Raw genomic sequence first — 144179 nt, 5'->3', positions numbered from 1 at the left:
TTAAACTTTTCTGTTTAGAGAGATTCAAGTTAGGCCTTTACATAATAAGGACAATAACAATAGAATCTTGAGAAAATATTTAAAATTATTAGTTCCTTTTTAATGTAGTATCTTTTAAAATATAAAACTGGCATTTTAAAATAAATTTTTTTGTGTGGTGGTGGTTATATTAGTGCAACCTGTTGTAAACATGCAAGTTGAATACATCCCTGTCCTTTTAAAAATTGTTTTACTTTGAGAAAGTGTCAGTGAGAAGGGGGCCAAGCTGGGCTCGGGATTTCAGTTCCTCTGCTCTGTCCTCCCTGGGATTACGGGGGTGGGCCATGCTCATTTTTAACTTCTTAATGATTTTAAGATACCTTCCTTTGCTTGATTCATTATGTTCAGCCTGAGTGTCATTTCATATATGTTCAGATTTGTGTCCTTATTTCAGTAGAATAACTGATTATACATTTAACCATGTGTCTTTTCTTTTGATATATATTCTATTTTCCCTTGAAGAGCATTGCTATCTTTAAGTATTCAGAGTTCTTTTAAAAGTTTACTTTATTGCCTGAAATTGGAGTTGCTTGAGAAGGGAGTTTAGAGACAGCACAAAATATTTCATAGTTAACAGCTGGCTAGTCTTTAAGTACTGTAATTGTAATTAGTGTGTTGAAATCTTAGATTTTTGAATTCATCTTTACAGAAGAGTCTGCAGAGGAGTCGACTGCTATCAGCATTGCGCAAATGGAAAAACGCTTACTCCATGGCTTAATTCATAATGTTCTGCCGTATGTCGGTACTTCTGTAAAAACTTTAGTGTTGGCATACAGCTCTGCAGTTTCCAGCAAAATGGTATGTACATGTTAGCAATAGCTTGGGAACTAAGACAAATAGTAGTGATACAGCTTTGGTTTATTATTGAGCTTAATTACGGGAATAATATGGTGAGTGCCTTCTGAATAGACGTACACTACTGAGTCTCGTATTGTTTTAGTTCTTAGAAAAATCTTTTTTGCGTGAGTATCATTGCTTACATGTTATGGATGAGATAACCAGACTGGGAAAGGTTAAATACTGTACTCAGATGTAGGTAAGATGGTCAAGTGAAATAAAATCACTGTTTTTGGTTTTTGCAGTACTGGTAATTGAACCCAAGCAAGACTTGAGAGCTGCGCTACATCTCCAGCTGTTATAAAAAAAATTTGCCTTCAAATTTTGAGGCAGGGTCTTGCTGAATCATTATATAAGACTGTGCTCAAATTTATGATCTTGTCTCAGCCTCCCAGAGTGCTAGGATTCAGTCCTGAACCACCTTAATGATGTCTGTGAAAGTGCATCTTATGAATTCCTACTTCAGTGTATATTGAAGACTTCTAAAACACATTAGTTTGCAGCCAGTCAAGCTTATGTATGTTTGAAATCCTAGCATTGGGGAGACGGGGGTAAGAGGTTTGCAAGTTCAAGCCCAGCCCGGGCTCAAAATTAGAAAAATTAAAATGGCTCTGGGTTCAGTCCCCAATACTGGGAAAGAAATTCCTAAGTGGTACCTCACAACATTAACATAGGTTCTCAGGGATTTGAGCCTAGAATATGTATTTGCAATGTGCTATTCAGGTGACTTTTTTTTTTTTAAACATGCACTTGAGTTTGAGGACCACTGGATTATACTTACTAGTGAGTGCCTATTGCTTCTCTGACTAAAGATGTGCTGATCTTTATGGCAGCTCTTTCTCCCTTAGGTTAGGCAGATTTTAGAGCTTTGCCCTAACTTGGAGCATCTGGATCTTACTCAGACTGACATTTCCGATTCTGCATTTGACAGGTTAGTTATTTTAAAATATTTAAACTATAATGGATTATTAGTGGAATTATTTTCTCGTTCATTTACATCATGACAGTTTAATCATGCTGTTATTTTTTACTGCTCATCTTGTTTGGCTATAACTTGATAGCAACGTCCATTTCTTTTTCTGCTATCCACTACTCCCAGCTGATCCAAAATTTCTATCATTTTGCCATATGTGTAACCAGGTACTGACTGTATTAGGCCTTTGAGCTTTGCTTTACAACCGTGGATTTGTGCTGCATGTGTGTAAGGTTTCATTTGGCCTTACGCCCTTTGGCACAGCTTCCTTTGTATTTTTAGAGTACCACTCATTCCAGCTGTACTTTCTGTACACATCTACTTTCTGTAGATTACGTTTTGTTGTATACTACCAATTTCCCCTTTATTCCGGTGTGCCCCCTCCCATGCTAGTATATTATTTCAGAGAGAAAGATCTTTCTCCTGTCTAAGGCCAGTTACCTAATTTCTGGATAGTGTTTCTTAGGTACTTTCCTCCATTAAGCCTTAGATATTGTCCTTCTCTTATACGTGTATAATATTTTTGCCCTGCCAATTACGTTCAGGATAATAAACAAGTTTTATACTTACCCTTCTGCCATCCTATCTGTTATGTTAGCAGTACTGTTAATTTCTAATGAATGTCACTTTGTTTTTATATGCTTAACACCAAAAGTATTACCTTGTAACGGTAAATATTTAGCAGATACTTGTGTGATAATATTAGATGTAAAATCTGTTTTTCTAACATCCAACTATACAAATGTAGTCAGATAATTTGAAGAATTTAACAACATATACTAGTAGTCTTGTTACCTCTTAATTGTAGTTGGTCTTGGCTTGGTTGCTGCCAAAGTCTTCGGCATCTGGATCTGTCAGGATGTGAGAAGATCACAGATGTGGCTCTAGAGAAGATTTCTAGAGCTCTTGGGATTCTAGCATCTCATCAGAATGATTTCCTGAAAACTACTCCAAGCAGAATTACTGCAGCTAAATGGAAAGACAAAGACATTACTATGCAGTCTACCAGGCAGTATTCCTGTTTGCGCGATTTAACTCAAAAAGGCATTGCAGAAGAAATAGACAGTGAGCACACCTGGACTAAGCCTGTTTCTTCTGAAGGTTTTACTTCTCCGTATGTGTGGATGTTAGATGCTGAAGATTTGGCTGATATTGAAGATGCAGTGGAATGGAGACACAGAAACGTTGAAAGTCTCTGTGTAATGGAAACAGCATCCAACTTCAGTTGTTCCTCGTCTGGTTGTTACAGTAAGGATATTGTTGGACTAAGGACTAGTGTCTGCTGGCAGCCACATTGCGCTTCTCCGGCCTTTGCTTATTGTGGCCATTCATTCTGTTGCACAGGAACAGCTCTAAGAACTATGTCAGCACTCCCAGAGTCTTCTGCAATGTGTAGGAAAGCGTTAAGGACTACATTGCCTAGGAGGAAAGACTTACTTGAGTTTGGGAGTGAAAAATCTGATCAAGAGACTGGAAGTGTACTTTTGTTTCTCAGTCTGTCTGGCTGTTACCAGATTACAGACCACGGTCTCAGGTGAGTAACCAAAGGAGTAAGAAATGGTCACACTTTCATTTTCATGTCAAATAGGAAAGCTTGATGTAAATTATCCCTTGCAGTGTATTTATTTAAACAAGAAAGTTGACAAAAGGGGTTCTATTTCAGAGTGTTGGAATAATATAACTTACATAGTTTAAATCTGTTGCAATATGTAGAGCAATGTAAATTTTTTTCTTCCTATAAAGAATGTCTGCAACTTTGATAAACATAGATCTGTAAGTTGTATTGGCATTTGTCAGGCTATAGTCTATAAACATAGAAGTCTTTTGCATTTATTTGGATTGTTTTTAATTTTAGCAGTGGTTTATACTTTGTAGCATACAACTAGTTCATCTTGGTTGATTCCTATGTGTTTAATTCTCATCGATGCTGTTGTAAGTGAAATCATTTTGTTTTGTAGATTGTATATAGAAACACAGCTGAGGGGCGTGTGTCGATTCTGTGCTTTTCATTAAATTATTCTAACAGATTTTTGGTTGAATTGGAATTTTCTGTGCATACAGTAATATCGTCTCTAAAGACATAATTTTACTTTACAGTTTGTACACATTTTGCTTCTTTTTCTTATTTAATTTCTCTGGCCAGAACTTCCAGACCTGTGTTAAGTAGATGTGGGGTGAGCACTTTGTCTTGCTCTTATGGGGAAGGAGTTTCAGTCCTATGCCCACGAGCGTGATGTTAGCTCTGGGTTTTTCATAGGTGAAAAACTTGCCTTTTATTTCTGTTCACTAGACTTTTGTTTTTCTTACGAAAGTGTATTAGATTTTGTTAGTGCTTTTTCTGAATCAGTTGAGGTGATCTTGTGGGTTTTTTTGTGGTGACATAGTGAATTATGTTGACTTTCACATGCTGAAAGTTGATGAAACACACATGGTCATGGTATACCATTGTTTTAGTGTCCTGATCAATTCAGTTCCTGGTTGTGTGTCTTCATGTTCACTAATTTTTTCTGCAGTGGCAATTACTGTTCACTGCTAACTTCGTCCAGTGCATATTTTGTTTCATATATTGTATTTTTCACCTCATTTGGCAATCTGTCTCTTTCCACATACACAGGTATATACATTGACAGTGTAAATGTACTATAATATATAAACAAAGTCCTATACAAAATTAAATATATAAATCATATAAACATACATTTTATTTAATTGCATTCATAGTTTAATTGTCAATCTTATTTAAAATATTTTTAAAACATTTTTTGTATACACATATTTAAGATATACAACATGATGTTATAGGGTACATACATAGTTATTGTAGTGAAAGAAATTAACATTCCACCTTACACAGTTACCTCTTTTTCTGTCTCATGGCATAGCCATGAGGTACACGTTTGCTTAGCAAAATTCTTGACTGCAGTACACTATAATTAACTATAGTATTCATTTTGAGCTTTAGCTCTTATGATTTGTTCCCATTGTATATGTCTTACTTTATATCATTTAATCCACATCTGTTTCTTCCTCACTAGTAACCACTGTTTTATTCTTTACCTCTACATATTGGTTTATTTTTAAAGATTGTACATATCAACCTGGCTTATTTCATTTAGCATTGATTCTGACATTAGTCAAAGGAATACCATAAATGTACTTTACTGTACCAAGAAACTTGCCTTCTGTATTTGTCTTTTTTTTTTTTTTTTTTTTTTTTTGGTACTGGGGATCAAACTCATCACCTCACACTTGCCAGGGAGGCACTTATACCACTGAGCTAAATCCCTGGCCCTACTTTCTGTATCTAGACTGTTACAGTTCTTACCAAGAAAGGATACTAAACTTTGAGTATTTTCTCTGCACCTGTTGATATGATCCTGTGCTTTTTTTTTTTTTTTCGTATTAATACATTGATTGATTTACTTGGGTTCAGCTACCTTTGCAGGCCAAAGATAAATTCTATTTACTTATGATATTTTGTTTTGATGTGTTGTTTCATTTGATTTCTGAATATTTTACCTAGGAGTTTTGCATCACTGTTCATCACAGATGTTTGGCCTATACTTTTTGTGGTATCTTTGAGGAATCAGAGTGAAGATGGACTTGCAAAATGTGTTAGGAAATACATGCCCTAGCCTTAATTTTTGGGAGAGTGTGACAAGTATTGTATTCTTTGAAGGATTTGTAGTAATCAACTGAAAGCCATCTCCTATATTCTTGGGCTTTTCCTTAGTGGGCTTTTGAAAATTACTCCTTTTGTATTAATATTTACTATTGATTGGCTCAGATTGTCTATTTCTTCCTGATTCAACCTTGGTGGGTTGTATTTTCTTAGAACTTTATCACTTTCCATTAGGTTTTCAAGTTTGTTACCACATAATTATTGATATGGTCTCTTGTGATCCTTTTTTCCTTCTAATCAGATATTTCTACATTTTAGATACACATAATGATCATATTTATTATGGAAATTTGTGCCTATACATGATATAACTTATTTTTCCTCTATTTACAAAATCCTTATTTCCATTTTTTTCTTCCATTCTTTTATTTCCTTCCTTTCCCCTCTGCCTCTTCCTTTGTTCTCCCCCTTGAACATTTTCTTTGTATTTCACAATATTTGTTACACATTTTGGTTCTTATTTACATTTTCAGTTTCTCACATCAGAGAAACAGTGTGGTATTTACACGTGTGTGTCCCAATTTATTTTGTAATCCTTTTTGTTTCCAAGATGCCTGCTGTGGTGGTGTCTATTTTCTCATTTTATATATTTGAATCTTATTTTTAATATAACTGAAGATTTGCTGATTTTTCTGTTCTCTGTTTCTGGTCTCATTTTTTCATGTCCTTCCTTCTGCTAGCATAATATTGTTTTATTTCCCGAAGGTGCTAATTTTCTTTTTTTTATTCATTTATTTATTTTTTGAGCTCTTTAACTCTGTGGCAGTGACAGATCAGGTTTTATTCCTTGGTGATGATATGTGAGAAAAGGTGTGTGTGTGACTTTTGAATTGTTAATATGATACTTATTGCTAGAAGCTTTCTCTTAGAACTACTCTTGCTGCGGTTTATGATCTATTTCACTCTACGCTCCACAGCTCCATTTATTTGCCTTGATACCTAACACACAATGGAAAAATCAGGTTAAGACTGATTGTGTTAGAGAAATAAAAAATGGTATCTGTCTTCAGAGCCAAGCATTCCCTGCCCACTGGATCACCTGACACCTAGTCATTGGATCTACCTAGTCATTGGGCTCCATGCAGACTGGACAGTCTTCAAGGAGAAGCTGGTTTTCACTGTTACATCCTTACCCCTTAGCACAATCCCTGGCACACAGAAACAGCCAGGGAGTATTTACTGAGCTAATCAGTAAGCCTACAAAATCTCCCAGAGAGGAAAGCAAACATGATGCTTCCCGAATCTTTTACCAAAAGGGAGGCACTGAGGTTCAAAATATAAATGGATCTCTCAAAACCATGTTTATGATCTATTTCACTCTACGCTCCACAGCTCCATTTATTTGCCTTGATACCTAACACACAATGGAAAAATCAGGTTAAGACTGATTGTGTTAGAGAAATAAAAAATGGTATCTGTCTTCAGAGCCAAGGTATGATTCTAAGCAAGCATTTTACGTAGATCTCCTCATTTATTTTTATTTATTAAACCTGAGAGCCCAGATAGACTAGAGACCTGTGGTTTTCTTAGAGAAACTAGGACTGAATAAACACAATAGCGAGGACCACTTGCAGAAGCAATGTCTCCTGAGAGACCGACAGCAAGGGTTTTGTGAATCATTAGAGCTTGGGCTCCAGGGCCAGTTAGGATAGAGGTCATTCAGAACTGGCCAGATGTGGAGCCCGGTGTGAGAGTTCTGGCTAGATCCCGAAGTCCTTGTGGAGATTCCTGTCCTGGCTTGCTGACTCAGGAAAGCACTTTTGGTCCACAGGTGGCCAGCAGACCCAGAATCTCTGCTAGAAACAAAACTGCCTCGGCACCAGCAAGTATAGTACCATGCCATATCCCAGTGTATCACCTGGTGTTTCTTCAGCTCTGCAGGCTGCTGGGGGCAGCTGACCCCACTCCTTGCCTGTGCACCCTCTGTCAGATAAAGAAAGAGGGCAGTGATTTATCTGAGATGGCTGTGATTACCTTGTCTCTGGGAATGGAGTGCCTAGACAGGTTAATGAAAAGGTCATAGTCCGAGGGGAGCACAGAACAGGGATCTTTGTCCAGCACCACTTTAAAGGCTTCCCAGATGGCTGTGCAGTTCCTGTCCCTGTGTAGAAGTACAGGTCAAAAATAAAACAAAAGACATCACCATATGCTGTGAAATATTTCCATTTCTTTAAAGGTTCTGCAAGCGATTCTGTCACATGCTGACTGCAGGACCACTCACATGAAAAAGCCAACACACGGTTCAAGCAGCAGATGGAGAAACCAGGCACTGGCAGTGTCTCTCAGAGGCACTGCATGGATTTCTCCAAGTTAGGGATATAGTTTTGCCCCAAGGTCACAGTGGGAAAGGTTACAGACTAGAAGGTGATGATGTTAATAAGCCACACAGCCTCAAGGAATCTTGTTCAGTCCCTTTTCATTGCTGAGGATGGAACTCAGGGCTGCACACATCCTCACATCCCCAGCTCTTGTTCTTTATTAAGGCACAAAAGCGGGGCCAGGCTTATTATCCAGGTCCATCTGGGCTCAGGGCTGGGCGGGACCAGAACAAAAGACAGCAAAACCCAAAGCCAGCACCAGCAATCTGGGCCAGGCTTTGCCTCCCAATGTAGGGAAAGCAGGCCCTGCCCTGACAGCCTCTGGCCTCCAGCTCCGCTTTTAAGAGCACTTCCCGAAACTGTGGTCCTGTTTCCTTTCTACACTGGGTGGAGCAATATTGATGTTCCTTATTCTAGCCTCTTTTTTTATTTGTCTGAAATGAGTCACAATAAAAACAACTGGCACCTGAAAAGGATATTATGAAAATGGAAAAAGAGAAAGGGTTCCTAAGAAGAAAGAAAAATCAGTAAGCAGCACGGCGCTGGTTAGAAAGAGGAACACTTGAGAGTTGTTCCAACGATGGGATCTGAAATTCCTGAAGCGCCTGGACTGGAGATTTTGGCTGCAGACTGAATACTGGGGTCTGAGGTCCAGCTAAGGGGGTCATTCACACTCGTCTCTCCAGCTGTGGCTTCTAGACTGACACTTTCCAACTATATACTCACATACTGACATCTCACCTCTGGACCACACAGTGCACCTCACCTGGAGACCCCGAGACACACACACACACACACACACACACACACACACACACACTCATACACACACTCACAGAGCCTGGATTGCAGCTCCGCTGCTCACCTAACCCGCCCACCTTTAGCCCCTGTCTCCCTCTCCACCACCGCCGCTCCTCACCCCAACTGCGGGCTCAGCAGCATGATGTACTCGGCGCAGCGGCCCAGGAAGATGCTCCGCAGCTGCGGGCTGGTACCCTCCCCGCTCCACCGGGCGCCCGCCGCCAGCTCCAGAGACAGCAGCGACAGCAGCGCGAGCAGCCGCAGCCCTGCGGCCGCGCATTCCCACGCCACCGCCATGGAGCAGACTTCGGTACTTGCGGACGCCGCCCACTTCCTCCGTGGCGCGGGCGGTTCCCGGCGCTGGCCCTGGGCCGCCAGCTCTGCCTCCTCCGCTACATGGCAGGCCCAGGACAGCTGGGAGCGTCATCGCCCCAGCAGGACCATGGCTTTTGCATGGTGTCCAGGGTGACACCAAAAAGACTCCAAGTGGCTGGATAGGTGACAGAATTTTATTCTTCCAAAGAAACATGTTTTTCTGGCTCCAAACTGTAACAACTTTTCTTAAGAGCCAATCACAAGTAGCTCTTGTTTTCGGCACACCATAATTCCCAAAACTAATACTTCTTGAGTTGTTGCCCTGCACCAAGCACTGGACTCACCCAGTGCGCGTTTACAGTCACTGTCTCCTGGCTGGGCTTGTAACTGTCTGTCCTCCTTTTAAAGCTAGGTAAACTCAGGACGGAGAGTAAGTCCACAGTGTCACTCACGGATAGATGCAATATCCTGGAGACAATGAGCTTAACACAGTCACCACGGGGCCCCCGTGACGACAGTCCCTTCAGAAAGCTCGGGACACTCCACAGAACCGTCCCATGACACCCGCTGCGACAGTCACTTATAGAGGGCAGGAACACATTTAAATGTCAGAATGAAGGTCTCTCGAATTAGCTCAAATTGATGAAAATATTTGGCACTGCTTTCAAAGAGAAGTGAAGCCTCCACAGAATACCTCCGCAGGCAAAGGCTAAAGAGAAGCGAGGAAAATGTGAGTGGCTTGCTGCACAACCGCATCTTAGTCTTAGTTCGAGAGTCTGCCTTGCAAAGGGAAGGCCCAGTATCAAGAGCAATGCGCAAAGCCAGAACAGATGCACACAGGGAGAAGAGGAGGCCGTCTGCCGCATGGAAGTCCCAGCTTCACCCATGAGGAGGAACCTCATGCGCAGGAGGTCACCCAGAGCCCTTCCCCACTCCTCGGTGGCTCACCTTGCTTTAGATTTGGCGAGGGTAGGCACTGGGCCGAGCACGGAGGAGAGGGCACTGACTTCCACGCCCAGGGCTGAGAGCTGAGAGAGAGCCAAGAGCAAGGACTGCAGCATCACCCGGGAGGGCTGAGGAGCGGGCCAGGAGAGGCCAAGAGAGGCTCAAAAGGGCTCGGAGGGACAGGGACCAGAGAGGCAGGGCGAGGCCGACAGCAGGGGACGCCGTGGTGCAGGGCAGGTGCCCAGGAGGAAGGGTGGCAGGAAAGACCAGGAAGGCCCCGAGGGGCACTGTGCACTTTCCTGAGATGTTCAAACAAATGTTCCAAGTGTGACTCGGTGTCTGGTTATTTCTGATAAAATATAAAAGAGAACAAATAGATTGAAGGCAGTATGTAAAAATGGAACCAGGATTTTATGATTTAGGAAATTCTGTGTACAGACATCGGTTAAAGTCAGAATTCTATTCCCACAGCTAGGTCATTAAATGAATTAGTTGCTAAATGAGAAATTCTATGTAGTGCATACAATATTCAGAACAAAGAAACAGTCAGAGGATACTCCAGCTTGATGGTTTTGCTATTTGCATGACTGTTTTCTCTGTGTGTTTTTGTTTGTTTGGTTTGCTTTGGTTTTTTGAGACAGGATCTTGCCTATATCATTCAGGTTGGCCTTAAACTCATGGAGATCCTCCTGCCTCAGCCTCCCGATTGTGCATAAGTCTTACATACAATACTGTAATGTATAACAGAACATACACTAGTGTTCCATACAGTGCAATCAGCAAAAATTACAGTACTGTATAAAGTGTACTGTACCAAAAAAGACATTGAGGCTCTAGCAACAAGATATAGGGAACTGTAGGAGAAAAAAAGGCAGGTCATCCATCTGACACTGGGTTGTAATTCTGAAGGCACTGAAGAGAAAGGTCACTAAGGGAAGAATGTCTGTATTCTGATTGTAAAACACGCTGAAGTTAATGATATTGCCAGGTATTCTTCTTTTTAAAAATTCAATTTTTATAAGAATTAAATTGTGATTAAACAGCGAAATGCATCATCATCATTTTTAAATGCATTACAGTGTTTGATCACACAGAGGGATGAGGTATGTGACTCACGGTGTCTTCAGACCGTCTCAGCAGAAGCCAGAAGCAGCTGGCGTTATTAAGGGGAGACCTGCGGAGGAGTTACTCCTCTAACAGTGTGAACCCTGGTTACTCACAAGGCTCCTAAGACTTGAATTAAGAAATGCTGATTAAACTGGACTAAAGGGACAGAGAGGAAGAAAGGAAAGGCTGTTCAGTTCCTGAGACTCTACTGGCAGGAACAGGCTGATGAAACCAGTGAGACAAGGGCTGTGCTGTTAAAAAAAAAAAGATGATTCAGAGAGCGGAGCTGTAGAGAGCAGACAGAAACCACCCAACAGTCATTCCCAGGCTCTGAAAGCCGGTGAAGTCCACCCAGGTGGACTTGGAAAGGATGTTGCTTGTGACTCCTGTCTTTTGTTTTCTCCTTTTGAATGAGATTTTCTATTGTTATCCCACACCTGTGTCCCTGTTTTGGAGTGCAGGGCTTGATGTCTCATCCTCCACATCTGCAGCTAATAGTTTTGCTCCAGAATGGAGTGGACAGACAGCCAAACCCACATCTGATCACGGTGATTTATGTATGAGCTTTGTGTCTTTTGAGCTGAGACTTAGGTGAGATTTCGGATGAGCTGATGCCATCATTGTCGAAAAGTTTGGGGGACTGTGGGATGACTGAATGCATTTATCCTGTGGGACAAATGTCTCTGGGAGCCAGAAGGTTGACATGACAGGCTGAATAATTCACTCTCCTCACACACACACACATACCCTCAAGATGTCTACATCCTAATCTTTGAGGGCTGTGAATGTAAGAAAATAGTAAGAGATTATGCTGAAGCAACACATACGCAGATTCAAAACCTCTGAGTTGGACATAATTTATTAATCACAGCAAAAAGTAGCAGTGAGCATCACTGGGTCACTTCCGTCATGCTCTGTCCCCAGATGATTCAAGGGTCAGATGTTACCCCTGCATACAGCAGGCCATACTTGGAAAATGTGCCCCAATTTTTAAAGACTTGGTTGGGGTTTTCTTGTTATTGTTGTTTTGTTTTCGTTTTGAGACAGGATCTCAAAAACGTGATTACCCACGCTGGCCTCAAACTGTGATCCTCCTAGTTCAGCCTCCCAAGTACCAGTGCTGGGATTAGAGGCAGGCACCACCACACCTGGCGGCCCTTCTGTTTTTATAGAGCATTCATTCCGGGCTGTCAGGGTGACAGAGACAGTAATCAAAGCATAAAATGACTAGAGCGTGTACTGCAAAGAAAACAGAATAGAGAACTTAATTTACCTTAAAGAGATTAAGAAAGACTTCTCTAGGAAAGTAACATTTAATTTAACCTTAAACTCTAAAATAGTTGACAGTCTTTTAGCACTTCACTTTTAACACTTCACTCAGTTCTCCTGTGTTTAAACCCTTAGACAAAAAGCTAGAGACCCTATAATGGTCTACAAAGTCTTCCATGATTTAGTCCCCCAAAACGTCTCTGAACTCTCTTCTTATTACTATTTATTTTTACTTATTTTGAGGCAGGGTCTTGCTATGTAGTTCAGCCAGGCATCAAACTTAGAGCAACTCTCTTGCCTCAGTCTCCTGAGTGCTGGGATTACAGGTCTTCACCACCACACCTGGCACTACTGATTTATAGTACTTACTATCTTCTAAAGATTTTAAAGTTTATTACATCTGTGTCTCTCCCCTTACCAAGACATAAACTCCACCAGAAGATAATATTTTTTCTTCACATTTGTATCCCAAATATTTCTAGAATTCCTGACTTCCAACTGATTTTTTTGTTCAATGAACATAAAGTCATTCAATTTCACTAATATTTAAATATAACAAAGGTATCATACGCAATGTTATATTAAGATGTAAATATAGCAGAAAATATTACAAAGTAACATTACAAAATAAGAAGAGAAAGCTAAGGAAGAGTTTATTTAATAAGTGGAGTATGCTTGCCTGTTCATCAATTCATCCCAGTCTGGAACACAAGAAGATAATGCTACTCACACATCTGCTGCACCATTCAATCCATTTCTTTAATTTCAATGGGATTAAGATGGAAAACCGCAGTTCACACCAACTACTTGCTGTGAATGGCCAAGATAATCTATGTAGAAAGAAAAATCTTCCTTCACCTTAATCCGAAATGCTGATAATTTTTCATAGTCCTTCTTCAATGTTTATGAGGAACTGAGCTGTGGTAATTCAGTCTCTTCTTCAGATAGTAAGTTTAACTCAATAGTCGGTTCAGGGCTTTGAAAAGCAAAGGGATCTTTTACCCAATTGTTTTCCTTTAATGTTTCAAATTTCTCTTTTGGAAAAAACATGGTTAAAAGTTTGAGACAGAGAAGCCAGACGCAACATCATCTCTGATTTCCTTGCTTTCAAATGTCTTTACTAATAATATTCTTCCAACATGTTGCAAACCCTCAGAAACAGATAGCAGCTAAGCCCACTACTCTTAAGCCTTGCTTGCCATAACCATGTATTTTGGAATACTTGAACATGTTCGGGATGGAAATATCACTGTCTTTCCCCTGGAGTTCTAAACTCAGATCATTATGAATGCCAACAAATCAGTTAAATTTACCAGTGTCATCTTAAATATCATTCTTAAAAATATTTGCCAAATGAGATTTTTTTTATATATATTGGAGATTGAACTCACAACCTTGTGCTTGCCAGGCAGGTGTTTATGTCACTGAGCTAAATCCTCGGCCCGATATCTTTTCTCCAGTGAGGAATATGTGAACCTCATTTTTGAGTTCATAAACCCTGCCATAGTATTTTTCCTTGAGACAAACAGCAAACTTTGACATGATATAATAAATGGGCATAATTACTTCCCATTTCTGAACAAAATATTTTAAGAAGTTGGCTATTCAATGAGCCTTCTTTAAAAAGATTAACAACTCTTTCCACATTTTTCAATACTTATAGGAGACTGGAGTTTCTCTGGAAGCTAATACTTCACAATGTATAAAACAATGATTGTGCACAGCACCATTAGTAACTTCTAGCAATTTTTAAATTACTCTGCTATGTTTTTCCAACTATGCTTCCTGTTCCATCACTTGTAAATTGCTTTACAATGTTTTCAATTTAGTTTATACTGACCAACAATGTGCTTTTCTAATTCTATAAAGACATATATTGCACTTAGATGAGAGGTTAAATTTTAAAATAAAATCATCTTGCTATGCATACCTCACATTAATGGTCTCCTGCAACTTGCAGTATCAGTGATTTCATTGAGCTGGATTGTAAAACCTATACCTGTGTAACCTACTAAGAAGCATTACTTCTAAATGTTGTGAAATACTACAGATTTGGAAATGCTGTATTATCACTGAGTTTTTATTAGGTCACATCATCAAAAATTATATGCATCACATCCAAACATGCTGGATGATTTTTCAGCAGCTGTGTGAGTTACTCTGTCTTTTGCCACATGACATGCAACTAAATACGATGGAATTAAGGGGTGTTTTTTTGTTTTTTGTTTTTTGTTTTTTTACTAACAGAACCACTAAGAAACTGTTGATGATTTTTTTCTTTGAAAATACTGAAGAGATATACTTACCTGGCAGGGGAGATACCATGATCACGAAAATACTGAAGAGATAAGTTCAGCATGTTGAGTTCCTAAGTGCCTTTTTAATTTTGAAGGTTTAAGCTTTCATTTGCAAAATTACAAATCACACACCAAGGTCTATCATCTTCAAAGGATTTTTCACATTTGATAAAGCCGTATTTTAAGGAATCTTCATTATTACTCTACTTGTACTCTACTTTTCTGGTACTGGGGATTTAACTTACGACCTTGCACTTGCCAGGCAGGCACCTGTGCCACTAAGCTAACTCCTCAACCCCAGCTTTTTTCTTTATGATATGTGGCTCAAATATTGCTAATGTTGGAAGAGTAAATATTTTTCTCAGTATTGTCAACATTCACACTTCCAGATCCAACAGTTGAACATTTCTGTATATTTCATTTCATTATTCCTCTTAGTATAGAAATAATCCATTTTAATAGTTATTTATTCATTTGAGTAAATGACTACCACTAACACAAAAGGAGGGCAATCTAGATAACATCTCCAAAAATGTACTCAAAGTTTGCAAGTGAACCTCAACTGAGTATCTGACTTCCTATCTGATTGCAAGTCATGGTAATACAAAACTATACTTTATATTAACTTCACTACATGAAAACTGAATGACATCAATAGGCAAATAATGGAAGACCATGTTACATTTTATTTATTATATTGCTTTCATCAGAATACTTTTCTTGTATGTTGAAATGGACCTCAATATTTCTTGCAATGTATAAAATTCAGCCAAAGGATCTATGTGAAACATTCTGATATTATACACCATAGTTTTTAAAAGTTCTCTGAGACTTACAGAACTGATTTCATGACTCATTCATGGATCATACACACTGTATGCCCTCTCCTGTGTTGGTGGCTTGAGTGTACCTACCTGATGATGAAAAAAATCAACTGATTTGCTAAATACTGTTGACTTGAATAGGAATCGCAGACTTTCACTTGTGATACTTTTGGATGGGAAGAGTTAGGAGTGTCAATTATGGACAGATCTACTGAGGATCCAACAAGGATTTTCCATGGTTAGGTCAATTATCAGGCTAGAACTGATGGCAAATTTTCACAAAACTTTCTTGAATGTATTCTTGACCTGGGACTAGGACCAGAGACATGACATTAAAGCATCACAATACATAGTAGTATATTATCACCAGCCATGAGGATCTTTATATCATCTCATTTCATGGGGGGCAGATCACAAGGCTTATTGTGTTCTCATCCATATCTTGCAGGTATGTCCAACTAGCAGTTCCTGGGTTAGACACATCTACATGATTTGTCTATTTCTTTAAGACAAATCACATCACATTAATAAATAGAAAAAATATGACATTAAAACCTGGAAGTCAGCACCAAGAACTGCAGAGTATATTATTAGCAAAGTCTCTGTAGCAAGTCACGGAGGAATGCAGCTCATTTACCATAAACACTGCCTTGGTTTGGCCACGACTCTCAGTCAGGTGTGTTTTACAAGTAATTACATCCTGCTCTCTCTGATTATAGTGTTTTGAGATCCCATTGTTACCATAACAGTGTTTCGTCCCTTCCTTATATGTCTTCCCATCAAGTTATCTCAGTTGAGGGCGGGTAGTTATTAGGAGTTGACATGTGTTAACTATGTAATATTTTTATTAGGACATTTTTTTCCATTTTCTGTATTCTTGATGCTCTGACACGAGTGGGGCCCTGTTGACTGGCAGGGGCACCACCTGTCCAGGGGTTGGCTCCCTCTATATACCTACCTTTTGGCTCTGACATTCCTAGTCAGTACTTCTTTGACCTAATCATCTCAGCATCAGGGACTAGATAACTAAGGATAACCCCTTATGCCCCAATCCAGCTAAAATGACTCAAACTACCTAATCCTTAAACCTCCTTAAGACTTCTTTTCTGCCTTTTCTTCCCAGAGCTAAATAATACCTGCTCACAGTGACCACTGCGCTTCCTCAGTTTCCTTGATGACCCTCATGCTTTCTGGCATGGAGCCTCTGGAGGGCATGGGTACTGTGCTATTATTGCTATGGCTCTAAGAATACGAAACATATTCATGACAGTCATTTTCATCTCTGCAGGTTTTTCCTCCACCTCACTGAAACAAATCTCAGGTATGTTTCAAAATGCTGTCATTTAATCCTCACTGCTCAAAGTTATATAGCCTGGCCCTAACCTTCTTTTCCCTATACTGTTAATGATTTTTTAGCATAAATTCTGTAGACCATGAGGTTTTCTATAATATTAAGTGCTTTAACTATGTTTAAACAGATAGAGATCTTAGTGTGTATATGGCACCTAGCTGCGCACTGAAAGACATGAATAAGGGAGAGAATTCAGGATGTGGTAGATGCCTTTGATTTACTTAGATACTTACAAGATGACATGTTCCAAATACTTAACCTTGGTCTGAGAACCAAAGTTTTTCTTTGGAGTTTTTAAGTCTTCTATCTGCCAAGAAACATCAGAAGGACTAGAGGCAGATGCCTCTTCAGTGTCAGAGAAGAGTATGTGTCATCAATATTTTAGGCCAGAACTATATGGGAAAGCAACCTTATCTAGAGCTTTCTAATGAAAAGTTTGAAAGCAATTCTCACATCCTTGAGACAGTACAAATGGGATATATAGCAGTTGTTAGCAAGTGAATTACTAAATCTCTTCCTTTCATAAATAAAAGTTCCAATAAACTCAGCTATCAGTTCTTCCCCTTACCAAGTAATCTTCCACCACTACAATTTTGTCTGCCACCTCTCCCTATGTTTTACTGATAATTACTTTACATTGCTCAAGATTTTGTTAAAACATGTAATAAAGTCTTCTCCACCACCCCCTCTTCTTTCTTTACTTGTATCTCTGCCAGGAGCCTAAAAAGAAAGCCAAAGGAATTTGAGGAGTAAGTTTAAACCTAAAATTCTGGCATAACCATAAGTTCTGGACCTTAATTTAAACAAAAGTATATTATTAGAACTCAGAATAAGTTAGCATACACATACCAAAATGCAACCAAGTACAGTGTGTTGTATAACTCAGATGAGTTCTGCTAGGACAGGTCCCTTCACAGCAAAACTTCACAATCATAAATATGTGCACTGATGCTTAAGATGTGGGTATAGAGGTTGAGGGTTATGGATGTACGACCACATTTCAGTGGGATAATGCTCTTTATTCAGCTATCTATGTAGTTAACCAGTCTTTAGGAGAGAATTCCAACTAAGGTCATCAAACACTTGTAACTGAAAGTTTCTTGTATAGTAAGGTACATTAACATGCTCATGTGATAGTTTGAGGTTTATGATTTCCCACAAGTGAATCTTTTTATCTACCTGATCCTCAAATAGTGCTTGCACATGGTAGGTACTCAATAAATGTATTTGAAAAAAAATGAGAATATCAGTAAGACCTATAGTACTCTTGAAGAACACCGTGTAAAATAACAACCCTAGTTATGTTCCTACCATCTTGTTTTGAAGGTCTATATCATCATTGTTTTGGGCTCTTTCCTATCATTATTTGTCTTTTTTGTTTCCTGTTTTCCTAGTAATTTGGTTTTGGTTTGTTTTTCAATAAATGTATTTGAAAAAAATGAGAGTATCAGTAAGACCTATATGTATATGGTACCATATACATTCTTTTTACCATGATCAGCATAAAAAGTTTGGATAGAAATGCACCCCAAAGGACGGTATATCAAATTTATCCCTAATGCAGCAATGTTCAGACGTGCCTGGATCATAGGTGTCCTAATATCATCGATGGATTAATCCACTGCTTCAGAATCGGAGAGATGATTAAGATGTGGTAGAACTGTAAAAGGTGGGGCCTAGCTGGAAGTAGGCCACTGGGGCCATTACTCAGAGGAAGACCTTGCCTCCTGCCCCACCCCTCATTCTTGGCTGCCACGTCCTTCTGCCATGATGTTACTGCCTCACCACAGGCCTACAGCCGTGAAGTCAGCCCACCTTGGACTGAAACTTCTGAAACTGTGAGCCTAAGTAAACCTTTTCTCCTTCAAGCTACAATTCTTAGGTATTTTGTCACAGCCACAGAAAGCTAATACAATCAGTGAAAAGCACAAGACAGTATTTCTACAACTTGGTAACATGTAAGAAAAGACTTACATACCTCTAAAATAGGACAATGCATACCCTCTTTCAAAATAAATTCCTTATAAGATTAAGTGGTAGAAACGGTGGTCCTACAGAAACATATATAAACTTGATTTATCATACGAAACTTATGAAAACAAACATGCAAAAACCAGTATCTCATTTATACTGCAAGTATGGGCTTTTTATTACTTTAGACAGAAAACTGTTCTAATCCATTTTATGCTTTCATATTTTTATTATTTTCTTTTCTTTGGCATCAGGAATCAAACTCAGAACCTTGCGCTTGCCAGGCAAGGCATTTGTGCTGTTGAGCTATTACTGTAGCTATTTTTACTATTCTCATTTCAATTCAGTCCCTCTTGACAGTTTATAATTGGTTATGTTTCAATTAGTTATATTTAAAAACATTCTTGTAAGGCTTAATATTTCTCTTAAATCAGATCATTCACCTACAAATGAGAAAGGTATATGTTACGACTTATGTCCAGGTGTCCCCCCAAAGCCTCATATAGTTATAGATGGGCCTTTTCCAAAGGTGGCTGGATCTATAATGTGTGATGCTAGGATTAAGGGTGTGTGATCACTAAATCAGTCCACTGATTGATCGGGCACCACCCAAACCCAGTAGCCTGATCCCAGTAGCCCAGATACAATATAAAACGGGAAGAAAGGTGCTGTTAAGATCCCTTGCTTGCTTGCTTGCTTTTGCTGACTTCTAAGCCATGAAGTGCTTCTCCTCTGCAATGCCTCTCTGCCCTGTGTTGGAGCCAGCTGATTGCAGATTGAAACCTCTACACACTGAGCTAAATAAACCTTTTCCCCTTTAACTTGGGTGTTAGGTATTTTGTCTCAGCAATGAGAAAAGTAACCAAGACAGTGTATAAAGGTAAGGATCGCATAGATATGATATAAAACTATGGAAATGCACTTTTAAGTTATAATAGGATGAAAGGTGCCATCTAAGTGGGAGGCAGAAACAGAAAATGTTGCAAGTTTGACCAAATAAACTATGAAATAACAAGAAAGTTTAACTGAGTGGACTAGGAAAATGTTTTAGGATTCTAAGTGAATCTGCTCAGCTGCCTTACATGCCTAATGCAATGATCATCACTGTTATAGGTAGTCTTTAATTCCCTGACACTAATCTTGCACATGCTAAAATCTAGCTCCAAGGTACTATAAATATCATTTAAAAACATCATCAAAAAATCTGATCAGAGCCCGTGTAACTCAAAACCTTGTAATAGCTCTTAGCTTGTGGAAATGCCCCAGAATAATATCCTTTATTTCCCTTATCTTTCTGGGTTTCTCTTTTATCACATTACCTCCATATATTCTGTATTTTCAGCTCTCAAACTATGGAACTTTCTGCAATATTTTATGCCTCCTCTGTTTTTGTTCTACTATTTCTTTCGGCCAAATCTTTAGGCCAAATACTTTGCTTGCCTTCTGACATTTGAAAATCCTCTTCATTTAGAAGGATTTAACTCAAATGCTATACCACTCATCTAATCGACTAACAGTTAAATATCTAAACTTCTGAACACTGGGGATACAAAACAAGACATATTTATATAATAATATAAAAGAATACCTGTTGAGCTATTACGATAAGTCAGAGCTATATAACAATGAAAAATCATAACATTAAGTCAACAACGTAGCTGCAAACTGTATTACTGATTGTTAAAATTATGCAAAACAGTACTGCATAGAATTGTAACATGGAGGTGCTTGGGGGAGTGGCAAGAGGCTCACGCGGGACACAACAGAAAGGGGTAGAGCTGAAAAAGAACTTAAGTCACTTAAATAACCATTTATTTCTCCACCTGTGTGGGAAGTACAGAAAACGTTTTTTCCCTTTTTTCTAACAGTTTGCTAGTCTACTTTTAAAAAGCATTTATAAGGGTCGCTGAGTTCTTGAAGACACTGCAAACTTGCCACAAACTATGAATTTAAAATTGCATCCATCTCCTAACTCCCCTTTGTTTCTTGTATTGTCAGTATGCACGCTGTACTGCAGGAGGCCTTAAAGGCAGGAATTCCAGAACCCTGTTTTCGGTGTATTACAACGTGATCCTCTTACCCAGAGATCACTCGGTCCCCTACAGTCCTAAAAGGATGCAACTAGGATTTAAGGAGCCCATGCCTCACGCGACCCTAGACTGTATTTCCTCATCTCCCATGGCTGCCTTCATTGTCCACTGTGACTTCAATTCGCCCCTTCTGCAAAACCAGAACTTGTCTATCCACAATCAACCCTGGAAAGTCTCGCCTTAGCGAACTCCCGTCTACTCCCTTCAGTGGCCGCCTTTCTTCCTTCCCGACCCCACTTCCGGCCTGACATGGAAAGCCCCACCTCCCCCTGGAAGGGGCCGGTAGCGACATTCTACGCATGCGCGAATCCAGGGCGGTAGGTGGATACGCTTTTAAACGCCTCGGTCCGCAAAGTTCTCGCGATGTTTCCTACTGCCGCAGGATTTACTTCAACAAATTGGCGGTAACCAGGTCCCTGTGGCTCTGGCATTCGCACTGGGAAGACTGCAGGGAGCGCTCTGGTATCCACGCTGGAAAGGCTGTGGGTAGCTGGTGCAGGGACTGCCGGCCACCTGCACCCGAGTACTGGCAGGCCTCGTCCCGGCGCCGGCTGCGCGCCCCCCGAGGCGTGCATGGCCTGTGTAGGAGCTCAGTACAAGATACCATTAGCCGGGTTTACTGAGAGCACTGAATTATCTTTAAAAGTCACTCTAGTCCAGTGTGCCAGTCATTGCGTTAAGTGCATCTCGGTTTAACATTCAACAATCTTGTTGATTTAAAATCTTATTTTAATTTTTAAAAAGACCCAAAAAGGTTAAGTTACAGAATCGTGAATTTCAGCTCGGAGACTTGCCGCAACTTGGTCCACATTGCTTTTCTTCAAGCAAGTAATTTCATTACGGGGGAAACTGCTTGCCTAGATTTTTAAATTTTGTTCTACATCTCTCCAGGCTGTATTTGGTGAAGAGGAACAGCTTCCAGTGCTCTGCATCTTACCTGGCATACATGAACTCTGGGAAATGAATTTTTCCTTCAGCAAGAAGGCCTACTGCCACAGCACCACAAAGATATCTGAGCTTCTCTGTGTCGTAATTCATGACTGGCACAGCACAAAGGATGAAAGATTACTGAGTCAATGTCCAGTTCAAACTCCAAGACGGCCCAGAGGGACTGTCCTTATCAGGGACCTCTCATTGTGAAAGAGTCTCATAAAAACAGCTCTGAGCTTTCTTTATGAATAAAAAGCTTTTGTGGCTTTTTATTGATAGAAGGACAGGGGAAGGTCGGAGTGGTCTGTACATGGCTGACCTTAGGGCCAATCTAAGTGATAAATTGGAGTATGGGGAGGAGAGGATCAAAGCATTTATTCCTTCATGGCAATGTGTTTTGCTCTTACTTGAACTTGGTGGCCCTGTGGGCTATCTTTGTGTCTAACCATGCATTCCAAGAGACTGGGCGTGTGACTCTGGAAGTCCATAGTCTCTGATACCATTTCATATATACCTCTGGCCAACACCCTCTCGTATCTAGATGAGAATTTTCAAGGACACTGGCTTGGAGTTGATTTTCATTACAATATAATTTTCTTTTATTTTTTCCCCCAGACAGAGCCTCACTATATAGTCCGGGTGGCTTTGAACTCACTGCTGTAGGTAGCTCAGGCTAGCTAGCCTCAGACTCAAGCCATCCCCCTGCCTCAGCTTCCCAAGTACTGGGTTTACAAGTTACTACACCCAGCTTACACTAATAAATTTTTAGTGATTTGGTAACTAGCCCAGTGGTTGTATACCTGCCTAGCAGGCATGAAGCTTGGGTTGTATCCTCAGCACTGGGAAAAAAAAAATGTGAACATATCTGTAATCCCAGCTACTTCAGAGGCTCAAGAGGTTTGCAGGTTCAAGGCCAGTTCAAGTGAGTCAGCAGAACCCTGTCTCAGAATTTAAAAACTCAAAATATAGCATATGGTAAAGAGCCCCCAAATTTGATAATCTGTACCATAATACGTGAATGACTATGGCAGGGGACGGAACCCAGTGTGGAGTGTTTTTCTAGAATACACAAACCTCCAGGTTCAGTTCCCAGTTTAAAAAAAAATTTTTTTTTAGTTTCAGTATTTTGAAGAGTCAGGTTATTGCTTGCTTGGGACAAAGCTTTAACCAATGTACTATGGAAGTCCGTATATATGAATAAAAAGTGAAGCAAGCAACATAATTTGAGAACGTTTATTACTTCCATTTCACTGAATATGAAAAGGTAATAAAAATGAGTAACATTTCAAGTATTTTGACTTTATTCTTTTTTTTAAAGAAGTGGTAAATTAAGGTCTCATTTGTTTTATTAATAGAACTTTTTTTGAGACAAAGTCATGCTATGTCAACTTATTCTTGAAGGTATTCTGGAAATTATGTCCATTTTTATTATCACTTATAGTAGGCATATATATTAAAATTTTTCTAGATTCATAAACTATTAAGGTTTATCTACTGTAGACAAAATACAGCTAAGATTTTTTAAAAATGCAAAAATATTTATGTTGTATGAAGTTAACTTTAAATATTTTTATAGTATAAGATAGTATTATAGTTAGAAGTTAATTGTCTTAGTATAGTAGTACCTGCCACCAGCCTGAACTACATACAAAGATCATGTCTCAAAGTGCAAACAAGAAAGTAACAACAAAATAACCCCATAATTTACTAGGTAATGCCAGCTGTCATTTAAAAAAAGAAAAAAAAAAAGACCCGAGTTTCAGATAAATATATTTAAATGAGTGCTGTCCTTTGTTTGTTTGTTTGTTTGTTGTTGTTGTTTGAGACAGGGTCTTACTGCATATTCTAGGCTGACCTTGAACTTACTGTGTAGCCCATGCTGGCCTTGAACTCGCAGTGATACTTCTGCCTCAGCCTCCTAAGTGCTAGGATTTCATGCATGTTACACTAAAGGTTTCAGTGGTTTATCACTCGTAAATGTTTTGGATCATTAGTGACTAGTTTTTTAGGTTTTTCTTGGTTATATATATATATATATATATATATGAAGCGAAGCACTATTCAACAAAGCTCCAAGGTCCGCACCAAGGTCAGTCAGCATGACTGCATTAAATGGTTAATCTGCCAGCTGCAGGACTATGTTGTAAACAGGAAAGCAAACAGGTACAATGCAGGAAGTGGGAGAGCTAGCATAAGCCACACACAAGCGCAGGTGCTCTCCCCCATCTAGATTTGGAGATTCCATTATTCACTGTACAGTGGAGGTATGGTGTCTCCGCCAGGACCCAGCCTTCAGTGTGTGATGATGACAGCAGACAAATCTCCCAGACTGCTGGTGTCCCATCCCGTCTGGAGAATTATTCACTCAGTAAACACATAAAAGTTTCAGAGAGGGAAGGCCCACAGAGGTGGCTGCAGCCAGCACTCATTCCAGATGCTGTTGTCCTTAGGCCTGCATCGGGTGACAAACATGACCCCAGTCACCTTATCCACCCTAAGAAGTGCGGTTCCACACCAGCATGCCTCCTAGAAGCTGAGAATATCAGCAAACAGATCCCTGGACTGTGAGCACTGATCCCTACACACGTCCAGAATCCTAGCTTTTCTGTGAAACTAGAACTCTGGGGCAGAGAGGCAGGAGGGTGGCCACAGCTCTGGACCCACCCCAGTTGCTGCTGTCTGCAGCACAGATAGAAGGACAGGATTGCAGCCTCTGGTTCAGGGCGCTGGGGCGTTCCAGAACTAAATAGAACTTCAGAGCCTGGGGAAATTTGGGCCCTGTGAGCAGGGATGGGAAGGCGGAGACAAATAACCTGCATGAGGAAGCCTCCAAGCTAGTTCCAGAGCCCACTGAGATCACAGCAGTGTGAGCAAGCCGAGCAGGAAGTTTGGGAGAAGACAGGGGAGTGTTCTGGAAGATTGTGGCTGGTGGAGGACCTGAGCCTGAAACTTCCTAGAGAGAGCAAGTGTCCTGAAACTCAGCGCACTGAGTAGAACAGAGCTAGAGATCAACGGAGGTTTTTCCTTCTGTCTGACCCACCCGGCAGTCTGCACCTACACAGACTTCAGGTCCTCCATCGCTCCCAAAGTATTAGGGGTGCAGCATAAGCGTGTACTCAGTTGCATGTGGGCTTGCATTCTGTTTTAATTTCTGCAGGCATTTGCATGTATCTATTGAGTTCTCTCACTAAGGGTGATTTTTTGAGTCTTCCAACACTGGGTTTCTGCAGGCAGAGATAGCTATTTATTAGGTCCAATATACATAAAATTGCTCACTTTTCAGTTATGCTTTTTCCTTCCTTTTTTATTTTTTCTGCCTTCCCATTAACCTCTCAGACCTTCTCTCCTTCTACCCCCCTTTTCAGGCATAAAAATAATACCATCAAAATCAATTTTCTTGTGTTTCCTTTTTTGTTTTTATTTTATATCTTATTAACTTTTTCCTCCTTCTAGTTCCCAGACAATTTGTCACCACTATTCTTTCATCTTCCTGGGTTGTTGACGAAAATTTTAAATAGGTTTTAAGTAAAGTGTTGACATATGGTTGCTGCTTTGCAGTTGTTATTACAGGAAATAGTTCTGTGATTATGAAGGCAGTGACAAGGACTGAACCCAGCACAGTATTACCTCAGTTCATCAACAGAAACACTCAGCAAAATTTTGCTTCCATTCACACACACTGCATCGGGTGACAAATGACCCCAGTCACCTTCCCCCCTCTAAGAAGTGGTTGTGGCTTCCTCTTGTTCAGATCGAGGTCACAGACCCATGCACACTTACTGTGAAGCTTTTTAGTACGCACAATACTATACAGTGTTATTCAGTCCAGCTTGCCTCCAAAGAAAGGGCAATGAAGGTGGTAAGAATGTGCAGAGCAAGAAAAATAAGAATGATAATCATTGCATAGAAGAAAAAAATTGCAGAAAAGCACAGCGTGGTGTTCATGTAGCTGATCTGGCCTCAGCAGACAAACTGGTGAAGCTGACAGTCTCAAAATCTGTTTTGAAGGCATCACAGGAGCCATCTGCATAGCAAAAGGAATAACGATGTTAACCAAGCAGCAGACACAAGTGCTGAAGAGTGGAAAGATTTTTGTCAGTGTAGTTGGATGAGAAACAGCTGGCAGGGACAGCATTAGTGAAGCTGTGATCTGTGAAAAGACCAGGAAACGACAAAAAGATTTAACACAAGAAAATGCTCCACGCGCAACAAGTGATAAATTTAAAGCCAGTAGAGGGTGTTTTGCTAAATTCTGCAAGAGAAGTGATGTCTACAGTGTGCTAAGATGTGATGAAGATTCTAGTTCTCACAAGGCTGCAAATAAGAGAACTTTTACAAGGCTATTGTAAACGTTTATGAAGCAAAAAAAGAAAATGATAAAACAGACCATTTCTACCTTGTCATCTCCCCAACCTGGGCCTTTTTTACCTCCTGATCATAGTTCTGACGATGACACTGATGAGAACTTTGAAGGATTTGATAACCAAAATGTTAGCTTGAATATTTTTTGTACAGTTCTTTACATCTTGTGTATATGCTCATGGCTTCTTTCTGTATAACACAGCTTATTTCTCTGTTTCTTGGGATTTTTTAATTTTTGTTTTCCTTGGGATTTTCTTTTGTTTTATTTTTGAGACAAGGTCTAGCTTTGTAGGTCAGGCAGGCTTTGAACTCAGTGTGTAGCCCAGGATGGCCTTGAACTCATAGTGATCCTCTTGCTCAAACTCCCCAGTGCTGGGATTACAGGCATGTGCACCATACCAAGCCAGGACATCTTGTTGATACAGTGCTGTAAGTTTTGATGATTGTACCATATGATATAGCACTGTAGTTTTGTGTCGTTTTTTACATTCCACTACTGCATGTAAGAGTTATGCAAATAACAGTAAAGGCATCGAGTTGGAGTTTCCTTTGGCCATTCCTTGTTCTGAATATTGTAATTTACATGCCATGTATAAGTCCTCATTTAACAACCAATTCATCTGATGACATTGCCACAGGCCCGTAACTGGGTCCTTAAATGAGGAAGGTCTGTTTGGGACAAGGCCCGGAGTGCCATTTTCCATAGACAAACAGCTAATTTAACAGAAGGGGAGCTCTTTCACACCTTCTACCCGTTTACAATTTTGTGTGAATTATGTTTACGTCATCTAATGGTGTTTGTAAGAGTTAAGGTTAGTCAGGATGTCATTTCTGCCCCTCCGGAGGTTCTGACTGGGAAGACAGGGTATAGTAATGTCTCAGCTCCTTTGAGTGGATCCATTTTCACACACGTGGTAGCCACAACCTGAGTTCAAAGTAACTGGACTTCAGGCTAATACTGAAGCTAGTTGAAAGGGAAAATCGTACTAGCAAAATGTTTCTTTTAAAAACTTTGTTCTCTTTGAAACTACAACATTCTTGGTTCCCTGACCAGGAAGGCTGTTTTGGCCAATGAGGCCACTATCTGGAGTCTGGCAGCTGGAGCAGAGCCCTCTCCAGGCTCCTTGATGGGAAGGTGCACCCTCCAGATTTTCTCAGAATCTCCTCAGAGGCTTGGATAGGAGGTTCCTGGTTGATGCTAACAGTCCCCATTGGACACAAAAGAGGGGGAAAGGTTGCATTTAGGTTGGGTCATCAGATAAGTTAAGACCCCCAGGAGCCCCCACCCTGGTAGTCAGGTTATCAGTCTGCTCAGGTGAAGAAGCGCTTGACCATCTCTTGTTGGTTAAGGCTACTCTAAGGGAAGGAGTTGGAATGTTTAACCTCTGAGTGCCTCCTGAATGATTGTGTGAGTGTCTGTAATGGATGGTGAAAGCAGTGAACTGTTTCATCTGTGCTCCATGGTGATAGGACCCTTCAGGATCTCAGAGTTACAGAGCTCAAGAGTCAGATTTCTGTAGTCTGATAGTCACATCATACAGCTAAAGGTGACCCAGCCTCTGTAATGAGGGTCTGACTAGGCTCAGCGTTTATACAAGTGCACCAATTGCCAAATGAACTTAAATCCCCATGAAGGGAGTGGCCAGAGCTGATCAGTGCTTGGCTCCTCACCTGAGGAGCACCTACCCTTTGTTGTGTAATTGGTCAAGGGTACACAACATGCACCATAGGGAAATAGAGTGGGTGCAAGTCAAAGTAAACCTTCACAAAAGAGGATTTCCTACTGACTGTGGAGTGTAAATGAAACCTCAGAAACTCCATGCCTTTTGTGAAACTGAATGGCCAAAACTTGGTCCAATCTGAAGGGACACTTGATATTGGAAGTGTCCACCAAGTCTGGAGAAAGTCACAGAGCCCAATGATGAGTGAGACTACCCTATCAGTTTTCGCATATTGACTCCTGGCTCAACCTGTGTCAGAGCCTCCTACCTTGGTTGTACACCTGTGTCCTGCATGACAAGAAAGCCATCCTGGTCATCAAAACAAATCCAGAACACCACGCAAGAGGCTCTCAGATTCAACCCTCAGATTCAACCTGCCGCAGGACCTAAGTCTGACCTGCCTCCTCCTTACATTCATCAGCCCCAAGCTACTCAGGCAGCCACCACAGCCTTTGCTGCCTGTTCTGTCTCCAAAGCCACAGCTCCCAGGTTCTGTGATGTTAGGAAAGCCTGATCCTGAAGTGTCCTGCTTATATCAGTGGAAACTGATATAATGGGGCTTCTTGAACCTGACAGCCTAAAACTGATGGCAGATGGTATGCTTTGGCAGCTGACAGATGCACTGACTTCAGACTGTTTGGACACTGGAAAGATCAATCCTCCCTCCATTGGGAGACACAAAGAAAATTGATTGTGTGGGTCCATCTCAGCATGTACCTCTTCACTCTCTTTTCAGTGACAACAGCCTTCTGTTCCTCCTGACTTTGCAGCTTCAACAGACCAGGCTCTATTAGACTGGGCCCCTGGTAGCCCACCTTTGTTGCCAGAATTGGGGGAAAACTGTGAGCTTTTTTTCAGCTGAACATTCAGTTGTGACTCAATCTGTTGCTCCCTTAACCTCCTGAAAATCCAAGTCATTACTGCCACTGAAGCCCTGCCTGTGAAGAAATTCTGTCAAAGCAGGTCTTGCACAATTGGTGGACCCTATCAGACATGAATTCTTGTATGTGACCCCATCAGACATGAAATCCTTGTATGTGCCTGAGTGCCCTATCCCTCTCCAGGGATGTGACCGCCTTTCCAAGTGGAGAACAATTATTTCTTTGCCTTCTTTGCCACTTGGGTCCTTTGTTCCAGACTTGATATTGACTCTGACTATACCCCAAGAAGAACAGTGGTGCCTACATCAGCCTGAAATGCCTGAGGATCATAACCCTGAAGTTTTGAGAGACTTGTTTCCAGAAATATGGACAGAGGACTCATCCCCTGGACTTGCTATCAGTCATGTCCCTTTGGTGATCAAGCTCTGTCCCAATGCAATCCTCATGGCTGCTAAGCAGTACCCAGTGTCATGAGAGGCTCAGGTGTGCAGCCAGCCCCACATCTCTTGCTTGAAACAGTTTGGAATCCTGATAGATTGTCAACTGCCTTGGAACACTCTCTCCTCCTAATGAAACAGTGCAATGGGTCTGGTCAATGCGGGACCCCTATGCCATCAACTCGGCTACCACAAATCAGCCCTAGACAGGTCCAAACCCTTATACCCTCTTGTTTCTGCTTCTTCCTGAAGTTGCCTGGATCACCTCTCTGGATTTAAATGCTTTCTTCTGTCTATGGGTTGCACCTGAGAGCCAGCCATATTTACCTGGGAAGACCCAGAGATGAAAAGACCAACTTACCTGGATTCATCTACCACAAGGTTTCAAGAGCTCCCCCCCCCCTCCACACACACACTTTTTGAGGATGCACTTGCTGATTACCTGCCCCAATTTCCACATGCAGACTTCAGTTGCACTCACATGTAGGATGCTGATGATATGATTTGCAGTTCAAGTCAATCAGACCGCTGGAAGGGAACACAGGTCCTTCACCACCTGCTGGCCACAGGTTATAAACTCTCCTGGAAGAAGACTCAAACATATCAGAAAGTGCATTACTTGGGGTTTGACTTGGAAAAAAGTCTCAGGCTCCTGGGCCCAGAGGGAAAAGAAGTCATTCCCTCCATTCCAAGGCCTGAAAATAAAAGACAGCTTAGAAAATTCCTGAGCACTGCAGGTTTCTGTCAAATTGGGATAAAACAAGTGCTGTCAGCAGCCCCAGCAGTAGGCACTCCTATGAGAGTAGGCTCTTTCACCCACTGGTTTATGAAAGAAGATTCGTAGCACTGGGAGTCCTGAACCCAAAGATCGGCCCTTGGGAGAGGCCCATCACATGTCTGTCAAAGAGCCTAGACTCTGTGGCTAAGGGCTGGCCTGCCTGCCTGCTCTCTGTGCCTGAGAGCACCAGCAGCAACCATCCTTCTGATTAAAGAAGCTGACAAGCTGACCTTAGGACAAAATCTGACACCTCAAGTCCCACATACTGTCCTGGAATTATTAAATAGTTGGAGACAACACTGACTTTCAAATAGCTGTGTTACTCAATATCCAGGACTGCTTTGTGAAAACCCCCGACTCACTTTTCAGTTGACTAAACCTCTCAGCTCAGCCACCTTGTTGCCTACTGAGCGTGGACACCCTGACCATGACTGTCTAGCTTTGACTGATGAGCTGCTCGCTAGCCGGCCAGATCTACAGATGGAGCACTTGTCTGATGCTGAGTGCACCCTATTTACAGATGAAGGGGCTCAGTCAAGGATGGGCAACGTCAGGCTGAATATGCTGCTGTTACCATAGAGGAGGTGCTCCTAGCTGGACCTCTTCCACAACACTGGTCTACTCAATAAGCTGAATTATGTGCCTTAATACAAGCTCTTAACTGGGTAAAAGGAAAGAAGGTAATATTTATACTGACTCGAGGTATGCTTTTGCCACTGTTCACATCCATGGAATGCTGTACAAGGAATGTGAACTTCTCACGGCAGAAGGAAAACAAATTACAAACCAGAAGGAAATCACTCAACTCCTGACTGCAATTTGGAAGCTTAAGAAGGTCACCACTATCCACCGTAAGGGCCTAAGTTAGCCTCAGTCTGTGCCTCTGTTAATCAGAGATGTCAAATCTGTGCAAGAACTGAGCCCCATCAGGGCCTAAACCCCCACCAGGTATTCAACAAGCTGCACTGTCCCCTTTTGAAGACTTGCAAGTGAACCATACAGAGAAAAAACCATGCAGAGGCTATAAATATCACCTGGTGCTTGTCTCTTGCTTCTTGTGGATGGCTGAAGGCATTCCTTACTAGAACAAAAAGGCCACTGAGGTTTGTAGAGCACTACTAAGGAAAAGGATTCCCCAGTATGGGCTGCCCCTCACCATAGGCAGGGTCAGTGGGTCTACATTTGTGGCATAAATAACCCAAAAGCTGACTAAAGAGTTAAAAATCAAATGGAATTTACATACAACATACAGGCCACAAAGTTCTGGGAAAGTGGAAAGAATGAATAGACTTTTAAGTCAGTATTAAGTATCACCAAGAAACTCAGTCACCATAGATAGATTTACTTCTCATGGGCTTTCTGAAGGTCTGAAGTTCATCAGGACCCACAAGGTATACAGCCTTCAAAATGTTGTGTGGGAGACCTCCTCTCATAAGTAGAGGTCTCTGGAGAGACCTACATCAGCTAGGTTGTACATCCCTGCAGGAACAACGTGCACAGGAAAAAACTTTTTCTCAGATACACACAAATATAGCTGAAAGATCAACTATACCCACAGACACACCTGCCCATACATATAGCCCTGGGGATGTGGTTTGAATACAAGATTGGAAGAAGAATCTGTATAGCCCACCTAGAGAGGCCCTTATGTAATTTAGAAATTCAGCTGAGGATACAGCATTCTCAGATCAAACAGATCAAACAGATCAAACAGGCTCACCCAGATGATTGCTGGAAGGTCCATCCAGATGAGTCAACTCCCCTGAAAACAGCACTGCAGAGACAACGCTCTCCAAGCCTTGCTCTTGTCACTCTGGATGCTGCCAGATCGATGCACAGCTGAAGCTTGGAGGACAACATTCACAGAATCACAAGTGTGACCATTTACCCCAGGGCCTCCCGTATGTCCTTGATATGGTGCCCTCCAGCTTGGTTCTTGCTCCTGTCCTCTTCCTGGCTGTGACTTTTGCCTTGGCCTTGTGGACAGTCACCCCAGAATGGTGAAGACAGCCAGTATGCTCTTTACCTTACTCGGTGCATGGTTTGTTGATAGGACTTACTGTTTTAAACTGTGCTCCTCATTTAGAAAAAGCCTAGGCCTGTCAGTTATGACTAAAAAGTGTTTACTGTTACTAGTGTGCCTGCATTTAGTGCTATGGCTTGAATTTTGGCTGTGTTCAGTTTAACCAAGGAAAATCAAATAGACCCAAACCAAAGCCCTGTTGAGTTTTTCCTGGTAAATACTGACAATTGAAAGATAATTCAGCCCAAAGGCTGGAATATAGAGGGCCCAGTAACACATGGATTTCATCTTTGCCAAATTATTACTTTTAGGTGGGGGGGTACCTAGAATCAAACTCATGATCTCGTACTTGCCAAGTGCTTGTGCCACTGAGCCAAACCTCTGGCCCCAAATTATTACCACTTTAGACACAAGGTCACCCTCTTATCAGAAAGAGTCCAGGGGACCCCATACAGAATTCAGTCCTGATGGCCTCTGATTTCTATCTGTGCCCTTGAGACAGATATGGACATACAGGCTCAGACCCAGGATGGAATATAACTCTCTCTTGGAAATATGTGTCCATGGCCTCCTTTCAAGGGGCACCCAATGACACTTGAGCACTTCAGTTTTGGTCTGAAGCAAGGAGAAGCTTAGATTTAGTCTTTTTACAAGGAGGAGTTTTTACTGCCCTAGGAGAAAGCTGCTATTTCTGGAATAGTCCAAGAAGGTCTGCAACAACTGCAAGAAAGATTTGCTGTAGAAACAACACTGAAAAGATTTTTTTTGAGTAAAGCCAAGAGGGAGAAATGAAAGGTAAAACCATAGTAGGAAAAACTTCTTTTTTAAGACTTTGTTTTCTTTGAAGCTGCCTAACTCTGTAACTGTTTCATGGCTCTGTAATTGCTTTCACAACCCCTGTAACCATGAAAGCATAACTGAACATGACTGTAGCAGGCTTCATGGTCACTGCTCTGGTGTTGTGACTGATGGTCATTAACGTAGCCCTGTAATTGGTGATCTCACCCTACTAGCTAATCAGAACTGCCAGGCTGTCCTGTCCCACCTTTGTCACCCCTGCTTATGTCTCATCTAAAAATCCTGGCTCACAGACACTCACCTCCTGGCTTTTGTTGGAAATTATTCCAGCCAGGACCACCTGGGAAAAATAAAGCTCTTCACTCCCTCCTATCTTCCCCAGCTCATGCCTTTCTTTATAGGTGACTTCTGCTGAAATGGTGGAAACTTGAAAAACAAGTCTATAGGTCTATGGAAAATTGATTTTTCGCCACAAAAAATTTACTTTGATCATTTTCTGACACGCCAAAAATGAGTGAGCTAGCCAAGAATGGTGGCGGACACCTATAATCCTAGCTGGTCAGTGACCGCAGACCTCCTCCCACTGGAACGGCGGAGAAAGCAGTGGGTGGGATCTGTCAGCAGGTGCAGACAGGCTTGCGCGACTTTCCTGCCTGACTGATTGCTCATTCGGTCACATGAACTGCAGAGGAGCATAACCTCCCTCGGGTTTCACTTCCTATGTTTTCTCCCATTATTCATTTTCTTTCAATTAATATTGACTTAGAGTTAACATTTTTAAGACAAGTAGAACAAGTTGGAAAACAAAGTGTATGAGTATATAAACGACATGATTTAAGCAAACAGAAATAAGTGCAAACCCAAAGGACACTAAAGAATTTTTTTCCTTCTCCCTCGAGTACATTTACTATGTTGTGGCAAAACTGAGTCTGGGAAAGGAGCAACACTCAAGGCAGGCGGCAAGTCAGAGGACGGCCTGAGCAGAATGGTAGACCCTCCCTGAAAAACCACTGAAAGAAAAAGTGTTTGGAAAGAAAGGGAACAAGTTAACTGGTGGGACAAGAAGAAGGTTTTAGGACTATAAGGAAAGTTTCTCAAGCAGGATGTGGTAGCGTATGACTGTAATCCCAACCCTCCAGGAGGCTGAGCCGGAAGGATACTATTTTGAGCCTAGTGACTTTGTTGATTGATTGATTGAGTTTTAATTTTAAAGAGAATACAACAAAGCAGAGCAGAATAAAGCAAGAATAACACAGGATTTCAGAAAAAGACAGCAGGAAATCAACAGTGGCTACCATAATGTCTCTTGTTTTCTTCAAAATAGGTGTCCATACTTTCACACACAGTAAGTTAATACACATCAAAATAGTACAAAAGCAATCAAAATACAAGAATGAAGGCCCTAAGGGCTTCAAGAGCAGACACTAGGAAATCAATAATGGCTACTGTAATGTCTCTTGTTTTCTTCACAATAGCTGTCCATATCTTCATACATATTGGAATCAAATGATTGAAAACAGACTACAGCCAATCAAAACCAAGAATAAAAGGATTATTGGCTTTTGAACAAAAATGATAGGAAATCATCAATGGCTACCAGGGTATCTGATTTTCTTCAGTGTAGTTGTCCATATTATCACACATACTAAAATCAATTCTTGTAAATTCTTTAGGTGAAGTTCTAAGTATATATAAGCATATAAATGTACATCTATCCTTTCTATATTAGAGGGAAAAACAAAACAAATAAATAACTATAAATAACTTTCTATATTAGAGGGAAAAACACAACAACAAATAAATAACTATAAAAACAATGACAATGTAGGCTTTCAAAATGACTTTGTTGATTTAAACCCTACCTGAAAATGAACAAGTTTCAAGGGTCTAATACTCTCTGACTTCAATCTCCATTATCATAAAATAAAAAGAAGTTCTATGAATATTTTTGGAAGAAAAAAGTTTGAATCTCATATGTGTGATTTCACTAATATTTACATACAACATAAGCTAGGTGTGATGGTGCACACCTGTAATCCCAGCACTTGGAAGGCTGAGGCAGGAGGACCAGCTCCAGTTTCAGGCCAGCCTGGACAACATAGTGAGACCCTGTCTCAAAAAAAAAAGAAAAGCTACAGATGTTGATCAGAGCAAATCTTTGAGTTTGAGACTTTAATTTTCAGTATCACACACAGATACACGTGCATGCAAAAAGTTTGAAACATGCCAAAATCAATAAAAAATGGACAAAGTATGGGAAGCCATGTTTTTGAAGATACTGAACACCAGTTGGTGAAGGAGAGTGAATTCTGAGTTCTGCATTAGCCCCATTTCCTGCCCTGAGAGCATTTCCAGGCTGCAGCACAGAGAGGGTGAACGCATGCAGCTGGACAGAACCCCTGCAGGAACACACAGAGCCTGGCCAAAGCAAGAGCTTGGTGCTCAAGTTGGCAGCATGGCGCTGGAGAGAGGAGAGTGTGCAGTAATAATTGCGGAGAGCAGGAACAAATTTTTCAAGCTTTTGGTAAATTTTGATCACACACGTGAGACCATAGCCTGACCTCAAGTAAAGGACCAGCCAAGTGCATTAGAGGCAGTTGTATTGGCTCAGAGAACGCTAAGAATAATCACTGTCTGTCCCACGAGACAGCCAGAAAACCTCACCACTGACATCAAGGGACCATAGGCAGAAGGGTGGCGGGGGGGACACAGGGGCAGGGGGTTGAGGACGGGTATGCGGGTGCTGCAAATGATTAACTCTAGGCGGAGTGAGCATCATTCCTGTCTCGCCAAGCAACTGTTTAAAGAAAGACTTTAAAACATCACACCATTTCCAAGGGAAATAACTCAAGCAACTTTATAGCAACACAGTAGCATCTAGAACCCACTAAAGTAAAATTCACAGTATCTGGATTCCAATCAAAAGACACTTTGAATGGATGCAAGTAAGCAGGAAAATAGAAGGTGTCATCAGAAGCAGAAGGACAGATGTTAAAATTCACAGACTTTGTACCGTGTATTTCCTGTGTTCAAAAAGGTAAGTAAAGATATGGAAAATAAAAGCCAATCTAGAGATGAAAACTAAACATATGAAATAGACTGAGATTAACAGCAAATTAGACATTGCACAGAAAGAGTCATGAGTTTAAGGCTAAACTGGTAGAAAATAACCAAAATCAAAAAAGACAAGTGAGCTGTGCACAACTTTATTTTTAAAGCCTCATATTCCAATAATGGCACAAAGCTAGAGTGAACAATATAAAAAATGTTTGAGAAAATGACTGCTAAAACATGTCCAAATGTGAGGGAAACTAAACTCACATTCAAGATCAATGAACCCCAAGAACAAGAAATATGAAGGAAAAACCACACCGAGATAAGCAGTCAAATGGTTTCATGGCTTGGAAACAACGTTATAAAGGTGAGGATGACGCTAGATATCTTGCAGGAAACAACTGTACTGAGAATTCAATAATGCAACATTTCAAGCACTGGCAAAAACCCTGTCAATCGAAAATTCTGTGCCCAGAAAAAAGTACCTTTGAAAATCAAAGACAGATTTACTTTTTGTAGACAAAAGCCAAAAGAATTCCTCACCAGCAGATCTGTAGAAAGAGAAATTAAAAGGAAGTCTTTCAAGCAGGTGGAAATACACTAGCAGCAGACACACTACAGTTTCCAGCCTGCTATTTCACTGCCCACACTTTTCAGAAGTTCAGGGAAAAAAACAAAATAAAAAGTCTGCAGACATTCTCAAGTATGGGGGGGGGGTGTTAAACTGCCTCCCGTTGAGAGCCATTGACTATGTACATGCCCTAGTTAAAGGCTAGAAATACTCAGATTGGATAAGAAACTGATTATATACTGCCTGTGAGATACATTTTAAAGACCTAAGTAGGCTGAAAGAATGTTAAAAAAAATATGATGGTAATAATAAAAATGAGACGGGAATGCCAGTGTCTGGATTATTACAGTATGAGCTATGACTAAAATATATAGTAAATGGTAAAATTTATTGCAGTAAAAGACATTGTTATTAATTCCTCTCCAAAGATTCCCCTAGCTTTGAACACACCTATCTTGTCATTCTTGCAGCTTTGTGAATCAATTCAGGACAACCAAGCAGTCGTGACAGTACAATTACAGTGACTTACAGCTAGAGGCACAAATTAGGACTTGCTGGAAGTGGCAAAAATGTTAAGGGATGGAAGTGCTCGAAGTGAAGATGTTTTGAGGGGCATGAATGGCAACGTGTCCCTCACTGTACTAAATTTTAAAAATTTAAACTTTCATCATAAATTATGACCACGCCTTATAGATTTTGTAGCAAAGAATATTATTGTATCATAGTTACCAAAGATAAGCAAAGCAACTAAAGGAAGGGATAGGAATGGGGAAAAAAGAAAAGCCAGAATATGTCATGCCCAAGTACAAATTCCCTATGATGAATGTGGTCGTTATGCATATCTAAAATTACCAATAAAATCCTAAAAACACTAAAAAATTAAATAAAATGAAGTAAACACTTTGGAAAATACTTAAGAGGTTTATTGAAAGAGACCATTTATGATCTTTCTATCATTCTACTCCTATGTACTCAAAAGAAAGGAAATATTTGTCTATACAAAGACTTTCATATGTAGGCCATGGTGGCACATACTTATAATCCCAGTACTTAGAGACTGAGGCAGGAGGATTGCTGCAAATTTGAGGCCAGCCTGGCCTACATTGGGAGTTCAAGCCCAGCTTGAACTACACAGTGAGAGCCTGTCTTAAAAACAACACAAACTGTTCTTTTGGATGAACTAACAGAGGTTGATATTATAGTTGCTGTCATTGTTTATTTTTGTGCCTAGATCTTGTAATCTGAATAACTACTTCTAAAATAACAATATGCAGTATACTAGTGTTAATTTCCTACTTTTTAAAAAAATTCTGTATCATTTCTATCTTTTTTGTTTTGCTTTTTAAAACAAAAAAGGAAAATATTATTTCAATAAAATACATGAGACTGTCAGATCAAAAAAAATTGAATCTGGAGAATGAGATACAGCAACATCTATTTTATATATTTTGAAACTATGAGAAACATTTAGTAGCTTGGGTGACCACTGCCTTAATAGAAATGTCTTTTTGAACCTTGGGAAAGTTTCAATATTAAAATAAATACCTTTAGTAACAATAATAAAGAAATAATAGTTACATATAGATGTTATTATTTAGATATTATCTTTGGAAAAAGTTTCCAAATAATTGCTTTTCAACTAGAAGAAAGCAGTTAACCAAGTAGTATTGAGTATTTAATAAAAATAACTTCAGAGTGTGACATCACCAGAATATATTTGGATGCCACAGTTTTGTTACATTGTGTCAGTGGGTTCTTGTTAAAGCCAAGCATTGGATATATGAGAGGTATTCATTATCATTTTCTCTACCTTTCTGTTTCCTGGAAATTTTCCATCTTAAAAGTTCTGTGATTTCATTAGCTAAAGGTACATGTGTTATTGGTGTTAATATGTCTAATTCACTTTGCATGAAATTGTATTTAAACAACATAACATTCTTTCCTAACTGATCTTGCTACATATATCAGTTACACAGCCTGTTCTCAACAAGGTGGATTTTGAAATCTGTCCAAACTCTTAATAAATATTGCTTTTTGCAATGGAAAAGTAAACAGCTTTGGGCTGGAGGAAGGGAGTGGCACTAGCTCAGTGGTGGAGGCTTCCCTAGCAGGTACAAGACTCAGGGTTCCAAGCGAACAAAAAATCAAGATCGACTGTGCTCCACTCTGCCAAATTCTTAATTAATTAGTTGAGATTTAATGTTATACATCCCTGGTCAAACCAAGTAGAAAGACAATACTGTGAATTGTTCTCCGGTTCCACAGTTTTCTTTAATAATGAGAAGACTTTTCACTATCAGTGGAGGAATAAGAAAGCCATTGGACTGAGAACTTAAATGTGCAATACAAACTTGGTTTGCAAGGATAATTCATCCCAGAAATGTGCTTGTAACCCAAAGCACGTGAGTATCAAAGTGAATTTCCCTATAAGAGAAGAAATGACGGAAACTGCCGGTGGAACTGCCGGTGTGGTGGCCCAACCTGTAATCCAGCACTTGGGAAGCCGAGGCAGGAGGATCACCATGAGTTCAAGGCCAGCCTGGGCTACAAAGCAAGACAAAGTTTCAAAACAAAAATGGAAATTCTGCTGATTCATTCCACAACTCAAAAACATTCACCCAAAATGCTAGTAATACTGTGATGTAATAGAAAATAAGACATACAAATAAAAGCAAATTATCTGCACTTGCCTTTGAAAGCTTCCTCGCTAAGCCAGGCGTGGTGGCTCACGCCTGTAATCCCAGCACTCGGGAGGCTGAGGCAGGAGGGTCCTTGAAGTTCGAGACCAGCCTAGGCTACAAAGTGAGTTCAAGGCCAGCCTGAACTGCACAGAAACCCTGTCTCAAAAAGACAAAAAAAAAGCTTCCTGGCTGGTGTGCGGGGGGACAGGAGAGGAGGGTTATCCTGTAGGACGACTTTCACCATCACAGAACCGCTGCCATTTTGGCTCAGGGGAATCTTTCGCGTTTTGCGCAGCTTTCAGAAGGAATCTCTCCAGGGACACTTGCTCTTGCTTCCTTCTCAGGACTTTGCTGAACGAAATGTGACCCTGCGTTGTTCTTAAACAGGTTCATTGCTCCCACCACTACAGCCTTTTTTGGAGATGCTCGCTATGAAATTCGGTAGTTTCCCCTCATTTTAACCTCTCCCTAGTCTCATTTGGAATAGGGGCTCCTCCACTTTTCCCTCCTCCCCTGCAGAGATTTCCTCCAGAACCTCTGGCTGTTGGCAGAGGATTACCCACAATCCTGCAGGGGGGCAGAGAGCAATCATTGGCTCCTTGTGATCACGTGACATGCATTCAGCAACACACATGACTTGCCTTAGATGGCATCTTTCATTTGCCAAATTAATTTTTATTTAAATGATTGCTTCCCTTGTGTTACACTTGCAAAACAGGTTACTCACAATCCAAGGTTTTAGGGAAATTTCCCCCCTCAATCGATAAGCTAAGCATGTTATTTCTAAGTAGTTTTTTTTCTTTTAATTTTACTTTTTTTTTTTTTTGTCTTTTGAGACAGAGTCTGCTATGCTGTTCAGGCTGACCCTGAGCTCACTTTGTAGCTCAGCTGGCATGAAACTTGAAAGGTTCCTCCCACCTCAACTTCCCAAGTGCTGGGATTACAAAAGTGCACCACCACGCCCAGCCTACATAGCTTTTTAAATTTTGAACATTTTAAACTTCTGTTTGAAGAATGTCATTGTCACAATTGGTAAACTTAGTTATGAAGTTATTTTTACCAACTTTCTTTCTTTCTTTCAGACAGGGTCTTGCTATGTAGTTCAGGCTGGCCTGGACTCATTGTGTAATCCATCTTGGCCTAGAACTCACAGTGACCCTCCTGCCTCAGCCTTTCTAGTGCTGGAATTGCAGGCACGGGTCACCATGCTCTGTTCTTATACCATTTTTTAGAATATAGTTTGAATGAAGGCAAAATTGCCCATTTAAAGTCAACCTTTTTCTTCATATACCCACTTATTTTACATCCCAGTTCCAGCAGTTTGACCTAATCATTGTTTATTATTTTCATTTTTTAAAATATGACTTAGAGAGCTGAAAATACAGCTCAGTGGCACAGCACCTGCCTGGAAAGCATGAGGTTATGGGTTCAATTCCTAGTACCAAAAATAGAACATAATAGAATAAAATAAAATAAAATATGACCTAGCTACAATCTTAATTGCTTTGATTAAAATGTTACAAATTACACATTCAAAAATATCATGCCAGGCATGGTATTGCACACCTGTAATCCCAGGACTCGGGAGCTGAGGCAGGAGGATTGCCGTGAGTTTGAGACCAAACAAACAAAATACGTGTGTGTGTATCAAAATAAATCGTGTGTTTTGATGCTAATTTGACATAGCACTAATAACGGCTGTCTTCCTTTTGTCTTGATACTTTTGTCAGTAACACATGAAATTTCTTCACACAGTAAGTCACAAGTAATTGAATTATACCAACCAAAACTTTAATTGTACAGTTAATGGCTTTTCCATAAAGGTGAGAGTTAAATTGGCATCTAATATCAGGAAATCAAATGAGCAGACAACACTCACACTATCCAAACCACTTCGCATCTCATTCATCAGTCTCTCTTCTCCATTAACTATATTTCTTTTAAAAACCCTACAGCTATATATAATCATGGACGCAGGCACATTCCTTGCTCAGACTTTGAGTGAAGTGCTGTGATGTTTTTCCCTAAAAGCAGTTACAGGGCTGGGGACATAGCTCAGAGACACAGTACCTGCCTGGTAAGAGTGAGGTCCTGAGTTCAGTTCCCCATACCAAAAAAAGAAAGAAAGAAAAAACAATTGCAGACTTTGATCAATAATTACGTTTTCTCGTGAATTGCCGGGAATGCTGAGCCTGTGTGAGCACGGACTTGTTTAGCGAAGAAAAGAGTGTCAGCACTGTGACAGGTGTTGATGTGCTGATTGCACGATCCAGCTTCAAACCATTAATAGTGGGAGGAGATTTTTTAAATTATTTAAAGCTAACTAGGGTGCTGCACACCTGTAATCCTTGCACTTCGGAGGCCGAAGCAAGACGATCACATGAGTATGCCAGCCTGGGCCACCTCCTGTGTTCAAAGACCAACCATTCCACAGTAAACACATAGCAACACCCTGCCTCAAAAACTGAAACAAAAACTTTCAACCTTTGCATTTCTAATAGTACCAATATGCTTTTTATGCTGACATTAGAGAGTATTCAATGGCCATTGTTTTCTTTTCATTAGTATTTTGTTGTTTGGTTTTTCTACTTGGCCATTGTTACTCTTTTGACTGACACTTCATAACTGTAGTATTTATGGAATAAAATATGATGTTTTGATACACAGAAACAGACAATATGTGGAAAAATTAAATCCATTATATGTATTTCTCACTTCACTTACCTAATCGTCTTTTATGCTGAGAAGTTTGAGATTTACCCTTTGTTATCTTGGAATATACATTACTACTGGCAGTAGTCACCATGCTGTATAATAGATTTCAAAATCCATTCTAGTGGAAACATACATTCTTTAACAAACATCTCCCAAACCCTAGCTCTGTATGCCTTCTTCCTCTAGTAGTCATCATTCCACAGTCTACTGCTAAGCTTATCATTTTTATTTTTATTTTTATTTTTAATGTAGCCCAGGCTGGCCTCAAACTTATATTGACCTCCCTGCCTCAGCCTCCCAAATTCATAGTGAACCCCCTGCCCACCTCCAAACCTAGTAAATTCATCATTTTTAGATTCCAAAAATAAGTGATTATTATTTTTGCATTATTTATCTTCTGTGCCTCCTTATAGCAATTTATTTTTAAGTGAAACTTAATAACAATGAGTGAACTAGACCTGGTGGCCCACCCCTGTAATCCCAGCACTTGGGAGTGTGTCTCAGTGTCAGGGTGCCTGACTAGAGCGTGTGTGAGGGTCCTGGTTCTGTACCCTGCACCACAGAAAAGTGGGAGGAAACATCACATGGAGAAATCACCAAACGTGGGTCCCTTGATTCTTCATGCCATCAGGTTTGCATCATTTATCAAGCAAAGCACCTTCTGGGCACCCAGCAGTCACCTAGTGGAGAAAGGGACTCTGTGGTCAGACACAGACCATGCCAACCACCAAGTAATGAAGACTGGATGGTCTGTGGAGACTCTGGTGACACCACAAGCTTGATAACCTAAAGAAACAGTGTCCCTTCAGTTTTGTAGGTCTGGATCTGGCAAGGGTCTTCCTGAGCTAAAGACACGGTATGGCCAGGCTGCCTTCCTTTCTGCAGGTCCAGTGGAAAACCCACTTCCTCCTGCCTCCAGTTTCTGGAGGGACTTGTGGATTCTGTCCACTTTCCTCAACTTCAGAGCTGGCAGTAACAGTCAAGGTCCTCTCCCATCCCACCACGGTGACTCTGAGCTCTTAGCCTCCCTTTGCTTCTTTTTCATTTTTATCGGTACTGGGGATCGAACTCACGACTGCCTGCTTGCAAGGCAGGTGCTTATGCCGCTGAGCTAAATCCCCAGGCCCCTCCCTTTGCCTCTTGAAGACCCCTTTGGATTATGCTGGGTCGACTCAGAAATTTCTAATCTCTGTTGGACAAGTTTGTTTTCAGCAGGGTGTGGCAGCATACATCTATAATTCTAGCTGAGGCAGGAGGATTGCTGCAAGGTGAAGGTCAGCCTGGGCTAGCTACATAGAAGTTCAAGGCCAGCCTGAGCTATGAAAAAGACCCTGTCTCAAAAAGCAAACAGACAACAAGATATATTTTCGTTATGGTAAAACACACACAAAACTTCCCATCTGAACCATGTTCAGGTGCACAGGTCGGGGGCATTAGGTATGCTCACACTACTGACCAGCTGTCCCCACGTCCACCTCCAGAATGTCCTCATCTTCCCACACTGAAGCTCTGCCCCCTTAACCACTGATTCCTCCGCGCCCTCTTCCTGCTTCCATCTGCAACCGAATTCTCCCGTGCCAGACAGGACATTCTCACAAATCCCGGGGATGACAAGGTGGGCTTCTGTGGGAAGTCACTGTTCTGCCTGGAAAAGCGCCCTGGGCCTACTGAGTCTCACAGTGCACCTGAGAGGTGGGATTTCCTTATTTACTAGGAGGAAGTTTCATTAACAGAGAAATTAACCACATTAAATCTAGATGGCTTGTTTATGGGAAATCTTACAGAGCAGAAATGACAACTGAGCTGTCTGGCTCATGGAATTTTTAAATGTTCATTGAATAAGCACTATTGTAACAATGATAATGTTGGGGGAAAAACAACCTCACCACACAGCCTGTGTTTACTGTACTTGAATGACTATATTCCTTACATGGCATCACCTTCACAATCATAATCAAAAGCAAGGGGTCTGTTTCCGTGGCAGAAAATGTCAGAAGAAAGAAGAAAAAACAGAATTCACAACACCGGATGGAAGCAAGGACCTGAAGGCATCTTGGTGTCTCCAGAAAAGCCAGTTACTCAATGTATCACTGTATCACATTGCAATACATGCTCAAATCATTCCATGCAGTTGTTGCTTTGAGCTGGGTCTTGTTATGTTGCCTAGACTGGCCTGGATTGTCTGGGCTCAGGCAAGCCTCAAAGTGCTGAGACCAAAGGCATGTGACACTGTGCCTGGCCCATCCAGCTGGGAAGGTGTGTCCTGGCACTTGAGCATGTGAAATGCTTCTAGCAAGCACCTGACTAGAGAGAGAGAGCTGTCTTGTCTTTTGGTTTTTGGAAGACGAGGACTCATTATCTAGTTCAGGCTGGCCTCAAACTTTCAGCAATTCTCCTGTCTCAGCTTCAAGAGTGTGCCACTTCAGCTAGTTGAGGTGGCTGTTTTTAATCCTCCTCAGATAAAGAAGCTGAGTATCTGCAAGCCAGTGTAGGAGGCAAAGCACCTGCCCACTCTACCAGCGTCTGCAGGGTGCAAGAGCACAGGGCACAGCTCTGGGGCACCTGTGTTCTCTTCTTGGTTACACAATCTGTAGCTGGAGGTAATAATGAAGGTGGAACCAGCTGTTCCCCACCAGAGCCCTCCCTCACCAGTCATTCCACATGCAGGGACAGCACCCGGGACATGCTCCGTTAACTTCCCATGCAGTCCCTTTCTGGACATCTTTGGTTGAACAAGGACCAGCAAAAGTATCTTCCACACACAAGACAAGAAGTTTCACCTGCTCTCAGTTTTCCTTCTCTGTGTGCACTTCAGAGCTGCCCAAAGTGGCCATCAGAAACTGCAGTGCTTCCCAGAGACCCTTGCTGCCTCCATACCATGAAATCACTCCTCATGGCTGGGCCTCAACAGAGAAAAGCCTGCTAACCTCTGACCTCCAGCTTCCAGTGGCTGAGAGCACAAAGGGGCCCAGAAACCCAGTCCCGAGTTGTTCCTCAGACTAAAGGGGTCCTTGAGATCAAACTTAAGAATTACAGATGTATGACTCAGCAAAATGGAAAGGGACCTGTCCACTTTGTGTCCGGGGTCTGCAAGGCCCCTGCCACATCTATGGTCACAGAGCAAATGGGTAAACAGTGGGCAATGGAAACACTGTTACCATATATCCCCTATCATGTCACACCCGAGTTCAAGATCTGCCCACCCTCTCCAACAGGTAGCAGCAGCTTCACTGGTAGACAGTTCCCTTCTCCCACCCCCAAACTATAGTCATACATGAGAATCTCCACACTGGGGACCCCTTGATGCACCAAATTTTTTGTGGGAGGAGAGATGGACTCTCAGGATTGTATCACACAAGCAACACTGACAAAGTTCTGCTATCAAGGTGGAGGCAAGGCAGGGCACTGGGGATGCTGCTGCCAGCTCAGAGGCTGGAGGGGCTTTTCAGCTGGGCTTCCACAGGAGGGCCCAGCAGGCAGGGTATGAGTGGAACCAGGTTTTCAAGCCCTGCTCCTGGCTCCTGCTGGCAGGAAGAGTCAAGGGACCTCACCAGACAGCAAGGACAGTGCCCAAAGCTCAGGGTTCTGGGCCTGTCCCTACACCAGGACTATGGCTGCAGTAAGCTACTCTCAGCTCCTGCAAACGACACGAACATAAAAGCGTTGCACAGCTATGATTTGCATTGTGCTTCCCTTGCTTCCAGGTATAACAGAGTGCCTTTTCCCAAAGGTTCAAAGCCCTCTTGTGCTGGCACTGGGTCTGGGAGCTGCCCAGGAAGGAAGGTCTGCCTGTCCACCTTGGAGGGAGCACCAGCTCCCTTGCCACTGCCCTGGGGGTTTCCAAAGAGGTGGCTAGTCCCTCATCCATGATTGTTCCTTTTAAAGCAGACTGGCCAGAGCCCAGGGCAGGTCCAGGAGCCAGGCCCTTGCTGCAGACACCAGCTCCTCTGCCCAGGCTCAGCACTTCCTTCAGGCCCTGAGGTGTGTGAGCTGAAGGAAACTAATGCCTCTGACTACACGGCAACCACTGAAGGATTCATTTTGAGAGCTGCAGCTCAGAAGTGATTGCTAAATATGGCATTTTCTGTTCTGATTGGAGACTTCCTTCAAATAAAGATTTGAGGATGCATTTCAGGTGATAAAACGTGCCCTTGAGAAGGGGACTTTGCTTCACCTGAGAAGCAGCAGGATGGCACATTGGCTGGAGGGTGGTCCAGGCCAGGTCTCTCACGGAATGCAGGACACTGACACCCACAAAGGCACTTTCAACTCCAGAACAAAGTGACCAAGTATCAAAGCAAATCACACAGCAAATCAGTTAAAAAAAAGAAAAAAAAAGGTTTATTCGGAATATTTGATTTTTAAAAAATCATACGTATGAGGTATACTACAGAAATCCAGATACAGTAAGTTGTATGTAAAACCCAACCTAATAGTGGGAAAAGCAAGACTGCAGAAATCACTTCCAGAGAGAAAACATGCACATCAGGACCGCCAAGTGTCCCCAACAGTCATAACATTTCCGTGGATCTGTCCCCCAATCATGTGCACCAACAAGACTGGCCCTGGTGTCTCAGGAAGGACAGGTATTCCCCCTGCAAGTAGCAGGCAGTATGGACAGAGTGGCTTAAAGAGACCACCGTGGCACAACGGGAAGGAACACTTGCTTGTTCCCAGTCGTATTTTAGCCAACTCAATCACATTTTAATAACTAAACACGAGATTTTGGCAAAATGCACAACCCCCTGATGAGGGCGTCCTTCTGGCAGTCCACAGCAAGGTACCTGCCTCCCCCAACTGGGGGCCATCCAGACACACATGTCACCCCCCCTGCATGAGCAGACAGCCATGGGAGCAGCCCTGGGTGGCACCCAGGCCCAACACTAGCTTTAAGCTCACCTCTAAGCCCAGGGCCCTTCACTGTGGGCCAGTGTGTAAGACAAGCAGTGAGGGAACAGTGGAAGGACGTGGTGACACCTAGCAGGGCAGGAGTCAGGGGTCAGGAGAGCCATGGAGATAGGGATAAGACAGGGGCACAGGAGAAAGCCTCGCACAACCTTGGGTCACATGGGATGAGATGTGGGGGTGTCCCACCTGACAGGGGAGCCAGCACCCCTCCAGGGGTTCCCACCAGTCTTACTCTTGACCCGGGTCTTCCCTCCACTTCCGAACACTGCTGCCCCACAGAGCTTATGTAGTCAGCCACTCCCAGAGCTGCAGACATGGACATCAGTCCTGGGAGACCCAACAGTCATGACAAACATACAGACAACATGCACTGCTGACCTCAGGAGAGCCACAGGTACCTGAAGTGGCTACACATGACAAGGCAATTTGGCAAAAAAAAAAAAAAAAAAAGTTCAAAAACAATCACCAAAGTCCTCCTAGGGAAGATGATTACAATTTATTAGCACATTCTGTGGCATCAACATTTTCAAAAGCATCAGTAGAAGTATTAAATATAAAATCAATATGTATATTTCCCTCCTCACCCTCAGAAAACAGAACAAAAAATACAAACCCAAAACCCCAAACCAGCAAAGGCATGATCTGAAGTGTGATTCTGTACAGGCCCGCAGGGCAGGCGGGCCGCCTACTGCCACATCTCCACATAGTTGGCCGGGAAAAGCCCGTACAGGCGCTTGCACACGCTGCGCTGCCAGCCTTCCTCATGCATCATTTCTATGTTGCTGATGATGTCATCAGGGTCAAAGGAGATTTCGTCACCACGCGCTGGGAAAAAAGCAAAGAGAGAGACACAAATGGAAAACATTTCCAGGGGGGCTGGGAGGAGCATGCAGCAAGAAGAAGGAGGCAGCCACAGCCCGTGTAAGGCTGGGATGCACAAATGTGAGCGGCGTCTTCCAAAAACATCCACCCTGGCCAGACACTGTTTTTGAGAAATGGCCAGGATGGGTGGGAACTCGCCTTCCTTCCCACCTTCACTGGGGGAGTGAGGGAAGGGTGCCACCACTGACAGGGCACAGGGGGACGAGGACATGTAGGAGGGGTGGTCAGGGTGGGTGGTTCTGAACACAGGAAGGGGTCTAGAAAGAAGCCCAGGTGACGGGCTGGAACACAGGTCACGGGATGAACTCAAACATATGTACAGATGCCAAAATATCAGAGAACCCATTGAAGAATAAATAGAAACATGTGTGCTGCTGGGCATGGTGGTGCACATTTGTAATCCTAGCAGTCGGGAGGCTTACACAGGAGGATCACATGGCACAAGTTCAAGGGCTACATAGTGAGTTTAAAGCCAGCATCAACTCTATTTCAGGTGATAAAAAGGTTTTATCACTTGAATAGAGACCCTGCCTCAAAAGAAAAAAAAAGCAAGAGAAATGTATAGATAGGGGAATAAATAATAGCAGGTGCAGAAAGGCCACGCTCTGCCTTTGACCGACCCCACTCAGCGGGGAGGAGGAACTGGGAAGCTACTGTCAGGGAAGGCCAAGTGAGGCTGAGAGAAGACAGGACCTGGGGGGCTCACCATAGCGCCTCGCAGTCATCAACTGCTACTGGAGTGGTGTGGATTGGCAGGTGATAGTGACCAATGCCACAGAAATAACATACAGGGTAGGGCAGGGATTTATCTCAGTGGTGTAAGCACCTGCTTGGCAAGTACAAGGTCAGGAGTTCGATCCTGGGTACCACAAAAAAGACAACTCAGCACAGGGAGGCACCGAATTGTATCTGTGGCCTTCCTACCATGCGAGCACCAACTCTGCTGGGCCCTGGCCAACTGTGGAAGGACACAGCCCAGGAACAGGGCCAAACAGGACCAACGCCGAGGGGTGTGTCATGTGCACAAGTGACCTCCCAGAGGGTGGAGAGTGCTGGAAGTACTCATATGAGACCCTGGATGTCCTAGACATGCACAGTGCAGTTTTTGAGTTTTGTTTTCTGTATTTTTGTAATACTAGGGAGGGAATGGGGGCCACCTGCAGGCGTTTCACAGAGCTACATCCCCAACACATCTATTTCTTTGGAGACAGGGTTTTGCTAATTCACCCAGACAGGGTTCAAATTTGCATTCCCCTGTTTTGGTCTCCCAAGTAGCCAGGATTGCAGGTACGTGCCATCACATCAAATGGGGTTTTTAGGGGCAATGGGGACCTTGCAGGTCCCCGATGGATCTGAGAATAAATGTAATTGAAGTGGTTAAGTGCATGAGTTTGTACATGCACACATGCAGAAAATTAGGACCTGGTTGAGACATGAGAGTCCTTGTCACTGTACTGGGAGTTTTTCTGTAACTGAAACTATTTCAAAATAGAAACTGCAGCATCACTGGAAAAGTCAGATTCTTAGGGGCTGAGTTGGCAGGAACAAAGGGCAGGAAGTTGCTCAGGCGCCTCACCAGCCTGGTAGTCCTAAAGTGCGATGGCTGTGATGCCCAGGTCGTTCTCATACTCGTCATAGGTGTTCTCTTCTGAAAGGAAATGGGGACAGTTGAGCAGCAGCTGGTACCCACCTGTACCTCCCCACTGTAACTGCTTTTCACACAATGATTCCCAAGATTTGGGGCAGGAGCACTTGCTAGGAAAAAATCTCAGTGAGTGAGCTCCACTCTGAGGGCAGCAGGAGAGAGGAAAGGAGGCACCTCCTGGAAACTCAAGAGAAGACTCCAGCTTTCAAGAGCAAGTCCATGGACTCCCAGCTCTGCCATCACCCAGGGAACATGGCTCTCATGACCATTTTGAGAGTATAACTTTTAAAATGCAAAATATCTAGCATCATCAGGGAAGTGAATAAGAGAAGGGACAGGGCAATCAATGCCTGTGACGCTGTCAAGGTAAGAGGCCTCCCCCCCCCCCCGTCACGTGTGTTCTCAGCCCAAGTGGCTCCTGCCCTCCATACCGACCACATTACCACATTGCTCCATGTGGGATAAGGGGTCTGTGCTGGACCTGGTGTACTACAGGAAACCTCAGTATTAAAGGACAATAAGCAAAACTGCAGTGTTCACCTAGATCAGGGGCAGAAAACCTTTTGGAGACCAACTAACTACTCAAACTGTAACACAAAACCCACTTATGTATCACAAAGTGATAATGCTGTAATTAAACCTGAATACCGAGGTTTTAGTTTACAAAAATAACCTAATTCAACGCTGGGTTTCTGGCGGGACTTGGATTGTGAGCCAACAGAGAGGGCTCTGCGCATACCCACTGCAGCAGGCATGCTATAGGTTCACCACACTGACCTAAGTGAAACACCTGCACCATCTTCAAGCTGCAGAAAGTGTCACCTTTAAGGTTGTCCTGCAGCAGACAGGTGCTTGATGTCCAGAGGAAATGCCACAGTAACAGAAGCCTGTTTCCTGACTCCAGACCTATCCCCAGGTTCCCTGTATCCCAGAATACCAGGGACCTTCCCAGGACCACTGCTGCCACTGGAGACCACTGTGCCTAGGGCCATTCTAATAGGGAAACAAAGAGTTCGGGGGTGGGGGGTGTGAGCAGACAGGAACCCTGAACACATTCTTCATGGGGAATAATGCTGGGTGGGATCTCTCAGAGAGCCCCATTCCCAGGAAGGGCATGGGAGCGTGGGCACAGTACCTGCTTGATAGTGGCCAGAGGGTTTGGTGGTGTCCTAGATGGCTTCCGGATCATAGTCCAGGCTCTGCTAACTGCTGGCCTGTGGGAAGGTAGTTTGTGGCCTCTACACTGTACACATGCTAGGGCTCACTTTCACTTGCAGGACCTCTGCGTTCAAGGAGGCTGCATCCTGAAAAGGAACAAATGGACATATCCTGTGGCCTGGCTGGCACCTACAAAGTTTACAGCTACACTGTCAATGCCACCTAAGACATGGGGACTTATTTCCTAGCTTCGGCTGGGATTGAGGAAAAGGACACTAGTCAGGAAGGCATCAGTTCAAAGTCCTGACTGACCTCTCATCCAGGGAGCCCCAGTCCTTATTACCCCCAACACTCCCAAATCCTGAAGGGACTGAAGTCCACTCTCCTCACCAGGAACCATACACTCCCCAAACTGCATCCCCAGGGCTCGAGTCATTCCATCCTGAGTTCAAATTAGCCTGTTTGTATTTTAGGTCTCAGGTTTCTGTCCTGTCCAGTGCTGCCTATCAGCACCAGCCAGCAGCTTCTTGTCTTCTAACCAAATCCTCCGCACAGAGTGAGGCAAGGGAACCACCAAAAGAACCATGTTCAAAGACAAAGGTACTCAGAGAAAATACACACCTTATAATTTAAAACTGCGTGACTAAAAAATTTTTTAAATAAAAAAAAACCATATGACTTCTGAGTTCTAACAGGCATCCTGAAGCACACATTAACATTGGCTCCAATGTTTCTGACCAGGTGCCCTCTGTGGGTCACAAAAAACAAGGCAGGTGGTCAGGAATGGCACTTGCAGGATGCTGCTGGGAGGCCTGGCTTTCTCTGGATTTGGGAGTAAGACCAGGAATACCCAGGCCCGGCCCTGTGCATCTCCATAGCTTTCACGGGTCTGTAACCTCCCTGTGTCTTGAGTCCTCAGCAGTTGCAATTCACTGACACAAAGTGCTATTTAGATAAAAGAGTAAATGTGCAGCCCAGAGTGGCTATGGGGGAAACAGGAAACAGGACAAGGGCCACAGTGGAGGGGGAGCCAGGAGCTGTCAGGCAGGTTAGCATCTGAGGGACAAAGCAAGATCGCAGGTCTGTGAGAGGCACCAATGTGGCACAGAAGGGAGGTGTCTGGGAACACACCATCAGAGCCACAGGAGTGACACTGGTGGTGGCGCCTCAGTGCCAAAGGAGGCTGGTTCCCATAAAGAAGTGCAGCCAGCTCAACACACACAGGCTTGTGAAAGAAGACCAACAAAACCAATGTGACTGAGCATTTGGCATCCAGCGACTTACCCAGGGCTGTAGGGAGACAGTGACCCACTCCTCAGCTGGCAGTCTGACTGCAAGGAGGTGCAGAAAGGTAAGGAAGGGCGGCGGGGAGGTTGCCTCACTCCAAGGATGCCATCCCTGAACCCTGCCACACCACAAGCCCAGTGTGGGCACAGAGCACAGCACACATCAAACATCCACACGGGCACTGCAAAAGGTTCAAGACTCCTTCACGAACCAAACAAAAACACCCACCTCATAGATGGGGCTGGAAGGCTGCCTCTCCTCAGCTGAATGAGGAGTGGGGGACTCAGAGGGTGTTTCCTTTTTGGCTCTGGCTTGCTCCTGCAATAGAAAAATAGCAACCAGAAGGTCATGACCGTCTCGATGACACCAGCAACTCAGAAAAGGAAGGTACCTTAGCCTGAAGAATGGGCCTGATGCAACAGCAGACAGTGTCACACATCCTAGAGAAGGAGCTGCTGCAGCAAAGGAAAGTCATGCAGTCAGCAGACCACCTTGAGAGGAAAGACCTCGGCGGCCTGCAGCACTTCGCGGTGCCACGCCTGGAAGATGCACTTCACTGGGCACTAGGCACAATTGCAGTGCTGGCGCTGGCCTATATAGTTCGCTGTGGAGTCCTCACTCACTGAGGGGATATAGATGATGAGTTGATGCTGTAGTGGACTAAGGTTCTCAGGGACCATGACGTGAGGGGACTATATTATGAGTGGGAGGAAAGTGTGACTCTTTGGCCATCATGGATACAATGCAGTAGACAAATAATGCCCCCTGCTCTGATTCCATGGTCGGCCCAATGTCATCACGAGGTCCTCATAAGACAAGGAGGAGTGTGACAGGCAGTCAAGACATGTGAGGATGGAAGCAGAGTCTGGAGTCACACGAGCCAAGAAACGCAAGGGCCTCTAAAAGCTAGAAAAAGGACAGACACACAGAGCCTGCAAAGGAATGCAGCCCCTCTGACACCTCTGGGGATTCCTGAGTGCCACAAGTGAAGAATGTGTTGTTTCAAGCTCAGTGAGGGTGACCTGAAATGGCAGCCACAGGAAACACACTGATGGCCTGCATGCTCCAGGGAGGACTGTGGAGGACACACAGCCAGGGAACCGTAGAGGCATAATCTGAACCCCAGGTGCCCATGGCACACCTCTCCCATGGGACAAGGAAACACTGTCTCATTTTGTTGGAAAGAAAAGCAGGCCTGGTCCTCGACAGGTCTCTGCATCGCTGTGGACTAGCCTGACCTGCAAGCATTTGTCACCTGGAATCCTACACAGGTTCAAAACCCAAGGCCTGAGTACCGGGCAGCCGTGAAGGGCAGGACTGGGCCCACCAGCCTCAGCACCCAGGCCCCTGGCTGCAGGGTAACTGGATCACTTCACAAACACAGCTGCAGGCCGAAGGGCCTACCTCCAGCCCTTCCCAAACCCAGCTGGGTGAGAAGCCTCCTCAACAGCAGCCACCAGACAGTGTGGATTGACACATAGGCTTCTCCTGCCAGGACGCACTGTGCCAACCTGTCTGGGGTGCTCCTAAGTAACGGAGGGGGTCCACCTGAGACTCAGCACACTCCTGGGGAGGAGGGGGGCCTGTAAACAGAAAAGGACTCAGCAAGCAACCTGCAAAGAAAGGGGCTAAACAATAACTACCCTACTCGAATCTCTCCTCTCAAGCAAGCAGGTCAAACTGTTGTGTCCCAGATGACAGAGATTAAAATCCAGTCATGAAATAAGGAAGGCCCCAATTATGTGAAAAAAAGACAAGACAGCAAGTAAAGAGTGCCTGTGTGTATTCGGGTGTTCTGTGACAAAGAACAACAAACAAACACCTTACTTTATAGAAACTATGAAGGAGAGGTCATTAGGTGTTTCTAGTCACTAAGAACAGGAAAACAGTGTTGTCACGAACCTCTGCTTCCCATCACGTGCCTGCCTGTACTAAGGCAAATCGGGGCTTGTTCATTAATGCCTCCGTTCCCAGCACCCCTGCCTCTGCACACCGACCTCCTCCCGCTGGGGATTCTTGGAACCCAAGCACTGCTGTAAGGAGAAAACATCCAGAACCTCACTTGGCCCAGCAGCTTCGAGTACATTATTTTAGCCTCAACTGCTCAACTACCCAAGAGAAGCAGCCAGGCTGTCAGCCGTGGGTCCTGATGAGCAGGTGGCAGAGCAGAGCCAAAGCCCGCCAAAAAATCCTGGAAAGAGAGTCCTTGCACTCTGTCCAACCTCCACGGCCTCTGTAACCTCTTCTTCTAGTCAAAGTGTGCAGACCACAGGGAAAAGTGGCAGACCAGCCCCAGAGGTCAGGGCAGGCCACCTTGGCAGATGGGTTTGGCCGACCCCTGCCAGCCTGTGTGGCTGACTCTTTGAGTGGAAAACACTTTCTACTGAGAACTTCTGGGAATGCGGAGCAAAGTGGCAGCCACCGCAAGCACGAGCACCCCCTTGGCCACGCATGCTCACGCGCTGGGCCAGCTTCTCTGTCTTCACCTCCAGCTTCCTTCGAGCCTCCTCCTGCTCCTGCCTTTCCTTGGCCATCCACTGTGCTCTCTCCGCTTCCACCTGTCCTCCTGCCTTCTCTCTTTAGTGAGATTTTCAAACTTTGCCCTCATGTTGCTGGCTTTGCTGGCTCGCTGTAGAGGAAGGAAAGAGGGCGTCTGCCTCACAGCACCTCGGAACACTTCCCTGGGCTGAAAGCCCAAGCAGGGTGACCTTCTGCAGCAACAGTTGGCCCCACCAAGAGCTCACACTTCTCCCACCCCACTGTGCTCAGCCTGCCAACTGGGCCAGCTCTCTACACTGTATGTAGCAGCACTTGTGTCTGAACCTTAGCTTCCCACGTATTCTTTTCTGAGATGATGGGAAGTGAACTCCAGAGCTCTGAGCTACATCCTCAGTCATTTTTATTTGCTTTGTTGAGACGGTCTCATTAAGTAGCCTAAACTGGCCTCAAACTTTTGATCCTCCTGCTTCAGGCTTCCCGGTAGCTAGGACTACTGGTGTGAACCAGCACAGCCCTGCTGGAATACTTTTACATAACCCATCATCACATTACTTGCCACCACATGCTGAAAAAACAAAGAAGCAGGCATCCTTAAGAAAAGATGCAAGTCTATTGTTGTTAAAGAAGTTTAAAAAAAAGATACTGATTTTCAGCAGATTTTGACCTTTATATATGCATTTTGGGTGTTTCGTGTGGCAGAAATGGGATAGTCATAAAGCACTCCTGTGCATCTCAGAGAACAGCCTCTCTGCACTAGCTAAACAGTTTTCTTATGGAACATGATTTTCCCTAAGATAACAAGTGGCAGACAAACTCTGGTTATGCAGATTTGGGGATCTGGCAGACACTTCCTCCAAAGTAAATGAATCAAATCATTCTGTCAAATGTCAAAACTTATAGCAGTATTTGTTACCCACAGGAAAATTAATGCTTTCAAGCAGAATTAAAGAGTTCTAGGAAATTAGTAGGTGCCAGAGTGAGCATTGTCACTTAAAGACTGCACCAAGGAGATGGAGAACAAATGTGATTTTCTTCAATAGTATAATGAAAGGGATCAATCGCAGGACAACAAGGATAATCTGTAGGTCTACTGTTTTTTTAATGGCTGCAGCATGATGTTGTCACTCTGGGGAAGCTTCCCAGGATGCAGAACTAGCCTTTAAGGAAAGATGGCCCACACGCACCAGGCAAAATACAGAACACCATAGTGACCCCAAGGTCACCAAGGGCCCTCCCTTCCCACCTGCTGGTCCACCTGTGTCCAGTTTGCCTTAACTGTAGAAGCAATCTGGCCACTGCCACAGACAAAATGTGGGAGCAGATATGAGACCCCAATCCACCATCCTCTAGTAATGGGATTTAGGAAAACATAAAATGATGTCATTCCCCTAAATTTTCTTATTCTGGAACTCACAGTAGTTTTTTTAAAAGCAAACTTAATAAGCAGACTTACCATAGTTTTATTTTTACATGAACTGAAAACTTTCCTCCATTTTAATTTAGAATACATACCAATAAACACATCCAGCTCCATGGAGGCTCTCTGTGGTCCTCAATGACTTTCAAAGTGCCAAGGTGGTCTGGGACCACAGAATCGGGAAGTGATCCAAGGCACCTGCAGCGGAGCTACAGTAACTCTGAGCTCCACTCCCCTCCTTCTTCTCCTCTCCCCGCCCCCTCACCCCACTGAGACTTGAGCCCAGGGCTCTTTCATTGTGTAATGTTTCTTGTGACAGTTCTCACTGAGTTGCCAAGACAGCACTTGAACTTGCAATTCTCCTGCCTCAGGCTCTCAGAGTGCTGGGGTTCTGGGCACACGCCACCTACTGGAAGGTATTTCCTCTGAAGTGAGCAAAAGTGGGCCTCTGCTTCCCAATTTTAAGTGGACCCCCATTCACAGGGACTCTGGTGTAGGCTCTGTTGTGAGAGTTACTTTCCGAAGCAAAGAGGGGTTAACTGTGTCTCCAGGGTCCCTGCAATGTAGGGGGCAGGGTTATGGGGGCAGTCACACATGTCCCTCTGCTCCTGGCTGTTTCTCCAACCTTGCTTTTCCTCCTGGGATTTTCCCTAGACTTTCCTCCAGAGAAGACCAAATAGCGCTTTGGCTGTGTGAGTGACACTCACCAGCTTGAACAGGGACAGTCTTCTAGTAGGCAGACGATACCTGTGCCACACCTTCAAAGGTCGACGCACTCTGCAGAGAAGGAAAAAGAAATCAGAAGTGTGCTCCTCTGCCCCTCCCTACCTGTGGAAATGCTACAGCCTCCCCAGATCCCTCAACAGACCAGGCAGCCTAAGTTCTGCCCCTGTGTTCTGCAGATTCGCGGAGGTACAGCCACACACACTGCTGACCATTAGTCAGTGTCACAGCCATCTGCTCAGGGACAAGCCACCTCTGTGCTGCTCAAGCCTGATCAAGCCTGCCCCCGCCCTGCCTACAAGCCTCTGCTGTGTGGGGACAGGTCCTCAGGACACACAGGCCTGCCTGGCCAGATGTTCCACGTGGCTCTGTAATTGGGATGCCACCACTTTATTTCAACTGGGCTCTCAGCTACACCCCAGGGAAACCGCTGTGACATCAGGCCCTAAACCGCAGGACCTAGCACAGGCTGATGGGGTTCTTAGAAACTAATGACCTTCCCCAGTTCCTTTGAGAGCTGCACCACTGCTGATGGGAGCACCGTGCTCCAGCTCAGGATGCTCACTGCTTCCCCACATGGCACACTAGAGTGCAGCCCAAAGAGGCAGCCCCTCGAGGTAGCAAAACCACACTTCCCTGCGGCACAGGCACAGATGGCTCCAGCTGCCCAAAGGAGACCAGAAAGGAATCTGGCTCACATCCACCCTCCCCTGTGCCTATCCTTTCACAGGGGAGCCAAAAAGCCCACCCCAAAGGACTCCCACCTTGGCCAGAGCAGTCACCTGTCCTCCTAGCCGCCATGCCCAACAGATCTAGCTGTATAGCTCTTAAGGGCCTTTGGCCTAGACTTATCTCTGCTGAGTCTAAGCTTTGGCTACTCAGCTTTCCTGACTAAACCTTTCCCTCTTCCCAAACCTACTGACCTTGGACAGTCTGCCACCTTTTCTAGAACAATCCCTGCCCAGCTGTCCAGGTGACTCCTGCCTGCCCTGTAGCCTCAGGGTGGCAGTGAGATCACTGCCCTGGTTCCTGCCCTCTGCTTTGGGAGGGTGGCTCCAGTCCTCTCATCCCAGTTCCTGCAGTGGAGGCCTCTGGCTTGCTGCTCAGGCAGGGGCATCTCTCTGTCCACATCCATTCCCCATCCATATCACCTCCCACACCATCCCTGTGCTCAGCCTTCCTCACAGTGACTCCGTCACCAAGACCCACCTCTGCTCTGCATGCTGGAAAGGGAAGCCAGTCTATACGTGGGATGCAGGCATCCTCCCACTGAGCTACACTCCAGCCTGTGACTGCCTACAGACCACAGCCTCTCGCACTTGCCACCTTCCTACCCATATAAACCTTGCTCCATCCTCCTTGTCCTGTCTGGCCTGGCACCAAGATTCACAAGAGCAACTACTCTTGCCCTTGATCCCCTCATGCCTATTACAGCCAACCTTGTCCAAGACAGGACAGGCTGGGCATTTCCAAAACAGAAGGTCACTGGCCTCACGTTGATCTCCATCACCACAGAGACAACTGCAGACTCGAGTCCTCAGCGACCCATCATATTTTTAGGACGGCCTCATAGCAAAGCCTGGGCCCTGGCCAGTGGCCTCACTTAGAAAGCACCAGGCTCCATGACAGCACAACAGTTCCAAGGGGGAATCATGATGCCTCACGCATAGGGTTACAAGAGGCAATGCCAGCCTCGCATGCTTACTTCCACGGCGTTTACAAGCCCAGCAGTCATTGGTTACCACTGGCATCAACCACAGACAAGAGACAGAAACTTCCTCAACTCCCAACCGCCAAGCCACAACTTCTGACTCTCTCACTCATTAGCTCCTTCCGTCCTCCTAAACCAGGGGCCCCAGCCACCAGATACTTCCTGGAGTTCCCTGCTGCCACCTCGAGGAGCCTCCTTGCCCAGCATCCTCTGACCTGACACTTCCATCAGACAGGCGCAGCCCTAAACTGGACGAACTTCAGGCATCACAAGCACTTACCACACATGCTCATCCAAATTCTCCAGCTCCACACTCACCCCACTGGCCACTTGGCTCCTCCCTCCTCCTGGGCCCTTGAAGACAAACCCCAGCCCAGCCACTTGCCACCTTTACATCTATAACATCAGATGCATCTCCCATTGCAATTCCAGCCTAAGACAATACCTTGTTCAGGCCTCTGGGGCCACCTCTTCACAGCAACCTTAGACCATCTCCCACGATGCAGACAGGGGCTACTCAGGGCAGATGCCACTCTTGTCCTCTGCCTGCTAAGCCCATCCAGGGCTCCAGAGTCCCTTGAACAACTTGACCTCACATGGTTTGTGCGGCTCCCTTCTCCAGCCCTGCAGTGATCCCTCAATCCCCCACACCGAAATATATGCTGTGCCCTCTGCTCTGCACTCTCTTAGCCCTGACTTTCCTAACAAACTCTTCCCAGCTCTTCAGAACTGGGCTGTGACTAGTCCTTTCTCCAGACCCCTCGGCCTGTGCGGTGTGCCCCAGGGTTCTCCCATGGACCCTGGTGACATGGGGAAGTGCCCGAGGAGAGGCTGTGAGGTCAGCCACAAGCTGTATAGGAACAGAGCTCTAAGGCTCCACCATGCCACCCACCACTACAGCCAAGGGCAGGATGACCCTACAAATGGTCTCACATTAACTCAATTCCCAGTCTGATTTACCATTCATAATCAAAGTTCAAACAGCAGTATGATCCAGTGACAGCTCCCTCACTGCCATGCTATGGCCAAGCACTCAAGACTGGCTAGTTCAGACCTCGACTGGGAGCCAGTCCACTGCTGCCGTAGTGACATATGCCAGCTGAGTGGGTAGATGGCCAGAACCACGAGCACAGTGCCTACCTGATGGTAGCTACAAACAGCAACTGACACAGAGTGGGGGCTGCAGGAATCCCTGGGCCTGCGGGCAGAAAGTTCCACATCTGGAGCTGGACAGCCTTACTTTATCCATCTGATCTTTCTGCACCCTCTCCTTGACACTGAATCCTTTGGAATAGTCTGGAGGTGACAAAATACAAGATTTACTCTGAGGCAGAGGACAGGCCCGGTCCGAGATGATCGCAGGTGCATGCAGATAGGGCTCAAACAGCCCAAGAAAATGCACCCTGGCAGAAAGAACCAAGAACCGCCACAACACAGGCTTTCCGGAACAGGCAAGTTGCGTCTGACCACAATGTCTAGTGCACAGGCAGGGAGCAGGATAGGCGTGGGCATGCTTCTGGCATTCTCCTGGGGAAAGGGCGGAGACGGGCAGCAGGCTGGCAAGAAATAAGCCAAGAAAGGGGCACAGGAGGCCTTTGCGATGGGACACTTCACTAGCACAGTTTTCCACACCAACCACAGGGCTTACGCTCATCTGTTTCCTATGCAACCACTCTACCCAGCACTAAATACAGGCTCAGTCGCAGTTTGTTTTCTTGCTTTTTAAAAGAAAGAAAATACTCCATGTGGACATTCTACCAGCCAAATATGTCTGCTGCAGCAACACACATCCACATGAAAGTCACACTGTCATGCAGTCTCAATGCCACTGAGACTCGACGGCTCTCTCCATGCAGTCTGCAGGGTCAGGCCCAGTGCGTTCACCACCCTACACCCAAGCACTGCGCAGGTCCTAATACTGCGCTCAAAGCCCACACTCTGCCCTTCACTGCTGGACATCATCGTTCAGCCGGTGATGGGTCCAGGTTCTAGTAACCAAGGCCTCAGTTGGAGAACTTTGATGGAAAGTGTGACTGCTCTAAGGAATATGCGTCAACTATCTGGAATTCCAGTGTGTGGCCCCAGAAAGGTTACTTTCCAGCTGTGTGTACACACTGTGTGGCTACATGTGAAGATCCTACACGTGGGTGGTGTTACAAGCAAAAAAATCAGAACAAACAAAACTACCCACCCCTGTCTGAAAAGCACCACTGCTACAATGAAACACAGAAATCACACAGAACACGCATTTCTCAGCCCTCACTGCTACGAACCCTCTGATGGAAGGGTCAGAGGTGCTGGAACTAAAACCTCTCTTTCCTAACCTCAGAGGCAACAAGGCCTGGCACGATGACCCAAGAAGTCGTGGTCAAAAGCAAGCAAACACGCAGAAGGTTGTTAGAAGACCACCCCAGAAACCTGTGAACTATAATTTCTACCCCAACTTTCCTCTGAAAGGTCAAAAGGGGGAAAAAAGAGAATGGGATAAACGGGAACTTAGTTTCAGTGGGTTGAGGATGCCCAATGGTCTGACAGCTGGTGAGCAGGAGAGCCTGCTAGAGCACCGAGGTGAACCCTGAAGCCTGTGCTGGAAGTGGCTGTACCGCAAGGGAGTGTGGGAAGAGGCAGGAGGTGGGGACTGTGCCTTGGTGGGATTCGTGCATGGCCAGTCTTTCCTTATATTCAGGAGTCCCACAGTGGAGGAGTCCTGCCGCTCGGACTGAACACCAAATTTGCTTCCGAAACCAGTCTGATAATCTGGAAATCCACATGTGATAAAAAGGGCTTCCTTTACCTATGCTCACCCAGTAAAGGACCACTCCTCTTGTGCCCAGAGTGTTTCTATATTACGATAAACAATTCCTTTGTATCTGGTCCAGGCTAGTCTACCTGTCACAATACAACTCAGGGCATGTAGCCAAGTATGTAACATTTTGTTACTTGCTTTGTATTGCCCACTTTTAAATTGTATACTATGCTCTCTGTAAACTCAGGAGTTGCTTTTGTGGAATTATCCTGCACCAGTCCCCTGGTATCAAGATCCAACAGTCTGCCAGCGTGAAGATGAAATGCTGCCTTCTTAAACAATCAATGAATGAATGCATGAATAAATGGGAAGGGAGTACAGCTCTGTAGTTGAGTGCTTGCTTAGAGTGTGCAAGGCTGTGGGTTCAATCTGGAGTACTGCTGGTTAAAACACACACACACACACACACACACACACACACACAAAAAAAAAAAAAAACCACTTTCACAGTCTGGCAGGCACCACAGTCAAGCACATCCAGGGCAACGTGGCTTCCTCCCCAGAAGGCTGCTGCACATCAGGCTCAGCTAATGTATTGTAGCCATATACTGCCCATCTCGAACAATTCTCTATGCCACACAGGAACGCATTCTTCAAATAAGCTATCCTAAGAACAAAATGAATACTAATAACAACAGCAGCAGCAGGAGCCAGGCACCATGGTGGGCATATGGGCACACTATCTGCTCTGCTTCCCACCCAGCCCCATGAGTGAGGGATTACCATGACTCCCATTTCACTTGGAATAGAAATTCCAAGACAGCTAGGATGTCAAAAAGTCGGAACACAGACTGAGGCCTGTCCACATCCAGGCCTCTGCCTGCCATGAAACAAAATGAAGGAAGGGGCTAATGGCCCTGATCCAAAGGGAATCAGAACAAGCTTGAGCCTGCCAGAACATCTGGACCCAGCCTGCAGCCCTGAAAAGGAGGGCTCCACAGGAAGAACTCTGAGCAGCACTTGCCACAGTGATATATAGGAAGGGAAATGGGTGGGAGTGGTCCCCATTGGCACATTCTTAGGCAATAAATTTAAGGGTGTCCTATGCCCAGGGCACTTAAAGAAGGACCCCAGTCCATCTGGTAAGTAGACAGCAACACAGGGATCTCTAAGCCCATGTGAGAAAGGCCTTTCTTTACATGCTACTACCCCCCTTCCTCACCCAGCTGGCTCAGCCTCTCAGAGCACCCCAGGGGAAGAGGCCTCGGCTCTTCTCTAGACATCCCTCCCAGCACACTGCTACGAGTGACCCAAAGGACACACATAGCACCAGCACCATCTGGGGTGGAAGGCACTGTGCTCAGCAGAACTCGGGGTCACTTCTTGTGCCCATCACTCACCTGGTCAACTCTGTCCATCTGGACACCAAACTTGCCTCCAAAACCCCGGACCGAGTCGACTTGAGAGCAGTGCTTAGCAAGTTTCAACTGATATTCATGGCCAACAGCTGACTGGAAGAGAGTCCAAAAATAAAATATCACAGACTCACGCCTAGCACAACATTAACAACCCAGGTGCAGGCATTTCCTCCATGCACCCATGGCCAGAATCCCGGGAGAAACTGCAGCCTGAGCCATTGAGTCTCTGGTGCAGGGTTCCTCCAATGCAGCTGCAGGGCTCTCACACCACAACGCCTGACCTAGAGTGGAGCTTTAGATGCAACGGGGCATGGAAAAAAGAGATAATGGCAGCTGACCACACAATTCCTAAGAGCCATTTACATGGACATTGCTGGCAATACATTTACTCTCTTGAAAAAAGGCTTTTCATACTGTAAGAACTACAAATCAGGACAAAAAATATTTATTTTGTCAATACACTAAAGCATAGAAAGGTCTATTTTAGTAATAACACAGACTCAGAATCAACACCGATGTATGCATACAGTGTAGACAGGGTACCAGTTGCTGTCACCCAAACTGGCTCATTCCAGAGTCGCAATCACCAACACTGTCAGCCCCCATCATACAGGGAGCACAGGTTCAGGAATCTTCTGTATGTTACATGTCTACCAGGTAGTAAAGTAAGGAAGCAGAGTCTGGGGTTTTGGCATGCTTCACCTTGAGGTCTGCAAACCCCAGCCTCAAGAGCAGCCCTCTCCAGCAATGACATTCTTCGGAACCCAGCTGTGTCTCTTCACCAGCACAGTGTCTCTGGTTGTGTCTATGATTCTTCTAGCCAGTACAGCCACCTTGATAGATCGTGTGACCACAATGCTGCCTTGGGCCCAACGGTTCCCGATCTTGAGCACAGTTAAGACCCAGGCTTCCAGAGCTAATCCCACAGTACATAGTCCCCCAGGACCGCTCCATGGGTGCTAAGGACAGGCAACACAGTGACAGGTGTGGGAAGGACACACACACATCCAAACACATATGCCCACGCCCCATTGGTACACATCCTGACCTTAACCACCTATGCCAGTTTACCTGGTAGATGCTGGGTCTGGCCACTTGGGCAGTGTTCAGCACATCAGTGAGGCTCGGCAGGTGGCCATTCTTGTTATTTTTCTTGTTGCTGAGATAAAATACCTGACACCCAAAGTTAAAGGAAGAAAGCTCACACATTGTAGAGGTTTCAGTCCATAGCTGGTTCCGAGACAGGGTTGTACATGGCACAGGGGCAAAAGTTCAGAGCAGCAGAAGATAGCAAAAGCAAGCAAGCAGCCTTAATAGCATCTTTCTGACCATTTTACACTCTAGGCTGCTAGGATTAGGGTGCTGTCAAACCAACCAGTATCACACAGCCTTAAACCCAGCATCACCCACTCTAGATACAGTCACTTCCAAAACAAACCCTGTGATTGCATGAGGCTCTGGGGGGACATCTCGACATAAACCGTAACATACCCCATGCATGACCTCTAGGATCTCAACCAGAAAATGTCAGTGAGGGAGTGGCGAGAGGCCACTGTGACAAAGGGATTCTTCAGCATAACTTCATGTAACTCAGAAAGTTACATGAAAATGACTCTAAAAAGACAGTCACGATCACCATGTTTGGCAACAGCTACAGCTTTCTGACTGAAACAGACATGCTCCTAAAGCATCTTTAATCTTCTACTGGCACAATCACACTTGCTATTACACAGTTGTGCAAGTGGAGCTCCACCCTGAAGGCTGAGGTATAAGAAGCAGCAGAGACCACAGAAACAGGAAGCCAGAAGAAGTTGGCCATGTGCTCAGACAATGGCACAACTAGAGCCCCGACAGCTCCTGTGCTTCCTCAAAATATGATTCTGGCAGTGCCTGTCACTAGTTCCTCAATTCTTTGCACAAGGAAGGACCTCACTACTATTTATGCAGGTTCTAGACAGGGCAAGTTACAAAGAGTTTAAGCACTTATTCCCAGGTTAACTGTCAGTTCTTTCTGAAAATAGGCTGGTCTCATGGTGCTCACATGAGATGAAAGCTGAATATTCTTAGACATGTAGGCCCAGAGAACAGTAGCACTAAGAAGCAGCAGAGGCAACAACCATCTCCAGGTCCACCGTTGCGGGATTATTATCAGCCCCTCTGAGAAGTGAGTGATTCTTTGAGCCAGTAAGGACCTGCATGTATGTGTGTCAGCCACAAAGCATGATTCTGCACACTCACCACATGTCCCTGAGCACCCTGCACAACACCAAGCCACCCACAGATGAGAATGATGAGTGTTGGCCCTGAAAAGCCAGGCCAGAGAAGAGTCTCACTGCAAACCACAGCACAACGTGGCAGCAACAACTGAAGGGGAAGCCAAGGCCAGCGTGAAGGAGAAGCGGGGTCTCAGGGTGGGAAAGTTAGGCGGAAGGAAGAGATGGGCTCTTTAGGAAAGTTTCTCGGCTAGAAAAAGCCCAAGTTGGAGGCTCAAGGATAAGCAGGATCCAGGCCAACAAAAGACACAGCCCAAGAAACAGCAGAGAAATCATTTTAAATCAGACTTGTGCTGTATAAACCGGGATCATTTTCCTTAACCCTAACTTGGGGCCCGATATAGTCAGCCTCTTTTTGCACTAACACCCCATGACCTCCACTGAGCACAAGCCTAGCCACCTACTTGATGGAAGGTTCTGTCTGCCACTTTGCTCTGCTGCTCTGAAAGGCTACCAGACTCGTATCCAGAGCCCCAGGGAGATTCTTTTGCACACACTATCTATTTCACCATTAGGATATCTCTGTGGGACAAGCACAAGTGACACAGCAAATGTCCATGTCTCTTTCCTGCAGATGGCACCTAGTCAGCCTCCAGCTTCAGATGTTTAATTCGATTCATGCAACAGGAGGAGAGGTATGGAATTACCCACCAGAATCTAATGCCAGCTGATCCTTTTACCTCTGTCCACAGTGCGGGCAACACATCAGTCCGGTCTGAACAACACCAAGTTGCTCAGACCTGAAAATTCACTGCTGCAAGGGTGTCTGCAGAAGTCTGCCCTGCTTTACGACAGACGTGCTGCTATCTGCACTGTTTATTCTCCAGGGAGAAACCAGCCAGCTGTCTCGAGCCAACACTCGCCTGCTCTTAGGTGGAACAATGTGCAGTGCCATAAAGGTGGCTGTGCTCATCAGCAGCTGCCATGAGCATCTGCTCGGTGTTGGCAGCCTGGTCCCATCACTGACTGCTCACAGAAGCCACCTGGTTGGTGCTGATGCTACATGCAGAGGTCAGTAAAGCCACATGGGACGTCAGCTACATGCTAGCACAATTTCCAGGAATGATGTGATGAGGGGCCCACAGGTATGGTTACTCTACGGAATGGTACAACTTGGGCCATAAGCTGGAAACACAGGTAGTGCTGACTAGGACATCTGCAGCTCAGTTGTTTCTGGACTTTGTCCCATTTACAAAGTCCAGCTAATCTCCCCTTAGGGTCTCTCTACCATTCGCCAGCACCTCTGGGAACTTCCAAAAGCCAGAGAGTTTAGTGGGTGGGGTCAGTTGACAGAGACCCACTGTGAACAGATCTCACCCCTGACAAACCAACTTGACACATTTAAGCTAAGGAAAAACGTAAGGACTACATGGCCCACCACAAGCAGCCCACACAACCAGGGACCCAGCACAGACAGCTGTCGCCCACTTACTTTGTCCATGCTGTACTGTTCTACGCAGAATTTCCCTCCATAGCCATGGGAGGCTTTTGGTCCCGTTTGAAGTTCCTTCTCCTTGAGAGTGTGATGTTCTTGAAAGACGTTTTCTCTTATCTTGTATATGCTTGAGAAGAAAGGTAAGAGCAGAAAGAAAAAAACTCTGAAATGGATGTGCATCCTTGTTTTGCAATGGGATAAATAAAGACAGGCAACATCACCTCTGCAAACTTGAAAGCTTTCTTTTTTTGGTGCTGATCAACTGCCTACCTTCTATGTATGTTCCTGACTATCCTGAAGCTGGGGCACCCACTTCAGCGGTTCTTGCACAGAAATGGATGGAAGGAGGAACGCTGTACCAAATGCACACCATGGTCTCATCCAACTCCGCCCCAAAGGTACCCAGCTAAAACTTGAACTCCATTTCATTTGGAGAAAGGCCGCTAACTTCAGTAGACAAATGGGTTAGGAACACAAGTCCTACAAACACCATCAGGAGGCAGAAGGGGGGATAAAGTCAAGGTCCCTTCCTCCAGATCTCCAAGGCCACCAAGGATACCTATGACAGTCTGTCTTTATTTGAGGTACTCAAGCATTGTATACCTGTCCAGACAGACATTCAGAATTTATCACCTAAGAGCCACTTTTTATTTTAAATACAGAAAGGCAGGAGGCACATCACAAGATTTAGTCAAAATCTGGCAAGCCAGGAAAGAGCTGTCACCATGAGAACCCAGAGCAGCACAACAGCTACCTGGGCATGGAGCCCTTCTGCCCAGAAGACACAAGGCCCACACCATCAACACAAAGACAATCATCACAAGAATGTGGCTAAAATACATACCAGGCCTAGAAACTACCTGACCCTCCATGAGCAAGAGAAGAAGAGCCCCTGCAGAACTCTGGGAAGAGCCGCAGGGTGCCAAAAACGATCCCATCCCCACATTTTCCTCATGGAACCTTAACTCATCCAGATGCTGCCATCCCAGACAGTCCATATTCCCTGCCCAACAGGCTGAGGCCACCAAGAACAGAAGAGGTCCAGATGACCTAACCAACTTGGGGCAGGTGTTCCTACCAGGACCATTTCATCCCCTCTCCTAGCTTTCTGACTTCTCAACTCAGTTCTGTGGGAAACGTGGGCTGGGCAAGCCCAGGAGGGACCAACACTTAAGACTAAATTTGAGTCCAGCCTAAGCAACATGGTAAGAATTTGTTTCATTAAAAAAATACAAAAAATAAAAGGTGATATTCTAAAATGTCACCGTGTAGACTCTGTTGTTCCAGGTGATTTACTGTATCCTCCTCGACCAGATACTGTGGCCAAGTAAGACAGGAACTTTCCCCATGTTTCAAAGCAGGTCACCAGGTCAGCAGTGCTGCCTTTACAATACAGGACAGGGACAACCAATCCTGACCAGTGTGGCCTAAAACCAACCTCTGCGCATGATTTTAAAGGCCCTTTTATCATCGCTTCTTGAGAGAAAACAAGCTGCCCAGAGCTGGCATTTCAGATAGTGCCAGATCAGAAATGATGATACAGCTCGCTGTATCCTAGTCTAGGCTTTTCTCAAAGCCTGGAATTCAGTTCAAACACCCCAGTGACTAAATCCTGCAAAGCACCATAATTTTCAGACAATAATAAAAGGGAGGAAAAAATAGTAATAATAATAATCAAAGGAAGGAGGGTGTTTAAGATCTAAAGTATCCAATGACATCTCACAGTTGAGAAGCCTCCTATTTAGAGAAAGAACTTAGGCAACCGTGGGCCCTGATGAAAATCACCAGATGCAGAAGCAGGAGTCCCAGAACTGTAAGTGAGGAAACTTGTCTATTGTGGACATTTTAACTTGGTGGCCAATTACACGTGTAAGCACATATACATAAAAGCATGCATTAAATCTAGGTGCCACGACTTATATTCATTCATCTGCTGTATGAACACCAGGTCAATACCATAAGCAAAAGCAACTCTGACGCCTGATTGGCCCCTTCAGCTGTCAGCAGTAGATGTCCCTGCTGGGGCCTGTTCCCATCCTGCGGAAGACCCACTAGTTGAGTGTGCGGAGGGGCCCCCATTCGCGACAGCATTGCAGAGGCTCTTACTTGATGTGTTCCTGGTGCCTGGACCCTTGCAGGGTTTTGGAGCCCCATCTCTGTTCCTTTTTGCTCACATCATTCTGGAAAGAAAAACAACTAGTAAACCCCACACCCACGACTGTGAACACAAACACACAAATGAACAAAACACAGGAAAATCGCTTTCAAAGAAACGCAAATCACAGGCAGGCTGGTGACTCCTACCACAAAGTCAGGGTCGGTCCCCCAGTTGTCAGCTCCTCTGTCGTCCTGGGTGATGGACACAGCATAGGCTGTTGATGCTTTCCACATCTGAAAGAGCAGCACCAAGGTTACAGAGTAAGCACAGCCACCTTCAGGCCCAGGTTACCACGATGCCAGCGCAACACATGGAGGGCAGGAGCCACATGACCAAACGCCCTTCCATCATCACTAAACCTAAATGACAGCTGTAGGGATAAAAACAACTGAGAATTAAGAGCTCAGCTTGTTGTAAATCTTTTAAAAACACATCCTGACCTTAGCCACCTATGCCAGTTTACCTGGCAGATGCTTAGTCTGGCCACTTGGGCAGTGTTCAGCACATCAGTGAGGCTCAGCACGTGGCCAATCTTAAGTTATTTTTCTTGTTGCTGAGATAAAATACCTGACACCCAAAGTTAAAGGAAGAAAGCTCACACATTGTAGAGGTTTCAGTCCATAGCTGGTTCCGAGACAGGGTTGTACATGGCACAGGGGCAAAAGTTCAGAGCAGCAGAAGATAGCAAAAGCAAGCAAGCAGCCTTAATAGCATCTTTCTGACCATTTTATAGTCTAGGCTGCTAGGATTAGGGTGCTGTCAAACCAACCAGTATCACACAGCCTTAAACCCAGCATCACCCACTCTAGATACAGTCACTTCCAAAACAAACCCTGTGATTGCATGAGGCTCTGGGTTACCACGATGCCAGCGCAACACATGGCAGGAGCCACATGACCAAATGCCCTTCCATCATCACTAAACCTAAATGACAGCTGTAGGGATAAAAACAACTGAGAATTAAGAGCTCAGCTTGTTGTAAATCTTTATAAACATCACCCTTTGATTTCAAGTACTTTAATGATTTAATAAATGTTTCAAATCATTTAGTAGAGGGCTACCTTGTCATGTTTTGGGGCAAATGCACAGCATAGAAGATGCAACTCCTCCTATGTTAGGAGGCTTAGAAAACAGTCACCTTTATCCATAGCACTTTAAGTTGGTTCTGTAAGGTTTGTTGTTATAGAGAACAATGACACATCTGCAGATACCAGTAAGATGCTGTTTGTAACTTCAAACCTTCAAAGGCTTTTAAACAATTATTAAGAATGGATGCATTTTCCAGAGAGAATGAAAATAATCATAAAATTTCACTGAGGTTACAAAGTAACTGAGAGATGTACCAATTAAAATAATTTTTAATTAGATTAACCAAAGCTGTGCCCCAGTCTGAACTAAGAATTCCAACCCTCCCTCCTCCAGCACTACAACAGCTCTTGCAGCTTGTGTTTCCTGGACAAAAGCCCTTCCCAGCCTGAGAACCTCCTTCCAAGCTTCCATTCTAGGTCTCCTAGGTCTAACGGCCACATCCCAGAGAGCAGTGAGAGGGATGATGGTGCACTGCTCTCAAGCTCTACATGGGACTCCTGCCTCCTCCTCTAGGTGAAGACCCATCTGCCACCAGGTGGGCAGGACCTATACAATGCCCCTCAAATGAGAATCACCTTGAACCTCCTCTAGATGCCCAAGCATGACAAGAACTTCCCAGATGTTAAAATCAAAATGGATCAAAGACCTCAATATTAAAACAGAAACACTAAATCTGCTGGAAGAAAGAACAGGTAGAACTCTTGAACACACAAGTGTAGGAAAACACTCTATCAACAAAACCTATTACTCTGCGTGGAGGCACATGCCTGTAATCCTAGCACTGGGGAGGCTGAGGAAGGAGGATCACCACGAGTTAGGGGCCCACCTGGTCTACACAATATGTTTAAGGCCAGTGTGAACTACACAGTAAGGCCCTAACTCAAAGAAAATAAATAAATAAATAAAACAAAACAATCAAAAAAACATAATCACATGGAAAATATTATAAAGATTCAACAACTGGGATCTCATCTTACTAAAAAGCTTTTGCACACCAAAAGAAATGATCAACAGAATAATGAGACAACTCACAGAGTGAGGAAAAAAATAGCCAATTGTTTCTTATCAAAGGACTAATAGCTAAGGAGGGGTATAGGGACTGAAGGGAAGCGAGGGGAACATGGAAAAAAATGAATCAAGGTACGCTATGTTCAGGTACAAAGTCCCTATGATGAATGTGATCATCATGTGTATCTAAACTATACCAATAAACTTAATAAAAATAAATAAACATACAGAAGCCACTGTATTGAGCCCCACCAGCCCCCTAAAAAGAATTTCCCGGCTGTGATTTGCCTTTGGCAGATTTTAAAGAGCAGATAAACAAGCCTTAGCACTGAGAGGCATGACCAGACAGTCTGGTCCCAATCATCCATTCACAGATGAAAAGTTACACTGTGTGCATGGCCGCTTCCTGCCCTGAGCAACACACTGTCCTCCATAGGGCAGTTGCCTAGAGGCAGAAATCCAGGAACCACAGGTTTAGTCACTGGAAAGGACAAGAGCCGCTGTGGGGCCAGCAAAACTTCCATTCACCCCAAGTCGAAGATGCAATAGTCAGCTGCCTGCCTCTTTCAGTTTCATCAGGGAAAAGAGTTACGCCTATCGGATCATCTTTCTGCAGACCAGCATCACAAGCTAGGAGGGGAGACCTTCCACCTGGCTTTATACCATCAGGCCTAGTGGTTCCTGCCACATGCAGAACACAAGGGAAAGAGGTGAAGGACTCCCCTGAGAAAGGCCTCCTACCCCTAGTTCCCGAGCTTTCTGCAATTTCCTTTTCTAAGACAGATGCAACACTAAAACTTTGACTTCAGTTTGTTTGTTTGTTTGGTTGGTTTTTTTGAGACAGGGTCTTGCTATGTAGTCCAGGCTGGCCTTGAACTCACAGTGACCCCCAGCCTCTGTAATGCTGGGATTACAGACATGTGCCACCACAACCAGCTTGGCTTCAGTTTTTAATTGAACTTTTTTAGCGCTCAGCCTAAAACCCAGGGCCTTGTACTTGCTAAGAAAACACTCGACCACTGAGTTACATTCCTAGCCCCTGACTTTTGTTTTTCAACAATGAAAATTTTTTCAGAAAACTGTTGGTGCTTCTCCCTCCAACTTCCCACTCCTTTTCAGTAAAGTGGTTTTACCCTTAGGACCCTGGGGAAAGAACATTAAAAAGTTCACAATACACAACACTTTCTTCCCAAGTGATGAATGCCTGCTTGCAAAACTCTACTTAAAACACAATAAGCCAATACCGAGTGTCCAGACATTTGGAATGCTTCTGTCTATAAAAAGATTAAGGGTGAAAACAGACATCTGCTGCCAGGCCCTCTGGGCAAATGTATCTTTCCAGAGCTTTGTAGAGTACCTCAGGACTCCTCCCCAGCATAAAAAGGTTTTAGGAAGATCTTCATCTTACTAATTAAAAAGCTCAATACAGGAACTTAATAAAGATTGGGGGGACGCATAAAAAGAATTTAGATGTTACCCACATGCACCAACTGCCCATGAAGAATGTCATCACTGTGTATTGCAAATGTATACTAATAAAAATTTTAAAAAAATTAAAAGTGACATGTTTCAAAAGACAACTACACAGCATTTCTTAATGGAAACAGAAATGACTGCCTTAGTTGCATTTCCTGTCTGCTATAATCCTGGTACCTTTCCATTCTTTATTCTAATTCACAATGCTGCTAAGAACAATACAGTTCTATTATTGTTAGTTTTTATAAGTGATTTAAGGGAAACATTCTCTGAAGGGATCCGTGATGAGCCTGGGAGGAAAGGCCAGTGTTGTAGGTACTGTCTGTCACATGAGCCACATGAGAGACGAGTGCAGAGATGGAGACCACAGGAAGCAGACTGCACTCCCAGGGACCACGCAGTTCCTGAACAGGGAACAGGACTTCAGCCCACATGCTGGCCAGTCCACCAACACACAACCTAGTCCCCAAGACCACACATCAGCCTCAATGGGCACCACACTGCTCCATGGCACACACTGTGGGGAAAACAAAACGCCCTAGCAGAGTAACCTGAACCAGCGCTTAGATCTCCACCCAGGAAAGAGAGTGTGGTCCTGACTGGCCTTCACTTTCCTACCTAGGTCCTGACCCAGCTATTGCTCTTTCTCTTTCTGCAGTCCCTGTGGATTGCTTAGTACACTCTGGCTACTACATTGTAAGTATAGTCACGGTGCAGCTTCAAAAATCTACCCAAAGAGCAAGTTAAAAAAAGAATTAAGATATGTTATGCACGCGTACTAAATCCCTGTGTTGAATGTCATCACTGCAAATGTGTACTAACAAAAAGAATCTCCCCAAGGGCAGCTAGTGATGGGCTGAAACCTACACTCATTTATTATCCTATCAGCATGTTAAGTTTCAAAGCTCAAAAAAACAACTGACTGGAAAATGAACTTCTAATCCAAAGTGAAAGACTCTGGACCCCCACCTCATACCATGCACAAAAGTTAATTTAGGCCTGGGGATGTAGTTCAGTGGTGCAGCCTTTACCCAGCATGTGCAAAGCGCTGGGTACAATCCCCAGCACAAATAAATAAGTAAGTAAATAAATGCATGTCTTAAATCGGTTTAATTTTTTGAGACCATAAATTTGACAACAGTTTCTTAGATGTAACACCAAAATTATAAAGAAAAACAAAACAGACTGGACAAAAGTTAAAACTCTGCTTAAGACATAAGTGAAAAGATGACTGACTCACTGAGAGAAATCTATTTTCAAAGTATATATCTAGAATATATAAAGAATTCTTTTAATTCCATAATAAGAAAAGATACACACCCCCATTTAATAACAGATAAAGGAGCTGGGCACAGTAGCCCACTAGGTCCAGCATTCCAAATGCTCAGGCAGGAGGCTCATGTGAGTTTGGAGTTCAATACTGGCCTGGACAAGATAAAGAGATTCCTATCTTATTAAAAAAAAAAAAAAAGTGGGGCAGGGCCCCAGGGGGAGGTTGGGGATGTAGTTCAGTGGTACAGAATACGCTTAGCTATGTGAGGCCCTGATGGGATGGGTTTAATCCCCAACACTGCATCAAAAAAAAAATAGTAATAAGAGAATTAGAACCCTTCTTCAGTCCTGGTGGAAATGGAAAACAGGCAGTTCTTGGAAAGGTTAAACAGCTACCATATGACATAGAGATTCTACTTCTAAGTATACACTCAAAAGAAATCAATGCACAAGTTCATATAAAGACTTGTACATGAATATTCACAACATCATTATTCATAATAGCCAAGAAGTGGAAACAATCCAAAATCCATCAACAGACAAACAGATGTATAAAATGTGATATAGTTACCAAGTGGAATAGCATTCCTCCACAAAAAGGAATGAAGTTATAATACATGCTACAATGTGAATGAAGCCAGACACAAAAGACCACATACAGTAATATGATTCCATTTATATGAAACATCTAGAGTTGGCAAACCTGCAGAGACAAAAAGTACAATAATGGTTGCCCCAGGCTAGAGGAAGGGGAGACTGGGAAACATGGCTGGGGTACAGGGTTTCTTTTGAAAAACATAAAGAACGGCTCTGGCTATGTTGCACAGGTTGGCCTCCAACTGCTGGGCTCAAGCAATCCTGCATCCTCCTGAGTAGCTGGGACAACAGGAGCAGCCAGTCTAGGATTGCTGAATTAAAGACACAGTTCCAAAGTGCATAGCGCTGAGGGCCACACAACTCCGAGAATAGAATGAAAACCACTGACTTATACACTCTGAATGGGTGAGGGTATGGCATGCAAATTATATTTCATTAAAACTGTTACAAAAAATTACTGCTCAAAGATAAGACTGTCACCAAACACCATTAATACAAACTTCTCTCGCAAAAAAAAAAAAAGAAAAAAAAAAAGCCCCCCCCCCCCCCAGAGTGTGGAGAGACAAAATAATCCTGCCTTGAACAAACAGGGTGAAAAACTCTGCTAGGAAAGAATGCTGTAAGACATGGGGTAAAAGCACCCATTCAGAATCGGCTTTCCCTGAACTTCACTGCAGACAGCTCAGAAAAAAGCCAAAAAGGAGCAAAAAAGCATCTGTTGAAGCCACAGTAGATGTCACAAGGCCCACTCTTACTCAGAGGAAGCCTCTTATAACAGAGCACATACTTTTGGGTTCATGCCTAAGCAGAGAGCAGTGGCTTTGCTTGGCACAGACACCAGTGAAAGACAAGCTGATGGGCATTCGGTCTGCTGCTATCAGTTGCCCAGGTCAAGGAACAGTGCGACTCAGGGCACTAAAGGCACTGGTAAGGAAGCACACATTCAACCACATGCCAGAGCACCTACTGCATGGGGTAGGTCAAATGTCTGAATCACCAAGTCTGTTTACTCTAAATGTAAAATGCTTTAAAAACAGGTCCCATTAAAAGTCAGCTTTCAACAGTCACAGTGGCACATGCCTGTAGTCCTGCTACTCAGGGGGGAGGCTGAAGCAGAATTTCAAATTCAAGGCCAGCCTGCACAAATTAGAAGACCCTGTCTCAAAAAAATGTTTTTAAGGCTGGGGAGGTAGTAGAGCACTTGCCTAGCATGCTCAAGGCCCCAGGTTAAAAAACTCCAGCACTAAAGGAAAAAAAAAAGGATGTCATCATTAGACAGGATAAACTTACAATTACTGGAGACCTGATATGAGCAACAGCTCTGTATCCCCCAGCTCTTTACTCCTGCATACCTCAAAGTCCCTAAAACCTAAGGCTGCTTCCTTGTTTCTTCAATTTCTTCTGACATACTTTCCCTACTCAGAGAGAGAAGGAGCACTGACTCAAGGCCCTGGAGTGGGTGACTCACTGTAGTTCAGAAATGGACTAGTCAGCCCTCCCTCTCCACAGCCTAGCCTAGCCTGGCAAGGCCAGCTGGACAGAACTGCTATCTGCATCAGCTGTTAGGGTCTCCTGGGTCACACTCCTGACAGAACGCCCAGCCAAGTCAAAACTGAGCATATCCTGCAGGCACCTCAGGTGCATGGCCAAAAACAGAAATTCCGCCTCCAGTGGCCCCAACAGGGCCCCTCCCACCCAAACCCTCCAGCTGGGCGGCTAAGGTTGCTCTGGTGCCAGACCTATCCCATCCACGGAAACACAGAAGCGAAACACACCCAAGCACCTTTCTGGTGCCTTGGCACACACCCAGGAGGGAGGGCCTGTTCAAGATTCCCAGCTCCCCTGCGCCGCAGCATTTCAACTGACCCCATTTACAAACCTCTCTCAGGTGCTCATGGCCGATCCCGAACTCCCGCGCAAGCCCGACCTCCACACACAGCGCCCTCCGACCTTCACCCCTTCCCAGGCTCCCACCTCTTCCCCAGCACTTCTGACCTCCGCCTCTCCACTCCGACCCCATCCACCTATGCCACCCTCTGGGATCCCGAACACCTCTGGTGCAGGGTCTCTCTCCGGGGTTCAGGACCCCCTGACCCGCGAGCCCCTCCCCCTCAGACCTACACCTCCCTAGTTCCCGGGGGCCCCAGCACCTCGGTCTCCAGGCCCCTCCGCCCCAGAGTCCTGACCCACTCCCCGCGAGCTCCTCCTCCGCCCAGGTGCCCATTCCAGACCCGCTCCACCAGTGCCTGGGATCCCGACCACCTCACTTCCTGGCCCCCTACCGAGAAACCCGAGCCCGCCTACCCGCTGGACGCCTCGGACGGATGCATGACAGGATAGCCTCGCCTGCTCTGCCCCGACCAGCTCAAAACCGCAAGCGGAAGCGCGGTGAGACGGCCGCTTCCTTCCTGTTCCGGGCGCTGCTTCCACCGCCCGCTGGGGCTGCCCGTCCCAGCCGCAAGAGCCTCGCCCGCTCAATGCCACGGGATCCCCGTAGGTCCGCCACAGTCCCGACTCACCCGTGCTCTCACAGAGCCCGCTCACTTCCGGTTCGCCAGGGGCGGGGCCGCATCCGGGTCTGCGCAAGGTCACGCCCTGGCCCCGCCCCCTGTCCGCACCAGGGCTGGGGCTGTTGGGAAGCCACAGGCGCGGGCCAGCCTGTGGAGGCTGGAGGAAGTTCTTTCGTAGAACGGGTATGTTAAGAGAGCTGCAAAGTAGACAATCAAGCCTGGGGTTTCTGAACTCATAGTCCCGCCCTGGCGAGAAGGGAAAAATGAGCCACACAAGGGGGAGGTAGTGCCCCATCCCTCGAGCACTGAGGACTCGCACTCAGGGACTGTGACCATTCTGCAGGAGGGAACATGCCTCTACACCCTCCAGCCCTCGTTCATCCCTCCACTCATTCTTCCAGCCATCACCCACACACCCATCACTCATTTACTCACTCGTCCATTGTCCAACCACACCCATTTCTCCATTCTTTAGCCATCTCTGCACACACTCATCTGTCAGTTATTCCTGTGTCTACCCAGAGAAGGCAGATGTGTGCCAGGGATAGTAAGATCAACAAGCCACGCGGGACTGGCCCCCAGGAGCCTTCCAAATGAGGAGGAGGGTCCGACACATTAATGTACATATATATATATATATATATGGAAATGAGACGAATGTTATAAAGAAATTAATAAGAGTTCTACTGGTGAGCAGATAGGACCTGAACATATCTAGGTAGTCAGGTATTCAGATATGTCGGAGAAATTCACATATGAGGCAAAATCTGCAGTTCTGGAGTGAACAAGATGAGAAGGGAAGAGTTTTCCAGGCAGAGGAAACAGCATGTCCAAAGGTCCTGAGACACAAAAGGTCTTGCCAGGGAAGAAGTCAAAGAAGCTGGGCATGACCAGGATGCAGGGATGCACCAGGTCAATGACAGAGATGGAACAAGGTCATCAAGGAGCTGACGCGGGACAGCAAGGACTTTGGTGTGTATTGTCAAAGAAATAGGAACTTCTTTGGAGAAAGTCAAGCAGAGGAGAGACTTCATAGAGCTTGCACTGTACCAAGATCCCTGTGGCTGTTGTGCATGGAATGTATGACAAGAACATCAGCCAGGGAGGAGCCTAATCAGCCAGTTCCGGCAAACACTGTGGACAGGTGAGACGAGTGAGGCTCTCATGTGACACAGGATGGTTTTCACTGGGGTCCTTGAGGCGTGAGAACAGTTCACATGTGGATTCCTAGAGGAAGATAGGATGCCTCAATTGAACAAACCCCCAAACAGTGTGAGCAGATTTCAGACCCTCCATCTGGGAGCAGCCCAGGCGGGGCTGAGTGGAGGTGACCCAAGGCACCCCTGAGAGCCACCCCTGCAAGCTGTAGAGGTGAGGACTCTCCAGGACTTCCCAGAGGAACTGCTTGCTTCCTTCTGCTACCTCCGCCCACTGTGTGTTCCTGCTCTGTCAGGTGTCACGGGTCTGAAAAACTGTCCTCAAGTAGCACCACAGGTCCTTTGTACTCATGGGTTCTACATCCAAGGAGTGAACCAACTGCAGACTGAGAATATTTCTTTAAAAATCTGCATCTGAATTGGTTTGTTGATGTGTGCTTATACTTCCAGCACTGTGAGGCTGACGTTTAAGTCCAGCCTAAGCAATTTAGCAACTTACTGAGACCGCCTCAAAATACAAAGGGCCGGAGACAGAGCTTAGTGTGAAGGCCCTGGATTCCACCTCCAGCACCTTGGTGAGGGACGTTGTATCTGTACTGAATACATGCAGATGTTTTTTCTTGTATCTCCTAAAGAGCAAACTACTATTCCCATAGCATTGCCACTGTATTAAGTGTAAGTTATCCAGAGAGGACACAAAGCATCTATGCAGGGACACATGCAGGTTCTACAAATATGATGTATATTCTACCAGGGCCCGAGCAGCCATGGCTCTTGGGATCCTTGGGGTAAATTCCCTCATGAAATACGACAGATGACTGGAAGGCAAAATCACTGACTAATCATTGTCACTAGGGAATTAAGGCCAGGAAATGAGACATAAATGCATGTGGGATATTTGAAATGCATTAAGTGATATGTGGGTGTCCAGAATAGCAGCAGCAATAGCACTAGGATATGGACCATCTACTCACCTACCACCCAGGGACACACCAAGGAACGCTGGAGAGTCTGGCCTCTTCTCTCTGCTCTGCAAACCCCATTCAAAAACACACAGTTTGCAGGGAAAAAGGCTGAGAACCAAGAGCTCAAACCCATGATTACTCTGAGATGCGCCATGTGAAACTTGAAAACAGGAGGGTAACACTGTATGAACAAAGGGTCTGACACAGCAGGCAAAGCTGAGCTTGTCAGTGTCCCACCCCCAACTGTGCTGGGGGCACCTCCCCGCCCTGGTCTAACCAGGCCCAATCTTCAGCAGGACCCCATCTTCTCTTGCCTCATGCCCAGCTACACTTATGTCATCCAGCTTTCTGTCCGGTGATTTCCATAGCGACACTACCTTCAGAGAACCTGCCTGGAGCAGGAAGCAAAACAGCTGTGCCTGAGACAGGGATTTAGCTCAGTGTCATGAGTGCCTGCCTGGCAAGCATGAGGTTATGAGTTCGATGTCTGGTAACACACACACACACACACACACACACACACACACACTCCAGCCGCACTTAACTTTTAACAAAATCTTGGCCTATTCAAAGAACTCTTCATTGGCAGTGAAAAATGATTCAGAACTTTATTGAAAGAAAGCAATAAATAATACTGTGATTAAAATAGTTCAAAAGTATATATATGTATATGACTGTATACTTTGTTACATACTCAGAAAATTCCACAAAAATTAATAGAAAAAGGGCAGTAATATGGATTGTACAAGTGAATTGTATGCATAAACCAAATTATTTTTTTTTCTTTTTTTCTTTTTTTGTCTTTTTCGTTTTTATCGGTACCAGGGATCGAACTCACGACGGCCTGCTTGCAAGGCAGGCGCTTATGCCGCTGAGCTAAATCCCCAGCCCCTGCATAAACTAAATTAAAAAGGCATGCTGCCTCTACCCATGTATCAGTTGCACAATAAATAACATGCACCCTGATCTGACTCCTTCCTTGCTGGCTTTTTAATATGCCAGTGAAAATCAAGTTGCTTTTGCTACTTGTTCAATCCAAAATGGCTATGTCATCAAAATCTAAAAATGTATGACTAGTTGAAACATGTTTATAAACCAATGTAAAAAGGTGACTGACATATGAAAAATAAGGCCTTGATTAGTTAGAGTTGTACAACTTTATTTTCAGGGTTTCCTGCTCTCATCTGCTCATGCACCAATGTCTGTGAGATGTGAGCACAGTGCTCAGTGATTGGTCCTCTAAGAATAGCTGGAGGCACCTTCCACATGCTCACAGGAAAGAGGCAGGGAAGGTGCCAGGCTGGGGTCCACCCCTGGCCACTCCAGCCCTGCTGAGAGCAGCTCCAAGCTCATGGCTTCTGGTCAAGTCTCTGAAAACAAGCTCCCCAAGTCCAGAGACAGGATGGGGAAAAGGAAACCAGTGCTAAGAAAGTTCTATAGTGCTCTGGTGCAACGGTTCAGTCCCGACTTTATTAGACTCTGATTTCTTGCTAAAAAAAGAACAGTTAAGGTCAGTCAACCTCAAAATATGACAACTGCTTGGAATGAAGTCTCCTGATTTTAAAATGACTGATGTAGAGCAAGGTGAAAGATAATGCACATTGCTTATGTCACAACAATTTTATAAATGTAGTAAACTGGGCTGGGGATTTAGCTCAGTGGCATAAGCACCTGCCTTGCAAGCAGGCAGTCCTGAGTTTGATCCCTAGTACCGATAAAAACAAAAAAGACAAAAAAAAGTGTAGTAAACTAATTTTTTCAGGGATGGCTTATCATTAAAAAGTTAAATAGTAATAATTACAATATGTGCACAATTTACAAAAGCCGTGTATTTGTTCATAGGGTTTATACATACAAGCATTACAGTACATCCATTTGAAAGACTAAAATTAGATATAAGAACATGAATTGCTTCCAGAGATATTTATAGCCTAAACATAGATGAAAAAGTAAGTAACTATATAAATGAAAAGTCCTAAGTTTACAAAAATAGAAGAAACATTAAATTCTAAAATATTTTCTCTATGTTATTGATGAATTTTTCACTAATTAAAAACTCTGTTATAAAATATCTTAGGAGTCCATATAACAAGTATTAACAGATAGCGATTCGACTGAATTAAAAAACGTAGTCTCTGTTGGATTCAAAATGCTGCATATCATCTGTAGAAGTAGTGCAGGAAAACTGGAAGATAAAAACAAACAGAAAGCCTCTCTTAACACAAACCACCTGGAAAAGGACCATGACTTCAGACACACACGCTGGGGCCCACTTCCCCAGGCCTCCTGCCTCCTCCCTGCTGGAGCGTCAGCAGACAGAACACTGAGGACCCTGCTCATGGACTAGAGAGGTTTTACATTTTGTGACAGTTTTAAAAGTTAAAGTTAAAAGACTATGGAGCCCATCCCAGATTCCAGCTGAGGCACTGAACACAAGCACAGTAGGCAGAGCTCCAGCTGGGGTTCTGATCACGGGTCAATGACACCTCTGCCATCAGTCAGTCAGAGCTCTAGACCATGAGGACACAAGTGGCTCACTGGCGCCCAGGCATGGCAATGCAGCTTTGTGTTTAAAATGTCTGCCATGTATGGTGGCACGTCTGCAATCCCGTATGTCAGAAGGCTGAGGCAGAAAGATTGCAAGTTTGAACAAGGACTAGATGATCTAGGAAGACCCTGTCCCCACTAAAAAGGGGATGGGGTGCTAGGGATATAGCACAGTGGGAACACTCTGGGTTCAATTCCCCATATATGTGTGCGTACATGTGTGTTTGTAACAAAGCCAGTATAGGAGCTGTGTACCACTGTGTATAAACACAGTGGAAGAGATGCTTCCCAATCTCAGGCTCTGGCCTCCTGGTGTGGTCAGCTTTTGGGGTGCTTTTTTCCTCAGTTGCTGCTTTCCTGCCCACCCCCCAACAATGGCATCAGCAGATCATCACTTCAAGTGAGTAGGCATTTTTAGCTTTTAGGAAAAAATGGGAACGAACGTGTTTTTCTTTAAAACTGGAGACACAAGGGAGACAGGAGAGGGGAGGTAAAAAGATTTAAGATGTCCTAGTACAGGTACCAACTCTCCATGATGAATTTAAGTACAACTAACTTACTAATAAAAATAAAAGTTAACAGAACAAAAATGACACACAGCCCTCTTTATGGTCAGCTAAAAACCAAAATCGCCTTGATGGGTACAGAGCTACTATTTCTGTCATTTTGAAGTTCCCCATGTAAATTGGCATGGTCTAAACCCACACTGTTAGCCCTGTTACAGCTTCACCCTGCTGTACAGGGATGATCTCCAGGGATTACGCTGCTCTCTACTCACCAACAGGAGGCTTAACAGGAGGAAGTCCTGGCTGTCGCAGAATCCAACTTCTGTGTTTCTGATACACTGCCTGTTCCAACAACCATGAGAGGAAGTGTGCAAAAACAAAGTGCTGTTAGTTTTAACACTTCACACGGGGCACAGGTAAGACACACATCTCCACACCTACAATGGTGTCTACTGAGGAATCCTAAGACTGCCTGGGAGAGTGAGGCAAGAGCATCAGAGGGCTGCCCAGAGTGGTTCTGTCACCACCCAAGGGGACACTGGCACCTAAAATAGCAATAGGGCCCCTTGGAAGTGCAAACCACCTCAGTGTGCACATACAGAGAGGACAACCACCTAACATAGCTACTCTGCAGCTCCTTAAGCCACACTTTGATATAGCAACTGGACTTTTCCTTGTACCCTACAGCTAGACCTCCAGGAATGAATGGGGTGAATCAGCAGCACGAAGGGGAGGAGGGAACCCCAGCTGCTCTGCAGGCACTGCTCTCAGGGTGGGTTGCAGGCAAAGAGGCACAGCCCAGAGGCCATGGCCAGTGCTTCTCAGAAGACTAAAGCTTGTCTCAGTTTCTACAAAAAAGGATGGAGAACACGGAGGCAGGGGTCCTTGTTTGACAAACACTGGGTGGCTAAACAGGCAGTACAGCCCTGTCACAAACTGGGTAAAGAGCTTGCAACATCTTCTGCAGATATTTACACTCCCAGTTGTACAGTGTTTTGTTTTCCTGCAAGTATACCAGGAATACTTCTTAGCAACATCTTGCCATAGCTCTAGAAAAGACAGATAGCTGGCCGCGTTGGTAAGACTGGGCAGTCATTGTAAACCTTCATTCTAAAGTCTAGGAGACATGCTGTAATTTATCTTATACTCTCCACCTCGCAAGTCATTTGTAACAGTCCACCTTCTTACCAATGTGGCATAGACATCTTCTATGTAATTTACCCTGACAACTTTTTCTATTCAATCCATTTAAATTTAGTGTTACACAGTTTGCCTGCACATGCCTGTAATCCTAGCACTCTGGGAGGTTGAGGCAGGAAAACTCCAAGTTCAAACCAGGCCTGGACAATTTAACAAGACCCTTTCTGGATAATAAAAGAAGGGGTGGTGTGTAGTACAGGTAGAAGGCTCCCTCCCCAGTACCACCCCAAACCCCAAAACAACAACCACAACCACAAAAATGCCACCAAAAAAACAAATCAACAACAAACAAACTCATTAATACTACCCTTTATTTTTGTTTTGTTTTGTTGAAACAAGGTCTCCCTGTGTAGTTCACACTGGCCCTACAATCCCTGTGAATTCGAGGCTGGTACTGAGCTCTCAGCAACCTTCCTGCCTTAGCTTCCCCAGTGCCGGGATTACAGGTGATCTCCACACCCAGCTATGTTAATATTGCTTGCAATGTTCAGAGAGAAAATGTGATTTTTATAGTGAAACAGAAATTGAAGGTACAGGGAAAACAACAGAGTACTCATTTAGACTATTTAGTAAGCCAATGGAAATTAAGCTCAAGGCCCGTCACAGCTTACTTACTTATCTATTTTATTTATGATACAAGGTCTTCCTATGAAGCTCAGTATAGCCTTAACCTGGATTTATGGTTCACATACATCTCAGATTCATGATTTTCCTGCCTGAGCCTCCCAAGTACTGGAATTACAGGCATGCACTTCCATGTCTTGCCAACATTTGTAAGACACCTTGAGGGAGAAAGTGTTAATTCTTAAGAACTTACTAGTTAAAAGACACACTGGAAAGTGTTCAGCTTTAAAAAGTTTATATAAATGTATTTTTCTCTGATTTTCATACAGGCAAGAAAGAGAAAAAAGGAAAACTACCTACACAGGGGGCTAACAACAGGAAACTTGTAAAAACCCCACTGGTACAGTTTATACAGCACAACCATGTACATCAGGGATGAGAAGGAATGAAGTCTCCACCTAACACTGAGATTGTCAGCAATGCACGAGGCTCAGGACTCCATCAGCTTCACCCACATGACACATTGAAGCATCAAAATCACATTACTATGATGCCCGTTACAGATATGGAAACTGAGGCACAGCACAGCTGCATGACTTGCTCAAGGTCATGTCCCTGCTACCACAAGAGCTGGATGTGGATGTGGGCTCTCTCAGGACCCGATCAGTGCCTTTTACTAGGTGGGCAGGACTGTCAGGGACTCAAGGTCTCCTCTCAGCCAACTGCACTCTTCAGTCAGCAGTTACATAAGGGCCATCCCGACTGCACTGGAAAGGTCAATGCCTTGCCATCTCTCACTGAGAAGGCAGCAGGGCTGCCCTAGCGGTCTCCACAAGGCTTCTGCCTTCTTCCCTGTCCCTCTTCAGGTGGCACAAGGTAAGTATATGGAAAGAGAACACTGGAGGGAAGGGAAAAGGAAAGACAGAGTTGGCAGAACCTGGAAGTTGTGAGCTAAAGTTTACTCTGCCATTTCTTCTAGTGTGGAGAGAAGTCCCAAGTGTCACACTGCAATTTTCCTGGCAAGCCAGTGCTGCCTGCCACACACTGCACCCCACAGGTGCATCAGTCTCAGCCCTGAGAGCACAGATGGGTGCTCCACTTTATTAGTTGGGCAAGGATGCTAAGGTTCAACCAGACAGATTTTTTAAAAATTCTATTATTGTTGTTAACCATTTTCCAACAAATGTTAGGGCTAATCCTGAACCATTGACACCTGGGCATGCAACCAAACTCAGATGCTTTGTAACACATACAATGGCCACTCTAGGTAATTATTAGCGCGCACATGCTCCCAGCCAGTGTTGCATTACATGGCCCACCACATACCATCCATCTGGATCTCATTGGGCTGCATAGAGCAGAAAGACTTGGAAGAAGAGACTCGGAAGTTTGCAGGGAGTGTCTCTGATGACCCAGTTGCCACGCCGTGAATGGCCTTTTCTCTAACCTTCTCTCTCCATGAAGGTGCTCTCCTAAAGTGTTTGTCATCCTCCTGGCAAATGAAAACACAGAACAGGCACACTCTAATAAAGATAACTGTCCTTCAGAAGGACTCCTAAGCCCCTGACTGTTTTGCTTTACTTAGCCTTTCCTGGTGACCTTCCAATGTGCTGTGTCGGGGTCGCTCCCGGCCGGCAGGAAAGACACACGACAAAGTCTGGCGGTGTGCAACCTTGCCTTTATTTGTCTCCGCGTGGGCCCCACGAGGCCTCCGCTCTGTCACCAGCCCTTTCTCGCCGGTGGACTTTCTCTATCTCTCTCTGTGCTTCCTCTGTGCTTCTCTCTTGTGGCGGGAGAGGCATTTACTTTTATAGGGTAACAGTGGCCAATCAGTTCAAAGCGCGCGATGCGGGCTGATTGGCTAACATCAGTTGTTGCTAGGCAGACTATCTTACAGAGCGGGTTGTTTAAGTCGCCAGCGCAATCAGGGGGCAGGAAGCAGGCGCCAACTTGGCTCACTCGATGGGAGGGGCAATCTAGCTCAGGCTCCGCTCCCACCCACAGGCCCTATGTCCGCCAAGTAAGGCGACCGGTGTCGGCCGCGGCTCCCAACATCTCCCCCTATTTTATTTACTTTGAATGAATGTATGCATCGCAGCCCGCCCTGGATCGAGTGCAGAGGCTTATGCCCTGTGTTGAGGCCCACCGTAGGCCCTTGGCTTGGACCCTGGTCGGCCGCCCCCGGGTCCGCCAAGGCCTTGAGACCCTCGTCCTTTTTCCAGGGCCAGGAGTGAACCTGGATGCACATAGGCATGCACTCATGCCCCTCCGTGTGATCCCCTCGGAGAGGCATCTAGATCTGGGCAGATTCTAGTAATCCAGCGGCTTTCGTGCAGTATGGGGTAGGGCCTGGCTTAGGTCGAGTCGTGCTGGGGAGGCACGCTCTTACCCGTCATTGACTCACCTACCCTGCTGTGTGGTGTCATTAGGGAAGGAATGCGGAAGACCCGCCACACCTAGACCCGGTCGTAGGCCAGTCGAGCGAGCCACGCGTAAGCCTGGGGATCATTGTGCCCATCACGGGCTGCTGCCAGGGCCGCATGGGCAACCAAGCGTACTTGACGCCGGGCCGCCGCAAGGCGCCCATTAATAAATGATGTAACCCATCGGAGCAAGCATGGTCCTATAAGCAGGAGCAAGAACAAGGAGCATAGAGGGCCTAACAAGGGTAGCACATAGGGGAGCAAGCCGTTCCAGGCCCCCAAAAAGGGATTGTCCTGCAGTTCTTTTAGGGCTCATCTTGTTGTTGGGTCTGCGGTTGGCCTCTGGTGGAACAGGCCTGATCTTCAGTCGAGGGACTTGTCGCGTCAACCTCTCTGGGACCCACAGTGGTTTTCGTCCCGGTTCCTGCGGAAAAACACAAACCGCGCCTCGGTTCCAGCTAACCACCGGATCCGGGCCCATCCATTGTCATGCCATAGATAACCGTGCCTTTGGAGGCAGGCCTTGGCTTACTCCCCCTTTTTGTTTTTTATTTTTTATTTTTTATTTTTTTTATTTTTGGTCTTTTTCGTTTTTTTTTTTTTTTTTTTTTTTTTATCGGTACCAGGGATCGAACTCGCGATTGCCTGCTTACAAGGCAGGCGCTTATGCCACTGAGCTAAATCCCCAGCCCCCGTTTCCTCGACCGGCGTTTTTCTCAGCCTGCTCGGCAGAGTAGCCGCCCATGAAAATACCGTCCGCCCCGCGGCGCAACGTCATAGGACAGCGGTCCTGACAGAGTGGAACGGGGCGTCACTTCCTGTGCCGGCTGAGAGAAGGGAGGGTTCCCTGTAGCGGCCTCTCGGCGGGGAGCCGCTTCTGGAGAAGAGCTCCAGGGCGGAGCAGATGGCTCTCTATCTCCTCCCCGCCAGAGGGCGCTCGGGGGTCCTTTTTCCTCTCTCTGCTTTTTTCGAGCGGCGCACGCACACAATTCGCGGCGCAACTCGGCATAGGAGTCAAGGCACGCATGTATCATTTCCCACAGGGGGCGAATAGCCAGCGAAATATCGCCTCCCAATTCCGCCGAGGCGAGGTCCCCGCCTAACTTCTCCCATGACGGCAGGTTTGAATGCTCTGTGGGTAAAAACCAGGGAGCCACCCTATCTACCTCTGCTATGAATAGTTCTAGTGTTTTTTGACCTACCCTGAGGTCTCTAGCTTTTAAAAGCTTTCTAAGGGCCTTTACCAAGGGCCGCGCCTCCGCGCTCGGTAAATTACCCATCTTTAACCTCTAAAGGCTGTAACTCACCGCGTGTGACTTAAAGAACCCGTCACCTACGCGTGAGCCTGAGGGGAGTCTAAAAGCCCTGTAGGTGCGCGCCACCCAGAGCCCAGGCTTATCCCCAACTCACCTGTCCGGCAGCACCACGCTGGAGCGTTGCACACCACCGCCGTGTCTCGGGGTTGATCAGTCCCCGTACGGGCCACCAAATGTCGGGGTCGCTCCCGGACGGCAGGAAAGACACACGACAAAGTCTGGCGGTGTGCAACCTTGCCTTTATTTGTCTCCGCGTGGGCCCCGCGAGGCCTCCGCTCTGTCACCAGCCCTTTCTCGCCGGTGGACTTTCTCTATCTCTCTCTGTGCTTCCTCTGTGCTTCTCTCTTGTGGCGGGAGAGGCATTTACTTTTATAGGGTAACAGTGGCCAATCAGTTCAAAGCGCGCGATGCGGGCTGATTGGCTAACATCAGTTGTTGCTAGGCAGACTATCTTACAGAGCGGGTTGTTTAAGTCGCCAGCGCAATCAGGGGGCAGGAAGCAGGCGCCAACTTGGCTCACTCGATGGGAGGGGCAATCTAGCTCAGGCTCCGCTCCCACCCACAGGCCCTATGTCCGCCAAGTAAGGCGACCGGTGTCGGCCGTGGCTCCCAACAGTGCTGCACACACTGGAACTTCAGTGTGAGAGGAAACATGATTACATTCCTGCTGGGCCCCAACTGGAGAAACGAGGGCAGTCCTGGGCACCAGGGATGTGATTTTCTCACCCATCAGAATATTTTATTTCTTACTGTGGACAAGCTCTTGCCTGCTATATAATGTACTTTTATTTATTTTCAAAATATTCTGGCTACAAATAATCCAACAAATGCTTTGCTTCCAGATTCAGCTTCCATCTTCTTTGTGAAAATCAAGTACTCTTGGAGCTCACTGAAGACAATCATAATGTATGGCAACAGGTTAGTTATGATTTAGCATGAGGGGAAATTTAATATACTTTTGAAAGAAACCTTCCAAACAGAAGAACTGGGGCAGGACAGTCAGCTGTCACCAAAACACAACTTAAGACTTTGATCGCAGGCTGCAATCTGTTTGACAATATAGAAATAATTTTTGAAGGTTGCCAAAAATTAAGTAGTGGACCAAGAGCAAGGATCAGTAGTAGAGCACTCAACTGGCATATGTGAAGCCCTGAGGTTGATTCCTAGCAGTGAGAGGAGAAAAAAGCTGAAAACTTACGACATCAAAACGTCTGACAGTCCCAAGGACCAAAAGGTCGGCAAATTCTTTGTCCAAGACATTTCGAGCCTGAAGTAACAAAACAACAACTAAATATATCTGAAGGATGTTACACATTACAATTTTTTAAAACAAAGACTTCAAAGACTCACATGCTTGCAACACAAACTGGAAAGAAAAGATAGTGAAAAATCAAGCATTTGCTTATTTTGAACTACCATATTATAGATTAGTTATGGAAAGTGATTACTAGTTGTCTAGAGTTAAATTTTCTCTCCATTCAAATGAAAAATAAGTATTCTAGAACCACAGAAAAACCGAACACTGTGGCTAAGCAGACAGAGGCACAGACTCCGTTGTCACCTTTCTGTTCTCTGTCGGGATCTGTAACAACAGGGCCAATGTGTTGTAATCGAAGGCTTCATCTAAGGCCAGCTGTGCGCCATGAACCCCACTCTCTATGAGGTTGTTTGCATATTCTTTAAGGCCAATGGATATGACCCAGCGAATCACTCGATCATTGCTCCAAACAAGCACATCTGTGAAAGAACAAAACAACTGTAAATGTGGCTTCAGAAAACCTCTTCATCATACATGTCCTGCAATGCAGGGGAAAGATTCCTAGCATGGATCTTGATCCCTCAGCTCCTGAAAATGGACTCCACACTCACAAATACTGACAGACACACACCTAGACACAGCTGTTTTGGTTCTGCCTCATTCTAATAAAAACTTTCCCTTTAGAAGCCTCCCCTAGTGCACTCAGGTGTCACAGTAAGATTGTGGATAGGATATATTCAGGGAACAATACAACATGATTGGCTGAGGATGTAGCTTGGTGGCAGATCACTTGCCTAGTATGTACAAGGCCTGGGGTTCAATCCTAAGACTGCAAAAACATCAGGCTGAGGGTCAGAGTCAGACCTAGCACGTATAAGCATGTTTCCTACACAGACCCCAGAGTCTCCTGAAATGCTTCTCCATCATGAAAGGGGCAGATACCATGACAGTTCAGATACCTTGCTGAGTTCAACACAAACTCTTTGCTTCTGACCTTCTGACCTTCGTTTTCTTTTACTTTTTCTTGTTGTTGTACTGGGAATCAAACTCAGAGCCTTGTGCTTACCAGGTAGGTGCTAAGCCACTGAGCCATACCCCAGCCCCTGTGCTTCTGAAGCTTTGGTCATATCAACATCTTAATATATTACAAAGAAAGAATTTTAAAGACATTCCAGCATACTAGATTTTGGCAATCGTATATCATACAAAGATAATTATTAAATGTATTCTATTACAGACCAAACAATTGCCACTCTGTAAAAATATATCTGACCACCAATCTTTTCAAAGACTGCTTTTGCCAACTGACAAAATATGGAGAGGGGATATAGAAAACAAATTAAATGGATTAATACATTTCATGTCTGATTTTTTTTCTCAACTTTGTTTTGGTACCAGGGATCAAACTCATGACCTTGCACTTGCCAGGCAGCCGCTCTGTTGTTGAGCTATATCCCCGGCCATGACTTTCTTTTCTAAATAGACCTCAACGTATTCTTTGTTTTAAAAGAATTAAAACCCAGGCCTTGCACAGACTAGGCAAGTGTCCTACCACAGGGCTACATCCCTGGCCAATAGATAATCCTTTATTTTATTTAGAAAAAGACATCAGAATGAGGATGAAAATAACAGAACCACGATGCAGCCTGAATGAATCAACTATGGAAGACTTGACACAGTGCTTGATCATTATTCAGTAAGTCTCATTTCTTCTCATCACTGCAATGCTATTAGTAACTACCGAGAATTCTGAGAGACTCTCGTGAGCATGACATTCAGTGTTGTCTTCAGAGAAAATGCCTGTCCCTGTCATACTGAGGGGGCTGCCATGCCCTCTCCTACCTCCTGGCCTGTTTCTGACATGTCTTTCCTTTGCCCACAGGACACTCTGTGGTTTCTGTAAGGACTGCAATCCCAGTTAGTATGGGTGCTGTGACAGGAGGGTCACAGGTGTAATCCCAGACCAGGGTACTTAGTGAAATTCTGTCTCAAAATAAATAAATAAATTACAAAATTATGGGTGCTAGGCTATTGGTTGCCTTGACCTCTCCCTCCCTCTGGGAGCAGAACTGTGTGCCCTGCATGCTGCCACAGGCCTTAGAAAAAGCTCCCAAAGCTGTAGTTTTAACCTCTATCCAGTAAGCAAAAGGCAGTGGCTTGTTTGCCTTGCTCTGATCTAATAGCATAAGGCAGCATCTCTGAGAGAGCGTATACAGTGTACAACAACAAAAGGAAAACTACATGAAAGAATGCCAGCACCAAGAGGGTAGCCTACAGACTGAGATAAGCACACACTGTCTCAGGGCACCCCTTTTCATCCCTCCTCTTGTTATCATGCCAAGCCAGTTGTTTCCACTTAAAAGTCTTCCCTGATTTATTTTTTTGTGGTACTAGAGACAGAAGCCAGAGCCCTGAGCATGCTAGGCAAGTCTTTTTTCACTGAACTACATTCTTAGCACCCCTAATTTTCAAATCTAGCTTTAGTGTTCTGAGACAGGGTCTCACTAAATTGCCAGGTCGGCCCTGAATTTGTGATCTTCCTGCCTTAGTATTCTTAGTAGCTGGAACTGTAATTTGTGTAATTCCCAGATAAATGTATGATTATTTTGTGCTTTTTTTTTTCAGTCCTAGGGATCAAACCCAGGGCAATGCAAGTGGTAAGCAAGTGCCTTATCACTAAGCCCTTGATTTCTTTTTGAGGTACTCAGGAATAAACACAGGGATTTGCACTGAGCTGCACCTCTAGCCCTGTTATACTTTTCATTTTGAGAGAAGGTTTCACGGAGTCCAAGCTGCCTGGGCTAGGCTTGTGACTCTGCTGCTATATCCTCCCAGAGTGCTAGGATTGCAGGTATGTGCCAGCTCAGCTGGCTGCTATACTTTTTCAAACAGGCAATCACCCAGGCTGCCTGGGAGGCAGCAGGCATGTGCTGCATCCATCCGGCATAATGTACTTGCCTTTAACTACATCCTGACTTTCTTCTCTTCTTCTTTCCAGTTCTTTCCGATCATAATTTAACCTTTTTAGGCACATAAGCCCACACTGGAAGCTGTTCCTATTTACAAAATAAGGGGTTATTTAACGGTGGCAATGTGAAGTCTCTTTTTTTTTTTTTTTTTTTTTTGTCTTTTTTCTTTTTATCGGTACTGGGGATCGAACTCACAACTGCCTGCTTGCAAGGCAGGTGCTTATGCCACTGAGCTAAATCCCCAGCCCCTATGTGAAGTCTCTTGATCCGTTAGGAAGAACCACTTGCACTGCCTCACCTGTGAAAACTGTCAACCATTTTCAGCCGCCCCCGCAGGTCTTTCTTGGTCAGGTGGTCCAGCATCCGAGCATCCACAAGGCACTCCATGAAATAGCTTCGGTACTGAGGTAGGCCCAGGCTGGGCAGCCACTCATTGCCAATCCACTCGTGGTCCATGTCCCCATATGCAAGTGTCTGATTTCAACAAATGAGTGACATCAGTTCAGATTTTTAATCTAGACAACATTCTTAAAGGCTAAATGAATGACAACATTGCTTTTCATAATTTCTAAATATTTGGTCTCCCATTCCTACCTTTTCAAATTCCTAAAGTTTTATCCAACAGAAATCATATTGGCAAAATTTTATGACTCATTTAGGACAATTTACCAAGCTATAGAAAAATCATACCTGTCTATAAATTCCTTTTCTGAATTAGTTTTCAATATAATAATATAGGAATAAAGAATGATCATGACTCATGAACAAGTTTGAAGAATCAATTCAAATCATTCAAATGAGCTCTAGCTGGTTTTGATTTTATTTTTAATACTTTGTCTTCCTAAATGACAAGTGTATTTGAAAATCAGGAAAAGTAAATTTAAAATGATAAACGAACAACTAATGAGACTAAGAACAAAAACAGAAAAATACAATTAAATTTAGAAGACTTCAACACTCCTCTCTTAACAACTGGTTCAATGTGCCAATCAAAAAACCAAAAAGGACTAAGAAAAGGAAAACAATGAGGAAGGCTACGGACAAAAACAATACTGTCAATCAATCTGACCCAGATATAACTTACACTTTTTCCTTTCTTTTTTTTGGGGGGGGTACTGGGAATTGAACTCAGGACCTCATGCTTGCAAGGCAGGTGCTGCACCACTGAGCTAAATCCCCAGCCCCTCCCCACAACCTTTAAAGACAGAGATTCCCATTATATTACCAGGATTGAGTGCAGTGGCTATGCACAAGCACTCCCTATGCAAAGAGATATTGATGCCACTCTTAGTATGATGTCCATCTTAGTTTAATGCCCAATTGTCACAGGACATTATAACAGCCAACTTCTGGGCTCAGTCTCTTGAGTTTTGGCAACTACAGGGGTGCATCATCACATCTGGCTTCAGGACGTACTTTTTTGTGGTGTGGTATGGTGGTGCATGCCTGTAAACTCAGCACTCAGGAGGCTGAGACAAAAGTATTTCGAGTTTGGGACTAGTCTGCACTACACCAAAAATAAGGAATCATGGTAAGTAGGTTTACTGACTCAGGAATAGGTTGGTTCACCAACTGAGGAGGAAAAAAAAAATCAATGAAATTTGCCCAATTACGAGATCAGCAAAGAAAGCCATGTCTCATAATACCTTATGTGGCACAAGATCCATCATTCAGTTATGAAACTCAGCATTCTAGGACGAAAGACCCACCGCCTCAATCTATTAAGGGTCATCTACCAAAAGCCTGCAGCTAAAAACCTCACAATGAGGGACCAAATGTCTCCCTGAACGGAAAGAAGCACAAGGGGTGTCCACTGTCACCGTTTATGTTTGGCTGTGCTGGAGACCTGGCCACTGTAATGGCAGGAAAAACATAAAAATGGCATGAGTTGAGAAAGACATAAACCTCTCTTTATTAGTAAATGACACAATTATCATTGTTGAAAAAGTCTATGAAATAGCTATTAGGATTTATACATGAATTTAGCAAAGCTGCTGAATATACAATGAATACACAAAAATTAACATTTCTAAATATACAAAATGAACTGGAAATTGAGATTTTAGAAGTATCTTATATAATGGCACTAAACTGCATAAAATCCTTAGCAACCAATTCAACAGAATATGTCCAAGGTCTGTACAATGAAAAATAGACATGATATACAACCACTTCACAGAGAATGGTTCGTTATGCTCTCCAGCTAAGGAAGATTAAATTACATTCACAGGAATCCTAAGGTACATTGAGAAATCCTTTAAAATAAAAACTATCCATTCCCATCCATCCTCTCCTGGCTTGAACTCAGGGTTTCATACCTGCTAGGCAAGCACTCTAACCTGAGCTACATCCCCAACCCCTTACAACAGGGTCTCACTAGGCCCAGGCTGGTCTCTAAGTTGATATCTTCCAGCCTCAGCCTCCTGAGTTATGGGATTACAGTCATAAACCACCATGCATGGCCTCCATGTTTGGTTTAGAACAATGGATTCCACTCTAGTATTTTATTTGTTCCAGTCAAGATACAAGGGATGGCTCAGCTAAGAGGAATGTTCCAATTCTAACAGAAAAGATTTCATAACTTTCTTTAAATGATGAGTGACAAATATACCACTATGGTAACCATTAAGATATCTAACAATGTTACCATGATGCAGTCCTTTGAGTCATACTTTCATGGGCCTGGGATTCACAGCCTGAATATTTGATGTTTTCTGGCCTGCTGACTATGCTCTCTTCTAATGAGTAGAAGAAATCTTCCAAATAAAAAGCTGTGTGGAAGCAAACCCTCCATATCTCTATTTACTACTTTTGCAGTTGCTGATAATGCAGATTCTGACAGCTCAGACTCAGTTTGAGGGAGAGCCTCCTCCTCTCCCTGGCTGCCACCACAGCCTTCTGAAGAAGTGTGCAAAGGGACCTCATGCTCCAAGCATGGACAAGTCACGCTCAGTCTCAAGGTCAGTAAAATGTGAGCTCCATGAGAGTGGGACTGCCGCTGTCCTGCTCACTAATGGCTCCTGGCAGCTAGCACAGCCTTCTCACACAGCCAGTCATATCTTACATCTGATATGCGAACAGTTCTGACCACACTTGAGTGTTCCTTCCAAAGCTCAGTCAGGAGTGAGGCCACCCAGTGCCAGCACGGGCAAAGCACAATGCTTTGTGCTAGCATAGCTCTGTCCTAGCAGCTCTGTCTGGGAAAGGATGGTGGCAAAGTGCACCAAGCTTCTGCAGAACATTGCATGTGGGGTAAATCTGGAATCTTCTGCATGGGCCCCTTTTATATGGTCACTGCAAAAAGCAAATGTTAAGCTTATTCAACTACACTTTATGTCTCTGATGCTATTTCATATTGAAGTGGTGACCATATTCTACTTTGTCTTTTGGAATATATTGAAACTTACGTAATTATGAAATGCACTGCTTAATTCACTGATGGTCATTGTTGGTCCTGTAGAGAGACCTCTAACTAGGTGAATTTAAGTGATTCTAGAGGCAGGGAGTATCTAAACCCAGGGAGGGAAACCCAGTTAGTAGCTATTCTCTTTCTTCTTAGTTTTTGTTTCTAAACTTTTTGTAATTTTGAGACAGGATTTTACTATGTAGTTTAGGCTGACCTTGAACTCACTATGTAGCCTATGCTGGTCTCAAATTTGCAACAAACATGCTTGATCAACCTCCCAAGTCCTGGGATGACCCATATGTGTCACCAAGTTCCACCTCTCTTTTTTTCAAATGAACAAACAAAACAAACAACCAAGTGCTATAACTGAATAACCTTTAGAAATGCAAACAGAAGCAACTGTTTCAAGCATCATCTTGGAATCAGCAAATTCTAATCTTAACTCATTTATACTTGCTTTCAGACATATGCTAACTCTTCTGAGCCCCCGAATACCGTGCCCCTGGGAAAAGCTGAAGAACTACAAGTCCCCTGGTACTGCACTGTGCCCACCAAAGACCCAAGAGGGCAGAGGGATGCTGGGAATTTAACCAAGTCATCTGACTCAGACACTGTAAAACATGGGGCAGAGCTTTCTGTGTAGTGAAGAGTTAGGCAGCTGAAATTCAATCTCTGTGAAGTGATAAGCCTTAATTTCTGAGAACTCCATTACTAAGATCTTTAACTCAACACAGTAGGGCAGTACTTAGTCAAATAACAATATAAAGACATAGAGGGAAAGGCCCCATGCCAACTTTCAGGTTTAGAAGTGTATTTCATGATTTTTTTCAGCAGTACATTTTAGAACAAAACTAACCCAGCAACGAACTACATGTACATAAACTCAGGAGTTGCCTAAACCAGGGGACTTTGTATAAAAGATTCTATTCATAAATAAAACAACCTTCGTTCAAAGTAATTTCCATGATCCCATATGGGAAATGTTCAAAATTATCCATGAGATGTAATCTTTAATCCTGTGATTTATTTGATTACATTCTTCAAGTCATTAATGATACTATGAATAAATTAAGGTGTGAAAAACACCTACTAAAGCAGGTCACACAAGTTTACATCCTCAATTGCTTTTTGTTGCTACAGAGTGAAGAAATATTATAGAAAGACTCCAACCTTATCCAGCTTCCCTCCTCATCTTCCTGATGTTAGGTTGTTAGGAATGTAAAAGAACATAACTATTAGTATTAGTGAACTTTAGTAGTGTAAGCAAATTAATTCTGCAGGGAACATGCACCTTGACTGAGTGAAAAACATTCAAAATATCAATGCCTCATGCAAAAACTCATGAAAATCCAAGAATTTCAATTTTCCATGCAAGGAGCAGACTTTTTCCATGCCAACTAACCTCATACAGTAGACTGTTGGCGTTAGACAACCACAACGCAGTGCTCAATGGAGGTCTCTCCAAAAGGAGAAGCAAATTACATCTTCTCTAAATCTATAAACTAAATTCTTGTAAAAATCTAAAAAATGCAAATACGACTATACGCTATGAGCTAATAACCTAAAAAGAACACATTATATTTGAAACAAATGCAAATTAACTTTTGTTTTCAACAAAAGACAAAGGGCCCTTTGGTCTGGAGTAGGAAACCCACTTTGGAACATGAGCTGCAGGGCTGACTGACCATCTGAGATGTGGCTGCGAGTGTTTCCATCTCTTCATGTGTTAACCAGACATTTCCTGTGGTCTAAGGTGACCCCAGTGCACCAGCCACATCCAGGGCAAGGGAAGCGTGACAGAAAGGAGAAGGACGCACATATGAGCCACAGGCACAGTAAGGAGCCACGAGGCAAAGGTCACTCTTTGCACATTTTCATTTCAGGCACCCACAGAGAAAGCCAGAGATCATTAACACAGGCTCATCCTCTTTTAAACAATAACAGTGTGGTCGGAATATAAGGAGAACAGCACACAATTTCCAGATCACATGCTTAAAAGTATGGATGAGAACATACTTTATATTTCTGAAAAGTTACTTTCCCCAGTAACTGATGATTCAATAGACAGTATTTTCAATAGTCTCACCATGTTGGAGGTATAGCTCATGATAGGGTTTTTGCCTGGCTCTCCCAAAGCACTAGGTTTAAGCCTCAGTACAGCAAAACAAAAGAATAAAACAAAACACACAGAAAGCAGTCTCACCCCAACACAGGCTAACAACAGGATGCTCTGGCCTTGGCTTCCTGTGGCTGCTTTCAGCAGATGATCCAAAGCCAGAGGAAGCCCAGGAGGCCAGGGCACAAGATAGTGAGCACAGGAGAGCCAAACAATGCAAACACCAAAAACAAAGCACTTGTCACCATCTGAGTCAAACCTGAGACTGATGGCCACTCTGCTAGCCCACTGTAAGCTCCCCAAGAACAGCAATTTCTGTGTTTGTAACTGGTGATATGGAGAGTCTTTCTGATGTGAGGTCTAGTCCTTGCCAATAGTTCAACTGAATCACAGAAGCTCCCTTTTGAAAGAGGGTTCTTAAAAGCTTTGAAAAAGCCATGCAGCATCTTCATTTCTACAAAGCCCACATTAATGTGGAAATAGCTGCAGAACAGACTGATACTGGTTACAAAACATTCCACCAAGGGAAAGTGTTCTTTGGCCATACGTTAAAAAAAAAAAAAAGGCTTATTGTTCATTTTCATAATTCTCTAACAACAAAATCTTCACACTTTTTTGTGTATAAAGTTACTGTAGGCAGACCTTGCTCTGCTGCTCAGAAGGATGTCTACACAGCAATAAGAGTTTGTTGAACATCTAAATGAAAAAAACCCTGAACTTTGCAACTTAAGAGCTGGCCTGCTCTTCCCTTCTAATAACCACCAATGTTTCATCAGAAGAGTCACCAGGAAGCTCTTTGAGGGCTCTTCACTACTCCCCAAGTGGACAGCATCTTTGTGAGCACAGGCATGGTTGGACAGACACATGCAGCTCCCAAGACCCAGAGCACCTGCTGGTGCCGTGACACACAACCACAGTGCATCTAGGAAACTCAGCATTTTTCCTCCTTTAGTTCTTGTAGGGAAAAAAAGACATCCACAAAGAAGAGAAGCTTAGAACTGTCCAGGAACCAGTGGATTTCTGGGAGGTGACCACCCCTTGTTAGCATGTCAACTGTATGTCAGTGGCACCTCTGGACTGCCACAAATTACAGTTACTCTGTAAGTCCCGCCTATATGTGCAGTGATGCAGATGCACTCACACGCACAAGACTGAAGGAAAGAAGCCACACACAACAAAGTAAGGGCAGCCCAACCTAGTTTATAGCCAAGGGGCCGTAGCCAGGTGCTTATTTATGCCCGGGGATTGTATGCAAGGGTTTATACATTCCTGGGCTTATCTGTATATTTTGCTACCTGTATACTTGAAGAAAAACAATATTTTCCGCATATAATTTGCTTAGCAAGTACCTTTATATACCGTACAAGTACTAATTATTGTTTGAACTATGAAATAGAAATCAAAGTTCAAGGATGAAATGCTACTTAAAATGTTAACTTTTCCTTCCTCAAGAGGTCCTTACACTTACTCAGTTTTGATAAATTCATACGTACATTTGTGACAATCAATTTTCTACCTTTCAAAAAGCCTTCTTTCTTAAAGAAGGCCTTTCTAACCAAGTTTTATTCATTTATTTAATTATTTATTTTTTGGTCTTTTCTGAAACGGGATCTCATTACTCGGTTCAAGCTGCTCACACTGTAACCCACTGGCCTAGAACTCACAGTGATCCTCCCACCTCAGCCTTCTGAGTGCTGGAACTACAGGCATGTGCCACCACGCCTGGCTTTAACCACACTTTTACACAAGCAGTTCACACATTTTCTTTGGATCACTCAACCCCTCCAAGTTAGGGGTTGTACTATGCTTTCCTGAAATTTTAAGTTGAAACCACCCTGTATGATTAGGAAGCAGCACGGAAACATTAGCAGGCTACTGCTTTTGTGGGCTCTGCCTTCCTCCTCCACAGAGGGCACACAGAGCCTCTGTGAACATACCTTTTTCAATGTGGGTGGAGCCGAAGGGCTGGTGAGCCACAGGGTTTCCTGGATGGCCAGCCGCAGCTTCAGTCTGTGCAGAGGGTGGCTGATGCCAATCTCTTGCTGGATCTGTCTGTCTGACAGAGCTGACATGATGGCCCCACTTTTCACATTTGCTCTGCAGGCAGCCACATAGCAAGCAGGCATCCCAACCCAGAGCTAGAAAGAAGAATGAAAAGACCAGAACATCAGGTAGAGACAGGAGATGCACGACAAGCTTGTGTCATGTAGCATAGGTCTCTGTAGTAAAGGGATGTACCTCCAGCCATTCAACCACGGTTGGCCCGTCCCACTGTGAAAATGGTAAGCCTTGCCTCTGGGCTTCCTCCAGCAACTCAGGCCTGTGAAAAAGAAGACATTCAAATTAAAGAAGCACTGTTACACATCCAACAAGTTAATGGAACAGTCTCTGAGCATTTTCAAAAGTATAACACATATTCTCAGTTCCTTTTATCTTCTACAGTTTTAATGTTATTAACATCATCCTTGTAATGACAGTCACACACATACTATGGAGAATGCCTGAGTAAATAAAAAATGCTACAGAGTTCTCTTGATTCCCAGTCAAATCACCATTACTTCAGAGAATTGAAGAATTACTACCAACTTATAAAACTCAAGCAGAATTTTCATATCCAAGGTAGTAAGACAATTAGGGGAAAACATGAAACCCTACTTCAACAATGAAGAAACAGTATCTAGGAAGAGGAAACCACACCTCAGTTGAGACATCAGTGCCTAATTTTGTGAGAGACTTTAAAAAACAGTGTTTTTGGGGGGTGGTTGTGGTTTGGGGAATGTTGAGACAAAGTCTTGCTATGTATGTAGTCCAGGTTGGCCTCAAACTCTGTGTAACCAGTCTCCCCCAGTGCTTGGATTATAGATGTGTTTCATACTCCCAGCTGTAATGCAGACTTTTAACCACAAAAAGATTATCGTCTAATACAGCAAACAAGTAACAGAGGACAGTTTCTATTGTACACTGCTCTTTAAGTAAACGGGTACTTGCTAAGTCACTGGGTCATTCTGTGGTTTTAACCCATTGATCTCTTCTTTAGCCAGCCATTCAACACCTCCTTCAATGCCGAATGTATCACCAGCACAGAAACTCATGCAATACCAAGGCAGTACTGCAGGGAAGTGGGTAGGTGAGTCTTGCATGCACTCCGTAATGTGATTTGAGGTTTCATATATGCTTTATTTCTAAAGACTCAAGTCACACTTTTACTATACTAACATCTCTAAAAGTGATTTGTGTAACACAGTTATGTGAAACAGTAACAGTGTAAGCATGGTAAGTCTGACATTAGAACACAAAGGACAAGTGTGTTTCAGATACACAAAAACCCTAGTCAGTCTCAGTCAATCAGTCTCTCTTCCCCTTTTCTTTCTTTTGGAAACTTATGTTCCTAAGTAAAATGTTTCATATACAATTTCAACTAAGAGTTCCTTAAGTTACCGCTAAGCTTACAGGAACAATCACCAGGGAGTAACTGTACCAGAGAAGGCAGCAAATGTGTTATCTCAGATGAAACAAGAAAAAAACAAAAAGAAGAAGAAGAAGAACAACAACAACAACAATTTTCTAGTTGAAACAAGCAAAGCTATTCACAGAGAAACAGATCAGCAGAAGTGTGCTCCTAAGTACAAGAAGTAGTAGGCTACTGTCATGGTTTATGTCTGTGGCCCCCAGGCCTCACGCATTTTCATTGTGCATTTGTGATGGTTCATTGTCTAGTGCTTGGATTCATGGTGTCAGTGTTACACCCACATAAGAGTGGAGCCAGGATATGATGTAATGGTAGGAAGAAAGTGTATCTTGCTCTTTGCCTGTTCCTACTTGCTGTTTGCAGCCACCCTGAACTGTGACCCAGCCATGCCCACCTGCCTTGGAGCCAACTGAGTGTGGACTGAAACCTCCAAAAACTGTAAGAAATAACCTTTTCCTTTCCAAACTTGGGCTTCAGGTATTTTGTCTCAGCAATGAGTAAAAAGTAACTAAGACAGAATTTGGTACCGAAGAATGGGGTTGTTTGCTGTGACTATACCTTACCATGTTTTTCAAGAAATGGCTTTGGAAATGGCTTGTGGGCAGAGTTTGGAAAGGTTTGGATGTGTTGCCTGGATGCATAGAGCTAGAGCAGCTTAGGCAGTTCTGTAGAGGAGATAGTGGTCACAGCTCAGGAGACCAGAAGGCTGATAGGAAGCCTGATGGTAAAGACCAGGCCTGGGAGATTTCTGCTGGGAAGAAGGACTGCAGTGGTTGTTGGACTCCCCATGATGTGAGTTATGGGTTGGCAGAAAGTTGTCTACATTTTGCTCATGTCCAGAGACTTTGCCTGAGACTGAAACAAAGGGCAATGGACTGATTAATCTTGAAAAAGAAATTAAAAAGCAATCAAATGTTGAGTCTGTGGCATGGCTACTGTAGAGGGCTTTTAGCCAGCTTTATGTTGCAAATCAAGAGGAAAGAGCCCAGCGGGATAATTTGCAATACTGTGAGTTTGGCCAGAAAGAATATTTCAGGAAGGCTGTGGATTGTAAAGACAGTGGAGGTTCTGATGGCTGAGGGAAAACAGAGAAATAAGAAAGATGGGCCGGGGGCATCCCAGGAAGCAGGTCCCCACCCTGTGCAGCCTCACTGCAAAGGTAAAAGAATTTTTTCAGAGGAGAAAGCTGCAGAGCACCAGGTTCCAGAATGGCGACAGAGACCACATGAGTTTCCAGAATGGTGACAGGCCACATGAGGCTCCAGAATGGTGGCAACATAGAGAAGCTTTTCCTCACAATCAGTTAAACAGAGCCCTGTGATCCAGGCAACTGACCCCTACAGCCAAGAGAGAGAAAAGCCTGAGTACTGCTCTAGCTAGCAGCAAACCTTGGCAACATCCACATGGTGCTGATCTTAGGTGCTAGGAAAATGCACAAATTCTGAGGGTAAGATGGCTTCTACCTCTATTGCAAAGGGCCTGGGAGGCCAAGCTGTGTGCCCCTGAGAGGGCAATTTGTGAAGACATAAAGGTGAAGCCAAAGGTGCAGTGGAGACCCCAAAAGTTTGGAAAAGCCAGAAACATGGACGATCCAAGGAAAGCTCCAAAAAGCAAGCAGAGAGGATTTAAGAGAAAAGCTGCAGGAGGTGAAATCCCTGGAAGTGCCTTGGGGGTGGAATCACACAAGCCTTTTGGAGCTTGTAACCATATTGCTTCAGATGCAGAGCAAGGAACTCCAGGACTTAATGTTCATCCTGCTGGATGTTGGATTTGCTTTGTTTCCAATGCTTTATATTCCCCTGTTTGTAACTTTTGGAATAGTAATGTTTATTTTGTGCCTTTGCATTTGAGAAATGTTTAAACTTGTTTCATTTGTACAGGGGTTACAGTTAAGAGTTTGCCATAGATCATGGAGGAGACATGGGACTTGGACTGTTCAGCAATGCTGAAACTTAAGACTTTGGAAACTCTTGGTGGTGGACTAAATGTCTTTTGTATAAAGGATGTACAAGAGTCCTGGGGGCCAGGGGAGGAATGTCATGGTTTATGTCTGTGGGCCCCCAGGCTTCATGTATTTGTATTGTGCATTTGTGATGGTTCATTGTTAGTGCTTGGATTGATGGTGTCAGTGCTATACCCACAGAGGGGTGGAGCCAGGATGTAATGTAATGGCAGGGAGAAGGTGTGTCTTGCTCTTTGCCTGTTCCTGCTTGCTGTTTGCAGCCACCATGAACTGTGGCCCAGCCATGCCCTGGAGCCAACTGAGTGTGTGAAACCTCCAAAAACTGTAAGAAATAAACCTTTCCTTTCCCAACTTGGCCTTTAGGTATTTTGTCTCAGCAATGAGTAAAAAGTAACTAAGACAGCTACCAAACCTGGCTACAGAGCTGCTATGACTCATTTAAGGAAACAAGAAACACACACACACACACACACACACACACACACACACACACACAGAGAGAGAGAAAGAGAGAGTGTGTGACAAACATACAGAGAGACAGACAGACAGACAGACAGACAGACAGACTGACCCCAAGAAGCAGTGTAAATCCATTTCTGGGTAAAGATCTGAAATTCTGTAATATTAAGTGAGGGTCTGTCCTAGATGCTCTGGCCAGGCCAGGGAAGAGGAAGACTACTGCTGTAGGTCAGAAGCACTTCTAGATTATGTGCCTATTCAAATAGACTAAGTAAGAACTATGTCCTCAGTAGTCTAAAAATGATTTTGTTGGTGTTTTCATTATTTTTGATGGTACTGGGGATGGAACCAAGCACTCATTGAACTAAACCGCCAGCCATTTGTACTATACTTTTTATCTTGAGACAGTTTCTTAAGTTGCCTAGAACAATGGCATTGTCATCATAAATGACCCTCCTGCCTGGACCTCCCAGGTAGCTCGGATGATTAAAGGTACATACCACTGCACAGCTGTAATTTGTGAAAGTACATACCAGACATGTACTGCAAACAAGAACAAGGCCCACTACCTGAAGCTTGGTATAAACTGCTGTTGCCTTTACATCCTTCCTCCTCCTTATACCTGCATCCAGATGCAGCAGTGGGAGTGGTGTGAAGGTAGCAGAAGTAGGATGATGCATTCAAAAGTCATGGGATGTTAGGAAATAACACAGAAGACCCTGGCTGGGGAGTTGGCCCAAGTTCCACCTACAGGTAGCTACACCTCCCCTACCAGGTAGTTTGAGGACTACGAGATTGGGCACCTAACCTTGGTTAACACGATAGGTGGGCACATTAGAGTCCAGTTTTCTTGAGAGTTGTTCCCAAAAGTGTACAGAAGGATCCTGTGTTAAGATGCAGAATCTGGAGCCTGCAGACACTTCTGCGCACCTCTACTCTGGCTCTTTGCAATGTTTGGTGATATGCACAACTACCTTCCTTTTACACTGGGTATTGAAACTGGATCTCTTTTGCTTGCTACTGCACATACTTAGTACAGACACCCATTTGTCCAAATCTGTGACCTCCAAGAACTAAATGGCTTCACAGTGTTTACTCACCTACCTGACTATCCACTTAGGTAAGGTTATCCGTCTACCCATATGATTAGTTTGGAATAGGAGAACCACCTATTTCCTCCCCCTCTACTAAAGCTGCAAACATTTAAGCTTTAGCAACATTCATTCTTTTCTTGCTCAACTTCCCAAATAATAACTCTTCCAGCTCTGAGCCCCAAAGCTTCAAGCAAGGTAATCAAGCTGGGTATGGTGGCATCATCTATAATCCAGCATGTGGGAGATGAAGGCAAGAGGATTACCATGAATTCAAGGCTAGTCTGGACTACATAAGGAGCCCCCAGGGGAAAAAAAGGAAAAATTTAAAAAGAGCAAATAAAAACATAGTAACCAGTGGGGGGGGGGCATACTCTGCAGAATGTCCATCATCTGTCCACACTGAATAGCCACCAAGGGCATCTGAATAATATGTCAGTAATCCTAGATGTTGATGTGTCATATCCATCAACTCCAGAAGAAAACCCCTTTGGTTTCTTCTGATATTTGCTTGCTCCTGGGCTGTGAGATATCATATCCCAATAGATGTGACAGGCAGGCCAAGCTGGGGCCCTTTGCAGAAGGTGGCTGGGCACTAGATTGCTCTGTTCCTGACATTGTCAGAGCTTCTTTTCTTCAGCTTATAGCTTCTCCCATAGAACCAAACACTAGACACCAGGGTTGATTTTTATAATATCTGCTCTAATGCCAGGATGATGGTACACACCTGTAATCCCAGCACTTTGGAAGCTGAGGCAGGAGAATTGCTATGAGCTGAAAGTCAGCCTGGGTTACATAATGATTTCAAGTCCAACCTGAACAACACAGTGAGACCCTTTTTTAAAAAAAGAAAAGGAGGCCAGGAATTTAGCTCAGCAGCATAGCACCTGCCTGGCAAGTGCAAGGGCATGAGTTTGATCCCCAGTACCAAAAAAGGAAAAGAAACGAAACACACACACACACACACACACACACACACACACACACAAACACAGAGTATCTTCTCTAATGCAAACTGATATGGGAACCTTCCTGCCTTTAAATTAGAGACTGGGGGCTGAGTGTAGCTCATTAGTAAAGCACTTTCCCAGCCTTCACAAGGTGCTATGTTTGATCTGCAGCACCAACATGTATATACATGCATACATACATACATACATACATACATACATACATACTGTTGGAGGAGGCAGCTATTTTAGATTCTGTCATACTAATGATGGAGCTCAGGGCTTTAGCATACTAGAAAAGTGTTCTACAGCTATGCTGTATTCTCTTGGACCAAAATACACTAAATTCTCTGGGGAACAAATGCGTAAAATAAAAGTTACGTGAAGGCCAGGGATTTAGCTCAGCAGCTTAAGGGCCTGCCTGGCAAGTGTGAGGTTGTGAGTTTGATCCCTGGTACAAAAAAAGTCATGTAATCTATGAATTATGATATATTTTATAATGTAGGCAAAAGCACAATGGTAAAGCTGCCCTTCATTTCAAGAAGCTTGTGCGAGTTTCTGCAGAATAGACATTATCTAAGTGACATATAGCAAGAACTTTAACTCTCCATAGTAAATACATGACTGTATTTCCAAGAGATGGGACACTTTTCAAATTCAGGGGTCTTGCACAAGGGCTAAGGAGACCCTTTCTCATGGCTGCAGCTCAGGCTCACATTTCACATGCTAGTCACACTGTGAGGAAGAGTACTGGGGACCAGTGTGTTGTTTTGACAAGTGAGGAATGGAAGCAACTTTTCTCACCAAACAGAAATATACTCTTGGGAAGTTTAGCAGAGAACCCAAAGCTGGTAACACCAGCACTCCACACTATATGATTCAGAGTACCACTGAGTATGGCTCCATGTGTAACCAACTTCCCACAGCAAATGCACCACAATGCCACGCAACCGGAAGGAGAGCACTACAAAGACAAAGGTGAGTTGGAGATCCATGTTTTGAAACTTCACACAGCATTCTATGAGCTGATGAACGGACTCCAGTCTGAGTCATGCTGATAGTTGCATTGACTACTGAGCACCTCAAGTGTCAGCAGAGCATCAAATTCTTCCAGTAATTCTCAGAGAGCATGAGTTCAGCTGGTCAACGTGTGCACTGAGTCCTGGGAACCCTCCTTCAGTCAATGTGATAGGCTAGTGGTTCAGCGGCAAGGAGCATGGCCTACAGCCAAGTTAGGGCTCATCACAAGAAGTACTGTATTTCTGAGAAAGTACCAAAGTGTTGAACTGTACTCTGTATTCACAGAACAGTTTTTTATTACATCAAGAATGCTCAAAGTAGCTGGATGTGGTTGTGCATGCCTGTAATTCCAGCACTTGAGAGGCTGAGGCAGGAGGATCATTGTGAGTTTGAGGTCAGCCTGAGCTACAAAGTGAGCTCAAAGCCAGCCTGAACTGCATAGTGAGACCTGTCTCAGAAAAAACAAAAACAAAAACAAAAAAAAAAACAAAAAAACAAAACAAAACAAAACAATAATGCTCAAAGTATTAAACTGTACCCTGTATTCACAAAATACTTTTTTTCTTCAAATCAATTACAATTCAGGTTATCTGACAGATATCACAAAACTGCCCACCATAGTCAGATGACTACTTTAGAATTTTCCCTATGAACTTTCTACTATGGTTGAGAAATCACATATGCATCCCACATAGAACTATAAAGTACAGAGCAAAGACCCATTCTTAGACACCTTGAAACAGCCACAACAGATGTTTGGAGTAAGCAGCATAAACTTGAATCTCCTTGCTACCGAGAAATCTCCCTCCCTACCACCACACACACACACACACACACACACACACACACACACACACGCGCGCGCGCGCGCGCACGCACACAAACCTGTAAACATGCATGCCTGGTGTGCAATTTAATCATGTGTTTGGGCAAATAATTCAAAGCCTGTCCTGAGGGTGAACACACACTTCTTGAGAGTTAGAAAGTCAATTTTTACAACAGGGAAACATTTTGGTTTTCTGTTTTTTGCTTTTATTGTGGTACTGGGGATTGAACCTAAGGCCTTAATGCATGCTAAGAGTACTACACTACCGAGCCACATCCCCAGCAAAATAGCCAAACATATTAGGAAAATTATTTCTTCTCTTCCATGAAACATAAACTTCAGAAGGCAATGGGGTGAATGATCAAGCTGTGCTGCTGTTGTTTTTATTACATTGAAATGAGCACGTGAAATAAAAGACACTGGCAAAATCTAGGCAACACTATTTCTTTAGCATGGTTTCGAGAGGGAAAATGACTAGCTTTAATATTAAGCTCCACAAAGCCAACTGCTCATTGCTTAAATTATTATAAAAGACTTTTACACAGTTCAGATTTTGTGGTTAAATGGTACTATAAAATTCTATTTACAGAGCACCAAAGATTGAGTATTTGTATAGAATGTTTCCATAACAGAATTTCACCTGCAATGGCATGTCATCACTGTTGAGCTGCTTAAAACAGTTACTATGGCCAAGTGCGGTAGCACATGCCTGTAATCCCACCACTTGGGCAACTAAATCAGGAGGACTGCTGTGAGTTCAGTCCAGCCTGAATTACAAAGTGTGATTCTTGTCTCAAAAAATAAATGAATAAAATAAAAAACAAAAGACTCATTATAATATGAAAAACTTCATATATAAGTTAGCTATGAAATAAAAGACAGACAATAGAAGAAAAAAGTTATTGTAACTCAGCATGGAAAATATATCTAAAGGAATACTTCGACTTAGTACAACTGTGTTCCATCTTTTATATGTGTTTTGGCTTATAGTCTGGTATGTTTGATATATATATATATAATATATATTGATATTGATATATATATCTTATATATATATATATATATTTCTTTTTAATAGTCTTATTTTTAATCTGTATACATGACAAGGGTTTATAAGAGAAATGCATGAATGGGATTCTGGCAAAATACAAGGATGGTGGAAAATAAAGAATAGAAATGTGTCATGGACATGTATCAACTCCCAAGAACCAACATGATTATTATGTACTGCAAACACATACCAATAGAAGTTTAAAAAAAAAGGCAGTCATGAATTCAGAGAAGACAACTAAAATGAGTGAGATTTCATAACTTTCCAGCAGAAAGGGTTCCTAGGGATTCGAGTGCAATGCTAGTGTCAGGGCCTTTGCACTCTGAGTTCCACACAGTCCTGGCTTCACTGAGAAGTGGACACCTGATGTTTCCCATATACAAATTTATCCAAGAACCCACCAACTTTCACCTTTTCTCAAGACCAGTGTGCCCATCTTACCTTAGGCTTTCAAACTTTCCCTACTGTCAAGTTCAAATTGTACCTCTTAGACATTACATACTGTCTGATTTTGTTGCAGAAAGCTTTTTGATTGATATTTTATTAATCATCTCACTAGGAAAATGTCTCAACCTATCTAGTTCACTTATAACTCTAGTTTTGGGTGTGATCAGCTTACACAACCAATCCTACATCAGAGAAGTGTACATACTTCCCTGATATGTTGGTGCCTGTGCTCCCCTATGCAAAATCATTCGGAACAGTATATATTATTTTCAGAATCTATCTTTATGTGGGCCTAGGGATGGTATGTCAAGCCAGTACGCTCTCACTTATACTCCACTCCTCAGCCCCTTAAGATTTAGTAGAGGATTATAGTTCAATAATACACTGTAAAGTAGAGATCCAATCTCAGATAAAATGTAAAATTCTATCACGGTAAATGCTTCTGGAGGACCACTTGTGTAAACAATAGAAGTCACCACAGTGACCTTAATTATAGCTTATTTAGGACTTGTGTCCATGTTTTAAAACATATACATGCACATATATAATTCTATCAAACTGAGAAAAAGCCACACGATGCATGAACAATTGTAACAGTCATTTGACAGTTGAGAAAACTGAAGCCTAAGCTAAATAACTTTGTCAGACAGCTAACTAGAGAATTAACCAGGATTCAGCGGCCAAAGCTCAAATGGCCAAGCCTAACTATTACCCATTCTATCATCTAGAGACACAACTCTGCAAAGGAAGACTGAGAATACACATGTGAGTTCAGTCAAAGTTTCCGAATGTCCTCTGTTCTCCAGACATGATGGCTTAAAACAGGCTTTAGGTCAATGGAGGCAAACCTATGGCATGCATGCTGCAGCAAGCTCTTTGTATCACTGAAAGCTCTATCACTGCTTTAGGTTCATCTTTCAAAAGACAATGTATTTACATAGCTAGAAATTACACTTAAAATCAGTTAACAATGATGGTTAACTCAGAAAACTGTTTCATGAGATGGAGAAATAACAAAAAGCTTACTTTTTTTGAAGTTGATGATTTTTTTCATCCTTTCCTTCCAATTTGCTAAGTTGGAAGGCATCCTGAGATGAGTTTTCGGCTTCAGAAACAACAGCTACAAAAAAGAAGAAAATTCCCCAAATTTAGAGTAAATTAACATGGCAAAGTTATATGTTTCACAAATAGGAAGAAGATTCTGCAGGTAGAGAGCTGAATCATTTCTGAAGGGTAAGCTTCCGAGCAAACACATATAAATGTTCAAGCGTATAAATTAGCATATAAGAGGGTTATTCATTCACGCCAAATGAATGTCCACTGCTCTGCTCTGGTTCACATGTGGGCAGACTGGGCTGTCTGGAGAATGCTCAGCCATGATTCCTTGTGGGCACTGGACACCTGTGGCAGGTACATAGGAAAAACGGCATGCTCTCCCAATCCCAGCAGTTAGGACAGCTGCCTAAAACCGGCCCACCTTGTCTTGGTGATTCTTTGCCAGTTTGTCCAGGCCGACCCTTTTCCTTTTTGCCAAACAAACGACCAGTGGAGGACTTGATGCTCTTCTTCTTTAGAGCTTTGTGGAGTGGGTCCTCCCTGCTGTCACTGCTGCTGGGAACGCTCACAGGAACATCCTGGGAGCCTGTTGAGCTTGAAGGAAAGAAAATGGACTTTTACCACCCTCTTCACAGCTCCACAGTCCATTCACATGTACAAGAAAAGTGTGCATTTTTAATATTCCTACCTTCAACTTCCTAAAGAATTTTTCAACTCTCTTACACACAATACAATATTCATTGTGATTCAGGGTCCCAGTAATGCTTCCCCAGACCAGTGTCTAGAAAGCCAAGATTCTGATGTGCTCCCTGCTCAGAGCAGGCCTGTACTCTAGCCTGCTTGGTTTGGACACATAAGGGAACACCCTCTGCAGGGGCCTTGCTCAGGCACTGAGGGATGCACTCAGTCAACAGGAAAGAGAACAAGGTCTCAGAAGCCTGACTATAATTGTAACATATTTAGGACCTGTGTCCATGTTTTAAAACATATACGTGCACATATATAATTCTATTGAACTGAAAAACAGCCACATGATGTATGAACAACTGTAACTGCCATTTGACAGTTTAGAGAACTGAAGCACAAGCTAAGTAACTTTGTCAGAGACACACAGCTAACTAGAGAAGTAACCAGGATTCAGCGGCCAGAGCTCAAATGTCTAAGCCTAACTCTTAACCACGCTGTCCACTAGGGAGACAAGTCTGAAAAGGGAGACTGAGAATAAATGTGTGAGTTAAGTCAAAATTTCCAAATGTCCTTGGTTCTCCAGACATGATGGCTTAAAACAGCCTTTAGGTCAATGGAGGCAAACCTATGGCGTGCATGCTGCAGCAAGCTCTTTGTATCACTGAAAGCTCTATCACTGCTTTAGATTCATCTTTCAAAAGACAATGTATTTACATAGCTAGAAATTACACTTAAAATCAGCTAAGAATGACTGTTAACTCAGAAAACTGTTTCATGAGATGGAGAAATAACAAAAAGCTTACTGTTTTTGAAGTTGATGATTTTTTTCATCCTTTCCTCCCAGTTTGCTAAGTTGGAAGGCATCCTGAGATGAGTTTGGTATTTCAGAAACAACAGCTACAAAAAAGAAGAAAAGCCCCCAAATTTAGAGTAAATTAACATGGCAAAGTTATATGTTTCACAAATAGGAAGAAGATTCTGCAGGTAGAGAGCTGAATAATTTCTGAAGGGTAAGCTTCCGAGCAAACACATATAAATGTTCAAGAGTATAAATTAGCATATAAGAGGGTTATTCATTCAAGCCAAATGAATTTCCACTGCTCTGCTTTGTTTCACATGTGGGCAAACTGGGCTGTCAGGAGAACGCTCAGCCATGACTCCTCGTGGGCACTGGACACCGGCAGCAGGCACATAGGAAAAATCTCAGGCTCTCCCAATCCCAGCAGTTAGGACAGCTGCCTAAAACCGGCCCACCTTGTCTTGGTGATTCTTTGCCAGTTTGTCCAGGCAGAACCTTTTTCTTTTTGCCAAACAAACGACCAGTGGAGGACTTGATGCTCTTCTTCTTTGGGGCTTTGTGGAGCGCGTCCTGCCTGCTGTCACTGGTGCTGGGATTGTTCACAGGACCTTCCTGGGAGCCTGTTGAGCTTCAAAGAAATAAAATGGATTTTTACCACCCTCTTCCCAGCTCCACAGTCCATTCACACGTACAAGAACAGTCTGCATTTTTAATATTCCTACCTTCAACTTCCTAAAAAACGTTTCGAGTCTCTTACACACAGTACAATATGCATTGTGATGCAGGGTCCCAGTAATGCTTCCACAGACCTGTGTCTGGAAAGCCAAGATTCTGATGTGCTCCCTGCTCAGAGCAGGCCTGTACTCTAGCCTACCTTGTTTGGACACATAAGGGAACACCCTCTGCAGGGGCCTTGCTCAGGCACTGAGGGATGCACTCAGTCAACAGGAAAGAAAACAAGGTCTCAGAAGCCTGACTGTAATTGTAACTTATTTAGGAATTGTGTCCATGTTATAAAACATATACATGCACATATATAATTCTATTGAACTGAAAAACAGCCACATGATGTATGAACAACTGTAACTGCCATTTGACAGATGAGAAAACTGAAGCACAGGATAAGTAACTTTGTCAGAGACACACAGCTAACTAGAGAATTAACCAGGATTCAGCGGCCAGAGCTCAAATGGCCAAGCCTAACTATTACCCATTCTATTTTCCTGGGAGAACACTCTGAAAAGGTAGACTGAGAATACATGTGTGAATTCAGTCAAGACTTCCTAATGTCCTCTGTTCTCCAGACATGATGGCTTAAAACAGGCTTTAGGTCAGTGGAGGCAAACCTATGGCGTGCATGCTGCAGCAAGCTCTTTGTATCACTGAAAGCTCTATCACTGCTTTAGGTTCATCTTTCAAAAGACAATGTATTTACATAGCTAGAAATTACACTTACAATCAGCTAAGAATGACTGTTAACTCAGAAAACTGTTTCATGAGATGGAGAAATAACAAAAAGCTTACTGTTTTTGAAGCTGACGATTTTTTTCATCCTTTCCTCCCAATTTGCTAAGTTGGAAGGCATCCTGAGATGAGTTTTCGGCTTCAGAAACAACAGCTACAAAAAAGAAGAAAATTCCCCAAATTTAGAGTAAATTAACATGGCAAAGTTATATGTTTCACAAATAGGAAGAAGATTCTGCAGGTAGAGAGCTGAATCATTTCTGAAGGGTAAGCTTCCGAGCAAACACATATAAATGTTCAAGCGTATAAATTAGCATATAAGAGGGTTATTCATTCACGCCAAATGAATGTCCACTGCTCTGCTCTGGTTCACATGTGGGCAGACTGGGCTGTCTGGAGAATGCTCAGCCATGATTCCTTGTGGGCACTGGACACCTGTGGCAGGTACATAGGAAAAACGGCATGCTCTCCCAATCCCAGCAGTTAGGACAGCTGCCTAAAACCGGCCCACCTTGTCTTGGTGATTCTTTGCCAGTTTGTCCAGGCGAACCCTTTTCCTTTTTGCCAAACAAACGACCAGTGGAGGACTTGATGCTCTTCTTCTTTAGAGCTTTGTGGAGTGGGTCCTCCCTGCTGTCACTGCTGCTGGGAACGCTCACAGGAACATCCTGGGAGCCTGTTGAGCTTGAAGGAAAGAAAATGGACTTTTACCACCCTCTTCACAGCTCCACAGTCCATTCACATGTACAAGAAAAGTGTGCATTTTTAATATTCCTACCTTCAACTTCCTAAAGAATTTTTCAACTCTCTTACACACAATACAATATTCATTGTGATTCAGGGTCCCAGTAATGCTTCCCCAGACCAGTGTCTAGAAAGCCAAGATTCTGATGTGCTCCCTGCTCAGAGCAGGCCTGTACTCTAGCCTGCTTGGTTTGGACACATAAGGGAACACCCTCTGCAGGGGCCTTGCTCAGGCACTGAGGGATGCACTCAGTCAACAGGAAAGAGAACAAGGTCTCAGAAGCCTGACTATAATTGTAACATATTTAGGACCTGTGTCCATGTTTTAAAACATATACGTGCACATATATAATTCTATTGAACTGAAAAACAGCCACATGATGTATGAACAACTGTAACTGCCATTTGACAGTTGAGAAAACTGAAGCACAGGATAAGTAACTTTGTCAGAGACACACAGCTACCTAGAGAATTAACCAGGATTCAGCGGCCAGAGTTCAAATGTCTAAGCCTAACTTTTAACCACGCTGTCCACTAGGGAGACAAGTCTGAAAAGGGAGACTGAGAATAAATGTGTGAGTTAAGTCAAAATTTCCAAATGTCCTTGGTTCTCCAGACATGATGGCTTAAAACAGCCTTTAGGTCAATGGAGGCAAACCTATGGCGTGCATGCTGCAGCAAGCTCTTTGTATCACTGAAAGCTCTATCACTGCTTTAGATTCATCTTTCAAAAGACAATGTATTTACATAGCTAGAAATTACACTTAAAATCAGCTAAGAATGACTGTTAACTCAGAAAACTGTTTCATGAGATGGAGAAATAACAAAAAGCTTACTGTTTTTGAAGTTGATGATTTTTTTCATCCTTTCCTCCCAGTTTGCGAAGTTGGAAGGCACCCTGAGATGAGTTTGGTGTTTCAGAAACAACAGCTACAAAAAAGAAGAAAAGCCCCCAAATTTAGAGTAAATTAACATGGCAAAGTTATATGTTTCACAAATAGGAAGAAGATTCTGCAGGTAGAGAGCTGAATAATTTCTGAAGGGTAAGCTTCCGAGCAAACACATATAAATGTTCAAGAGTATAAATTAGCATATAAGAGGGTTATTCATTCAAGCCAAATGAATTTCCACTGCTCTGCTTTGTTTCACATGTGGGCAAACTGGGCTGTCAGGAGAACGCTCAGCCATGATTCCTCGTGGGCACTGGACACCGGCAGCAGGCACATAGGAAAAATCTCAGGCTCTCCCAATCCCAGCAGTTAGGACAGCTGCCTAAAACCGGCCCACCTTGTCTTGGTGATTCTTTGCCAGTTTGTCCAGGCAGAACCTTTTTCTTTTTGCCAAACAAACGACCAGTGGAGGACTTGATGCTCTTCTTCTTTGGGGCTTTGTGGAGCGCGTCCTGCCTGCTGTCACTGGTGCTGGGATTGTTCACAGGACCTTCCTGGGAGCCTGTTGAGCTTCAAAGAAATAAAATGGATTTTTACCACCCTCTTCCCAGCTCCACAGTCCATTCACACGTACAAGAACAGTCTGCATTTTTAATATTCCTACCTTCAACTTCCTAAAAAACGTTTCGAGTCTCTTACACACAGTACAATATGCATTGTGATGCAGGGTCCCAGTAATGCTTCCACAGACCTGTGTCTGGAAAGCCAAGATTCTGATGTGCTCCCTGCTCAGAGCAGGCCTGTACTCTAGCCTACCTTGTTTGGACACATAAGGGAACACCCTCTGCAGGGGCCTTGCTCAGGCACTGAGGGATGCACTCAGTCAACAGGAAAGAAAACAAGGTCTCAGAAGCCTGACTGTAATTGTAACTTATTTAGGAATTGTGTCCATGTTATAAAACATATACATGCACATATATAATTCTATTGAACTGAAAAACAGCCACATGATGTATGAACAACTGTAACTGCCATTTGACAGATGAGAAAACTGAAGCACAGGATAAGTAACTTTGTCAGAGACACACAGCTAACTAGAGAATTAACCAGGATTCAGCGGCCAGAGCTCAAATGGCCAAGCCTAACTATTACCCATTCTATTTTCCTGGGAGAACACTCTGAAAAGGTAGACTGAGAATACATGTGTGAATTCAGTCAAGACTTCCTAATGTCCTCTGTTCTCCAGACATGATGGCTTAAAACAGGCTTTAGGTCAGTGGAGGCAAACCTATGGCGTGCATGCTGCAGCAAGCTCTTTGTATCACTGAAAGCTCTATCACTGCTTTAGGTTCATCTTTCAAAAGACAATGTATTTACATAGCTAGAAATTACACTTACAATCAGCTAAGAATGACTGTTAACTCAGAAAACTGTTTCATGAGATGGAGAAATAACAAAAAGCTTACTGTTTTTGAAGCTGACGATTTTTTTCATCCTTTCCTCCCAATTTGCTAAGTTGGAAGGCATCCTGAGATGAGTTTTCGGCTTCAGAAACAACAGCTACAAAAAAGAAGAAAATTCCCCAAATTTAGAGTAAATTAACATGGCAAAGTTATATGTTTCACAAATAGGAAGAAGATTCTGCAGGTAGAGAGCTGAATAATTTCTGAAGGGTAAGCTTCCGAGCAAACACATATAAATGTTCAAGCGTATAAATTAGCATATAAGAGGGTTATTCATTCACGCCAAATGAATGTCCACTGCTCTGCTCTGGTTCACATGTGGGCAGACTGGGCTGTCTGGAGAATGCTCAGCCATGATTCCTTGTGGGCACTGGACACCTGTGGCAGGTACATAGGAAAAACGGCATGCTCTCCCAATCCCAGCAGTTAGGACAGCTGCCTAAAACCGGCCCACCTTGTCTTGGTGATTCTTTGCCAGTTTGTCCAGGCGAACCCTTTTCCTTTTTGCCAAACAAACGACCAGTGGAGGACTTGATGCTCTTCTTCTTTAGAGCTTTGTGGAGTGGGTCCTCCCTGCTGTCACTGCTGCTGGGAACGCTCACAGGAACATCCTGGGAGCCTGTTGAGCTTGAAGGAAAGAAAATGGACTTTTACCACCCTCTTCACAGCTCCACAGTCCATTCACATGTACAAGAAAAGTGTGCATTTTTAATATTCCTACCTTCAACTTCCTAAAGAATTTTTCAACTCTCTTACACACAATACAATATTCATTGTGATTCAGGGTCCCAGTAATGCTTCCCCAGACCAGTGTCTAGAAAGCCAAGATTCTGATGTGCTCCCTGCTCAGAGCAGGCCTGTACTCTAGCCTGCTTGGTTTGGACACATAAGGGAACACCCTCTGCAGGGGCCTTGCTCAGGCACTGAGGGATGCACTCAGTCAACAGGAAAGAGAACAAGGTCTCAGAAGCCTGACTATAATTGTAACATATTTAGGACCTGTGTCCATGTTTTAAAACATATACGTGCACATATATAATTCTATTGAACTGAAAAACAGCCACATGATGTATGAACAACTGTAACTGCCATTTGACAGTTGAGAAAACTGAAGCACAGGATAAGTAACTTTGTCAGAGACACACAGCTACCTAGAGAATTAACCAGGATTCAGCGGCCAGAGTTCAAATGTCTAAGCCTAACTTTTAACCACTCTGTCCACTAGGGAGACAAGTCTGCAAAGGGAGACTGAGAATAAATGTGTGAGTTAAGTCAAAATTTCCAAATGTCCTTGGTTCTCCAGACATGATGGCTTAAAACAGCCTTTAGGTCAATGGAGGCAAACCTATGGCGTGCATGCTGCAGCAAGCTCTTTGTATCACTGAAAGCTCTATCACTGCTTTAGATTCATCTTTCAAAAGACAATGTATTTACATAGCTAGAAATTACACTTAAAATCAGCTAAGAATGACTGTTAACTCAGAAAACTGTTTCATGAGATGGAGAAATAACAAAAAGCTTACTGTTTTTGAAGTTGATGATTTTTTTCATCTTTTCCTCCCAGTTTGCTAAGTTGGAAGGCATCCTGAGATGAGTTTGGTATTTCAGAAACAACAGCTACAAAAAAGAAGAAAAGCCCCCAAATTTAGAGTAAATTAACATGGCAAAGTTATATGTTTCACAAATAGGAAGAAGATTCTGCAGGTAGAGAGCTGAATAATTTCTGAAGGGTAAGCTTCCGAGCAAACACATATAAATGTTCAAGAGTATAAATTAGCATATAAGAGGGTTATTCATTCAAGCCAAATGAATTTCCACTGCTCTGCTTTGTTTCACATGTGGGCAAACTGGGCTGTCAGGAGAACGCTCAGCCATGACTCCTCGTGGGCACTGGACACCGGCAGCAGGCACATAGGAAAAATCTCAGGCTCTCCCAATCCCAGCAGTTAGGACAGCTGCCTAAAACCGGCCCACCTTGTCTTGGTGATTCTTTGCCAGTTTGTCCAGGCAGAACCTTTTTCTTTTTGCCAAACAAACGACCAGTGGAGGACTTGATGCTCTTCTTCTTTGGGGCTTTGTGGAGCGCGTCCTGCCTGCTGTCACTGGTGCTGGGATTGTTCACAGGACCTTCCTGGGAGCCTGTTGAGCTTCAAAGAAATAAAATGGATTTTTACCACCCTCTTCCCAGCTCCACAGTCCATTCACACGTACAAGAACAGTCTGCATTTTTAATATTCCTACCTTCAACTTCCTAAAAAACGTTTCGAGTCTCTTACACACAGTACAATATGCATTGTGATGCAGGGTCCCAGTAATGCTTCCACAGACCTGTGTCTGGAAAGCCAAGATTCTGATGTGCTCCCTGCTCAGAGCAGGCCTGTACTCTAGCCTACCTTGTTTGGACACATAAGGGAACACCCTCTGCAGGGGCCTTGCTCAGGCACTGAGGGATGCACTCAGTCAACAGGAAAGAAAACAAGGTCTCAGAAGCCTGACTGTAATTGTAACTTATTTAGGAATTGTGTCCATGTTATAAAACATATACATGCACATATATAATTCTATTGAACTGAAAAACAGCCACATGATGTATGAACAACTGTAACTGCCATTTGACAGATGAGAAAACTGAAGCACAGGATAAGTAACTTTGTCAGAGACACACAGCTAACTAGAGAATTAACCAGGATTCAGCGGCCAGAGCTCAAATGGCCAAGCCTAACTATTACCCATTCTATTTTCCTGGGAGAACACTCTGAAAAGGTAGACTGAGAATACATGTGTGAATTCAGTCAAGACTTCCTAATGTCCTCTGTTCTCCAGACATGATGGCTTAAAACAGGCTTTAGGTCAGTGGAGGCAAACCTATGGCGTGCATGCTGCAGCAAGCTCTTTGTATCACTGAAAGCTCTATCACTGCTTTAGGTTCATCTTTCAAAAGACAATGTATTTACATAGCTAGAAATTACACTTACAATCAGCTAAGAATGACTGTTAACTCAGAAAACTGTTTCATGAGATGGAGAAATAACAAAAAGCTTACTGTTTTTGAAGTTGATGATTTTTTTCATCCTTTCCTCCCAATTTGCTAAGTTGGAAGGCATCCTGAGATGAGTTTTCTGTTTCAGAAACAACAGCTACAAAAAAGAAGAAAATTCACCAAATTTAGAGTAAATTAACATGGCAAAGTTATATGTTTCACAAATAGGAAGAAGATTCTGCAGGTAGAGAGCTGAATCATTTCTGAAGTGTAAGCTTCCGAGCAAACACATATAAATGTTCAAGCGTATAAATTAGCATATAAGAGGGTTATTCATTCACGCCAAATGAATGTCCACTGCTCTGCTCTGGTTCACATGTGGGCAGACTGGGCTGTCTGGAGAATGCTCAGCCATGATTCCTTGTGGGCACTGGACACCTGTGGCAGGTACATAGGAAAAAGCTCATGCTCTCCCAATCCCAGCAGTTAGGACAGCTGCCTAAAACCGGCCCACCTTGTCTTGGTGATTCTTTGCCAGTTTGTCCAGGCGGACCCTTTTTCTTTTTGCCAAACAAACGACCAGTGGAGGACTTGATGCTCTTCTTCTTTGGGGCTTTGTGGAGCGCGTCCTGCCTGCTGTCACTGGTACTGGGATTGTTCACAGGACCTTCCTGGGAGCCTGTTGAGCTTCAAAGAAATAAAATGGATTTTTACCACCCTCTTCCCAGCTCCACAGTCCATTCACACGTACAAGAACAGTCTGCATTTTTAATATTCCTACCTTCAACTTCCTAAAAAACGTTTCGAGTCTCTTACACACAGTACAATATGCATTGTGATGCAGGGTCCCAGTAATGCTTCCACAGACCTGTGTCTGGAAAGCCAAGATTCTGATGTGCTCCCTGCTCAGAGCAGGCCTGTACTCTAGCCTGCCTTGTTGGGACACATAAGGGAACACCCTCTGCAGGGGCCTTGCTCAGGCACTGAGGGATGCACTCAGTCAACAGGAAAGAAAACAAGGTCTCAGAAGCCTGACTGTAATTGTAACTTATTTAGGAATTGTGTCCATGTTATAAAACATATACATGCACATATATAATTCTATTGAACTGAAAAACAGCCACATGATGTATGAACAACTGTAACTGCCATTTGACAGTTGAGAAAACTGAAGCACAGGATAAGTAACTTTGTCAGAGACACACAGCTAACTAGAGAATTAACCAGGATTCAGCGGCCAGAGCTCAAATGGCCAAGCCTAACTATTACCCATTCTATCATCCTGGGAGACAACTCTGAAAAGGTAGACTGAGAATACATGTGTGAGTTCAGTCCAAATTTCCAAATGTCCTCTGTTCTCCAGACATGATGGCTTAAAACAGGCTTTAGGTCAATGGAGGCAAACCTATGGCGTGCATGCTGCAGCAAGCTCTTTGTATCACTGAAAGCTCTATCACTGCTTTAGGTTCATCTTTCAAAAGACAATGTATTTACATAGCTAGAAATTACACTTAAAATCAGCTAACAATTACTGTTAACTCAGAAACCTGTTTCATGAGATGGAGAAATAACAAAAAGCTTACTTTTTTTGAAAGTTTCGATTTTTTTCAGCCTTTCCTCCCAATTTGCTAAGTCGGAACGCATCCTGAGATGAGGTTTCTGTTTCAGAAAGAACAGCTATTAAAAAATCAGAAAAGCCCCCAAATTTACAGTAAATTAACATGGCAAAGTTATATGTTTCACAAATAGGTTGAAGGTTCTGCAGGTAGAGAGCTAAATAATTTCTGAAGTGTAAGCTTCCAAGCAAACACATACAAATGTTCAAGAGTGTAAAGTAGCACTTATGAGGGTTATTCATTCACGCCAAATGAATGTCCACTGCTCTGCTTTGGTTCACACATGGGCAGACTGATAAAGCAGACTGGGCTTTTCTGGAGAACCCTCAGCCATGACTCCAGGTGGACACTGCGCACCTGCGGCAGGCACACAGGACAAAGTTCACGTTCTCCCATTCCCAGCAGTTAGGACAGCTGCCGAAACCCCACCCACCTTGTCCTGGTGATTCTTTGCCAGTTTGTCCAGGCCGACCCTTTTCCTTTTTGCCAAACAAACGACCAATGGAGGACTTGATGCCCTTCTTCTTTGGGGCTTTGTGGGGCGAGTCCTGCCTGCTGTCACTGCTACTGGGATTGCTCACAGGACCATCCTGGGCACTTTTTGATCTTGAAGGAAAGAAAATGGACTTTTACCACATGCCCTCTTTAGAACTCCACAGTCCACTCACATGTACCAAAACAGTCTGCATTTTTAATATTCCTACTTCAACTCCCTGAAGATCCTTTCCAGTCTCTTACCCACAGCACACTATGCATAGCAATGCAGGGTCCCAGTAATGCTTCCACAGACCTATATGTCTGGAAAGCCAAGATTCTGATGTTGCTCCCTGCTCAGAGGAGGCCTGTACTCTAGCCTGCCTGGTTTGGACATCTAAGGGAACACCCTCTGCAGGGGCCTTGCTCAGCCAGTGAGGTTTACACTCAGCCCTCAGGAAAGAGAACAAGGTCTCAGAAGCCAGAAGAACTGGAATTCCACCTTCCCTCTCAGCAGCTCCTGCAGGCTGGTTCCTTGGATCCTGCTCTCCTGCAAAGTGAGAGCTGTACTATCTCTCAGGACACTGTGGAGACCAATGTGCCTGCTTGATCATACTGCCTGGTATGGAACAAAAGCTTCTAAGAGGAAGTGTGGAAAACAACAGTCTATAAGTAACCAAGCCTTCATGGCCTCCTGATGGAACATGCTTCCTAAAGGGATAGGGACAATGTGGGACTCTCAAGAGCTTAGAAGACCCAGAGTGTGGGAGGGTACCTGAGAGGCACCGATTGTCCACAGAATAGCACAATCCAGAACCTGCCACATCCGTGTGGCAAATTCTTCACCAGGAATAGAAAGAAAGTTCTTAAAAGAAGTGAGTGTGTGGGATCTGAAGAAATGGAGCTTTTCTCTCAAGTGCTAATTTCAAATAATTCCTATTCTTTCTAAACTTTGCCCAAACAGATGGCCTTTTCCACTGGATGTCACTACAGCCGCAGAACAGGAGAACACATTGTAGGTCTAACGTTTAAATAATCACAACCAAATGAGCTTGCTGAGAATTCTTTAAAAACTTGGTTTTTCTCACAGGAAAAGATTAATAGATGTTCTTAAAAACTAAGACAAGCAGGTTTCTCAGGGGTCTGGTGGCCTACGAGACCTGCTCCTTACTTTTGCATGTCCCTGATGTCCTCGTGGCTGACTATTTGCAACGCCCCTGTGTGCAGCCTGTCTAGCTGAAGGGACTTCGGAGAGGAGAGAGGGGAAGTTTCACATTTTATCGTTGTCTTGTCATCTCGTTCTTCTTCTCTGCAAGCTAGCAACTGAGGAGGGAAAAAACAACATCAGCTAACAGTACATTATAAGAAAACACATCACATAGGCTTTAAATAACATAAACTGACTCAAAACCTATTAGCTAAACTTTCTACCTGTCCTGAGAAGTCTCATTTTAATTGAATGCCAACCTGAAGGCCTGTTTGTCTGGGGGAAATGGACCACATAGCAGAGAGAGAGCAGGGCAGGTTGACCTATAGCCTTCCTTCATGGAAGCCCCGGGAAGCCCAGGGACAGCATCACCCCCCCTTCAAGATTCTGTTCTCTGTACAACCTCAGGTACCTCTGAGGATAGTTACTGAGGGACAGTGAAGTCCTAAACGAAGCCTGTTCACTGCACTTTATCACTTCAGGTTAACAAAGTTACTCTCATTACTGAAGAGCCTGTGACACATATCTTCAGTTACTGATGTCACTCAAAGGAACACTAGTGGGGGCCGAAGCCTCAGGGAAACTGTCAATACTTTTACCTCTAGCAAGAAACAAGACAAGGACAGCATGAGCGAAGACCCAAATATGCATGTGTGTGGCTTCTGTTTCTCACTGTGTGGACCAAATGTTATGAGCAGAAGCATTTGCATGCAGCCTAAAACCCTCCTTCCATGTGGCTTCATAAAATAATCCTGGGTTTTGGGTTTGCATATTATCTTTTTTTGAAGTCCTGCAATGTCTCCAATGTTTTGCTTTTATTGGTTTTGTTCTTTAATGTTTTCAGTTTTATTATAACTGATGATATAGGCAATTCTTTTTAAGTTAGCAAGAGGCATTATGGTAACCAATGATCATCATCACTTTGTCTTCCGTTTTTATATTATGTACTATATCCATTCTTTTGATTTGACTGACTCTGTTTTGTTATGTCACATTGGATTTTATTCTCTTCAAATAGAAAGTAATAAGAACTGTGGGAGTAATAAAACCCAAAATGTATAATTGTCATAGTAAAAAAGAGAGGAAAAGAAAGTGCTCTAAAGGATATAATTGCATGTATATTTAAGTGTATAAGATAGATAACCATATTGCTAAGTTTTTGTGGGATCATTGAACAGAATTATTTGTAGTCTCACAGTTTGAATGTCTACTTTATATGCTTTAATTTTGTAATCTGAACAACCATTTCTAAGATGACAGTATGTAATCTATTAACTAGTGACTTCCTACTGTTTTTTTTTTTTTTGAAATTCTGTATCACTTGTATCTTTTTTCTGTTTTTTTTTCTTTTTCTCCTTAAATAAAAAAATAATAATAATCCTGGGTATATTATTAAAAGAGGGTCACGCAGACCCTGGGATTTCTTTTAGGGGATGGCCCATGAGTATGCCTATGTGTTGAGGAAGGCAGGACTGTGGAAATAGTGCATATGTGAACTCTTTCAGGGTCTGGTTAGGCCCTGTTTAGAAGGTTGTTATTTTTGGGTTTTGAAGCAGGACTAGATTTCATGAAACATTCATGGTGAACAACAAGTGGTGAATAGTTAATTTATTTATCTGTACAATGGTATAAAGGATACAGATTCCATTATAGTCCTGTAGCAGCTCACTGAAGACCACCTAGACTAGTGTGAGCTGAGAGCATTTAGGATATAATTTTTTGTTTGTCTTTTTCCTTTTTATTGGTGCTGGGGATCGAACTCACGACTGCCTGCTTACAAGGCAGGCGTTTATGCTGCTGAGCTAAACTTCCAGCCCGCTAGGATATAATCTTAACAGATAAACAGATAAATTCTGTATCTTTCTCTCTTTTTTTTGAGATAAGGTTTCATTATACAGTTCTGGCTGGCCATGAACTCACATGATAGCCCAGGCTGGCTTCAAACTCCAGCAGTCCTCCCTTATCAGCCTCCTGAGTGCTGGGATTACAGGCATATATCACCTTGTTTGGCTCTCATTTCTAATTGTAGTAACAAAACAAAAGACTGTCGGGGGCTGGGGTAACCAGAGCTCACTTACTTAGCTTGTTTGAGGCCCTGTGTTTAACCGCCAGCAATCTCATCTCTAAAAAAGTCCATCAAGCTTGAAATCAACAACATGAATCATAAAAGTTCAAAAAAACTTTTTGGGAGGGAAAAAGAAATCAAACTTAGGATATTGTTTGCCAGGCATCATTTAAATTTCACGTTAAAATAATCATTTGTTAAAGTAGAAAAGAAAAAAGAAGAGGTAAGGCACTATACGTATGCTCCACCCACAAAAAGAGATTTTTTTTAAATTTATTTAAGGAGAAAAGAAAAGAAAGAAAAAAAAACAGTGAAGGGGTACAAGTTATACAGATTTACAGAATAAAAAAATGCGCAGTAGGAAATCACTAGTTAATGGATTACATATTGCCATCTTAGAAATAATTGTTTAAGTCACAAAATTAAAGCTTGTAGAGTGGACATTCCAACAATGATACTGCAAACAGTTCTGTTCAATGATCCAATAAAACTTTGTGCTATCATTTTCTATCTTATACATTTAAATATACATGCAGTTATATAGTTTAGAGCACTTTCTTTTCCTCTCTTTTGTACAGTGACTATTACACATTTTGGGTTTCATTGCTCCCACGGTTCTTGTTGCTTTTTTTGGAAGAGAGTAAAACCAAATGTGACATAAGAGATTCTTGCACCAAGACTCCCCTACACTAGCCCCTGCTCTGCCCAGAGCCTACCAGGCTCACTGAACCAGGTCTTCATTCTGCCTCTGTTCTCTTGTGGGAGGAAAGCACAAGGCTAGGGCCCACTGCCTTGTCTCAGACATGTCTACAAGTGCCAAGAAGTCACCTTAGTCTGCCCAGTAAAACTGAAATGAAGAAGTAACCATCCCATATCGCTCTTTGTCTGGCCCATATTTGCTGTCCTTAGACTCACTGCTAGGCTAATCTTCACAGCCAGCCCAGAGCAAGTCTTCTCAAAGTCACCAGGCTGCATGCTGAGGAGAGATGACTAGTGAACAAGAGGAGGCCACAGTGTCTGAGTCTAAGTCAACAGACTGCTTCCTTTGCTGAGAAATTCTTACTGCCAAAACCAAAATATCCAAACCACACTGAAGTCCACTGAACAGAGGTAAGCTCTGAGGCCGGCTGCTGGTGAAAGCGCGGCATCTCACTTTGGGCGGGCACAGATCAGGGCCATTCCAAACAGCACTACTGTGTGGATCACTACCTCACTTACAAGAGAGCAAGCCATGGTTCCACTGGGCCAAGGAACAGCTCCCAGGCCAGGAACTAATCAGCAACAGAGTGAGGATCTGTACCCGTGTCCTTAGTAAATTTCCCTTCTGCTCAGCCACATAGAGAAGCTCACACACAGCTGCTGAGGACAATCACCACTTGGCACCTGCAGCAGCACTGCCCCACAAGTGTACCACCAGGAAGGCAGGAAGCATGAAGCGGGCATGGCACAGGGCCAGAGGCAGCAGGCATTAGGGGGAGCTTCTAGATGGACAGAAAGAAAACCCCACAATCCCCACTGCTCCCAGGGTACTGCTTTTACTTTCAAGTTTTACTCTGAGAGGGAGACTCCCAGCAGATCAGAGCATCTTGACAAATCTAGGCCCAAGGGAGAAATGGTCCTGGTTTTGAAATCAAAACACACTTAACTCCTACCTGCTCTGCACATCATGTGATCTAAATTTCAGTTTCCACATCTGTAATTGGGGGCAAGCACAGCAACTGGTTTCTCACAGGGATGTGTTTGTGGACTAAATATAGCAAAAAAATGGCCAAGCACTGAGTTTGGCACCTGGCAGAGAGCAGTGCTTACTAAGTTCTAGCCTTCCATATCAGAAAAAACTAGTTTTCCTCAATCTAAAGCCTATGGCTCTGCTTCAATCATTCCGTCCTTTCAAATCCTAAATTCTATGTCTATTATACACATGCATGCAATGGTTAGAGGCAAAAGCACTGAGTGAAGCAAACACTGACATCTGTCCCCATGTTACATGGATGGCTGATTGCCAAGAGAACAGTAACTTGTGATGTGGCAGGTCAGTTTAAACATTTCCAATGAAAAGTCAGTTATTCATTGCAATATATTGACAACATTACACTTATGTGTGACATACTATACTCTTCCATGCATTAGGGAGATACAAAGCTATGCTCACTTACTGGAAAATTTACCTTTCTATGATGTTTCCTTAAGTTGCTAGGCTAACAAGACGCATGCAAAGAAATAGACACCAGATTTATGACACGATTTAAAGCTAAAAATTCAAGGATCTACTCAGGCAAATATATTACAATATGAAGGACAAGACAGAAATAAGAGAGACAGGATTTAAAGAAAATATAACTGGAAATCAAATAATCTTTTATCACAAATTTAAATCTAAGTTATCCAAGATTTATTAGAAAACACTATAAATTACTACTCAAAGAGCACATTCTATTTGAACACATGCGATTTAAAGCAAGACACTGTATAGAACAAAGGGCCCTGATAACCACCTACTCTCTAATATTCCCATGATGACAAGGATGTTACAGCAACATCTATTATAAAACTGAAGAGCCAGGCATGGTGGTGCAGACTTGTAATCCCCGCATTTGTGAAGCTAAGCCTGGAGAACTGCCAACCTGCACTACATGAGTTCAAAGCCAGCCTGAACTGCATGGTGTCATCCTGTCTCAGAAAAACACAAAACACTGAACAAACTTATTTTTAGTTAATCATTTTTTGTGCAATGCAGTAAAATCTTCACCTAGAATATGATTTACAACTTCCTAAAATATATCATTTATCCCTCGTGCAGTGGCATACACATGAAATCACAGCACTCTGGTAGGCTGAGGCAGGAAGGCTGCCAAGTTTGAGCTCATCTTGGTGATTTAGCACGATCCTGTCTCACAATAAAAAATAATACTGAAAAAAAAAGGGTCATGTGTGTATCTCAGTGCACAGGCCTAGATTCCATCCGAGATACTGTGGAATACAAAGGAGTGGAATGGAATGGAAAAAAAAAAAAAGAAAGAAAGAAAGCTAGGCATCCTAAAATACGTAACAATAAAAGCTAGCACAGTACTAGATAGGAGGCATTTTAATTAAAAAGTAGTCCATTAAAGACTATAGCATATGCCCTATAAGTTGATGAGATTTAGAATTCTGATTATAATCAATAAAATCTGATTCGTATTGTCTGTATAAAGTTCCCATAAATTTTACACTCAGCAGTGGCCCCTCCCCTTGCTCCTGCAGTATGCAGGGTTGAATCCAGCTGGGCCACTCAACAAACTACACTGCCAGCCACGTTTATATTTTTATTTTGACATAGCACATTGCTAAACTTCTCATGCTGGCCTCAGACTTAAAATCCTCCTTCTTAGCTTCCCCAGTAGCTGGCATTACAGGCATGTGCCACTGCAGTGAGCCCAGATTATTTTTTAACCTAGGAAATACTTCACTCATGAATCATGCAGATCCTGTACAATCTAAGGAAAAACATTCAACCAATTATATCTTGCTTGTAACCACATTGACAAATTATATATTAAATATAATTGATCACTACTGAGCAAAATACATTTTTAATGACAAAAACCCCAAGCCCCACTAATCAGTCATAATCCAGCTCAGACTCACACGTGCTTGCCTGGTTAGCTGTGCAGAGCCATCACAGAATGGGGAGGGGCTGAGAGGGGAGCTTCATGGACAAACTACAAATTGATAGGGACCTGAGGCCTGGATTAGAATTGAATCTGGAGATGGTTAAAATAAAACAAACACAAGGGTGGCATAAGAAATCAAAACCAACAATGGAAGCACACAGACCGTCAGCCAGCATGCTGAATTAGAGAACCAGGAAGAAAGAATTTTCCTCCGTGGTTGTGTGTGGTACTGGGAATAGAAGGCAGGGGTACTCTAACACTGAGCTATGGTCCCATATTTTTTTCCTTTTAATTTCAAAACAAGGTCTTGCTAAATTGGGCAGCCTACCCTTGAACTTATGATTGTCTGCCTCAGTCTCCTGGGTAGCTAGAAAGATAGGGTTCACCCACTATGCTTGGGATACTCAGCTCTTTTTGAGTCAGTGTCTTCCTAAATTGCCCAGGCTGACCTTAAACTGGCAAACCTCCCACTTCAGTCCACAAGTAGCTGGGATTACAGATGTGTTGCTGCACTTCTTTTACAAATACTGGAAAGAAGGACACAACTGATAAATGAGATTGTCAAAAAGATGAAAATACAATGCCAGGCTTGGTGCCACATGTCTGTAATCCCAGCATGTGAGAGGCTGAGGCAGGAGAACTGCCATGAGTTCAAGGCCAGCTTGAATTACACCACAAGATCCTTTTTTCAAAAAACCAAACACTAATAAATAAAATAAGTTTGAAAAGAAGAAAAAGGGTCAGGGATATAGCTCCATGGCATAGCACTTGCCTGTCAAGCAGAACATCATGAGTTCAATTCATAGTACCAAAAGAAAAGAAAAAAGAAAAGAAAATGGTTTGGTGAGTGGTTTGGTGCTTGCCTAGTATGTGAGAAACCCTAGGTTCAAACCCAATATGTCCAAAAAAAAAAAAAAAAAAACAGGAAAAGAAAAGAAAAATATTGCTCAGTTAGTTAACAGTATAAATTATAAATACATCCAAATGTCACAAAACAGACTGCTGACACTGAACATTCCACTAAAATGACTTGCTTAATTTGATTAATATTCTGGCTAAGAATGCCACTAAAAAGTAAAATGTATAGCAAGAGAAATAAAACCAAAGATACAAGTACAGGTGCAAAGCAGAATGTTGTAAATACAATTTCACATGAAATGAGATCTCATAGGCAAGATAAGCACAAAGCCTAAACTACCCAAAAACTATTCACACATTAGAGCTGATGTAACATCCAAAATTCAATACCATACCTCTGTGCCTGAGGAAAAATATGAAAAAATTAGAAGACACCTGATAATGCTCCCTTTGCCACAGTCCCAGAGAATACTCACATCTCTTTAGTGAACTCAAAGCACAACTAGTACTGAAAATCCTTGTTTAAGGAGTGCATGTACTTGAGAAGCTGAACATAAAGAAGAACACATGATGACAGCCAAGAAGCTGCAAAGATGAAGAATCCACATGAGGGTGGAGGACAAACTCCCATAAACTAAGTGGGAAAAGCTGGGCAAGTTCTCCTCTACCTTTTTAAAAGACCACAGAAAAGGAGAAATTTCTCAACCAGGGGGAGGCGGTATGTCACGATCTGACAGCAATACTGTGTTGTATTATTCATATTTATACTCATTCAACAGTGCAAATGCTGAAAATAACCGACCAAGGAAAGGAAAAAAAAAAAAAAAAGGAATCATTATCCTTAACACTCCAAGCACTCAACATTATGACAACCCTGTAATTTTTATCACTTATTTCATGAACATCTCGTTCCAATTTCTTGTTCATCTCTTCAGACTTGATGAGATCCTTTCTTGCTGTGTCAAGATTTTCTTGCAGCTCTGACACATGGCTGGAAAGTGCAGCCAGGAGCTCCTTCATCTGACTCTGCTCTTTTGAATGTTTGTGTATGACTTCTTGGAGCACAATTATTTTGGCAAGGTCTTCCTCATGGCTTAAGGAGCCAGCAGAAGATCTCTGATGGGTAAAATGGACACTCTTAAATAACCTTAGTGTACTACCAAATAAAATACTTTTGAACATAGGGACTATCAAAATGGATTTATGCCATCTGTTGGATGATAGGACTCTCAACAATCACTTTAGCTGGAAGCAGGCCATTCCAGCAACAGCATCCAAACAGCATCACACACGAACCACAAAATATAAGAAATCAGCAACAGAACAAAGAGAGATCTCAAGGACTTACCTTTCCACTAGTGCTTGGTGTTTCTTCTTGTTCATGGTCAAGCACTCCATCTCTTGGTGATTTTTTCTCATTATTCTGTTTTTTAAGAGTCATTAGCTACAATCGAAAACTGAGTATGAGACTACAATAACTTATGGAAGAGTAATGAGTAAAGACAGCAAAATTCCATTTGGAAAAACATAATTCTACAGTGCTGAACATAGTATAAAAAAGACAGTACATGCCAAAGCTGACCATCCATAGCAGAACCAGATTACTAGAAACAGAATGTACTGACTGCTTGACAACAAATTTAGAGATTCTTGCAATCTGAAATAAAAATCTAATCCAATAGTATTACAGGCTTCACACTGTTTTTTAAGAGATTAAAATAAAATAATTTTCCCTTTTCAGGGCTAGGATGATGTCCCACAATTACCTCCTTCTGCGTGGCGCCCAGTTCCTCTTCCAGCAAGCTGCACCTTTGCAGTGCTACACGTAATTGCTCTCGCACCTGAAAAGAGTTGAGTTTTTATATGCATACGCACACTTTCCATATAGTTATCCTGATATTGATGAAAGGCATATAATAAAGTACTTTCAATGTCTTTCATTGCTAGTACTGTCAAGAAAATGTCCTTGTTAATGGCTTTAAATATTAAGGCCGGGAAACTCTTGTTCCTAAATAAATGAACACTATCCAGTTCTTAATGGGCAGTCAATATTCAGAAATAATCAATTGAAGACTCACATTCCAGTTAGTGTTTGTTGATTATGCAGAACATTGCCTTTTAATACAGAAAGTCTGTTTACAAGAACTCAAAAACTTAGCAAACCTTAAAGGTAAACAAACACATGCAAAGTCTGCCATGAACCCAGCAAGTGTAAGAACCCAGAACCACTAGTGTAGCTCATGTACCTTTTCGTCCAGGGTCTTGTGGTGGTCAAATAAGGATGTCAGTGCTTTTAGCACTTCCATCTCTGTGGACACACCTGCAGGACACCGCGCCTGCCGCTTCATCACAGTCGTTTCGAGAGAGCGTTCATGCCTGGAGACAAGGAACTCCAGATGTTCCAGGAGCAGCTGAAACCAGGCCAAAGGGGGCGTGTAAAGAGCACCTTCAATTTCACATTCAAATCCTTCATAATCTCATGGTCAAACAAGTTCAAATTCCTACAATTCAGTAGAGTTAGGTAAATTTCCCTCAGTTGTATTCGAATGTCATGAATTTCCATCACTAATTTCTTTTATTAACAAGAAGGTCTCATTTTGTAGTCTAGGCTGGCTTGAGGACTTACTAGCTAGCCCAGGCTGACCTCTAACTCAAGACATTCCTGGCTCAGAATGTTGGGATTGAAGGCATATGCCACCATGCTTTGCCTTCTATCACAAATTTTAAGCAACATTTAATACTGAACACACTCTACAGAAGGAAAAAGCACAAAACACTTAAACCAGAGCTCCACTGACCCTCATGTTGTTCCTTTCTGCTTTCAGTTCAGCAATTTCTTTTTCCTTCTCAAGCAGCTGTTCCCTGCAAATGTTGAGCTCTTTTGCAAGTGTTGAAGACTCCTGCAAAGCAGCAAAGTAAAGGAATAAATCAACACATACATGAATAAATTTAAAAAAAAAAAAAAACCTCTTAAGCAAGACTTCCATTGGCCTCATAGTCCACACACATAGGCAGCCCAATCTCAAGATACATGGCAAAGGATTCCCATTCTCCTCCAGAGAAATGGAGATCAACCATTTGCCGTAAGGTGACATAGGTATTCCCAATGGAATGAGAGTCTAACCCAGGCCATCTGACTTCCCTCCACCCTGGCACTGCTGAAAGCACAGCAGGGGATAATGAGTGTCCAGGTCCACCTCTTTAGACTTCAGGAAATAAAAGCATTTTCCTCAATTGGCATCCCAAAATGAAGCATCTGAAGACATTTGTAAGTCAGTCACAGATCTGAGACCTAGAGCCCTTAGAGAAATCAAGGAAAAAAGGCCTAGAAGGTCACTATCCAATTCTAGTCCCCTCTCTATTCTGATTTTCCCTTAGTCCCTATAGTCTCCCTGAATCATTGGAGCAAAGTCAACTATGAAGAATGGGCTTACTGCTAGGACTAGGAAGCCTTTTGTATTCTCTGTAAAGGCATTCTCAAAACACTATGCATGCAGCAGTGTAGGAGATCTTGCAAAAGGCAGAGAGAAGCTGCAGGAGTCCTGCAGCACTGTTCTGTGCTAAACCTTGTGTTATGACACCGGTTCACAGATACCACAAATGAACTGAATTGAGCAATGTGAATTTGGAGCAAAGCAACTCTGAAATAAGTAAAATCATCTGCCAGTGTTTCTGGCTTTAGGTGCTTTTCCTTTAAAAGACAAGAATAAAGATCTACCGGATAAATAATCAGTCCTTCAAAAGAACATGTGCTTGAGCTAGATAATTCTAGAAAGCTAGTTTAAAACAGGCGATGCTCTTACAGGGCACTGGTAGCAATTGGTTGCAGCTCACAGTCAATCTCATCACAGAAAGCACAGGCCCATGAAGTCTGCTTTAACCAGACCACGACTCATGTGCCTATGTGAGCCACAGTGAGATTGGGCAAGTAAAGTGAGAGAGAAATAGAGATGACACTGCCACAGAAAGCACTGGAAAAGAGCAAAATTTCTTTTAAACTAGTTTTTCTTCTCCAAAAAATCACGACTGTGGGTGAGCCGAACTAAATGGCTCAAAGGATAACAGCAAATGAGGAAATTATCTATTCAAGAAATATCAGGAATAAGGCCAGGAGTCCATGGTATTTGAATTAGGACTTCTATTTGCCTCCCCCACCCAGCTCAGCATAGCGGACTCCTCCAGCCAAAAACACAGGGCCCTTCACCAGGCCAAAACCATGGTGGCTCCCCAGATAACAACATAGAGATTCTTCTCCCCAGGCCAGCAGAGCCTTCTCTTTCCCAGCTAGCAACACATGATTCTCATATCCAGACCAACTGAAGGCCCCTTCTTCCCCCAGGCCAACAAGGTAAGGTCCTTTCCCCAGGCCAACAACACAGGCTCTGCTCCCTGGACCTGCCATGCAGGATTGTCTCCTCACACTCAAATGCCCCCTCACCAAGGCCACTAACATAGGGTCTGCTTGCTCCTGCCTGCCAACCAGATAAAAATCATCCAAATGTGTCTTAAAACCTGACAGAGTTCCAGCCAGTGTTGAGACATCTTCATAGGCCCAAAGCCAACCTTCAGGAATGGGACTTGTGGATGCGAAGCAGTAGGGGAAAGGGTATTGGCCAGCCGGCCATCTAGACTTCTGTCATGTTCTCTACTAAGTGTGAGCTCTTCCCTGTGGTACAGATTTCTCCTGTAGATGCCAACACGGCCCTGATCGAGGTACTAACTGGCATCGGCCATGGTGATAAGCAAGAGCTCACTGTCAGGTCACCTAATAAGTACCATTCCTGACAGAGTGTGCCCTCTCTCTAATGGAATCTTTTATCAGAAAGATTCTGGGGCAGGTAGAAGAAAAGTAGACTCTAATTACTCTAAGTCAAAAATTAATCAATTCTATTCATACACGTCAATAGGCGGACCTGGCTCTAGGCCTGCCTGAATTGAGGGCCTTGAATTTTTCTCATTTTGTCTCTCTTGCTGCAATCTGGCTCACCTTTGGTGACTTACTGCCAATGCTCCGTCTTTGACCGTGTCCACAACAGACTGTATCATTCTAGCTAAGGTCTGTTTCATTTACTAGATTCCAAGTTGTTTTTTTGTCATACCTGCTTCGTTTTACCGCCAGTCCCTGTTACTATGGATGTTAATCTGTCTCTAAGTATCATGCTCACTTATTTTGGCAGTTTTGGCAGATTCTCCACCCATTTGTGATCGAGTGAAATAGGCACCTGTTTGTGAGTAGTCATCTCTGTAAGCATGTCTTAGTATTATCTATTTTTAAGCACTGTGGAATCTAGTTTCATGCTCATCTAGATGAGGAGGCTTTATGTTGTTAGCAGTCTCCCTCTCCCAGTCACTTCCAGCTACTATAAAAAAAAAAAAACTACCATAGTCATAGGCTGGGTATTAATAAACAACAGATAATTATTTCTGACAGTTCTAGAGGCTGCAAGTCTAAAATCACATAGGATACAATGTTAACTTAGGATACAATCTTAAATTAGGATATATAACATGATATAATCTTAACAGATAAACAGACAAATTCTGTATCTTTCTCTCTCTTTTTTGAGATAAGGTTTCATTATACAGTTCTGGCTGGCCATGAACTCACACTGTAGTCCAGGCTGGCTTCAAACTCCAGCAGTCCTCCTGTATCAGCCTCCTGAGTGCTGGGATTACAGGCATATACCACCTTGTCTGACTCTCATTTCTAATTGTAGTAACAAAACAAGACTGCTGTGGGCTGGGGTAATCAGAGCATGCTTACTTATTATGTTCAAGGCCCCGTGTTTAACGTCCAGCAATCTCATCTCTAAAGAAGGCCATCATGCTTGAAATTACTAACAAGAATCATAAAAGTTCAAAAATATTTTTGGGAGGGACCCAAAAATCAAACTTAAGATCATGTTGTTTACCAGGCATCATTTAAAATTTCAGGTTAAAACAATCATTTGTTAAAATAGAAAAGAAAAAAGAAGAGGTAAGGCACTATACTTATGCTCCACCCACAAAAAGTGATTCTTGCACCAAGACTCCCCTACATTGGCCCCGCTCTGCCCAGAGCATTCTAGGCTCATTGAACCAGGCCTTCATTCTGCCTCTGTTCTCTTGTGAGAGGAAACCCAAGGCTAGGACCCACTGCCTTGTCTCAGACCTTTCTACAAGTGCCAAGAAGTCACCTCGCTCTGCCAGGTAAAACTAAAGTGTAAAAGTAACCATCCCATACCAGTCTTTGTCTGGTCCATATTTGCTGTCCTTAGACTCATTGCTAGGCTAATTTTCATAGCCAGCCCAGAGCAAGTCTCCTCTAAGTCACCAGGCTGCATGCTGAGGAGAGATGACTAGTGAACAAGACGAGGCTAGAGTGTCTGAGTGTAAGTCAACAGACTGCTTCCTTTGCTGAGAAATTCTTACTGCCAAAACCAAAATATCCAAACCACACTGAAGTCCACTGAACAGAGGTAAGCTCTGAGGCCGGCTGCTGGTGAAAGCGCGGCATCTCACTTTGGGCGGGCACAGATCAGGGCCATTCCAAACAGCACTACTGTGTGGATCACTACCTCACTTACAAGAGAGCAAGCCATGGTTCCACTGGGCCAAGGAACAGCTCCCAGGCCAGGAACTAATCAGCAACAGAGTGAGGATCTGTACCTGTGTCCTTACTAAATTACACTTCTGCTCAGCCACATAGAGAAGCTCACACACAGCTGCTGAGGACAATCACCACTTGGCACCTGCAGCAGCACTGCCCCACAAGTGCACCACCAGGAAGGCAGGAAGCATGAAGCGGGCATAGCACAGGGCCAGAGGCAGCAGGCATTAGGGGGAGCTTCTAGACTGACAGAAAGAAAACTCCGCAATCCCCACTGCTTCCAGGGCACCGCTTTTACTTCCAAGGTTTCCTCTGAGAGGGAGACTGTCAGCAGATCAGAACATCTTGAAAAATCCAGGCCCAAGGGAGAAATGGTCCTGGTTTTGGAATCAAAACAGACTTAACTTATACCTGCTCTGCACATCATGTGATCTAAATTTCAGTTTCCACATCTGTAATTGGGGGCAAGCACAGCAACTGGTTTCTCACGGGGATGTGCTCGTGGACTAAATATAGCAAAAAAATGGCCAAGTACTGAGTTTGGCACCTGGCAGAGAGCAGTGCTTACTAAGTTCTAGCCTTCCATATCAGAGAAAACTGTTTTTCCTCCATCTAAAGCCTATGGCTCTGCTTCAATCATTCCCTCCTTTCAAATCCTAAATTTTCCATCTATTATACACACGCATGCAATGGTTAGGGGCAAAAGCTCTGAGTATAGCAAGCACTGACATCTGTCCCCATGTTACATGGATGGCTGATTGCCAAGAGAACAGTAACTTGTGATGTGGCAGGTCAGTTTAAACATTTCCAATGAAACATCAGTTATTCATTACAATATATTGACAACATTACACTTATATGTGACATACTATACTCTTCCATGCATTAGGAAGATACAAAGGTATGCTCACTTACTGGAAAATTTACCTTTCTATGATGTTTCCTTAAGTTGCTAGGCTAACAAGACGCATGCAAAGAAATAGACACCAGATTTATGACACGATTTAAAGCTAAAAATTCAAGGATCTACTCAGGCAAATATATTACAATACAAAGGACAAGACAGAAATAAGGGAGACAGGATTTAGAGGAAATATAACTGGAAATCAAATAATCTTTTATCACAAATTTAAATCTAAGTTATCCAAGATTTACTAGAAAACACTATAAATTACTACTCAAAGAGCACATTCTGTTTGAACACATGCGATTTAAAGCATGACACTATAGAACAAAGGGCCCTGATAACCACCTACTCTCTAATATTCCCATGATGACAAGGATGTTACAGCAATATCTATTATAAAACTGAACAGCCAGGCATGGTGGTGCAGCGTGTAATCCCAGCATTTGGGAATCTGAGCCTGGAGAACTGCCAACATGTACTACACGAGTTCAAAGCCAGCCTGAACTGCATGGCGAGATCCTGTAATAAGCAGATGAACAAAGCTCTATAAAAATAAAAACAGAAATAATTTCTTAGATAACTACAGAGATGGTGAGTGACTCTAGAACTATATGGATAAAAAGATAAATAAAGAGCTTAGGGAAATAATGGAGACCATGAATGCCTAGCACAGGAAAGAAATATTGTGCTCTGAGTGAATGATTTGGAGATGATAATGAATAATGTATGTGCCATTGTTGCCCTGATTGCTGTTTTGAAATTTTTGTTTTAGTTTTTTTTTTCTCAAAATAAAATGGGTTTGGGGGGAGAGGAACCAAGAAGAAATAGATTCAAACAGATATCCAGGAGATTATAGAAGATGAATTACAGTTAGCAATCATGGAAAGAAAGATTTCTTAAAAGAAGCAAAGGACCAAAAAAAAAAAAAAAAAAAAAAAAAACCTCAATCCAGTGGCCACTAAATGATGCAAAGAGGAATAATGTAAGATTGACTGGAGTCAATGAAAAAGCAGGAGATACCACAAATTGCTTAAACTTGTTCACAAAAGTAATGGGAGAAAAATTCCCAAGCAGGGTAAAAAATTCAACACAGAGATAAGTGAAGAAATTAGCCATTATAAAAACTCCAATTCACCACTACAAAAACAATCTATACCAAGGCATATAATACTCAAAATTCCACAAATTCACCACAAGAACAGATTATTAAAAGTTGTTAGAGAAAAGAAACAAATCACTTATAAAGAAAAGCCCATCAGAATCAGCAGACTTCTCAACATAAATGCTCAAGTTAAGGAGAGCTTGGAGTGAAGCCTTTCAAGCCCTAGAAAACAACCTCCAAACTAGATTGATTTACACTGGAAAACTAACTTTCAAAATTAATGAATAAAACTTTCCATGATACAGAACACCTGAGGAAACCCACGAACACCAAACCAGCACACCAAAATGTTCTGATGGACATTCCTGAAAGAGATATTAAGGACTACAACTCCATGAAGAACAACAGAATCAATCAACCAGGCAAGGCAAGCAATTCACAGAGGAGGGAAAAAGAGAACCAATGATAAGAGAATAACCATGAAAAGATAAGTCAATACATATCAGTTATAATCAATGTTAATGGCCTCAGTTCCCCAACAAAAGAAACAGACTGGCAGAAGGGATCAAAAAGCAGGATCGAACAATATGCTGCATACAAGAAACACATTTTATTCAAAAAGAAATTCACAGACTGAAAGGTCAAAGGATGGAAAACAATACTCATGTAACAGGAACCTGGAAAAAAGCAGGGGTAGTTATTCTATCTGCAGACAAAGGGATTTCAAGCCAAGACTGATTAAGAGACAAAGGTCACTGTATCCTTGTAAAGGGAACAATCCAAGAGGAAATGATAACAGTCATAAATATATATGCACCAAATGCCAACCATGGAAAACCCAACTATACAAACAAATATTAATAGACATGATAAGCAAAATATGCGCTAATACATTTATAACAGGGAATTCACTATCCCACTGTCACAAATGGGTGGATCAACTAAACAAGAAAATCAACAATGTAATGTCAGAACTGAACCAAATTGTTAAACAAACGGATTTAGCAGATTTCTACAGTGTATTCCACACCAGAACATCAGAGGACACATTCTTTTTGCTGCATATGCAACCTTCTCCACAATAGGACACATGGTAGCTCACAGAACATGCTTAAAGAAATGGAAAGAAGTTGAAATTATTCCAGACATATTATCAGCCCACAGTGCAGTGAAACTGGAAATCAATGGCCAACTACAAGATTCATAAACATATAGATATTCAATAATACTTTCCTGGATAACCAATGGGTTATAGATGAAATTAAATAGTATCTATAATTAAATGATAATGCCAATACATTGTAACAGAACATAAGGAACACAATGAAAGCAGTCCTAGGAGGGAAATTTACAGCACTGAATACCCATAGCTGAAAAACAGAGCAAGCTCAAATAACCTACTGTTGAACCTCAAGCTTTTAGATCAAGGGCAGGTCATGCCTAAAGCTTGTAAAAAGGAGGATGTTATAGAGAACAGAGCAAAAGTTAAAGCAATGGAGACTAACAAAATAATACAAAGAATCAATGAAACAAAGAGTTCTGTGTTACATTAAATGAACTTGACAAACTCTCAGCCAACCTTATTAAAAACAAAAAAGACCCAAACACATACAATTGGGAATCAAAAGGTGGAAATCACAAGAAGCCCTACAGATATTCAGAAGATCCTCAAAACCAAACCTACTTTCAGAATGTGTATTGTAAGATAGAAAACAAAGAAGAAATAGACAGATTCCTAGTTACATATGAATTACCACAGCTGAATCAAGAAGGTATAAAAATTCTAAATAAATCAGTATCTGTCAGTGAAAGTGAAGATGTAATTAAAAACCCATCAATAAAGAAAACCCTAGGCCCTGACAGATTCACTGCTGAACACCACAAGAAATTTAGAGAAAACCTAATACTACTACTTCAGTCTCTTTTAAGAAATTGAAAGAGAAGCCATACTCCCAAATTCATTCCTGGAAGCATGTATTATCCTGATACCAAAACCAGAAAGGAATCCAATCAATCCTTGACTGCAAATTATACTACAAAGTTATTGTGATAAAAACTGGCAAAACAAAACAAAACAAAACAACCAGACTCAAGGATCAATGGAACAGATTTTAAGATGTAGAAACAACTCCAGCATACTCAATCATCTTATCTTTGACAAAGGAGCCAAACATACTCACTGGAAGAAAGATAGCTTCTTTAAGAAATGGTGCTGGAAAAAACTGGCTTTCCACATGCCAAAGATTACAACTAGACCCATATCCCTTCCCAGGCATTAAGCTAAAATCCAAATAGCTCAAAGACTTCAATATGAAAATAGAAACAACTCCAATCTGCTGGAAGACAGGCAGAACTGAAGACTTTAGTATAGGCAAAGATCTCATGGAAAAAAACCCCAATTGCAAAGCTTCTATCAGAAATAATCAACAACTTGGACTGCATCTTATTCAAAATCTTTTGAAAAGCAAGAGAAACTACCAAGAGAGTGAAGAGACAACCCACGCGATGGTAAAACATTTTTGCCAGCTGTTCCTCAGACAAAGGATTAATGCCTAAAATATATAAGGAGCTCAAAAATACAGAACCACCCCCAAATTCAAAAAATGGGCATCAAAAATGAACAGACCCTTCTCAGATGAAGAAGTAGAAATGCTAAAGAAATACATGAAATACATGATAAAGGGCTGGGCATTTAGCTCAGTGGCAAAAGCACCTGCCTTGCAAGCAGGTAGTCGTGAGTTCGATCTCTGGTACCTCTCTCACTAAGTCACCTCTCCCATTAAATAGGCACCAGAAAAGCTAACATAAAAGAATAAACAATGGGGGCTGGGGATTTAGCTCAGCAGCATAAGTGCCTGCCTTGAAGCAGGTGGTCATGAGTTCGAGCCCTGGTACCAGTTTAAAAAAAAAAAAGAAGAATGAACAGTGTCAGGGGTAAAGATGATATGCGCACTGACTTCTCACATGCTGTTGGTGTCAGTACAATGCCACTTTTAGCAATATCTCTTAAGGCTGAACAAATGCATGGGATATCTATCACTCCACAGTTCTCTGCTTTTTTTTTTTTTTTTTTTTTAAAGGATCCGAGGGCCAGGGATATAGCTTAGTGGCACAACTCCTGTTTGGCAACACAACGTCCTGAGTTCAAGTCCCATTACCTCCCCCCCAAAAAAGACAGGTTCTCAGTATAAAGCCCAAGAGGGGCGCAAACTCACAGTCTTCTTGCCTCAACATTCTGCCCTGCTGAGTTTATAGGCATATGCCGCCATGCTCAGCCATAGCTTCACTCTCATACACAAAAGAAATAATACACAAGAATACTCAGGATAGAATTGATAAAAACTGGAATCAACCTGAATGTTCATGAATAGAAAAGAACAAATTTTGATATATTGGTATGCTGGATTACCAGACAACAGATGAGAATAGGCAAAAAATATAGGACACAGGTAAATCTCATGAACAATGAAACAACCAAGAAACACAATATAGGTACTATTTTACTTCATTTAGTCAAGAAGAAGCAAAAATAATCAATGGTGAGAGATCAAGACCATTGTTAGAATTGGAGGAAAGGTACAAGGATTCCTCATTTAACCACCAAGTCCTATTCCTGTCAGTACAGCGTTAAAAGAATTAGTTGCTAAATGAGGAGCTGTATATAGTACATACATTACAACACTCAGCACAAAGAAATGGTCAAAGGAAACTCCAACTTGATGACTTTGCCTTTATTTGCACAACTTCTATGCAGTATATAATGTACAACAGAACATGAAACTACAGTACCATAGAGTACCATCAGAAAAAGTATAGTACTGTATAAACATTACAAACTAAAAAAAAAAAAAAAAAAAAAAAAAAAAAAAAAAAACCATTGAGAGTCTCTGAACCAGATGTGCAGAACTTTACAAAAAATAAAAAAAGAGGAGGCATAAGTCTGAGCAGCAGGGAAGTCCAAACAGTTGTTAAGTAGGTAATTAAATGAGAAACACCTGTACTGGAAACTAGGCAGGGGCTTCCAGTGTTTCATTTTGATGTAGGAACTGTTTCTCAAGTGTGTTGGCTCTATGGAAAATTCGCTGAGAAGATTTCTGATATTTGCTATAGTTGGGGGCCTTCATTCTGAGGAGCATTCTCTGCTCTCTTTTTATTTTTTATTTAAGACAACTGCTAAGTTTCTCAGGCTGGGCTCAAATTTCTGATCCTCCTGCCTTGGCCTCCCTAAGGGTTGAAGATTCCAGGAATGCACTACCATGCCCAGCCTTTTACTTCAATTTTTAGAAGTAGGGCACATTCTGACCTGCCTACCTAATGTGCCAAAAGTACACCGGGCACTTACTTGACAGGCCTCTCTAGTCAAACAACTACCAAAGATGAGCCTGATTCCAGGAAAGGAAAAGGACCAAAACAAGTTTGTTTCATGGTTTCTGTGTTTCTGAAATGCTGCATCAGGTGCTCAGATGGTGACGGGACCTGGTGGCATCATCACATTATGCACTAAACTAAGCATTTCCAGGCTGCTACACTGAGAACCCCCCAGAAACAAATCACCAGGCAACCACCTCATCAGCAGGTGTGACAACACCCACTGCCTGAAACCAACTCTACAAAACTCCTGTCACTTCCCTCTCAGGTCCTGCCTGCCTGTTTTTTCCAAAAACTGAATAGATTAACTATGTATTAGATAAACTGTAGATCTACCTCAAATTATAGTCAATATATTACAAAAACAAAACTAAACCATCACAAATTTACAAATACCTGTATATACTATAAAATCCTTCACATAAACTGCTCCCCATTACCTCCCTACACAAATACAAGTTGGCCAGTTCTTATAATCTTCTATAGTAAAATCTGACCTAAATAAACTCTGACATTTATAAGATTCCAATGAGAAAAATCTTAATGTGACTAGGAGGGATGGAGCTCAGTGACAGAGCACTTAGGCAAACACAAATGAAGCCCTCCTTCAACCCTATGCTCCACAAAAGCAAACAATTTACTGATTCTCTAACCAACAAAAGAAACATATAGCACTAACATCAAATTATTGTTTCTAAAAAGGAAATTCAAATGCTTGGCTTATTAATCTTTCAGGAGAATTGACTATAGCCAACAAATACATTAGGGCTAGTGTTCATTTGCCGATTTATCACTGCAGACTCATCATGACAGCATAGATGTATGCTTATTCAGGTCTACCTGAATGGACCAGAAAGGCAACTATTATGAACAAGTAAAATGGTACTCGATGGCTTATAAACACCTAAATAATAAGCTACTTATCTCCCACTATGCTGTGTACCATTTACCTTACATTTTTCTAGTTTTACTATGTTCTCCCTTCGCATGCCATTCAGTCTCCATTTAATTCCACAAGAGGCAGTTTTGAGATACTGGGCTGAATGTAATATAATTAAAGAAAGAACTACAGTTGTTTCCAACTTTGAGGTGGTTTTTACTTTTATATATTTGTTTTTGGTACTGGGGATCAAACTCATGACTTTATGCTTGCCAGGCAGAAGCTTATGCTGCTGAACTAAATCCCCAGCCCAGTTGTTTTAAACTTAGAAGTCTAGTCTAAAAGGAGAAAGTTCCTAAAGAATAAATTTCCAGTTTTCTATCCCTTATTACAAATGTGATTTACAAACACCGGTATTCTGTAAAGATAGTCTGTAAAAATTTTTCTCTGTGAAATCAATCCTTGTCTACCAAATTTCAAGGGCTAGAGATAATATCTCAGCAGCAACAAGCATCTGCTTGGCAAGAGCAAGGTCCTCAGTTCGATTCCTGATACCAAAAACAAAAAAAAATTATTATCTACCAAATTTCATTAGAAAACTGCAAATCCTTGAGATACAATCCTAAACACACATACAATTCCTGAGATACAAGCCATGGGAAGCCTACATTAAGCAAGAGATCTCACAAAACAGAATCAAAGAAACCAAGGACCATGCCACTTGGTTGTTGTTTCAAGTCTTTTTAAAAAACCTTCAAAGTGCATTCCCAAATCTTTAGCAGTTCCTCAGCGAAGAGTGAAAGTAGTAAGATATTTTCACATGACTTTACAGAACACTAGTTTGTTTGCCCTAAGTAGCTGAATCCCCAGGAACTCTGCATGTGCTTACAAACACTAGGAACTATCATTTGACAAGTGGTTGGTTACACAAAATATACAGGTACAAAAACAAAAGATGGTACCACAGAAAGACACGTAACAGAAAAAACCTGTAGTTTCAGGTGAAAACCACACATACCTGTGGAAGCGCAGTATTGAGTTGTCTCTGCAACGAATCTCTCTCATGACCAACCTCGAGTAATTTCCCCTGGGTCAGCGCCAATGTTTCTTGAGTCTCTATCAGTGTGCTCTGAGCAATGTATGTTTCTTCTAGCATGGACATCATGTGCTGTTCAAAATGGGAATCTGCATCTGGTTGTGAAGGGCAGCCAGATCCATGGTTTTCACTTCCTCCTGAAGGGCCTTCTTCACTGATGGTGGGCATCACCTCACACATCATTTTGGAACAAAAACACAGGACTAGTCATTATACGGAAAATACAGGTTCCCACAAATCTACAACTTTATGAGTATCTGTAGCTAATAAAGGAAAGCTGACAATCTCTTTATTCACAGATCTGTTATTCTTTGGATGCAAATACTCTGTGAAGATACACCCAGGCACCCATTAAATGCAGAAAGCCACCACATGAAGACACTAAAGAAGACAACAACGCTGGGAAGATGTAAGGCCCAAAGAGAGCTACTTATTTCTCCTATAAAGAATAGAGCAAACCATGTGAGGTTTTGTTTGCAAAAGCAAACTTTTTAGTTTTGAAAACAAGTGCGCTTCTGTTACCTAATTTTTTCTATTTCCTGGTAGGGGCCCATTCCACTCAATCCTTTTTCAGGAAAAGCACAGAAGCAGTATACAGCCAGGAAAACTGACAAGTACAAAATCCAACAGGCATCTTACATCTTACATCTTATTGACTGTGTGCAGTCAGCTCCTGGGAAGGCCTGCCTGAATTCTTGGGCTTAATTTAGTGAACACAGAAAGGAATTGGATTTGCTATGGCTCAAGAGAGATGTTTTTCAAGGACTGCAGTGGCTGTTCAGTCAACCTAACTTAAGTTTACAGCTCAAAAAAAAAAAAAAAAAAAAAGAAGAAGGCTTCACAATGGAAATACAGCAGGTCAGTACAGTGGAGAATGGTTAGGAAGGAAAGGTGAGAGGTACGATCATGAGAGGCTATTGTGTCACATAGACAGACGGGCCTAATGAGGGCGACAGGGATCGCTGAAGACTTCCAGGTAGTACCCCAGGCAGGTGCGACCCTCCAGCAAGAGATCCCCGCGACCGCACACCTGACCACGATGATTTCTAGCACCTCACCGGGTGCTGTACAAGTTCTGGCCCCACTTACCCTAGAGCTTTCCAGGACGCGGCCATACAGGCGAGTCCACAGTGCCATCACTGGGGTCTCCTGGGCAATGTGCAGTGGTTTAGAATCCGTCCCTCGAGACCTAGGGGGTCCTGCTAGCCGCGAGCAGGACCAACCGCCAGCGCAGGACCAACCGCCAGCCAAGCGCTGAAGCTTTGCCCCCGCCCACGCGCACCCCCGCGTGACATTTGGCGGGTGGCCCCTGGCCAGCTCCAACCTTCCTGCCTCAGTCTGGAGGTGACCAGAGGCACCTAATGTGGCTGCATGGTAGCTCCTCATAGTTTTACCGAAGTAGCTGAGGAAACTCTTGTGTGGCAGAACACGCTAGAGAAAAAATGACATGGGTCAAAAATGAAGCTACAGTTAGAGTGAGGAGGGATTCTGGTTATGGTGATCTGACTGCACCTCAAATTCACCTACTGAGTTGATGCCCAATCATAGCTAATGCCCAAGGTTCTGCTATCAACAGCAACTTCATTAAGCGCATGG

The 144179-nt window shown here is 43.4% G+C and overlaps 3 protein-coding genes and 1 pseudogene across 8 annotated transcripts in view; 1 reads left to right on the top strand and 3 right to left on the bottom strand.

The window, feature by feature from the left end:
* Positions 1-21996, top strand: part of LOC134471474 (F-box/LRR-repeat protein 5-like) — a 26984-nt gene extending 4988 nt beyond the window's left edge. Inside the window, exons 3-7 of one of the 5 annotated variants that reach the window (XM_063230396.1) lie at positions 689-837; positions 1725-1807; positions 2658-3383; positions 16696-16728; positions 21711-21996. In XM_063230396.1, coding sequence (XP_063086466.1) covers positions 689-837; positions 1725-1807; positions 2658-3383; positions 16696-16728; positions 21711-21783 — 1064 coding nt within the window. In that variant the 3' untranslated portion in view covers positions 21784-21996. Of the gene's footprint in view, positions 1-688; positions 838-1724; positions 1808-2657; positions 3384-15855; positions 15914-16695; positions 16729-20727; positions 20816-21710 lie in introns of those variants that run through there. The other 4 variants (XM_063230395.1, XM_063230399.1, XM_063230397.1 and 1 more) reach the window with 4 other exon arrangements.
* LOC134471476 (ADP-ribosyl cyclase/cyclic ADP-ribose hydrolase 2-like) lies at positions 4549-9009 on the bottom strand. 2 transcript variants are annotated; one of them, XM_063230404.1, is made up of 2 exons: positions 8769-9009; positions 4549-7454 (listed from the first exon to the last, which is right to left on the bottom strand). In XM_063230404.1, exons 1-2 carry the CDS (start codon positions 8945-8947, stop codon positions 7328-7330), a joined length of 306 nt encoding a protein of 101 aa, XP_063086474.1. In that variant the 5' UTR covers positions 8948-9009; the 3' UTR covers positions 4549-7327. The 2 variants fall into 2 exon arrangements, with proteins under 2 accessions (XP_063086474.1, XP_063086473.1); XM_063230403.1 differs by having other exon boundaries at positions 4549-7632; positions 8769-8997.
* Positions 21997-46088: 24092 nt separating the features above from the next.
* Positions 46089-75574, bottom strand: LOC134471469 (src substrate cortactin-like; annotated as a pseudogene).
* A 3112-nt stretch (positions 75575-78686) lies between these two features.
* Positions 78687-143848, bottom strand: LOC134471468 (liprin-alpha-4-like). The gene is made up of 21 exons (XM_063230356.1): positions 143673-143848; positions 142506-142754; positions 130440-130541; positions 129888-130052; positions 129408-129482; positions 128990-129085; positions 121030-121181; positions 119818-119990; positions 119360-119427; positions 110232-110323; positions 98648-98729; positions 98347-98547; positions 95979-96041; positions 95467-95489; positions 91186-91365; positions 90877-90974; positions 88222-88397; positions 87859-87927; positions 84248-84413; positions 81430-81499; positions 78687-80289 (listed from the first exon to the last, which is right to left on the bottom strand). The coding sequence occupies exons 1-20, from the start codon at positions 143718-143720 to the stop codon at positions 81441-81443; spliced, it is 2337 nt and encodes a 778-aa protein (XP_063086426.1). The 5' UTR covers positions 143721-143848; the 3' UTR covers positions 78687-80289; positions 81430-81440.
* Between the last annotated feature and the right edge of the window lie 331 nt (positions 143849-144179).

Source organism: Cavia porcellus, unplaced genomic scaffold, assembly GCF_034190915.1.
Source record: "Cavia porcellus strain 051 isolate PalLab524CR breed Dunkin Hartley unplaced genomic scaffold, mCavPor4.1 scaffold_18, whole genome shotgun sequence".
Lineage (NCBI taxonomy): Eukaryota > Metazoa > Chordata > Mammalia > Rodentia > Caviidae > Cavia > Cavia porcellus.
The sequence above is the reverse complement of the archived record's forward strand: the minus strand, read 5'-3'. Positions and strand labels throughout refer to the sequence as shown.

Bases quoted from the DNA above. Each gene is read 5' to 3' on its own strand.
- LOC134471476 (XM_063230403.1), bottom strand. From the start codon at position 8,947: ATGGCGGTGGCGTGGGAATGCGCGGCCGCAGGGCTGCGGCTGCTCGCG. The intron at 7,633-8,768 runs GTGAGGAGCGGC...ACTTCTACACAG, and splicing joins CTGCTGAGCCCGCAGTTGGG to GGACAGGAACTGCACAGCCA.
- LOC134471468 (XM_063230356.1), bottom strand. From the start codon at position 143,720: ATGGCACTGTGGACTCGCCTGTATGGCCGCGTCCTGGAAAGCTCTAGG. The intron at 119,428-119,817 runs GTGGGTGGGGTT...TTTCTGAAACAG, and splicing joins CAAAGAATCACCAGGACAAG to AAACCTCATCTCAGGATGCG. The intron at 95,490-95,978 runs GTCAGTCAGCCC...ACCTAACATCAG, and splicing joins TCGCAGCCACATCTCAGATG to GAAGATGAGGAGGGAAGCTG.